General features: G+C 44.1%; 5 protein-coding genes across 19 annotated transcripts; 3 read left to right on the forward strand and 2 right to left on the reverse strand.

The window, feature by feature from the left end:
- Positions 1-352: 352 nt before the first annotated feature.
- BRCA1 (BRCA1 DNA repair associated) lies at positions 353-25,390 on the reverse strand. 5 transcript variants are annotated; one of them, XM_080369855.1, is made up of 23 exons: positions 25,126-25,390; positions 24,463-24,562; positions 22,383-22,436; positions 21,969-22,049; positions 21,376-21,464; positions 20,359-20,504; positions 19,556-19,664; positions 18,567-18,612; positions 17,959-18,101; positions 14,167-17,496; positions 13,413-13,498; positions 11,626-11,800; positions 10,268-10,400; positions 9,938-10,104; positions 9,170-9,495; positions 8,429-8,516; positions 6,844-6,921; positions 6,325-6,365; positions 4,913-4,996; positions 4,443-4,497; positions 3,194-3,267; positions 2,630-2,690; positions 353-1,555 (listed from the first exon to the last, which is right to left on the reverse strand). In XM_080369855.1, the coding sequence occupies exons 2-23, from the start codon at positions 24,540-24,542 to the stop codon at positions 1,452-1,454; spliced, it is 5,550 nt and encodes a 1,849-aa protein (XP_080225981.1). In that variant the 5' UTR covers positions 24,543-24,562; positions 25,126-25,390; the 3' UTR covers positions 353-1,451. The 5 variants fall into 5 exon arrangements, with proteins under 5 accessions (XP_080225981.1, XP_080225982.1, XP_080225983.1 ...); XM_080369856.1 differs by having other exon boundaries at positions 19,556-19,661; positions 24,999-25,390; XM_080369857.1 differs by having other exon boundaries at positions 17,341-17,496; positions 24,999-25,390.
- A 130-nt stretch (positions 25,391-25,520) lies between these two features.
- On the forward strand, positions 25,521-45,071 carry NBR1 (NBR1 autophagy cargo receptor). 4 transcript variants are annotated; one of them, XM_080369860.1, is made up of 21 exons: positions 25,521-25,809; positions 28,055-28,117; positions 29,437-29,455; positions 29,837-29,859; positions 30,704-30,919; positions 31,470-31,544; positions 32,659-32,876; positions 33,900-34,064; positions 34,562-34,768; positions 36,055-36,214; positions 36,699-36,986; positions 37,428-37,580; positions 38,067-38,142; positions 38,467-38,577; positions 39,069-39,257; positions 39,361-39,495; positions 40,157-40,520; positions 40,802-40,905; positions 41,442-41,520; positions 42,264-42,369; positions 42,744-45,071. In XM_080369860.1, exons 1-21 carry the CDS (start codon positions 25,651-25,653, stop codon positions 42,915-42,917), a joined length of 3,084 nt encoding a protein of 1,027 aa, XP_080225986.1. In that variant the 5' UTR covers positions 25,521-25,650; the 3' UTR covers positions 42,918-45,071. The 4 variants fall into 4 exon arrangements, with proteins under 4 accessions (XP_080225986.1, XP_080225987.1, XP_080225988.1 ...); XM_080369861.1 differs by having other exon boundaries at positions 40,802-40,896; XM_080369862.1 differs by having other exon boundaries at positions 39,096-39,257.
- A 409-nt stretch (positions 45,072-45,480) lies between these two features.
- On the forward strand, positions 45,481-54,852 carry TMEM106A (transmembrane protein 106A). Of its 2 annotated transcripts, XM_080369870.1 has the most exons (8): positions 46,172-46,293; positions 46,921-47,151; positions 48,205-48,268; positions 48,715-48,874; positions 49,964-50,104; positions 51,197-51,240; positions 51,857-51,910; positions 53,926-54,852. In XM_080369870.1, the coding sequence occupies exons 2-8, from the start codon at positions 46,938-46,940 to the stop codon at positions 54,044-54,046; spliced, it is 798 nt and encodes a 265-aa protein (XP_080225996.1). In that variant the 5' UTR covers positions 46,172-46,293; positions 46,921-46,937; the 3' UTR covers positions 54,047-54,852. The 2 variants fall into 2 exon arrangements, with proteins under 2 accessions (XP_080225997.1, XP_080225996.1); XM_080369871.1 differs by having other exon boundaries at positions 45,481-47,151.
- Positions 54,853-55,005: 153 nt separating this feature from the next.
- On the forward strand, positions 55,006-70,013 carry DHX8 (DEAH-box helicase 8). Its single transcript, XM_080369859.1, has 23 exons — positions 55,006-56,476; positions 56,830-56,915; positions 57,512-57,584; positions 58,024-58,109; positions 58,731-58,840; positions 58,949-59,248; positions 59,542-59,686; positions 60,249-60,452; positions 60,945-61,032; positions 61,349-61,446; positions 61,767-61,914; positions 62,064-62,245; positions 62,688-62,882; positions 63,086-63,271; positions 63,778-63,988; positions 64,326-64,507; positions 65,256-65,396; positions 65,713-65,868; positions 66,681-66,818; positions 67,237-67,365; positions 68,434-68,630; positions 68,765-68,944; positions 69,480-70,013. Exons 1-23 carry the CDS (start codon positions 56,365-56,367, stop codon positions 69,697-69,699), a joined length of 3,567 nt encoding a protein of 1,188 aa, XP_080225985.1. The 5' UTR covers positions 55,006-56,364; the 3' UTR covers positions 69,700-70,013.
- A 767-nt stretch (positions 70,014-70,780) lies between these two features.
- ETV4 (ETS variant transcription factor 4) lies at positions 70,781-106,116 on the reverse strand (the record flags this gene model as incomplete). 7 transcript variants are annotated; one of them, XR_013924582.1, is made up of 13 exons in its annotated part: positions 97,573-106,116; positions 97,392-97,488; positions 96,858-96,905; positions 91,511-91,564; positions 87,765-87,888; positions 86,425-86,583; positions 85,765-86,009; positions 83,458-83,529; positions 83,293-83,361; positions 82,727-82,947; positions 81,586-81,687; positions 80,677-80,946; positions 70,781-77,972 (listed from the first exon to the last, which is right to left on the reverse strand). XR_013924582.1 is itself a non-coding variant. In XM_080369868.1 (13 exons), exons 2-13 carry the CDS (start codon positions 97,615-97,617, stop codon positions 80,731-80,733), a joined length of 1,452 nt encoding a protein of 483 aa, XP_080225994.1. In that variant the 5' UTR covers positions 97,618-97,649; positions 97,937-106,116. The 7 variants fall into 7 exon arrangements, 6 of the variants coding, with proteins under 6 accessions (XP_080225994.1, XP_080225990.1, XP_080225993.1 ...); XM_080369868.1 differs by lacking the exon at positions 70,781-77,972 and having other exon boundaries at positions 80,731-80,946; positions 97,573-97,649; positions 97,937-106,116; XM_080369864.1 differs by lacking the exon at positions 70,781-77,972 and having other exon boundaries at positions 80,731-80,946; positions 97,392-97,485.
- Between the last annotated feature and the right edge of the window lie 3,756 nt (positions 106,117-109,872).

The following is a 109,872-nucleotide window of genomic DNA, read 5'->3' on the forward strand; positions in this document are numbered from 1 at the left end:
GTGAGGCTGTGTTTAACAGCCTCGATGGTTATAAAATAGTCACATAAAAGAAAGCAGTAACGTATGTGAACTGAGCAAAAGCTTCCAGCACTTACACTACCAGCAGCAATGCCTAGTTAGGCTACATTTGCCTCCACTTGGCAACTACAAGCCACTTGATAACACAGTTGCTTCTCAGGTTGATGGAAATTACAATTCTGATTCCAGCTCTGAAATTCTAATTTACATTTTTTATCTCTTCCAGCAAGTCTCCATTCCCCTTCCCCATTCTGAGAGGCTGGACTTACAGATATTTTTTCTTATATACCTCAATGCAAAGACTGACTGCTTCACATGAGGGTAAACAATTACGTAAAATACTTGCCAAAATAATTTTATTGCCTTTGAGCATTCCAATATTTATAAACATACTTTCTATAACTTTCCAAGACAACCTAGCAGCATCTGAGCACTGAAAAACTCTGAACTTAGCTACAATTTTAAAATTTTGTTTAAATAACTTTACGAAAACAGGTTTTCTTTCTGCTCTGGAAGTACAACATTATTTATAAAGTTGAATTGTCTGGCAATAGAAACAAGCGATATTTTCTTCCACAAAAAGCAAATATTCTTTGCAGTCTCATTTTGCAGGCAGGGACTATTAGAAGCAGATTCTTGCAGGGCTTATTACAGGTCACTGGGATCCCGAAGTACATCAGTTCATTACCTCTTCATAGGCGCCACAGATGCTCCTCAGATATTAATAAGATTGGCACAACACCGGTATAGGGTTGTGGTTTTAGGGATTGGTTTATGTTGACAATCAAGTGTTGGCTTCTCAGGGGCTGTACTTGTGGAGAATCCTCCTGGCTAGGGCAAGTTGGCACTTGTATATACAACAAGACAGCTGTTTGTATAGTTTTCAGCACAAGTACAACCCATGGCCTGAGATTAATCAGGGTGAAGCATTAGTAATCACAAAATAATATTCCCTTGTATTGGTATACACCCTTATTCAAGGTATGTATTTATGGAAAGTGAAAATACAGAGGTTCCTCAGGAGTGTAAGTATGTTTTAATTCAAGCCCTGAGCACAGTATTATGCTTTTAAATGACTGTCTCCAAAACACCCTCAAGTATATAAACAGGAACTGCCTGCAATGGTAAATAATAAATCACCATTTCTCTGAGGAGGCTGTGTTCTACATTTTCTAACTTTTAAAATTTGTTTTACATTAGAGGACTCCTTTGAAATTAGAAATGTTAAAGAACAGTAGATAATTCCATCTTTACATGGTAATGTTTAAGTAACTTTATTGTTAATAAAAATCTAGTTATTTTACTCTGAACAAGAACACTACAGGCACATAATCTCTGTGGAAGTGACTTAATTCTCAGTCCTTAAAATAATTACCAAATTATCAGCACTGATGAGAATTTGTGAGCAATGGAAAAAGAACTGCAGATCGGCCTTAGGACACAAGGTAAGCATCCAATTCCTGGCACTCATAGCAAGCAACACTGTCTAATACCCACTCTCGAGTCACCATGGCAACATTGTTCTTTCGCTGGATTGCTGTAAAACAAAGACAAAAAACAATAAAACCGTCACCAATGAGTCAAAGCAAGCTTTAGGTGAGCTCACTGATGTCTTTCAGGTTAAGCTATTTGCTTTCTCTTTGACATTTTAAAGGCCTTGATAAAAACCAAGAGTCTAAAACCCACGACATGGCACTACTACTTTTAACAATGCTGGTAATATTGCTGCTCCAAAAAGAATTAGCTGTTTGGCAAATGGTCAGGCAGGAAGTTTTGAACATCACAGAACAAACACTAAAAGCAAAAAGCACAGTCCTTGTTATCTTTTAATTTAGGACCTCTGTGACAGAGCCTCAGTTCCTGTCTGCTCAGGCACAGAGTATGAGACAAGCAATGAGTCTCATTAAGAGACAAGCAACAGAAGATTACTGAAGTGCTCCCAGACTGTTCTTCACCATTTCAGGATCCTTTTGCTTTATTTTCTCATTTTCCCAGTGCCATGGAAACAGCTGGTTTTACATCATCCTCCTGCTCCATCTCTTTGTTGAACTCCACTGTAGCCTAACTAGCTCCCATTCATCACATAACTCCCACTATCTCATTTAAAAAGTAAGTTTGTCTGGAACACTTGCACTTTCAAAGTCTCATGGTTTCTCTGGAGCATCTTGATTAAAAAAAAAAAAAGAAGAAGACAGGCAAAGCTATATCAATTAATGCTTTGTAGCTAGGTACTCTTGCCAGACCAAGAGAATCTTGTCCCATCTGAGGCTTTCTCCTAGGTCTCACTAATCCCCTACAGGCATGCCTCCATACCTTTTAGAAGGTATCTCCAATTAGAAAAGTTTCTGTACAGCTGATGATATGCAGAACAACTGAGCCAAGAACAGGATCTGCCTGCCAGACTACCTTTTAAGATTCTATTGCTGAGATAATATACCTTGTCCTTCTGGATTTTTCTTCCAAGACACACATCCACCTTCAGACACAGTAAGATTTTATTTTTATTTCGATTTCTCTACAAACCTCTCTGATAATTAACTTCTAAAAGGACGGAGGTGATAAAGACACTAATGTGTACCATAAAACAGTCCATGACAGCGTGTCATTTTACCTCTATAATCTGTGTTTGCCATCCAAGCATCTGGCTGCACAACCACGACAGCAGTAGAATTCTAGGATTTCAAGATAAGAAAATAAAAACGCTACTGTTATCTGTCTGTCATTAAATCACTCACACCTATCGGCAGAGTGTGATAACTGGGCTAACTCTGCTTCAGTGCATCACTTCAGAGAGGACTTTAAGAAGTGGTAGTAGAAGGAGAAATACATTTGTTCCAAAGATTATTTTTTTTTTTGTGATTTCTCTCCACAAATGCTGTGACTAAGTTAAGGCACTAAAGGCTTTTTGCACGGGAAAGTGAGGCTCAGTGCTGATTTCAAGAGAGATTAGCTATCTAGCTAGAGTACTCCGATACACAGAGTAGTCAGAGCCCAGAACACGAGAACTGTTGCCGTGCAGTTTGGCAGTATTACTGTGCAGACAGTTCTCTCCAACACACCTGTATGCATTAAGTCTTTGACAAGCCCATAAAGGCCACGTAACCTTTCAACATGTAGTATATTACTTAACTACAGACCATTCACTATGTGATGCGCAACGCTGATTAACACTTACTGCTGTGTGTGAGAACAGATGAGGTTGCTTCACGACAGTAGCACCACAAAGCTCCACCATCCATTCTAGATGTTCTGAAGAAATCACATAAACAATCTATTTACTTCAATATTTTATATCACGTTGAGACAGATACTATTCCCTAAGCCCTCATGTATTTGCTCCAAGATGTAAACTATCATTTGAAAGAAATGTAAGCCTTAGTAGAGAATGTCCTTTCACTTTCTAGCCTGCGGAGGAACATTAACTCACTTTCTTCCCTTGCCCTATAGTCAGGACTAAACAAAACAAAACACTCCTGAAAAAGCAAAACATCACATGCCCAAAACTTAAGGAGAAAGACACTAACAATTTATTTCCTCTTATCATAAGTATATAAGACATGAAATTAAAATTAGAAATCAGAACTGTGATTATCTGTCATTAACAGAAGTAGCCAAAGTATTTAATTTCCACCAATTTGTTGAATTGATGGTGAAGATGACAAATAAGTCTCTCAAGTGTAAGAGCCATAATTGATGATTACTGCAGCAGGTGAAAGCACTGCATCCTCTGCAGTAATTACTACAAATGTCAAGAGACATGAGGATATTTCACCCAGTCAAAAATAAAGCTCTATTGGACAAATCAGAAAGTACCTGCTGAATAAGGCATAAAAATGGGAAGAGAGGTACAAATATTTTCAGTAGAAAAATTCTAGCTTAAGTTTTCAAAAGATCTACTATACTTTATTCACTTTCAAACTAGCAAAAAGCAACTATCCTGCCCAGCATTTTCTTTGCATATAAACTTCTGGCTTTGTTGTGTGTTTCACTTAACATCTGCTGCTAGAGAGAAATTACACTGAGGATGTGTTAACTGCTAGAAAAAGGATACTAAGACAGAAGAAAAAATGCTGATACAAGTGCTCAATAGCTTCTAAAGCAATTACCAGACAGCATGATATTAATGCTTTTCCTTCATTGCTAGAGAATCAAACTAGGTAAAAGGCCTGTTTTGAAATACAGCAAAATTCCCAGAGCAGCCCTCTGCATCTAAGTAGAGAACAGCATTTCCATCCTGTCTGGAGACAGAACTGGATAAAGTTCTTTACCCAGCCTGTACCTCATGTAGGCTTTTTGAAAGTTTCAGAGTGAAAAATACAAGAGCATCCAAGAAGAGGTCCAAGCAAAACTCTGGTGAAAGCACACAATCCCCCCCCAATATTTTTGATGCTCAGAGTTCATTTAATTCCACTGAAATGACACACCTGTAGTCATATCAATGAAAGGACCATAGCAACAGATCTCAAAGTCTTTGAAGATCTGAAAAACAAGGAACACGTTAACAAAGAACATACAGTATTGTTAAAGGACAATACTTAATCTGCTGGTTTCATTGCAGCTCTAGGACTGGTTATCAAGCTATCACTATTTCACAAAGTATATCTGAAGCTCTTGTAACCTACAAAACAAAAGAATATCATAAAAAACCCCCAACCCTGCGCTATCCTATACTGATGTTATAAAAAGATAGCATTCACTCCAAGCGCAGCAAGTCACAGAGCATAACCACTCTGCCGCTGACAGGGCTCACTTTTCACATATAAAAATGCTAAATTTGTACAACTCAATAATACAGAACAGCAGAGAGATTGGAAGAAGAAGATCCAGATATTCATAGCCACATATATGAAACAGTCACAGCAGGACAGGATTTTCATCCCTGATGTGCTTATACCTTCTCAGTCAGAGACTGTCTAGCCCTCCTAGGACCTTGGTGGTTTCTCCCATTGATTACATCTCCTCTAACTTCAAAGTCCTCCTGGAAAATAAAATAAACAAGTAATCAGTAATTAGGAGACTGAGAACACTTTCCTGGTCAGTGTTCTGCATCAGAACAGGAAGAAGTCATCAGATTTCAGAACTGGAAACCTTGCTATTAAGTGAGCATGGAAAATTAAAAGGCTTTTCAGGAAAAATGGAGAGCAGTAATGAACCCCTGCAACATCAGACAACTTTTAAAGACAAATTATAGTTGCTATATAGTAGTCTAGCAAACTGTATAAAAAGAAGGGCTACACTCCAACACTATAATTAACTTATCAGTAAAGTCTCATTTGATACAAGTTACCAGTACATAATATCTGGATCTTCAACATCTATTTTATTTCAGGGCATTCACTTCGGATACAGATTAATAACAAATACAGTGCTGCGTTTAATAATTTCAGGCCTACATCTGACTAACTCCCATTTCTCCAATACTTGCTTGAAACTTCTCCAGAACTTCCACGCAGTCTAGCCCGCTACAAGAGTATGAAGAACACCTACATATTGACAGTTCACTTTGGGGAAAAAACCCATTGTTTTTGTTATAATTGCAGGCTCTTCTCCTTGCTTGAAGCAATGTGACTGTATGACAATGTTAACAGCTGTCCCACATTCTAGCGTTCCCAGTTAATTCTGTAGCAACTTCTCCCTTGCACCTCAAGCGTAGAAGGGCCTTTAACACGCCTTCCTAGGGCTTTTTTGGTGCCAAGATTTTTTCTTCTTCACCCTTGGCTTGACAAAAGGGCATACATTTCATACCAGAAAGGGGGCATTTCTGCTCAGAGATCTATGAAATCCAGGCTGTGTCACTAAAATGGCATTCTCCAAAAATCTGAACTAGAGAATGAAAATCCAAATACTACCCAGGAATACAAAAATCCACTTAAATCAGTCATATTAAATAAGCCAGTTCTACTAGGAAAGGTAGAAAATGCTGGAACAAGTTTTCAGTAGTTGACTACTTTAAACTTTAAAAACAAAGCTATGTATGTAGCTATGTTCCAATGTTATTTCCTTAAGCAAACAGCAGATCTTTTCCTCTATGCTGTAATCCATCAATATCAGTAGAAACACTTAAAAAATGCCTATCACCTCTTCCAAAAAATAGATCCATTATGCCTCCAATAACAATGAATACATATAGCCTAAGTGTGGGTTTTGATCCTAGCATTTGGTAAAACTAGAATCTCAGTTTTCAGAGCCAAAGTTACATCTATTAAATGTTTAGACAATATCTGAGGTTACTAATAGGTCTATCTGTGTAACAGCATTGCCTACACATTTGACATATCATTCTTAAGATAAAACAAACCACCTTACCTCATTCAGTATCCTGCCTTCTTTAAAAGACTGAATTACCCCTAAATAAAAAGATCAGAACAGGACAAGTCATTTTATACAGCAAAATTGTTCTTCCACTACCAACAGTCTGACTTCATTGCTATATTAAATCCAAGGTATTTGTACTAGAGGGAAACAATACCACCTGATGCCAAAAAGAATTTTTTTACCTTTTATAAATAATATTATTTTTGCACTAACTGAGATGCTATGCATCTCATTTAAATTAAGAGGGAGGAAAGGCTTTTGTCAAGGTGGGAAGCAATCCAATGTGGTTATCTGAAAGCAGTGAAAGTATTCAGAAGAGCAAGAAGTTTGATGTTGCTGTTTGTTTGGGGTTTTTAAAATACATTCAAAAATATATTAAAGTATCTAGAAGAAACTCTGCAAAACAGATGCCAAGACATGAAGAAATCAGGTTTTTTTACTGGAACAAGTGAAGGGTACATTTGTGGCAAAAAGCAGAGACCGTTTAGCTCCAAAACAAGTTATACTTACACTGGTAACTAACTACCCATTTTCTTCCTGCAATACCCAGGAAGTACTTCAGTGTCCGTTCGCACACCAGCTCCTGATCTGCAGAGCAAACAAGAATAAGACCTCTTTCAGTTTTGTCATTAGTGAAAAAAAACAGCTCAGGTGATGTGTATCTAAAACCAGAAGTTTCTTGCTAAGTACAGCAGCAAAATACCAAGACCATTTATAGAAAGGTTCCAAAGTTCTACTGTCCTGATTCAGGAAACGAGGGAAGGAAATGAGCAGAAAGTAATCAATGTACAACTTCTGAACCCTTTTTTAGTTATTCAGTAAAGTTAAGAGGTAAGAAAACCCGTGAATGCTAGTCAAGACAGAGGGCACTAAGAGTAGGATTCGGTGCCCATACATGTTGGCATACATTTTTAGATGACCAGCCATTTAAGATCATCTTCTGTTCTACCAGCGCCACAGCTTCAGAAGGCAGTTAGTTTATCCTATCTGTATTTGTATGAAAACAGAACAATCCACTTCTCCAAAAAAACATACGGTCATGGTGTCTATGATAGCCTTCCTGAAAAAAAAGGCAAAAATTAAGCCCATAGACTTGAAGTAAGAGGATTTTCTGGCTCCTTTTCTATGCTGGTTTTCAAAAGCAAGAAAGGCTTGTGTGGTAGACTGTATCCAAACAGGAGCCAGCTAGAAATGTTGCTACGAAGCAAAATGCAAGCATAGCATATAGCATACCCACACCCAGGTTTGGCTCAAAATATTTAGCTTTTTAAGAAAATATTGGTTAAGAGATGTGGTAGTAAAGTAAAGAACATAAATGTAACCTAAGCCTAGACACAGAAATACAATAACTTTAATTTTACTGATGAATGTTACGCTTTTCTGAAGTCAATATAATGCTACGTTTCAGATTGCAATACATTTGTCAAATTTGAAACTGTATTATTGTACTGAAATTTCTATAAAGTCCCTTAAAGCATTTAATAATGAGATTCCTGAGTTCTACTAAAGAGCAAAAACTAATTTAAGTACCTTAATTAAGCATGCAAATAATAGTTATGATGAAATAGTATGGAAGCACACTTTCACTATCTACTACCAGCAGTTATACATACAACTAAGTCCTGCTTCCAATTTTCTATTAAACATAAATTTCTTTCAAAAATTTAGAAAGAAACAACATTTATAATCCCTGTAAGAAATTAGGAAACTAAAAATAGCATCCAACTTCCAGAATTTCTATATCCCATTTTTTTAGGTACTATGTTTTTTTTTTTTGGTTGGTTCTGAACTACTTCATGTTAACATGCACTAAACAGCTGAAAATTGTGACCAAACAGCTGAAGGAAAAAATTAATTGAGTAACATTAGCTTCAAATCACACAAGGCACCAAAACATACCCTCACTCTGACTCTGTGGAACAGAATAAGAAAGATTCCCAAAGTTTAAACAAAAAAATTATGATAGAGAAGAAAATAATGAACACCTTCTCAAACTTATTCAAATTTTTGCTGAACTGCCTGCTTGTTGGTTAGCCTTTAGTTAAAATTCTATATGATGTAAATATAGGATTTGTTCACATAGCTCCCAACAAACCTGTTTTTATTATGACATGAGTTGTTCCTTCAGTAATGTGATTGGATAAAGTGCTCTGAGTTTTTCTTGCAAACTTCTGGACCAGCAACTGAAAAGCAGTTAAGAAAATTAATAGCTAGCAAAACATTAAAAAACTCAACAGCTCAAGTTTATAGGAGTCTAAAGCAATAATGTAATTAAATTAATGGTTTTATTTGTGTATTCTGTATATACATTTGAATGTATCTTTCCTTAAAAGTCAGTAATTTTGGCACCATTCAATAGGCTGAAGTAAAGAGCTCTCCTGACAGTAGTTTATAAACCTAAAGCCGTATCCTCCTGGAAATGGATCGTAGAAACAGGTTTATTAGCAATTCAGAATTGATTAATTACAGAAATGGATCAGAATTTGGGTAAAGCATCATCATCATCTGAGAACATCAAGGGAACTACCAACGAAACTGCCCCCTCCCAGCCATGCCTCCAGGCTTTATTTCTAGAAATAAAGTTCTCTTGCTTTGGAATGTGTTTTTTCCCCTGGACAGTCATTTAAAAAGTTCAAATTTCACTAAGCTTCATAGCTCTGATTACAGATAGCATTCTGCATATTTTTAGGAGTGAAAAAGTTTGACTTGAGTCACTCCGTTACTAATCTCCAATTCCTGTAAGATTAATTTCCACTGTACGCAGACCTACGTTGAGCACTAGAGGTAATCAGGAACAATTAACAAGGGATCTCTAAAGCTTCTGGGAGATACTTACATTTTCACTTTGATTCAGACCTGATGCCACAATTGACATTTCTTTCCTGTTAGTCACCCCCGGACTTGTAGTATTTTCTTTCCCAGCTGCATTGTGCAGAGCAGATAGAGGAAGACACACACTTCTCTTCAATTTAAGTTCTTGAGCACAGCTTTTATTAGCTTTCTGAGCTACAACAGAACTAATTGTTGCTTCTTCAGTTCGAGGGTTAAGAAGCCTTACAGAAGAGGAAGAGTTATTTGGAATCCTGGTCACATTGCCACAGAGATTTGATAAGACAGACGAACTGTTTAGCCTGGTCCCAGATTTCTGCTCATCTGCGTTTTCTGAAGGAAAAGAAAAATTGTTCCTTGAAACAATTCCATCTTGTAGTCATGGTGGAAGGCTGTTGCTTTACCTTTTAAGTTTAGTTGCTGCAGTCACTTCCTCTCCTTATTTATTACCACACCTTTACCTCTATCATTACTTTTTCCTGACCTATAGCTGAGACACTAGAATATCCTTAAAACTTTCAGTATTGTATCTCTCAAGAAATGCCAATTTATATGCTAGACTGATAACTCCCATTACTGTCAAAATGTTGTCCAACCCCATCCTGATGGGCAGCTATACAGTTGGGCTACCAAACAAAAAGTAACATCTTTTTAAATTGACCAGGAATATTTTAAAATCCTTGATTTACAAGAAAAAGCCGTGTCTTGCCTGTATGTAAAAACATGAAAAAAAAAAGCAGAAATCAAAGTGCATTGGATCCCTCTTAAATGTTACCTGCTTCAAGTTGGCACTGACTATATTCTTGTACCGCTTCCTGCGCAGGTTTTGTCTTTTCAGAATGAGCTTTGCTCTTTGGCATACTGTCACACTGAAGACCTTTCTCCAAATGTAGTCTCTTTAACAAGCGGGATTTAGAAGATGGAAGCAACAATTCTGAAGACCTTGAGAGAGGGGAAATTGGGTTTAATACTTTTTTTACTATTCTAAACAACCGAACCACGTAGCAACAGCTAACGTACTGTAATTGCTCAAAAGTTGAGAGGTATTTAATTCAAGATTTTTTTAAAATAAAAGATTAGAAGTAAAAAACAAACACACTTTTACCTTTCTTTTTCTAACTCTTTGGTTTTATTGTTGAGAGAATCACTTGGCATATCATGGAGATCATTGGCTGACAATCCCTCTGAACTTCTGCCTTTATGATTTTCAAAATTTCCTTCTGAGGTTGACTCTGCCCCTTTAAAACAGAAAAATAGTTCTTAAACAAGCAAAATGAAAGCAACTGTTCTTAATTGTTTCTTCAGATAGGAAGTCAAGCATTCTCTAAAATCTCAATCCAGACACACTTTAGAGAGACAAGTGTCCCAAAACAGAGATTTACACAAAATGCTAAGCCATTTGAAGCACAGCTAGCAACTATGTTTTATTTCACATACCAAATCATCTACAAAACCAAGATGTCAGTTATGTATTAGATGGAAAAAGTAGGATATAAATAGACCAAGGCAAGTTTATACCATTTAGTGCAGTTTATGAATCCCCTCAACACATTACTGTATCTCTGTTCACAACCAGTAGAGGCATTTATTTGATCGCTAAAGATGCCTGTAATCTGTATCAAATCATCAATAACTAATCAGTTTAAGTTTTTACAAGTCTGAAATCCATATTCTAGTGCAACCATGTAAACATGCACTGTATTAACGAAATTATTTTAAGTAGCTTTCCTGTCTGAAGGAAACTAACTATCGATCTGCTGACTTACATCTTCAAGCAGGGTGTTTATAGTTGCCTCATGAATTTAGCTTACTGAGCTTCCACGTCACATTTCAAAGTCTTCTGTATGAAATAATATTCTCAAACTGTAGTAAGGTCGAATGCCATGCAATTCAATGAGCTTGTTAACTAAGCACGGATTCTACCCAGCCTGTTCAAGGGATTTACACACCACTGTAGGTATTCTCCTCCTCTCTGCTCAAGATCAGCAGCCTGACCTGTACTGTGTTACTTTTGACAGCCAACACATACCCAACCTAATTTCTGTCTTGTTCCTTGATGTGCTACAGGACAATTATTCCCACAGCAACAGAGGCCAAATCCTTTTGGGTGTTCAGCCACTGTGCCATGCCCCCTACCCATTCCAGTGAAAGAAGACAAGAGTACAACTATAACTGACAGAACAGCAATGTGGATTAGTACTGCCAAATCACAGGGCCCACTCACACCATTTGAATAATTACACCATGTAATCTCACAAAGATCTGCAACAGGAGTTTAAGCTAGGTGTAGTAGCCAAGTTATAAATAAAACATGCATGTCTCACTGAATAGCTGCATTTAGGTAAAATTCTGCTAACACACCAATTTTTAATTAACACTATAATTTGTGGTAGAGGGAAAAAGAACTAATAATAGTAACAACTGTTTGTAAGAAAGCTGGGAAAGGTTTTAATTGCTATTTACCTCTTCCTTGTTGCATTTGTTCCATTCCAAGTATTCCTTCACCACTGGAATGTGGCAGTTCCCTATGGATAGGTGAAAACCCACAGTCCTGACTTCCATGTTGCTTTAGCACTGCTTCAAGTACAGCCATTTCATGCTGAAGTTTTTTTAGGTTACTCTGCATAACATTCTTCTCCTGCAAAGGATACACAATATTGCCAACATTTAGCCAACTGTTTTAAACAGTAAGATTGTTTTTTTTTTTTGTTTGTTTGTTTGTTTTTTTTTTTTTTAACACAAACACTTGAAAATTAGAAAACAGCAAAATTATTTTCAATTAGTTTTTACCGTATGTTCAAAAGGTCACTGCAGTGCTTTTACTGTAACAAAAAAAATGCACATAGGCTACATCAAAAGCAAAGAATGCAAACCACCACACAGTCATTTTGCTCTTCAAATTATTTCAGTTTAGGCTGCTCAGACTTTAAGATGTCAGAGAAAAAAATAATTTAAAAAAGCTACACAGATTTATTTAAAAGTAATTTTGTCTCAACTGCATTGGTTTACTTTAGCCACTTGAAATGAAGTTTAATAGTGAACATCAAGTATTGAGCTTCTGCACTTTCCACCATTACTGCAAGCCCTAAAGACTGTTTAGAAGGAATAAATAAAAATATTTCATCCTATTCTTCCCTTCTCTATCAAAAATTACTATACCTTCTATTAAAAACATGCCATATCCATCTCCCCATTAGAACAGCTCAAGCTTTCAAAGAATCCTTTGAAAAACCAAAAACCTCCACTACACAGGATAAAGCAGTTTCCACAGCGCTGAATACTACGTTCGTAGCTCTAGCACTGGCACCAAGTGGAGCTTGCGTGTTACTGAATAAAAACCTCCCAACCAAACAGAACCCCCCTACCACAAAGAAACCAAAAAACTCCCCAAGAATTCATACTGCCACTATTCCATTTAACCCAATATATCCTGAAATCTCTATCAATGAAGGTCTATCAGGGAGAATGTCCTGCCAGTCGACTCCATTTTGCACTGATGCATTAAACGGAAGAACCATCCATGAAGCACAAGAATTAAATTCAGTCTTCTTTGACAGATATTAAAATGCATATGGGTTGTTAATGCTGAAGGGAGATTTGTCACAAGACCTACCTTGAAGTTACAGGATAACCCACCCCCCCCAAAATGAAACACCAAAACTAAAACCCCCAGCCACCACCCTCACCACCCCATTACCCAATACATAAAGTCAGGCCATTAAGCCATAATTAATAGCAGAGAAAATACACTGTGCTAGACACACCTTTCATTGGACAGTGCCTGTAGGGTCTTATATCTATAACATTCTAACATGAAATGATTTGATTTAATCATTACCCCTAGAAGGCAAGACTCCATGCAGCTAAATATCATCATGTAGCAAATCCAATCCTTTTCACCAATCATTATAAATTCCTATCAATGAAGCTTTTAAGTACAGGAAGCTGATGTTTCCAGCACTAGTCAAGCATGGAGATTCAATACCTAGCATCTCCTACAATTAAGAACTGTAATCAATACCACATAACAAGTTACAGCCATTAGAATGTAGTGTTACCACGGAAGGTGAAGTTGGACAAGTAATGGCATAGAAGCAATTCTGCTTCCAAGAGTAATGAAGAATTGTAATCTAGTGACACAAAGAATTACAACGAAAGCAGTTGCCTACTACACTGCCCTCACAGCTTTCATATACATGCTTATATCCTAGAATGTAAACTACTTTTAGAATTTAGTGCATAAAACTTACCTGTGTAGTAAGGATTTCACCCTGAGAGAATGGTTCACATGAGTCTTCCACATAGCTGTTTTCACTGTCATAGCCAGATCCTTGACCTTGAAGGAGGCGGAAGAAAATCTTAGTTAAAGAAAAAAAAACAAACCCCAATAGTTATCTATGGTATCTTACCACAGAGACCTTTTAACCAACTGTTAAGTATAAAGTGACAATTTTTGAAAACACTCAAGTTAGAAGCACAGATCTACTTTAAGTGAACATTTCAAAGAATACCATGTCACACATATGGCAAAGTAAATAGAACTCAAAGTGTTTCAACAGTGATGAAAGAGCCCTAAATACTTATGAAGGCCATAAAAAGGTCCAAAAAAGCCCTACAGAATTCAACAGCCAATTTCAACAAACATTTCATCTGGGGAAACAGCTTAGGTAGGCTTTATGAAACTTTGCTGATAGATGCAAGTATCATATTACAGTAAGAAAGCTAGCATTTCACTCAAAAATTAATTCCCATAAAACAAACTCAGTCTGGCCTCTAATTCCCAGTCTATTCATTTTTGCTCTGAACAAAGAAACTGCAAATTCAGGAAAGAAACCACTGAGGGTTTTGTTTGATTGTTTAGGGCTGATACATTCTTAAAAAAAAAAAAAAAAAAAAAAAAAGGAAGTACCACAAATACAGAACTAAAGTTCCTATGCAAACAGCAAAAAAGCAAGGAGCAATGACATTACAAACAGCTGCAGCGATAAAAATCTTGATCTGTACCTAGGTTTGTTCCCATGTTTGGGTCTTCTTGGCATTCCTCTTTGAAGTTAGTTTTGCTTCTTTTCAGCCCTCTATTACAACCTTGAAAAGTTGTACTCTCCTTCACATTGCTCACTTGTTTGGATGTATGACCTTGTATTAAAGGTTTCTTTGGCTCTTGTGCTTCATCGATGGATTCTTGAGACATGTTGGACTGGGAAGAAAATAAGTTGACTGAGCATTCTGACTCCTGGCTTGGTGAAGCACATCCATCGCTTGGGGCAGCTTCAGGCATTTTCTGCATGTTGTTGTCATCATGACTTCCACCACGAGGCGATGTGACAGGACTTACTGAAGACTCTTTCTCAGGTGTCACTTGTTTACTGATCCCCAAAGGTGTGCTTACTGATTTGCCATTTATTAATGTCTGAAAACATGGTAAATCTTCATCTTCACTACATTCTTCATCTGAAGACTGCAGTTTCCGTGCTCTTCGAGATCTCCGAATACCTTGAGGTCTTGGCTTAGAACTAACATTACTGTTGTGTAGTTCTTTGACCAGGGTGGTATCACTTTTCACAAACACAGCAGATCTCTCTCCCCTATCAGTTTCAGAAAAGCTGATGTTCTCTTCAACATCAGAGCACAATAAGCCATCAGGGGTTTCAGATGAACCTGAAAAATCACCATTCCCTTTAAGAGGTTCTTCTAGAGCCTCTGTGACTAAACACTCAGGTATCCCTATGCTAGCAGTTTGGCTTGCTTGCCCTTCAAGCCCCTTTACTTGTTTTCTTTTGCTTTTGCTACATTTTTCACCGATGACTTCATAGCTGAATTCAGCAGACCTTTGCTGACAAGTTGCAGCACAAACTGTTGATCTGGACTGAAAATGTAGCATTGGTCCTTTGCTGTGAACAGCTTTGACCTTTCCTGCTTGACTGCTTGCTGAACTGAGGCATATTTCATTGACTGTGTTTAAATCTGTTCTTTTGAAAGCGTGCTCATCTGTATTACTCTGATCACTTGGGGTTCTGTTACTTTTGCTTGGATTCTGTCTCACCTCACTTTCAATCCCTATGTCAGTTGACAGTGTCTTTTCATTTCCCTGTTCTTTTTGCGATCTGTTTTTGTCTTCGGTCCTAGCAGTGCCCACTCTTAGCGGTGTCAGATTCCCTTGACTTTCAGCTTGCGAAGTATCTGCTTTATGTTCCCCTGTGTGCAAACCTTCAGCGCTGCTGATAGAACAAGTCATAGGACTAACACAAGCAGATTCATAGGTTTTAAGCTTCTCTTTCTCACAAACCCTACTCAAGCTTTCAGCAGTTTTCTCTTCTTGCAAGTTTTCTGTTTGTAAATATTTCCTATGCTTATCTTCTACCTGATCAGTACAGGATATCTTTAAAGTTTCAGAAGCAGCATCTTCTACTGCACATGCCTTCATGTGAGCAGGATAAAGGCTAAATGATAGACGTTTCGAATGCCTAAATATATTTCGCAGATACTGTGTGTCTAACTCACTATCTTCAGCTTCCTTGGTCAATTCCAAAACATTTTTAGCCACTGGTGACTTTTCGGTTCTTAAGTCCCCTGGAACATTATGTGTATCATGCCCGCTGTCCTGGGGAATAGTAGCACATGATTCAGTCGGCTCTTCAGTTGGGTGGGAAGCAGTTTGCACAACAGTCATTGAAGAAGACTGTGGGAGGAACGGGCTGCCTAGTATTTCACCTTCTTGCGAACCTGTATCAGCTACAAAGGAATTACAATTTGAATGCTGACATGAAGATGTAGGATTGAAGAGACTTTTCGCAATTTCTGCAGTGTCAGATGAATTCTTTAGACCGATCTGTTCTTCAGCTGCTTCCAGATGGCTACGCTTCAGCTTCCCGAGTGGCTTGTAGCTCAAAGTACCCTGGGGCTCACAGAGGCCTTTGCATTCAGAAGTGTGAACTAACACATTGCTTTGGACTCCAAAGACAGACCCTTCACAACCGCTGTCATACTTTCTTGCTCCTTTAGTTACTGCTCCTTTTGCCATTTCTTCAGAAAGTAACTGAAGCCTCCTGCTGCGCCTGACTTGTCTTTGCTCAGAATCAGCTTTCCCCGGTTTGTCACTGCTTGGATAGCTATCAATCTGTGGCTCAGCAGAATCAGGGGAAACAGAACTTCTATCTACTACTAACTGTAGAGCACACATGGTTCTACCAGATCGCCTGCATCTTTTTGCTGCAGAACTTTTTTTAGTGCTTTTCTGATCACCATTACTCTGTTCTAGCTCCCCTTCAGTTGCTTTTTTCCACAGGGATCCTCCTCCTTGCTCAAGTTCTGCTAGCATATTATCCTCTCTATTCTCAGAGAGGTGACTCTCATTAACAGCAGAGCCTTCATCACATCTTTTCTTTTCAGCATCTCCAAGGCACCAGTTAACACTTTGAGCACACCTATCTGCCTCTTCTGTATCCTTTTTCTTGATGAAATCCTCTGGTTGTAGGAAACTGGCATTCTTCCTTTTTCGCTTTAGTCCATCTTTGCTGGAATTAGTCAAGCTCTTCTCCTTGGCCACATCTTCCTTTTTTGTAGTAGTAGTAGGTAAAATGTCTCTTACAGTAACAGGGGTATTTGACTTCCTCTCTCTCTTGTATGTTTTCCCAAATATTTTGTCTTTGATGCTATCTGCTGTTTGTTTTGACCATCTCTTGTTTCCTCCAACCACTGCAATTTCCATGGAATCTACCATAGGGTCAGTCTTTTCTGAAATACAGGAATCTTTATCTGATAAAGATGCATCTCCTTCACCTGAAGCATCAGTTGCTCCAGCAGAATCATCCTGGGAAGAATTGGAAGACAGAATCTCGTTGCTTTTTGAAAACCATTCATTGACTTTCTGAATGCTTTGCTTCAGTCTCTTCCTGGAGACTCGATTCAGGGTAGCACAGGGAAGTGTCTCTGGCTGAAGTAGTTTCTCCACAGGAAGTTCTTTTTCATGGAAAGAATCATTCTCAGGTTCCTGCATTTCCACAGCTTCCACACTTTGTACAACAGTATCTATTTCTTTGCTTTTATCCAAGTTCCTCCCTGAGCTATCTTTTAAGTCAAACTCTTTGCTTTTACTATTGCACTGAGTTTGCTCTGCATCCATTTCTTCTGTGATGTTAAAGGAAGATGTGTTGCCATTTCTTAAGGGACTGGCATTACCTATTCCATCACACTGCTCTGTAAGTAGGTCTAGGGCACGAACATTCGAAGGAGAACTCTGATATTCAGTCATATTCACTTGGCCAGGTTTGGCATTTTCAGTGATGCTCCAAGTGTTTTTCTTGCTCAAGTTTTCCTTCGAGAAATCAACTTCACCTGAAGATTTATAGGTATTATAAATTATTAAGCCCTATTTTACACATACAAGAACAATAACAGGCTTAATGGCTACTTTGTTTTAAAAGAACTGTTCTTATTTCCCCCCCCCGAAACAGAGTATTACACTGCACCAAACTCCCCGTAGAGAAAGGGAGAAAGATCAAATTACATATATGTTCATCCAACTTCTTACTACCAGACAGTGCTCTCAATGTGTATTATAAAGGGTAATATGGCGTATGTAGAACAGAAAAAGTTTTGCACTTTGATCAAGTTACTTTTTTCCCTTCTGTTCCTGTGTACAAACTATCCACATTTTAAGTTTCTACTCTACATTATACTGCCACTAGCTGTATCAACAAAACTACAACATACAAGACTGCAAGTACCTACACTGAAATCAAAATGCTAACTTGTGGTCTTTCTTTCAAGCTTTTGTCACCAAAATAACAAACGCACCTACGACATTTGGTAGAATTACTTCTTTAGCACCCAGCATGTCAGGCTGATTATTGCAAGAATATTCTTTCCCTTTCTCAGCATTCTTAAGTTCTTCTAGCTTTTCTTCAGATGAAGTCTGAAGTGCTGCTTTGTCTTCTAATCTGTTGGGGAGGGATATCTACTTTCATTACAGAGAAAACCACAATAGATATAACAGATGATACTTAATTTTCTCTTCTTGCTCTCTGAAAGTTTCTGGAGGAGCCAGGCTGCATGATTGACACTTGCTATAATTAGATCCCTTCACAGTTTTAGGCCATTTCTCAAAAAGATTCTCTCTTATACTTCCCAAATTTAACATTTACTTTCTAAAGCATAGTACATGCTTTTCTCTTGAAGATCTAATGTCTGTGTAAGCAATAAATCCTTTAGAAAACAGCTTTAAAGTATATTATATGACAAACTGATAGGAGTCAGCTACCCATTCTAGCCTGATGCCCTCGAAGTTGAAAATCACTCGTCAGCTTGAAGAATTCTATCAGTCCTGTTCTAAAAACTAAAACATAGAAATGAGAATACTGAACTAGTCTTTAGAAAGTAAGAATTCCTTAATCACCTTTACTTACCCAATGTTGCTTGCCTGTTTAAAAAGCTCTTCAGATGAATCAGAGCCTATAAAAAAAATTATCAATCAGTTACTCTGGTTGAAATGATTCAGAGAAAGATGACTTGCCAGATTCAGTGTTTACCATCACAGAAGCATGCATGCTTATTTGTTCTAGTGATAGATGCTTTCAACTTACTCGGTGAAAAAGAGTTCAATTGTGCAGTATTTTACCTAATTATAATGATTTCTATGTACAAATATGTACACGGCTCCAGCATAAAATTATGTTTAAATACAGTGACTTGTAACAGAGAGCTACTGAGTTAATTAGCTAAGAGTTAGTTTCCGATTTCTAAATTTATACATGAAAGAGCTGCTAGTATTTACATTTTTGAAAGGGAAGTTAGAGAAATACATTCAAATATTGTCTCTGACCCTTTGATCTTGGAAGAAGCAGTAAGAAAAAAGAGGCAATGAACACTATCCATTAAAAGGAGCAATTTCTTCCTTGAAGACACTAGGAGAAAATAAACTATGCAAAGCATTTATCTTCTTTCTATCAGCAGTCAGCAGCAGATAAAAAGGAAGTTCTGAAAAGCTAGGACAGACAGAGATGAAATACTCCTTTCTCAGTTTTCATTCTTATCTCTGGTTATTAACTAGAGCCTCAAGCGCTGGTGACAAGGCTTAATATTCTTTACAAAACAGTAGTTATCACTGGTTATAACAACTATAACTTTCTTCACATCTGTACAGATCTTTTCTTTTTATCTGGTACAGTGAGCCTTTAAGGTTTACTACAGCAGTATAATTTCCTACAATATAATAAATCATGTAAAACCCCCTTTGACTTACCAGCTTGGAATTGTCAATCGTTTGACCCTTTATTCTCATTTCGGGTGTTAATGAGAAATCAATGTTTATAGAGACTTTGGACTTCATCACCTTTCATTACATTGCAAACATTATAAATAAGCTCAACTAGTGTGGATCTACAACAGATCTTACCAAACTCTATATAAATCCCTTTCTGAGAGCCACGTTTCTGGGTTTTGTTTCTTAGTGGACACCCTTTGACCCTGGTGTTTGTAAGCTGTGTATCCACATTAGCTTCCTGCTGACAGAAGAATGGAAAGGAATAGTTATTTATAACAGTAGGCTATTTCCAAAAAATAAGTAGCAATTATTAAAATACAGCAGGGGGCTGGCTGACACATACAAACGAAGTATTTAAATTGACAGCCTCCATACAAAAATCCAATACATGTAATTTATCATACTGATACCCGTAATGGAATGTGCTAATAGAACCAATCATCATGCATTTAACAGCTCAAACCATTACCAGTTTTATCTTCCTTAACATTCTATTCAGCATAGAGCAGATGAAACAAGAAACAAAGCACCACAAACTCATACACATAGCAATCACTAAGTTTGGTAATATCTTAAGATTTCTTAAGACATATTCATGGTCCTAACGCTAAAAAAGTAGTAAAAAGCCTACAAATAGTTAGACAGCCTCATTAAATAAGCAGTATGAAAAAGCTTTAAATCCTCCTTTCAGTAACAGAGCATATTATGGCTGTATTATCTTTAGAGTTCAGGTCTTCTTATGTAAACAACTTTAAGTGGGTTAGGAAGGCAAAAATATTTACATGTCCTTGTCTGGAATGAATATTCAAGTCAAACAGTGATCTGAACACCAGCCAAAACCTCCTATTCCATTCATTTATGTATATGCATGTATACACATTTCAAATAAAACATTAAACAACCCACAAAAATAAACTGGGTGGAAGAAAAGGTACCAAGGTGCAGTTTTCTTGTCCATTTTCTTTAGCACTTCTTTTCCTGTTTCTGAAGACCTTACTTTGGATGACAGAACTTTCTTTACACAGGGACTCAGTAGCAGTGGCTTCTGTGGATGTTTTAGGAACGTGATGACTGTTTAAAACTGAAAAGTGTCAACAGGAAAAAAAATTTTCTTAAACAGGACATGACAACAGGTATTATATATTAATAAAATAGCCTTGCACAGACCCTATGAAACTAGTGTATATACAGCTAAAATGCAATTATCAAAGAAAAAACTGATTAACTTTTTAGTCTGATTGTTCTTTATGAGTACTATTCAAGTATTAAGTAAAATCTTGATCTTGCCAGCTAGTTTTCTGAACCAATTTTGCTTATATAGATAATCTAGCCAGAACAGGATCTAACACTGGTGATTTTAGAATGTCTGAACAAGTTGAAAAGGAAGTGTAGTTTTTATAGCGCAATATACTAAGAAAAAATTCACCCACCCCCAACAACACCTTGTTTCCCAAAATATAAAGCAGCATGCATCTGACTTGCCAATATCCTTTACAAGACATTGAGTACTAGGAAGGATAAATTGGATTCCAAAAGGATATATCTGAACGGGGCAAGTTAATATACACTGTTGTACCACTTGCTAATTCAGGCTCTAAGATGTCTAAGAAGTTAAAGCTGCAAGGTTGGGCATAATCAAGAGTGGGACTTTGTCACACAGCCATAGACTGAAGGTTATTTGGTACACATTCAGCCATATTTCAAGAATGGAAAATAAGATTGGTCAGAGTCATCAAACGCACTAAAAACCCTTCAGATTTGTCAAGAGGTTATTGAAGGAAAAGCTTGGGAACTTAACAGAACTTATGCTTCTACATCCAAGAAAAAAAATCTGATAATTCTTTCCATACCAAGTACTGCACAGTATACAAGATCACTGCAGATGCTTATGATACAAATGTCAAAAACTCATTTAAAAAAAAGAAGCGGGGGTATACATTCACAACACTTACACTTTACTCCAGTGTCAAGCTCAAACGCATAGATAGTTTCCAACAATGCTTCAATTAGTTGCTTAAATCTGGTATTTTCTCTCAGACTTCTGAAATAACATTACCGTATGAGTTGTTTTAAAACAGCAGATGTAAGGGTCAACTATTAATAGTTCTCCTTTAATTTAGGCTGAACAAAAAAAGGAGTAAAACTCCGAAGTGGAACATGAGACAATGAGAAATTGTTGCCAAGTAACACCACAATTCCCCAAAACAACCATTACTATGGGAATTAAAGCTATCACAAAATGAAAATTTCATATTTTTCCTCATGTAGGTTTAGCATAGAGAAATTAGTTGTAATGACTGAACAATAATACAGTCTATACTCAATAGCACAAGCATTTGTTAAGAATGGCATCTTCACCTGCAGTAACTTGAAAAAAGTTTATATTGAGGTAAGGCACTAAAGAATTACTCCTTTAGAACCGACAGTTTACTTAACCACCTTTTGTTTATTTCAGTCTTCTGCTAAGACGTTTTTAAGACCATGATTAACTTTTCCTTAGAGTTCAAGCTTTTTATCCTCAAACCCATTTGCAAAGATGCATTACCTCTTGGTAACTTCAGTCTTACACAGAGGACACTGTACCACACCTTTTTTCTTTCTACTGAAGAGCTTAAACATGCAGAATCTAGGGGAAAAAAAACAACAAAGAGTACTCATGATGGTAACAAAAGGGAGGATTTTATTTTCTTTAAAACTGAGCCCGGGCATGCACCACTTCGTAGAAAACCTTCATTATCAAGTTGAATGCCTGTATTCCTGTTCTGGTGTTATGAATAATTAATCAATCCCCTCTGACACATCTGTGAAACTGCAGTTATTATTCAGAAATAACTTCCCCCTAAAATATTTACATATTCAGTTACCAAATCACAGTATACATCATTAGCATTAAAGAAGTATATATGGAGAATAAGAACAGATTGACTAAGCATCGACTTATACAAGTTTTCAAACCTACCTGCAGAATACATGATCACATTTTGTTGAAACTGGCTCTTCTACCACGTCCAAACTACAGAAAGAAAACGTAAGGAAAACAAGAACACAGAAGTTACATATAAAATCACAGCAACAAAGTGAGATTCAGAAATACAGCCACTTTCCTAAACTTTAAAAACATACCTTGGTGGGGAAGAGAAGTAGGACAGATTTGACAATTTCTCATTTGAGAACCTGGTACAGCAACAAATACTGTCAATATGCAATATATACTTATCTACTAGCTCTTCACCATCTTTGTCTGTCTCTGGAAAGAGACAGCATTTCATCGGGGCAGGAAACTTGGTATTAAAACACTAAAGTCATCTTTTTCAATGCTGACCTCCAGTGTCAAGAGCAAAGAACAGAGTAGTTCTGTTGAGCTCAGGAGTCCAGTGGACTCTTACTGTGTCTGTGTAAACCAGATGCACACATGTCAACACAAACTGTTTAAATTATTCCTTCCTCCCAACCCCAGTTTTCCATTCTAAATCCATTTCTGTCTAGCACTGTGTGAAAATTAGCATTTAAATTCATCCTAGGGCTTTCAGAAAAGCTCTAACCAATTCACTTCAATTCGTCTTAAAATATAACCTACCTTGAGCACACACTAAAAACAAATAAATAATTTTAAAATATACTGCTCTGATTTAGGCATACATCATGTTACAAGCCCTAGTCACATAAAGATTTCATGAGTTTCATAGACCGTGTATGTACATAAGGAAGTATCTCTGTGTTCTGTCTACAACCTAGTACTATGTAAAACAGTTTATGTAACAATTCCAATTAAAACACCACAACAATGTAACTTGGACAAAAAGTCAGAACAAATATAATCCTATTATTGCAGAACAGTCTAACTTGTGCCTATAGCAAAATACACCAAGAGCCAAAAGCAGCCTCAGCATTCCTCCATCTCATGCATTCCTATTTTGGGATGGTTTAATATTTTAATTTTCCATAATAGAAAAGAAAAATTATAGCTTAATAACCCATATGGAAATGAAGTGAGGAAGGCCCAACTTCACCATATTCACAGCCTTCTGCCTAGTTAATAATTACCAACAAAACTGCTAAGTGCATTTAAATCCTGGTTTTGAACTGCTGTTCACAATGTGTCTTGCTATTTAAGCTGAACAGTACACACTTCCATGATCTTTTTTGCACATATTCTAGAAAGTAGACATTGAAGGTCTCCATTCCACATTAAAGTCAGTTTTCCTCCCACCAGTCAGCAGTACCAGACTGTAAAGTCACTTTCTGATACATTTCATTATTACATCAAATCCCACTTGCAGTAAAGAACAGCAAATATAGGAAAAGGTTTCTATTCCAGCTCTTGTAACATTGTTTGTTAAACCAATGAATAACTAAACCAGCCATCCAATGCATGCATTTGCTCATCAAAAAGCATGCTGCCCCTTTGGAGAAGGTTGGACACGAGTTTTTTTCTGCAGAGCTCTGCAGACACTCTATGCTTTCTCCTTGGTGCCTTTGTAAAAGATGTTATCACCAACACAGAAGTTATTTTGGTTTTCCAATGGCAGTAAAGTAAAATCTTTCCAAATGAATTTAAAACATAAGGCTCTAAAAACCTTTGCCAGCATACACAAAATAAACATCAGCAGTCTGATTCAATGTAAGCAAGTCTTTCAAAAAATTATCAGACATTCTAGGTATGTAGGCTTTAACTAGAATCTCTGCTATTTCAGTACTTACTTGCATTGAAGTAGTACAAACGTCACTTACCTTTTAGACACAAAGGACAAAGATCCAGGCTGCTTTACAAACAATACTCTAATGCAATCAGCTACATTTTTTCCCTAACTGGATAGAGGACTGACACATTTAGGTTAATTAGAAAAGAAAAATCTACTAGAACATAAGAGCAAAACAGGTTCCATCTTTCACTTTCTCGTTTGAGTCTTATGAAACACCAATATACTTAACATAGAACTCTTTTTGCTTTCCAATAGCCCATATAGTGACAAAAGCATCTGAAAAGAAAAACAGAAGACTCAACTATACTAAGAGTTCATATTATTCTCCTGACATACCATATTGGGCACTCCAAGTTCTTCCACATAGCTGAAAGAACATTTTGTACATCTCCAATGGCAATCACAGAGAAGTCCATCCTTCACATCCAAAAATGCTCTACAGGGGAAAAAAAACAAAATAACAGTTTTGTTTCTGACCTGCTGCATCCCACGACCGTGCTTTCTCCTGTCGGGCTGTTCTATAACATGCTGAACAGCATCAAATACCTTGCTGCTATTTCTTGCGGGAGACTTTACAGCACTGGTGGAGCTCTTACTCTGAATGTTTACAATTAAAACCTGTCAAGCCTGTTGTAGTCAAAGGGGCAAACGGAAAGGGTTTACAGAGGTAGCATTCAGCAGAAGCTCAACAAGGGGCCGCAGAAGCAAAACAACAACAAAAAAGGAGTTTTGAAGGTGGAAAAGGTTGTAAAGGAGACAGCAGACAACCTGATGCAAAGGACCCTGGGAACTGCCTGCACCAAGCAGTGCAGGTAAGACCCTAGAGCAAACATCGCAAGCCCTAAAGCAAAGAGAAGCCGCCTGGCCTTTACCGGAGCAGGAACGGGCCCAGCAGCGAAGACCGTCAGGAGGCCGGGGTGAAGCTGCTCAGCACCCAGCTGGCCAGGCTCCGGCCTCCCGGTCCTAGCCGCTCCGCCACCGTGAGGGCGGCCAACCCACCTGGAACGCTGCCCAGGGGGAGGCAAAAGCCAGCGGCGGCCAGCCCGGAGCCCCTCAGCCGCTCTAAGGGGCCGCTCTACAGTGTCGCATTTCGCGCCCTTTCCTCCTTCCTGCGCAGTGTAGCCAGGCAGCCAATCACAGAGCGAAACAACCACACGTGGTCTGAGAACCGGTCTCTTATTAGCCCCTTCCCGACACGTGACACTTCGGCTCCTCCCACGGCGTGGCGGAGCAGGGCGTGGGTGATTGGCTCTGCCGCGTAACCTCGCCGGGCGTAGCTTGTCAGAGAGCGCAGGAGCAGCCGCGGCGCATTGTGGGAGCTGCGGCGCGGAACCGGAAGTTCGTGTCTGCTGGCGCCGCGCCGCGCCCGCGCTTCCGCGCTCTCCGGCTCTGTTTATTGTTGTGATCCCACAGTGTTTGGGTCCGCCCCCGCCGACCAATCAGGGCGGGAAGAAGGATGAATGGCAGGCGCGGCCGCCAGTAGTGCCGCGCGGAGCGCACGGGGCTGGCCGCGCTCGGGCCGCCATGTTAGGATCGTCGGGCCTCCTGACAGGGCTGCCGTGGGCCGCTCGGGAGCGCGGCATGGAGCCGCAGGTGAACCTGCGTGTCAGCTGCCGCGGGGAGACCCAGAGCTTCCTGGTGTCCGACTCGGCGCACACGACGTGGGCGGATGTGGAGGCCATGGTGAGCGCGGCCCGCCCCGCCGTGCCCGGCCGCGGGGGCCCTCGCTGGGGCGCCGGGAGCGTCAGCGCCGGTCCCAGGGCCCAAGCAGCGTCTCTCTCGCCTGCGAAAGCCGTGTCAGCCATTGTGCAGGCTGTTAGAGCCAGCTTTGTGTGCTGCTGCGGTCTCAGGTTTTCTGTTAGCCTTGACAGTAACTTTTACTGTTGTTATTTCCTTAGAGTGGTGTGGAAAGACTGGTTTGGGTACAGCTGCTTGTGGGACGCTTGTTCTGCGTGAGCAGGTGGCCTTAGCTGCGTGCTTTGCTCTTGCCCACAGTTACAGATAGTTGGTTTTGCTACTGTAGCCCTACAAAGTGCCCTCTGTGTCTCTTATCTTCCATCATTTTACCCCTTAAAGTAGATAAAGTGAAGTAATACTCTGCTGTTGCTTGTAGACCATTTTCCTGAAGATTTGGCTTTGCTCTCTAGGTTTCTGAACCACCAGTATGTTTTTGGTTTCTTGCCTCCTGGTGCCTTGTGTGTGCTAGTTTAGATATAACTGGTTTTGTCCGCGAGCCAGTCGCTTATGAAGGTCTGTACGTCATGCCCATGGTACACTGAAGAGGTTTTGTTTGGATGTTTATTTCCAGTTAGTGCAAATTCCTGTATTGGCTGAGGTTCAGATTTTGTGGTAAGATAAGCCGCGGTGGTGGTGATGATGATTATGTTGCAGCTGTTCTGGCTTTTTTTTTTTAATCCAACTCCAAGTTGTATCTTAGGAGATCTTGCCAATATTTTATTTTCTCTTTTAGTTCTTATTGTGGCTGAGTGTACTTTGTAGGAGGTTATTGCATTGTGAGTTACTCAGATTCAAAGTTTGAACTGCATCATCTTCAGTCATTGCATTTCAGTCTTCTAGAAGAGGCGCTACTGCAGGCTTAAAATACTTTGGGGCAAGTAGACCCTGCGGGAATGTCTGAACTAGTCAAAATCCTACTTATATCAAAGCTGGAAGCAGATTGCTGTGTATGCGCGGTGTTGCCCTTAATTAGTCGCAGAGAGTGTGTTTGTTCAAGGTGTGGTGTTCTATTACCATAATGTTTCTCTGACCAAGGTAGTACCACCGGTGTTTCTGCACTATACTGTGTGAGTTACTACCTCAAATTAGTGTCAGTTAAACTGTGTCTTGCCTATGTTTTAATATCTTATTAAATCTGTGTGGTGTTTATAAGGGATAACCTGATCTCTGGTTCTAGCCTGAATTTTAGGGTAACGGTGTGGGGTATAGGTGATGTAGATACAGACCACAGGTTTTTGACAAGCTGAGTTGATTCTCTCGCTGCGCTCCCAAAATTAATTTGGGGTATATCACCAGAAGACCCAGCCTGTAGCACGTTCATTGCAGAATGTGTGCTCTTGTGGTGCCATGGAAGTCCCAGCCATCTGCTGTCTTCTAAGGCTGCTGGTGTTCTTCTCTTAGGTCCCGGCTAGGAGAATGTGTCTTGGATATATCAGTTTTTCAGAGTCTCTGTTGAGAAAAATACAGCTTGTGTAAGTAAATGATGCAAAAACGCATGTGAGCCTCAAAGACTGTTACTCAATGTAGGGAAATAATTGCTTTCACTTATGGTTTGTTTAATGCTCTTCATTCTGTTCTCCCAATGCAAGACACAAAATAGCTGCTCAGCTTTATTCTCTTAATTCCGATCTCTGTAATGGATTTTTACGTTGATGTACAGTGCATCAGCCAGTGGGTGTTAGAATGAGATACTGCACTCTTTTTAGTACTTGAATTAATCCTAGTTGCTCAAAACACAAATAGGTTTGTGGAAAAAAGGCTGAGCACCTGTGTGAACTGTTCCTGGTTGTTTCTTTAATGTAAAAGTTAGCATCTAGTCATTGTTGGCTTTAGCCTTTGTATAGTGCAGTGTTTACCATGACTGAGTTCATTAACCCTGAGTTAATAGTCCTCTTATAATGGAAAGGTTATTATTATTTAGTTTGGGGTAAACATTAACTAGGGAAGGTGAGACATGAAAGAAAAGATTTTTTTCAGTCTAGAAAGTTAGTAAATGTTGGAGACAAGGTACTGGGGAGAGTTGTTCAACTCCAGAAGAATGGATTTTGTAAAACAGTGTTTATTTCAACTGAGAAACTGAAGGGAGGGGTGGAAGGGTTAAAACATTTTTCTCTATTAATGATCAGGATTAATTGAAAACATCTGTAGTCCTGCCTCATTGTGGTTTTGTGTCCTTTTTTTTTCTTTACAGGTTAAAGTTTCATTTGACCTGGACAACATTCAGATCAAATATATTGATGAAGATAATGATGAGGTAAAATACCTGCTACCCCACCCTTCCAACAGCTCTACCAAAGTGACTGGTGTGAACCTTTCTGCTTCTTGATAATATGTAATGGGTCCTTCAGGTGTGTCTATTATGCAGATCAGAGGTGATTTTTTTTCCCCCTTTGATAAGAAAATAGCCGTTAGTCTCGTGGTTTCACTCTTAATGTAGCATATTTAGTTTAAAATGTTTTTTTAGAAGCTACTGCCTTTCTTTTTCCCACACCGCAGAAACAGCCAGTGGTTCTGTGTGCTCTAAGGGAAGCATGCTTCAGTTAAGGGACTTTTTTATTTTTCATAAGAATAAGGTAGTTGTTACTGTTTGTGTTTGCAGCCATGGTAAACCCTTGTCTCTTCAATCTACACTCCTTCCTTGGAAAAATGTAGGTCCCCTGTCATTAGCATGTGTTTAGTTCAGTGATCTGGTCTGCTCAAATCCTCTGCTTGTTTTATGTAAATGCTATAATCTCCAAGCAGATTACTGACTCAGAAAACAAATTGGTGTATACTTCTAGTTGTCCTTGTTGAGTAACTTCCTGCTTGGCATAAACTCATCCTTTCATATTCTATTTATCTAGAGATTTAGAGTAGAATGTAGCTCTCAGATGGAATGTAGTTTTTGCAAGCTCTGTGTTCCGCTACTTGGTTTGTAGCTCTACTAAATTGCAGAGACGGGGCTCTTTTTTAAATTATTTTTTTCCCCCCCAAGGGGACATGTCAGGATGTTTCCAGCCACATTTTGGGAGATTTGTTTTCCAGCCTGTATCTATATAAATACATAGGTGCATCCTTTAAAGATCCTTTCTGAATGCTAACAGAATGAACATCATTCAGGATTGTGCAAAGCTGTAGTGATTAAATAGCTGCTTGTATTAGTAAATTCTGTGTGCAAAATTGATAAATGAGCATCTGTAGAAGATAGGCTTGGCTTGTGTTTAAATTGTAGGACACTGAACCGTTAGTTTGTTGGGTGTTACAAGCAACTGGTTCCAACCTCTTTGTACTTGTGTAGCAAACCCAGTGGTACTGGTGCCAGCTTCCTTCCAGCAGATGAGACCACACTTGGTCTGGATGCTGGCAGCTGCTAGAGACCTTGCTTATTGTGCAAATCTAGTAGAGAACATGGTCTACTCCAGAGTACCACAGCATTGATTGATTAAAAGCAGGAGCAATAAGAAATATTTGAAGGAGTGGTATTTTGGAAACTGAATAACTGTGTATTCTGAAAGTGTGCTTATTTGAAGAGATTGTAAGAGAATTGCAAAAATGTCTCAGTAGCTATAACTCACTGTTTTTTTCTCTTTGCAGGTCTCTGTGAATAGCAAAGGTGAGTTGCTGCTTTATTGAAATAAAATCAGTAAACAGACCGTAACTGTTGTTCGTGTTTTTGGAGAAGAGTTGAGAATGCTTGATTTTTGGATTTTACGTATGATTTGGCATCAAATTCCTCCCAAAGGAATGAGTCTTTGATCCACGAAGTGGATCAAATTGGAAATGACTAAATTCATGGAATGTTAAGTCTCTAGGCTGTAAATACGTTTGCTTGTTGGCATACATGTGACTACTTTTTTCAGTAGCTGTATATTAAAAGAATTTACAGATGGTATGGGAGACACTTCTTGACGTAAGGGTCCCTGAATAGTGTGTTCTAAACTTAAAACTTTTGTTTGATAGTGGAAAAATCACATTTCTTTCCCTTTTTCTTTAGAGGAATATGAAGAAGCTCTGAAGGTAAATGCTCTCTGAATTTTCCCTGATAAGTTCATCCTTCTCCAATTCAGATTGGTGTAGCTGAGAAAAAACCAGCATTACCTGGTCCGTGGCAATAAAATAGTTCCGTTTTCTGGCTTTGTACACTAGCTTGAATGTTTTTCTATGATTTTTTTCCATCCAGTCTAAACTTGATTTGTATAAATTAGTTGATTAGGCACTTGTGATTCAGGGCCCTGAGCAGCCAGTTCATCTGGCTATCTCAAATGCTTAAACAGTAATCCCATGTTTGGAGGTACTGGGCTGTCATGGGACCTAAAGGGATCCTTTTAAAAGTCTTGCCACGTTGACTTTATTGCCAGAGAGTACATCATTAAAGCTTTAATTGATATCAATGCTTAGTTACACTTGGACAAAATAAGAATTGTATTCCTTTAAATTTTGGTTGTACAATATTGCTGCTTTCAGAACTTTTGGCTCGTGGTTTGAATGTTAAATCTGGTAATGATCGTAAATTCAAATTGACTGTAAGTTCCTGGACAGAATCTGTATTGTTTACTGGCTAATACAAGCAGCTTTTATTGTAGACTGAAAAATTCCTGTAGAAAATCTACATAATTATCCTTTTGCTTATAATAAACTTTTTAATAAGCGTATTAGTAACCTTTATAAGCATATAAAGTAACCTTTAAGAAAGGCAGAATAAAATATCAGCTGAATATACCTTGGCATTTCACTCAGTTTTTCTTTTTGTGTTAGTCTTTTCCCAGCCTCTCCAGTGTAGTGTAGTTCTGTATTTTTACAGGATTTTGTATGTTAGTTGTAAGTGGACTAAACATGGTGTATGTATGTAATGTTTATTCAGATTGCAGTTAAACAAGGAAATCAACTTCAGATGAATGTGTATGAAGACAGCTCTTCTCTGAAAGAAGCCTCGTATTGTTCTTTGCATCCACATGAAAAAACTGTGACAGGAAAGATGACACTTGATAAAGATGAGAAGAAACCTCTTTTGCACTACTCTGTGCTAGCTGAGGGGTTAGAGGAAGATTTAAAAAATGAGACGGAGCTGACAATTCAGGTAGGATGTAGAGCTGGAATATATATTCATTAAAACAATTTGTAAGTGTAATTCACTTTATAGACTGTCATTTTAACCCATACAGAAAAACTCTGACTTCAGAAGTTGGTCTTCATTTTCAGCTACCTGCACCCATTGAAGCTCACAAAATTGTTTGAATGTCTTCAAGAGGATATTTTGATGCTGCATTTAGAAATACAGATTCTTTCATGTTGACCACTCTTAAGTATTTTGATAAACAAAGTAATTGGCCTCCTGAAGCCCTGACTGTCATCTAGTAGCATCTGGTTGTCCTGATTTCTTTAGCATTGATGTGTAATTACACTCAAATGCTAATAAGGCAGAAATCTTTCAGGAAAATGTCAGTGGCTTCCTTGTGTTGCTTTTCTACTGCAACTTTTCTGAAGTACTTAATCTTTTTTTGTAAAGATTCTTGAGAGCTGTTTGAAAGGGGGTTAACTTGCTGTATTGAAGTTTTTTTGCAGCTTTGCATACTTAAGGTTTGTGACTCATTTTTGTGGTGTGTTTGTTCCGCGTTTTTTTTCCTCAGGAAAAGTTAAATCACACTAGAACTGGAAGAACAAATGAAAATCCTCCAGAATGGTTCACTAGCTACTTGGAAACAGTAAGTGTATTTTCTTCTGAACTTTTGAATTCTGAAGGGAGGCTGTGGATAGAAAAGATTCTGTACATCTGATCACTCTTGCTCTTAGTACTTGTGAGATCTTGTGAGGATCTTAAAAGGGCATTTAGGTATCTAATCACTCTGCCTTTGTGGTGGTGAATGGAAACTAGGTGTCTGACTATGGCTGTACAGTATAGGTGTTACCTTAAAAAAAAAAAAGTGGATTGTTTGGTTTGTGCACCTGACTAGTTTGAGTGTAGTTTTAAGTAGCTCCCATGGTAGAATCCTTGTTGCACTCCAGATAGTCATAGGAAATTCAGGGCACAGCATGAAAGAGTGTGAAATACGGTGTTGCTGTTGGAGACTCTTGTTTGACCAGTTTCAGGAGGGTAATACTTAAGGTTTCCTGAGATTTGAAGCACAGCATTTGATGACCTTGCTTTTCTTGATTGTTCAGTTTAAGAAAATTCTTTCAGGAGATCCTTGAGTATAACATACAGGTTAATAAAATGTGGTTGTTAACTTGTTTTTAACAGCTAATAAACATCACCTAAGAAGCAGTTAGATGCAAGTGCTAAGAATTAATTAGCTAGTGAGCTCTTGAAACTAAAAGGTACAACGTACAAGAGTGTATGCATTTGTTTTTAAGTTGTTGGGTGGTTTTTTTCTAGAATCTCCCTTCCTTTGCCACCTCTTTATACAAACAAAAGATATGGGAACTTAATGGTTGTATTTAAAATATCCCTGGTGAACAAAATCAGGACTTAATGATAGGGACTCCACAGGGGTGTGTTTGGAGTTGTGTTAATTAGTTTCCTTCCCTTTGTGTAAGATTAGGGAAGAAGAACCTTAATATTGTAAGCATGAGTATATGATTTTTAATTTGCCTTGTTAAAGCTATGGGCTTGTATTTTGTAAAATACAAATCCTTTGAGGAATGTGACACTTGTTTAATTTCATCTGGAATGTGCTGGGGGGATGGGAAGTGGATGCTGAACTGCTTTTGTGACTTACAGATTGGGAGATTTGAGACGGTGTAATCCAATTTTGGTTTGCTGCATAGGTGAGTCTTGTCCATGAGTACTTTATTTTTTTTGTTTTTTTTTTTTTCCAGTTCAGGGAACAAGTAGTTAAGGAAACTGTTGAGAAACTGGAGCAAAAGCTGTATGCGAAGCTTGTTCATCACAATCAGCCTCCAGATATTTCTGAGAGCTCTATTGCAGCAGCACCTGCAACTTCAGAGAGCCAGTTGGGGAATGGCAACCAGTGTGACTGGCTGATCTCCTGCTGCAACTGCCAGGCCCGAATTGTTGGAGTTCGCTACCAGTGCAGGTAGAATATGAGGGGTGGGAGTGCGGGAAACCTAAGATGTAGGGTACATGAGCGAGTCTGAGCAACTGTCTTGGTGTTGCAGACTTCTAATCAGCAGCATGCTGTACATTCCAGAACATCTAGTGTGTCTCACAAACAGCTTATGTTCTCTGCTGTGGTGGCTAGAACTTATCTGCATAAGAGCGACGTTAATGCTATTTTGAGAAAACATGATTGTTAAAGTGAGAGAACTTGATAACACTTGCTGTATTCTTAAACGCTCTTTACCTTTTTTGCATATAACATGCAGTAAAGGAAAATGTTTTGTTCGTTAACTAAACAAAAAAAAAAGCAAAATATATAATCACCAGTTTATAGTAGTCCTTCATTTAGTTCCGACAGTCAATGAAACTACAGCAGGTCATGCCTTTTTTTAACGATCTCGCTACTGTCAGTTTAATAATATGAAATAAGTTCTAATGAGTGTCTTAAGTGAGGTGTCAAAAGTGAGGGTTTTATTTGAATGAGGCAATTGCTGTAAAGCTAAGTATTTTAGGACTAAGCAGCAGCAGTGGATGTTTGTTTTTCTTGCTGTCAGGAGATGACAGTCTGTTTTTTACTAGTCCTGTTCCTGCAGGACCAATCTGCTTTGCTTCCCTGAATACTTCAGTTTACTTATCCTCTGTATTTTCATAAGTATGATGCTGTCTCTGGCATTGGAATTCGGTATGTTTTATCCTTTATAGCAACAATTGTTAATCACTTGGGGTAAAGGAAGCATCTGTTTCTTTCAATGTGTACTCAAGAAGGAAGTAGGAACTGTGCTGGCAAGAAAGATACTGATCTAGATATTCCAGATGGCTGCAAATATTGATGTATAAGTGAGAGAACCAGCTTCTCTTTCGCTCAGGCACTGCTTACAATGGTAGGATGGTACAGGGCTGTTTATCTGCAGAAATGTAAGGATTAATTATCCTTCCATGTCTTTTTCTACTGCACTGATTCTTTGCCTTTTGGTACCCTTCTGCCTTTTCTTCTTTACAGCCTTTGTCCAGCCTACAGTATCTGTGAACAGTGTGAAGCAGGAACGTATGCACATGATCCTAATCATGTTTTGTTAAAGCTGAGAAGACCTGTGCTGTGTATTGCTGAGAATTACAGCCTTGCTGAGTGCTCACCTCGCCTGCCTGCTACTCTGGAGCAAGTTAGGTAAATGGTGGCACCTGTCAATACCTGACAAGATGATCCTGATAGCAAAGTGGAAACACCTGTATTGGGGTTGACGTTCAGCTTTTATGTTAGATTTAAAGATGACAAGAAATGGAAATGGTACTCAAACTTCATTGTGAGTAGCTAAAAGTAGCTATACACTTCTGAGTGGCCTAAGTCATAACTCTTAGTGTTTTTAATAACGAAGTAGAAAAAACAAATCTCATGTCATAGCTGGGTAGCAAACTTTGAGAGCTTGCTTTTTTTTGAGAGTATACTCTAATCTGCCTTTAAGTTTGCTTTTTCACGGGGCCACTCAAAATATCTTCACAAGGAACTATGAAGATGTTCTTTTAAAATAATTTAAAATTTTAAAATACAACATAGAAGTATGAGACATTTCCTTAGTGTTCCCTTTGAGACTAAGACTGTGCTGGCTAAAGCTAAATTCTAATCAATTTAATGTATCGTAACAGAGTGTCTTATTCTTTTTGCAGGCTTCAGAAACAGATGGACAAAAGATTTCTGAAGGCAGAAAAGCAAAGATTACGAGCGGAGAAGAAACAGCGAAAGGCAGAGGTCCGAGAGCTCAAAAAGCAGCTAAAATTGCACAGGAAAATTCATCTGTGGAACTCGGTCCATGTATTGGAAACTAGCGGCTCACCTACTGTGAAATCTGAGAGCCTCCAACCTAATACCTTCCTGTAAGAGATGATGTTAGCAGAGCATTTCTTAGTTGTGCTGTCTGATCTTTCATGATGAGACCAAGCTAAAGTGTAACTAGAGGAAGGTTATGAAATTATTCATTTAAAGTATTATTTGTTGTTGGACCTTGAGAGAGTTCTGTCTAAATGCAATTTGCAAGGTCGGGTCTTCTACTGTTTTCAGCTGGGAGGAGAGCAGGAGAAGAAAAAAAGTAGCTGATGGCTATTACCAGAAACAAAGATTTAGGTAGATTTGGGAGGAAGGTGAATGCCTAGGATTACGGATATATGCATGCATGCGCCTACAGTGTGGATTAATATTACTGCTACTTTTAAAAAGTCTGCATCTTCCTGCTAAATTAAATGTGTCTACATAAAGTCAAGTACATTCTGTGTCCTATGTTCAGTGCTTTTTTTTTCTTTTTATGTGATCTTAGGCTGAGGCTCATGAAACGGCAGCCTTTGCAGGCAGACACTTTGCATTTTCCATTCGCGCTGGTTTTATGAATGTACAGGTGTAAAACTTCTATAGTTCAGTTTTCTGTAATTCTTCCCTAATAATAAATACTTAGGGTGTTTAAATGTCAAATTAACATTAATCAGTTACTTACATTTGTAGGGAGCTTGAAATAGCTATCTTTGCTTCCTTTTTAATGACCAGGCATATTACAGGAACAAACCCGATGCTAATTTAGTTACCAATTCTTCCTTTTAGATCTCTTAAAGTTGGCATGCGTGTTAGCTGCTTCACCATTCCTCTTTGTGTGCTCAAATTAACAGCCAAGCTTTGGATTAAATCGATTTTTGAGCCCCTTTCAGGCAAAAACTGTGGTATCTTGTTGAAAAATGTCACTTGTAAGGCCAAAGAAGACACTAGCAATTAGACTATAGTACAATCTTTTTTGATTCAACATCATAAAGATAATGACTTCATTCTCTAAGGGAATAGCATAGCCCACAGTGCTGTTAGACTAAATCAAGTGAAGGACAGTGAACTTTTCTCTGTTCAGCCTGAGTTTTGTAATTATAATAATCTTCCAAATAAGCAAATGTTGATTTGATGTGTTGTGTTCCTTGGGCAAAGGAAAGCAAACTGCTACGTGGTGTTTAGACTTAAGATGAAAACAGTAGCTAAAACATTAGAAATTTGAAATACTTCTAGAGATAGAAGAAGACACACTAAATGGCCTTCTCTGTTTTCAGCCAGTGAAATAGCAGCTAAATGACTTCCTCATTTTGGTGTTTTTTTGATACATTTTTTGTTTTTTACCTCCTTCCAATTCTAGGAGTCCTAGTCAACCCTTCCAAGCAATTGTCCCAACACTAAGTGCGGTATTTGTGGATGAGAATTTGCCAGATGGGACTCGCTTGCAACCAGGAACAAAGTTTATCAAACACTGGCGAATGAAAAATACTGGCAATGTGGAATGGAGCTCAGACACAAAGGTATCTTGCCTTTGCTATTACTTCTACACACTAAAATAGTTCTGGAAGATAATACTTGTATGCATTAGGAATCTGAATTCTCTCTCAGAACTCATTTAGGATTTAATTTGGCCTTGTAATTCACAAGCTGGGAATTCTGGGGCAATAAGATGTCTAAATAATCTTTACAACAAGATTAACATCACCAAACATGTCTTCCAGTGCTGTTTTAATGTCCCAGTTCAGCCTTGTTTGCAACAGGTGTGTTGCTTTTCTGACTTCAAAAACCTTTCTTCTGTGACTGTTCATGCTGAAAGATGGGCGTATCTTCTTACTTTGTGGTGATAGTGACTAATGCGAGAATATTTACTAGCAGCCTCTCTTCTCCGTGCCTGCTATCTGCAAGGCCTTTCGGCAGAGGAACTTTTAAGTGCTCTTTACTGCCTGTAGTTTGCAGAGAAGCTTGCAAAGTTAACTTTTGCTTTTTTTCTGTTGTATGTTTCAGCTGAAACTTATGTGGGGAAATCTGACCTTGGCATCTGCTGAGAAAAAAGATGTGTTGGTGCCATCCCTTCCATCGGGACAAGTGGGAACTGTTTCGGTGGAGTTTGTGGCTCCTAATATAGAAGGAACTTACACCTCTCACTGGAGACTGTCACACAGAGGGGAACAGTTTGGGCCCAGGATCTGGTGCAGTATTGTTGTAGATCCCTCCTCAACTAATGACTATCTTGAAAGCAGTTGGAAGAATTCTGATTCCTGTCAGAAGGATAAAGCTTCCAGCACCAAACAGGCAAGTCACTCATCTGAGATTTTGGGCAGTTCTGAATTGCCTAGTAGAAGGAGCGATGTATATTGTTTGGTGCAATGACATCCCAAACTATATTAATTTCTAGAGGTTTCTTTGAGTTGCTTGCTTCTAGTTTTTATTTTTCAATAGAAAAAACCCACAACTTTTATTTCATTAGTAAGTCCTAAAACGGTCATTTTTTGGCAGGCATGGGATTAGTTATCAGTCTGTTGCCCCTATTTGTCAACTATTTTTTTTTAACTGAAACACTGCAGGATTTCTCCCTGTTCGATCTTGTCCTTTTGGCTCTAAAGTGAGTTGAATTAAATCTCTTTCAAGTTTCTTGTGTTATTATACACAAAGTGCAGGCTTTACTTTTGATGGAATTGTTTATTTGCTGCCTGCCTAAGGGGCTTCTTGGATCTTATTTATTTACTTTTGCAGGACGCTTCCTTAAAGACAGAAGCAGATGCTCAACTGATGGGTGAAATCATGGAGCAGGCTGAAATACCTCTGCCAACTATTCCTTTAAAGATCAAAAATCTGCCAAGTGAGAGAGAATTTTATATCCCATCTGTTGATCTCCTCACTGCACAGGTAAAGTGCTAAAATTCATGTAGAGATAAACCATATTGGGTTTGATATCTAGGTACATAGGCATCCATAAAAATAAAAAGCTTCTGAGCTCAAAAATAGGCACTATATTTTCAAGAAAAGTATGTTGCATTTTGTATAGCAGACATATTTTCCTGAATTAGTATCAGGGACTGTCACTGTGGAAGGTATGTGCAGGACAGGCTAAGATTCTCAAAGAGTCACAGAGTTGGGTCTTTCTCTGGCCCCTAACAAGGGAGTACTTAGCTTACAAGTACTTGCAAGTACTTAGTACTTGCTGCCCTAATTTGTGTACCATGTTGTGTGATGTGGGTGTACGTTATGGGAAAACTGCTCTGTCTGAGATCATGCTGAGTAACAAAGAGCAGGGGTTATTTGTAAGTTACTGGGATCTGATGCTGGGAAGTGCAGCATAGGATTAAATTTCAGGGTTTGTTGATAAAACTGCACGGTGGGTTTTTTCTGTAGGATTTGCTGTCCTTTGAGCTGTTGGACATCAATATTGTGCAGGAATTGGAGCGAGTGCCACACAACACTCCTGTTGGTAAGCTTCTCATATCCTCTGTGCTGTCTCTAGCAGACAGTTATCCTTTGTGTTTTCAGTTTTGGCTTCTTTTCAGCTTTTACATTCCCAAGACCATATGATTCCAGACATTTGAAGAAGGCTGCCGTTTTCTTTGCTCAACCAGTGCCAGTGTAATGCAAAGCTAGTTGTTTATTTCACCAAATTACCTTATAAGATAACTGGGTTTCTTCAGTCTTGGAAGAATATCCCTTAAAAAAGATGAACTTCTCAAGGTTGCCTCCTGGAGGAAGAAAGGTTCCTACTCCCTTAGTGTCAACAATCCTTGCTACCTTTGTTTTTCAGACATGACTCCATGTATGTCCCCTTTGCCACATGATAGCCCCTTGCTGGAGAAACCTGGCTTAGGTCAGATAGAGGAGGAGAACGAGGGGAGTGGATTTAAACCGGTGCCTGGTAAGCACTAGTTGTGAGGAGCTTGGGGGTGAGGGGAGGAGAATATTGTCATTTCTGTGCAGTCAGCAGACTTGGTGTCTAAAAAGCATTCTAGCCTCCTGTGTTTCCCTTCTGTGGAAAAACAGTTGTTTGGCTCATAAACCTGTAGTCTGATGCTGCTTTCTGATTGTAGAGGTGGGAGCATAATATATGTAGAATTCAGAAGTACAAATGCTCTCTTGATTTGTCCAGCCACTAGAATTGTTGGGAGAATTCACAATTTGCCCTTTATAGACTAGATTATACTCAGACAGTCAATGCCTCAAGCGTGGCCCCCATACTTTTTCAACTATTTTCACATTCAACTTGAACTGAATTCAAAAATCTTTCAATTTTTAAAAAGAATTAACACATAGAGTCAACATTAGCCTTGGCTAGCCTAAAAAATTCTTCTTATACTTACATTTCCTTGTTGCAGTGTTAAAATAATTTGTTACATCTCCCTTTCAAAGGAATGACGGAAGCCTGCTTTCCTGCAGATAGTTGTATAGTGAAAGTGAAAGCTGAACATCCATGTAACCAGGAAGAAGGGGAAGAAGATATGAGTGGGACGCAGTTTGTCTGTGAAACTGTAATTCGCTCTCTGACCCTGGATGCTGCACCTGACCATAAGCCCCCACAGAAGAAGAAAATCCTCCAGAGTAAGTACTGTCTTTAGCTTTGCGGTCAGACATTGGCTACAATTTGCTCTGTGCTGCAGGTGGCAATACCCCTTTAATTTGTTTTTCCTGATTGTTTTATTAGGCTCTTTACAAACATTGCAAGACACTTTCAGCTGCAACATGACAAATAAAGAATCTCCTAGGACAAAATCTAATTCCACTTCCAAAAAGGAAACAAAGATTCATCAGTCAGAGGCAATGGCAGAAAATAACCGTGGTAAGTAAAACAAGTTTGAATTTAAGATAAAGCTGTAGTAAGGGCTAAAAAAAATAAAATGCTGGTGTAAAAAGGTCTGATGCGGTTCTAAGAAATTGATTCTCATTAGATCAAGAGAATCATATCAGAAAATTAGTGTAAATACTCTGAGAAATCAGCTAGTTTAACAGTTGCTTTAAAAGAAAAAAGTGAAATTGAGACATAAAGGTTCTAATCTTTATTCAAGATTGGTATTCAATTCAAACCGGGTATTCAAGTAAGTGTTCATGTGTTAAGCGTGGCTGGTGCTTCCATATTTTGTATGTGTAGCTTGAAGTCAGTGCTTTGAACTGTAATGCAAACTGTAATTGAACTGCTGCGTGTAATTTAGGAGCTGAAAACCTGTTGTTCAAGTTCTCAGTGTAGCTCTTCTTCCTGTTTTCGTTATAAGCATTAATAGCAGCAGCCTATCTGCATAGACTTAACAGTAAGATCTATTACTTTTTCACGCTACACCCCCACCCCCAATAGACAAAGAAAATTACACCACTGCTCTTGGGAGCAGAGGTTTAGGGCTATTTCTGAATAACTTGCCTCTTGTACCTGGGACAGTACTGTCTTTGCTGTTAACAGTTGTGCATTTTGTATGAATAATACTTCACTACTCTCCCCCCGCCATTAGGGGACCATCTCCTGTCTGATGAGAGAGCAAGCCCCTGCAGTGATACTGGCAATTCTGATGAAGAGGAAGATGATGATAAAGATGATGTTCAAAGTCAAGGCTCTTCTGCTTCATCAGAGGATTATATCATTATTCTCCCCGAGTGCTTTGACACCAGTCGTCCTTTAGGGGAGTCTATGTATAGTTCGGCTCTTTCTCAGCCCAGTTTGGAAAAGACAGGAGAATCTGAAACAGGAGCAGAAAATCCAGAAGGGGAGAGGCAGCCACAGATCCACAGCATCAACGATATTTTGACAACTTCACAAACACTGGCTGTAGTACCACTAACCCCAGAGGTTGTGGACACCTTACCACAGACACAAAGGTATGTGTCCCAGATGAGAGCAAAATGGTTGTTAGTGTTGCTGTAGAGTCTGCAGGGTGTTGTGCTTAAGTTCAAACAGAAATTGTTGCAACATAAGTGTTGTCTCATACTGGAGTGAACATCCTGAATCCTGCAACTTCTTTATAAAGCCTGTACTCACTTGATGAGGTGAGTGCAAAAGAGGGAAAGAAGGAAGCATGTGAAGCATTTATTTTCTCTGTTGATCTTGACTTAGACTTGATGAAAGTAGTAAAAGTAACTCTTTTGCCTTATGTTCTCAGGAATCTTGCATCTCATCAGAATCATATCTTCCAAGAACCAAACATACCGGCTTCAGAGAATATCTCTTCCACTCCCCATAATCAGACAAGAGAAGGTATTGACAGTACGTAATGAAGGGTGCATGCTATTGTTATTTCCTGTTCCTTATGTCTTGTATTGGATTTAGTGTCTTGTTACTCTTGAGGAGAGCAGAAATCTGCCAAGTAATATTGTGAGGGGTTTCTGAGTGTTGAAACTTATTATACAGAAGATTTGATTAAAGAAGTAATTGGATTTGTGGGTCAATTAAGAGCATGTATTCATTAGGGGTAGTGGGAGGATACTCAGAAGTATTTGTAGGCATCTGGAAAACTACCTTGCTCTGGAATTAATGATCTATGTATTTAAGCTGTTACAATCACTGGGAGTGCAGACAGCAGTTCACCTCATGTTAAACACTCGCTGACTAATCAGCCAAATGACTTCTGAAGTTTTTTGATTGCAGTGAGAATTCTGTATACCTAGTTTGTGTGGATAACTAAACTTGAAAGTACTAATTTTGGACTGTATCCTACTCCTTTCCATTTACATACGTGTTGCATCTCTTCAGCTTCTCATTAGTTGGACATGTTGACATGATATTTTTTCTTCCTCTTCCAGAACCCAGCGGTGAAGACAGTCGTGGACCAGGATCTTCTGAATTTCCAGCTAGTAAACAGAAGTGCTCGGAATACCCAAGGTAATGAAACTGAAGCTGTAACTTCACAAATACTGTTTTAAAATGAGAACTGCTAAATTAGGCACCTAGGAAAAAGCACTGGCTTACAGTTTTCATGTAGTCAGTAGTTTGGAGAAAGGCTTCCCTTCTTCAAGGAAACGTATGCTGAATTATATAATGCTATATCTTCATAAGATCTCAGTTTCTACTTAAACACAAATATAAAGGATGCAGAATTGGCATGTGGAAGTATATGAAGAGCCCAAGCTGAATCCTTCTAAAATTCTGTGGTTTTTTCCTGGAAAAATCTCAGGATTTTTAAAATAGGGATTTTGTTAGTTTAGCTACTAAGTCAAACTCCTTAAGATACTAAGACTGGAGGACTAAGACAAAACATTGGGCAGAATATTAAGTGATTTAAGAATTGATAGAAGACAAACGGAAGCTATTGTGTCACAGTGCACAACTTTCATGAATAGTCTTTTGGGTGAGAATACTAAATTCTTCACAAAAGGCCACGTTATGAAAGTAAACTAATGTGCTTTAGCATAAACCCATTATTTAAGAGAAGGTTTCAAGTGAGAATGAATGAGCTTCCTGCATCCTTCCAATTCCTGAACAGCAATGATTCCTTTGGATCACAGGTGGTTCTCTCCAACCAGAACTAAACCTCAGGTGGCACATTAATAGGGACAGACTTGCATTTCATGTGAAACAAACACGTGGCTTTGCTGACCCTAAAGTAATCCCTGACTTCTCTGCAGATACCCTCAAGGAAGCAGCATTGCAGGAGAACTAGTTAAAGGAGCTTTGTCCGTTGCTGCTTCTGCCTACAAAGCATTATTTGCTGGACCACCCGTCCTAGAACAGGTAAATGTCTGTCGTGTATGCTGTGTGAGTTTCACGGTGTCAACCTTAAGTTTATAAAGCATATACATATAGTTTTATCACTATCCTCTATAGGACTTCTTGGAACAGTAAAACGTTAAGCTTCATTGCATCCATTTGAAGTATGCTGCTCCACCAGCAGATAGGGAAATCCATACCATGGGGATGGAAGCGTGTGTCTCATAGTCATGTGAGACTGGTAATTCACCTTGGAAAGTGAGCATAAACAGCTTAATTGGGGGCAGAAGGGCCTCTGTGCCTTAATTACATCCCAGTATAATGCAGGACAAGTGCTTCAAATGGCAAAACCAAATTATCTTTTTATAGCTTACCTTACAATCTTTTGTTTTTGGCAGCCTGCAGCTACAGAAGAGCGCACTGCCACTCTTCTGTCCAGTCTGTGTGAGATGGGGTTCTGTGACAGGCAGCTAAACCTGCGCCTGCTGAAGAAACACAACAATAACATGGTTCACGTGGTAACTGAATTGCTTCAGATCAGTAACAGCGACTGGTACAGCAGTAGATACTGAACCTTCCTGGTGGAGAAAGGAGTAGTCTTCGTTGGGTAAACTCTGGTTAAACACTACAACAGTAGCAGGCTGCTCCTCAGCTGCTTTCTGTTTGGAAGTGAGACTAAAACTTTGGCTTTTCTCTGAGCGTTTGACCTTTTTTTTTTTTTTCTTTTTTTTTTTTTTTTTTTTTCATGGAAATGTCAAATAGTGCTTGTCACAGCATCTCATAAATTGGAGACCAGAAGAATTTCAACTGTTATTTGAACCTCGTAGTTAAATGAGTAGTGTTGAAGTCTCTAATTTCATGCTGAATCCTATTATCAGGGAATCCTGTAGGGTTACTTAAACTTCCACCCAAATGAAAACTTCCCCTGTTATTGTGTGTAAGAGGTTTGGGTTGTTGGTTTTTTTGGGTTTTTTTAGGCAGCTGGAAACTTGTTTTGTTGACTTTTAACAAGCTTTGGAATAGGAACCAATGTAAGATGCTGCTGTAAGATGTAGTCTTGCCTAATTTACAAAAGATGCCCACAACTAGCAAGTTGTTTCTTCTGATATGATTTAGTAATTGATTTGTCCAATGCATGATAGTAATGTAATAGATTTAAAACTTACAAATGATTCTTACAAGAAAAAGTTTGCTCATACATGAAAAGAAGTCTTGAACCATCAAACAACTTCTGAGAAGTCTGAAAGTGTAACCGCTGTTAAACTGATGAGTATCAGGAAAGTGATTTTTTTTTTTGTAGCAGCAATTGAGTCACATCTAGTAATAATTGTGCAAAACATCTGCCTAATGGGAAAATATAGCCCACATACAATATTCTGTTAAAAATGGAGTGTAAGGGTAGGAAAGGCCTTTCTAAGAATCTCCACAGACTTTTTGTAAAAAAAAAAAAAAGTTTGACCACTGTTTTCAGTATAGTGTAAACCTCTTACTCTGTTAATATCACATAGAAGAATGGAGGAATGTGTAGAAATTCAGACCTGGAGTACAAACTCTGGTAATGTTTAGGAATGGAAAGAGTGCTTGAGGTAGGGATTGTGTGAGTTAATGCGTTTTTCAAACTATAATTTAACTTAAGCACTTTTAAGTGTACGTACAGTCTTTTGTGATGGTTCTAGCTGCTCCTGTGTTTCCATAGACGCATCTGTAGGATTCATGTTTCTCACAAGATTTTGCTTCAGATGCCCGTATTTAATTTGGAAATCTAAGAATTCCCTTCTAAATGTGCTGAGAGAGATTTGATTCTGAAGAATCAGAAACGAACTACATACGCTGCTGTGCAGTGGTGTATCCATAGATAACTCTTCAGAGTCCAGTCCCTCTGAAGGTGACAGCAGTGTTGGTTACGTTCTTACTTCCAAGCAAACTTTTTTCCTTGCTGCAGTAAGAGACCATTGATCCTAAAATATTTTGTAGTGCTGCTGCTTCGAACTAAGGTGTTCCTCTTTTGTCACAACATTAGCTGAAGAAGTAGCAGTATTGTGACTGACCAGGTGATCAGTAGTAGTAATTTTTTTAAGAGACGTAATACACTTAGAGATAAGATACCATTCAAAGAATTAAAGGAAAAAAAAAAATGTATCATACCATTTTTGTTTTAAACCTATTTTTATAGATTGTGGAAGATATACTCTTAAATGTTTATTTTGAAATACAGTAGAACTATTTTGCAGTGTTTCCCATCTCTCTGTACACCAGTACAGCTGTCTGCTGTGGACCAGATAAAGATCCTTCTGTAACTTGAAACTGCTGTTTTTTTCCCCACATTAACTTGTGTGTACTGTTTTGAGTACTTTTTGGCTTATGCCTCTCTGGAACAGGGAGGAGGAAAGGATGGTGAAGTGCAGTAGCTGGTGGAACTCTTAAGTGTAGTGTGGTACCTGCGTTGATCTGGACCACCCAGCAGGACACATGTTCTTTCGGTGTGTACGTTTGTACGTAGCATGTTGATGAGTTCTATACACTAACGAAACACTAAAATGGAGGAAAGGACACTTCATTGCAAATTGAAATGTGAAGTGTGAAATGCTGTTTTCTTTAGATTACTTTTTACTAGGGTTTAGATAATGTATGCTCAGGCTTAAGATAGATATATTTCTGTTGGCTTTGTATATTTTGTTAATGGATGCATGGTATAATTTATAATATATTCTATAGCGCAGACATGACCTCTGTATCTTATTTAGGGCGAGCACTTTAAAGTCAACTGTGATTGGGGGGGGGCGGGGGGCAGGGGCCGCCTTTTCTTCCATCCCTACAATAAAACTCTTTATCCCGCCGGCTGTCCCTGGGGGTCTTTACAGGTTGGGGCTGACTCGCCCTGGGGGTGCGAGGGCTGTGGCCACCCAGTTTCCCCCGGGAGCACGTGCCCTTGGCCGTAGCTGTTCCGCCCCGCAGCGCTTTCGGTTCCTCTCGGCTGCTGCCTGCGGTGGGGGCCCGGTAAGCTGGGGTGGCCGGAGGGGCCCAGGCGGTGGGGCCAAGGGGGTGCGAGGGGCAGGGCCCCGGGAGGCAGCTGCAAACGGGTGGAGCTGGTGGGGTGCTGGTCCCTCTTGGAACTGGGGCTCGTCGCAGCCGTTGGGTTCTGCTTCCTCTTGCAGATCTCGCGGGGCAGCGGTAGGGGTTATGGTGAACGTGGGAGAGTGCCGAAGGGCCGTGCCTGAAGGGGTTAACCTTCGCCACCCACTGCCTTCCGCTGGGTCTTTCCGATGTGACTTTGCCAGCTTTTGTGGTGGTTGTCCCAAGTTCTGCGAAAAGGCTGCCACTCCTTCCAGGGCTGCCACTCCTTCCAGCTGCTTGTTTCCGACGAGCTGGTAAACATTAACAGAGCGGAGGTAGAACTGCAGCTCCTGGGGCCCTCGGGGGGGCTGCAGCGGTGGGGACTGGCCGTACCACGTAGGGAGGCCTTCCCGTGGTAGCAAACCCAGCTCTTTCAGCCATCTTTGTCCTTCCCTTCCCCTCCGCCGGCTGCCAGAGGGTGGGGAGCACTGAATTACCTCGAGCCTCCGAGCAGCGTCTTGCAGAATTTCATAGTCCTGCTTGCTGACGGGTCCCTCCGCGGCCTTCCAGGGCTGAAGGAGCGGAGCTGCGCCCGTGCCCTCCTCCCTTAAGGGAAGGAGATCCCGGTGGTTGCTCCTGGTTGTTGTGTGGTCAGCGAGCAGAATCGGCCCCCAGGTTTGTGGGCTGTGGAATGAGCCCCGTGCTCCGCAGCTGCCGCCGTGGTTCCCTGCTGCCCGGCGGGGATTCCCATCGCCGGTGTGTCTTGTAACAGAACCCGAGGGGTTATTGATGCAAAGCCCCTGGGGGCAAACGCAGAAGTTGCTGTTTATCGAAGCTGAACGTCCTGCCGCCGAGTTGCTGAAACAAGGCTGCCCCGGGGAGAGGCTGGCGCAGGTAGGAAACTATTTCGTGAAACATCCGTTGCTTTTTCTCAGCTTGGTATTAATGCTTTTGGGAGGGTTGCTAGAGCTGATGTAAAAAACCTTGAGCCTGGCAAAGTGAGTTCAACTGTATTTCTAACTTAAACTATCTTTATATGCTATAATTTTTTTTTATCTACTCTTCTATTCTGTTTGAGCACTCTCTGATCTTAGTCAGGCTACTGTTGCTGTCAGGAACACTGTGCTGGGTTGGGAATGTCAAGGCCTGGATGTGCAGGCGAGTTCCCTGTTGGATGGAGGTGAATAACAACCAGCCAAGAACTTGGCAGTTGCAGGTTATGTTGTCATCTCGAAACCTTCAGGAGCTTTGAGTCAGTGTTCCCCTCTCTCACGGAATGCTATGAGATAAAAAACCTGGTGCGCAGTTCCTTAGAGTGGCATACTCAGACACTGCTGCAACTGGGGTGTCTGGAAGATAAATGGTTTTAAGAGAGTCACTTGCAGTAACTTCGGAGCTGTGCTTCAAGAACTTCCTAAATGTTAAGGCACTTGTGATCTGCTAGAAATGCTGATGGTGCTGCTCTTGGAGGCTGCTTCACAGAGGCAATTTTCTGAACGTATTTTTGCGTTGGACACCTAGTGAGAATTCTTTCAACCATGGGTGGAAAACTTTCGCTGTTGTGGAAAACACCTGCCCAAAAGGAGAACGAAGGCAAGCTGATCTTACCCGGGCAGCTGGATGCTGGAGATGAAATCGGCAGTTACGCCAGTATCAATGACTCTGCTCTGTCCTGTGGACCCTGCGAGGGCATTGCACGTCGCGGCTGTGTCAACTGTCCAACGTGTCAGGGAACAGGAAGGATCCCCAGGGGTAGGTGAATCTTCTGTGTGCTGTGTTGGTGCTTTTTCAACCTTCTGAGGTGGGTATGTCTCTCTTTGCCTAGAGAACTTGGTTGAACTAGTTGGTCTTTATCGTATCTAGTCTAGGAATGTCCTGTCCTGGTACCTCCAGCTCACCTGTGACTTCTGTGTGTGGGAGGGCAGGTAGTGCTTTTCCTAGGGGGATTCCTCGAAGCCCACCCTGGTTGTTTTTGCCCAGAGATTGAAATGCTCAAACTGTCACCAAAATCAGGAATCCAACCTCTTGACACCAATGCAGTATTAAGAAGCAGGCGTTCCTTCATTGCACCGCCGGGTGCTGGGTGGCATCTCCACAAATCAAGCACACCTATGCAGATTTCGCCCTTACATTTATACACAAAAGTTATAAGGTTGTACACTCCCGGTTCCAATGATTGCTTAGTGATTCGTATATAATTACAATATCTGCTGGGTCACCCTCTTCTGTTGCTACGCTTGCGCAGAGGAAGTGTCGTCACCTGGGCAAGGGTCTCCTTAACCTGCGGGTGTGTTCTTTAGTGTTATAATGAAGGTAGTTCACTTGGGCACACCTTAGAGCTAAGTTTAGTTGCCAAGTTGGACTGCTGGATGTCTGCCTCGCCACAAGTGGTCCAATAACTCATCCTATACCCAGTAGAACCCAGGTGCTCTGGTTATGGTCTAGAGAGCAAGGGCTTCAAGTTACACAGCTTCAAATGACAAGTAGCGCAAGAACCCATACATCATTGGTTAATAAGTGTTAACGTAATGCTAACGTAGAGCCTGGCTTCTTAAAATCAAGCTGTCCCTGTAGTTAACTGTTTCACAAACAAACACAAAATATAGAAAGATTCAGTAAAACTTGAAGCCAATCCGCAACAAAACCGAAATCTTAGTTGTATCACGCTTGCCTTCTAATTGGGCAATATTGCTTGTGAAATGAGTGCAGATGGACACCAGGCTGCTGTGCAATGTCCTGCGGTGCAATTAGCTTTATTTACTTCTGTGCTTAATGTGGTCTCTAATCTGCTGCCACCTCCTTCAGAGCAAGAGAAGCAGCTGGTGGCTCTGATTCCGTACGGTGACCAGAGACTGAAGCCTAGACGGACGTAAGTCCTGTTAAACTTTCCTCTTTCCTCATCTTTTGAATATTTCTTCTGCATGTGAAAGAAAGCCCCAGTCTTCTGGTGTTTTGCTCTTTGTGCTCTGTCTTGCGGTAAGTTTGGTGTTTCCCATATCTTTCCAGAAATAGCAGGTGGTGGACAGCCTTCTGTGTGGGGTTGTTGGGGGTCTTAGCGATTTGTACTGTGACGTGACGTGTCAGTGTGTGTGACTCTTACCTTGCTTCTGCTGTGATGATTTTTTTTTTTTTTTTTTTTAATTGGCAAATAGTTCTGCTCAAACCCATCCCAGTTTTCTGGCACCCAAGCTTTTATCATCTTTTCCCTTGGAGCTGGAGCAGGACTGCAGGTGCTTGCAGCTGATAAACCAAGAGAATGGTTTATCAGCTGGTGGTGCTGGTGATAAACCAGGTGGCCCTGGTGGTATTTTGCAGGAAGCTCTATGTGTGCCTTGCTGTGATGATTTGCCTGCTGACAACATCTCTCAGTATTTTCTTCCTGTTTCCTCGCTCCATCGCTGTGCTGCCTGCAGGGCTGAACGCCTCCTCCATTGGCTTTAATGCCACCACCACCAGTATATTTCTCAACATGACGGTAAGTGCTCAGCTCACAGTTAAAGCGTGGATCTGAAGGGCTCCCTGCTTATCGCCTGTGCCGCTCCATGTGCGCGTGTTGTGGTTTAACCCCGGCCGGCAACCCAGCCCCACGCAGCCTCTCACTCACTGCCCCTCACCCAGAGGGATGGGGAGGAGGATCGGAATGTAAAACTCCGGGGTTGAGATAAGAGCAATTTAACAGGTAAAGCAAAAGCTGCGCGCGCACGCAAAGCAAAGCAAGGAATTCATTCACCGCTTCCCATGGGCAGCAGGTGCTCGGCCACCCCCAGGGCAGCAGGGCTCCGTCACACGTAACGGTTAATTGGGAAATGCCATAGTGCCAGATGTCCCCCCCCTTCCTCCTTCCCCCAGTTTATATACCCAGCATGATGCCATACGGTATGGAATATCCCTTTGGCTACCTTGGGGCACCTGTCCTGGCTGTGTCCCCTCCCGGTTCCCTCCAGCCCTCTCGCTGGCAGGGCCCAGGGAACCAAAAACTCCTTGATTTAGTATAAACATCACCCAGCAACAACTAAAAACATCAGTGCGGTTATCAGCATTGTTCTCACATCACGGCCAAAACCCCGCACTGCACTGGCTACTGAGAAGAAAGTTAACTCCATCCCAGCTGAAACCAGGACAGCAGGCTACCTGACTGGTCACTGTCTGGAGTTATTCTTGCCATTCCCACCATCGCAGTCCGCTTTCCAGCTGCTTGGGATCAGCGTCTGGAGCATGTTACAGCATCAGAGGTGCGGCTGGGCTGGCTGCAAACAAGCAAGTCGCACCAAGTGGCTGAAGGGGCTGTGTAAATGCAGCGCTGCGATGAGTTCTGGGAATCCTTTTGCATCCTTGAGCTGCTTGGTTGTCCCCCTTGGACTGTCCTGGGAGACGCTGCGGAGCATGTGCCTCTGTGGCCAGGCTGGACGTATGGCTGAGGATGTGAAAGGGACAACGTGGCCCAGCGTTGCTGTGAGCTCATAGCAGGGATATATTTAAAGTAGCTTTGCAACAGGAACATATAGCCCTGCTGCGAGGTGAATTGTGGTTTGCATTGGGTTTTTTTTTTTGTTTCTCTCCCTAGAACGTGCTGAACATAACTAATGACAACTTCTACGTGGTCACTGTTGTGCAACTAGACGTAGAGGTTTTGCACCAGTCCATAGTGGTAGGGAAGACGACCATGAAAACCCTGCTGAACATGAGCCCTTTGCAGAGCGGCCAGGTGAGCTCTGCTGTTCCTTGTCTTTTCTCCTAAACTCATCTGGATGTCCTGGACAGGGAGGTGCTCCTTGCACACTTCATCCTCTCTTTTGTCATCTGCCTGCAAATACTCAAAGCTTTTCCCCATGCAGCTTCCACATCCCACTTGGGGAAGGGGTGTTGTAAGAATTTACGTGTTGCTGAGTTTGAAGTTAATGCGTTCCTGGGTGAGGAGCATCTGCTCGCTCTTTGGGTAGCAGGCTGGGTTGCATCCTTGCTTTAAAATGCTGGCAAGCTTAAAACCAGGTTAGACAGAACCCTGGTGGGGAATGGTTTGAGCACAGCTGATCCATCCTTTGTGTAAAGGTCAGGCACGTAGCCTGGGTGGCCTTTTTGAGGCCTTTTTAGATCTAAAATTTCTGAATCTATTTTCTTATCTACTGTTAAAAACAATTTTTAGGCTAGATCTTGAATTTCAGGTTCAGATACCTAATTTTGAGTCCTGCTTTCCCTACTTCAGCTCTCGGAATTGTGTCCTAACGTAACTCTAGCTCATGCGTACTTCCTGCAGGATGTGTCCTGAAAGGTCGTTTTCCCGTCTTAATTCTTCTGATGTAACTCCTTTTGAATTATAGGCCTGTGAAAACATGAGCCTAGGTCTACCCTAAATCTTGACTTTCTTATTTCCCCCTCCCGTTTGTCTAATGGATGGCTTTATAGGACTTGAAATACCAAGGAAATTGGTGTGCTGTAAAGAGTGGAACAGAATAGAATTTCTTTTCTTGTTTTTTTTTACTGAGGAAAAAATAGCAGGCCTAGTGCTAGCCAGCAGTGTGCAAATAATAAGTTGCATTCCAAGTCTCGTGATTTTCAGGTACTCAACATGTCTGGTAAATGATGCATTGCTTATTTTATCCACAATATAGGGATTAACCACAGGGAACAGACTTTAAGAAAAGGCTTACACAAGTGTACTAGTAGTGTGTGTATGAAAATGTACTACCAGGGAAAATACGGATTAAAAGTATTATTTAAATGTAATAGCATATACATTGCAAATATAACAGTATACATTACCAGTTAAATGTGCTTTCTCTCCTGTTCGCATTTGCAGATCTATTATATGGTGGCCAGCAGGATATTGGATGACAACACCTAGTGAGTATTCTTGAATATTTCTTCCCTTGGTTAGTAAGTGATGCTTATAGGCTTTTCCTGAGTAAATTCCTTGTGCTGGTCCTGTCTGTAAAGAGGAGTGTGTCCTTCCCTGTTTAACGTGTGAAGCTATCTGGATATGTGTGGCACACCCATTTAAAACTGATTTCCTTTTCTATATATTGCTATTCTCAGCTTACCGTTGGTTCAGCAATGTAGTTTTCCATACATTTTGATAAGTGGTGATATTTGAAGTCGAGGTTGTCATCTTTAAAAGCTCTGTTAGTGAGCAGCTGAGTACCTTGTACAAACTGCATTTCTCTGCAAATGGCCAGCAAACCGTGTGAAGTTCACAGCAGCCAAAGCTTTTGTGTGGACAGGGTGGTGCATTGCACGTTTACAAGGGCTGTGCTTAGTAAATCCACAGTTACACCAGGAAAACATGTTTTCTAGATACATTTTTCATAGCTGCTGGTGTGCTTGAAGAACTTTGCCTACACAGCGGTTGTCAGAATATTGCAAAGACAGACCTTTTTGGAGAAGCAGTGGAGTAGTTGAGGAGAGGAGATGAGTGGTGCAGGCAGCTCCTGGGGATCTGACTCTCTCTTTTCTCCTGCAGTAACGTTTGCACCTGGACAAAAGTCAAAGTTCACAACGTTCTGCTGCATATACAGTAAGTGATGCCTGGGTTCAGAGCTGTAGCTAACATTTGTGTCACCTACATTATTTCTTGACTCCCTTCAAGAAGGTCTGCTGTCACTCTTCAAGACCAGGACTGCCTACAGCGTAAATGTGCTGTTACCCAGACAGGTGTGCTGGGGTGTGAGGAGCAGATAACTCTTCAAGGCTGTTGCTACCCTGAGAAATCCCCTGTCACTGTTGTTTAAGGCAAGCTGGCCTGGCAAACTTTATTCTGGAATACTGGTTGTAGCTGTCGGAAGCAATTTTTCGGTCCAGGACTAGAAGTACTGACTGGTTTGGTTATGCCTGCCTGCATCGTGGTGCTGGGGGCAGACTCACGCCTGGACTCTGCAGATGTGCGGATGGTTGTCTCCAAGTGTTCAGAGAGCAAAGCAGGACAAAGCAGGCTCTGGTGCGCATCCTGTTATCCGTTCAGGGGACGGACCAGATGACCGTGTTCAGCTTGACCGTGCTTTAGGGTATGACAGCCCCTGCTGGGAAAGCAGTTGAGGTTGGCTGTTTGTAGAGGAATGAAGGCAGTGGGTTGATTGGCCTTAGTAATATGTAGCTGTGGCCTTGCACTGGGCTATCTACTGCATGTTATCAATGCTAATCAACCCACAGCCTTCAGTCCTCTACAGCTGTTCCTCTCTGCTAGGAAGGAGCATAACTGCAGTTTTGTCATACAGCTCCTGCTGGGACAGCTTCTGGCCTGATTTAGAGCTAAACCCAGGGTACAAGATGGTGAAGCTCATAGGAGGAGGTACAGCAGCACTAGAACGCCTCCATGCAGCCATGAAACGAGAGTGGTCCTCATTAGCTGAGTTTAAGCCACTCTGGAAAACCCTGCAGCAGAAATTATCTTTTAATGTAGCCTGTGCTCGCCAGGTGGATCTCCCTGTGCATATGGGGTGATGGACTCCAGGTTGTGAGCCTGCTCTTGGAAGATGGACCTGTAGGTTCACCATCTGCAGGCTGTTGTCACAGAGTCCGTCATAGATTCCTTCAGGAATCACAGAATCATTCAGGTTGGAAAAGACCTTTAAGATCGAGTCCAACCGTTACCCTAGCCCTGCCAAGCTCACTACTAACCCGTGTCCCCAAGTGCCGCATCGACATGTTTTTTAAACTCCCCCAGGGATGGTGACCCCACCACGTCCCTGGGCAGCCTGTCCCAGTGCTGGGCCACCCTTTCCGTGAAGTTTTTCTCAATATCCAACCTAAACCTCCCCTGGCGCAACTTGAGGCTGTTTCCTCTTGTCCTATCACTTGTTACTCGGAAGAGGAGACCGACCCCACCTCACTGCAACCTCCTCTCAGGTAGTTGTAGGGAGCGAGGAGGTCGCCCCTCAGCCACCTTTTCTCCAGGCTCAGCACCCCCAGTGCCCTCAGCTGCTCCTCACAGGACTTGTTCTCTAGACCCTTCACCAGCTTCATCGCTCTTCTGTGGACACGCTCCAGCACCTCAATGCCTTTCTTGTAGCAAGGGGCACAAAACCAAACAGGGCTCGAGGTGCAGCCTCACCAGTGCCAAGCACAGGGGGATGATCACTGCCTTAGTCCTGCTGGCCACGCTGTTTGTGATACAAGCCAGGATGCTCTTGGTCACCTTGGCCACCTGGGCACACTGCTGGCTCCTCTGCACCCCCTGAGGTCCTCTGTTGGCAAACAACAGATCCAGTGGGCACCTCCCCTAGCTGGCTCACCTGCTGTGTCAGGCAATTCTCTTCTGCACACTGCAGGAACCTTCTAGAGTGTTTTCCTTTCTGCTGTGTTCTATTTCCAGCAGACACCTGGTAAGTTGAAGTCCCCCACGAGAACAAGGGCTAGCGATGGTGAGGTGTTTCCCAGCTGCTCATAGAATATTTTAATATTTTGCCTGCCTGTTTGCCCTGCTTGGGTGGTCTGTAACAGACTCCCACCATGATGCCTCCCTTGTTGCCCTTCCCCCAGGTTCTTCCCCATAAACACTCCACCCACCCTGTGTGCTCTGCTTTTCCCTCGCAGGGGGACCCTGACCTGCACATACCTGTGTCATTCGGAGCAGCTGGCTTTTGAAGACTACCAGTACGTGGACTGCCGGGGGAATGCCACGCTACCTCCCCCTTTGTACCATCTCCTGCCGTGACAGGGCCAGGCTGGCAGAGCTTTGGGGCGCAGTGGATTCCACCACGAAGGAGAGCTGTAGGGAGACAAACTTCTGGGCTTCTCAACAGAGGAGGTTCCGTGTTTCCTGGATAACATTTGCATCTCTCGGGTGAAGATGGGAACGTACTTGGCATTATCTTGGACCTGCTGCCTTCAGATTGCAGCTGGCTCTTTTCACTGGCCTCACCATAGCTGATGCTTCAGCAGGGTGCCCAGTGCCTGGGCTGTGTCTCCGTGCCCGATCCCAGCGGCTTTCACTGCTACTTCAGAGGCAGCACCCAATTAGGCTGACTAGTTGTTTCCTCCTCGCGTAATTTGGCACTTCTGAGTATTTCATAACTTGCAAAAGAAGGACTATGCTGAGGCTTTCTGTCTGGATCACATCTGCACCACCGCATCAAATGAAACTTGCACAACCTGCAGATAAGAGCAAGAAACAGGACTGATATATCCGTGTCTCTGAGTCTTACGAAAAACTACTGCGTGTCATGCCAAAACACCTTGTGAGAGAGGCTCTTGGGTGACTGCTGTTTTAAGCTGCCCCGTATTACAAGGGAGAATAGGCATTTTTGTATATACGTATTTTTAAAAACATGCTCATCCACTAACTGTTCCTTAATGACATCCATTTCAGTGAGAAGAAAATGCATTTCGTACCGTGGACGAAAAAGATTGCTGCTTTCCTGCCGATGGCGGTTGGTGGCCAGCACATGCTGTTTGTTGTATCGTTCCCCTGTAAGCTTTGGCATTTAATGTTTTAAATGTGAAGAAGCACGGGAGAGTTCATCTCTAATGGGAAGAGCTCAGTTTACACCAATGTCAGGAAACGGCTGGTTTGGGGGGGGAGGGTGTCGTGTATCGGTTTGGGGGGGGGGGGGGGTTGGTTGTTTTTGTCTAAAGCTGCAGAATTACCCAACACTTTACAGGAGGAGCAGCCTCAGCAGCCTCCTCTCCTCTGAGGGTGGCAGTGGGATCCCCCCACATGAGCGAGGTTAAGAGTTACCCCTTGGGTTGCAGTTTAGGAGCTGCCTGGTGCATCCCAGAGGGTCAAATAAGAGCCTGGGAGTTGCTGGACTGAAATCTTTTCTCAGCGGTTCAGCATGTTCCTGTGTCGGTCCCACTGAAGGATGGAGCCAGGGCATTGGAATAGTTGGACTATTGGAGACAGTCTCTGCTCCTACCCCAAAACGCGCTTCCCAAGCCAGCGCATCTCCCGGGACTGTTGCAGGGCTGCTCCTCATGGCCCCCTCCATCCCAAGAGGCTGGAGCAGTAGCTATCGGCTTTCTCCCTGGAGCAGGGATGGAGAAGCTCCGTGTCCCACTCCAGCAGCCTCCCTGCGTGTCGGGACTCTGCGGTGCCTTCTGCATCTGCCCGGCTGGTGGGTCCCTCTGCTGCAGCTGTTCCAGCTGTGCCCCAGTACCTGCTCCTGGGGAAGCTGGGGGGAGAGATGTGCAGCCGAGACTCACCGTCCTGGGGGGCAGAGGCTGGATGGGGTAGCTGTGCCAGCTGTGATAGAAAGCTTAGAAATCACTGGATTAATAGGATACGGAAAACTCAGAATAATTAAAATTCTCGTTGCATGTACAAAGAGGAGCTTCACAGGTGACTTTGCAAGTTAGGCCGGGTCCTGGGGCCCGCTGCACTGGTAAAGTGGGGCTGGGATGCTCCTGTGCTGATAAGACGACACCGGTATGTGAACGTCTGTGCCCTGAGCCAGGAAAACCGGGTCTGTCCTGGGTTTTGGTTTGGAAGGAACTGGGGACACGACTGAGTCTGCACGAAGAGGGAAGGTGACAAGAGGGAGACTCCTGAGCCTTCATCCTCAGCGACCCCCACGATCCGCACCAGGAGACAGTGTGCAAGCGCAAATGGGAAGAAACTTCTGCTAATGGCTTCTTGGCAGGCTAATTACCCTAACCCAGCCTATTCTCGGGCATCGATGGAATATGTATGAATGTAAACTTTAAATCACACGTGCACAAAGAAGTGGGGCAGTGGGTGCTTTTAGAATTGTCCACCCTGATGCCCGCCGGCGAATGAAACGCACTGCTTTATAACCTACCCTGAGTTACAAATTTTAATTCCGCTGGGTTGTGCCCCGTGCGAGGGTCTGCGGCGCTACCGCTCCGCCCCTGCCGCCGCAGGTCACAAAGCCGGTGTCACAGAGTGGCCCCAGGCACGAGTCGCTCTGGCACCCCCCCCCGCCCTCTCTATGGTCAGCGCCCGCGTCGCCGGCCGGGGCGGTCGCGCCCCGGATCCGGAAGTAGCGCGGCGCGTGCGCGGTGGCGGGCGGGATCATGGCGGACCTGGCGGCCATGGAGGAGCTCGCGAAGCTCGAGTACTTGTCGCTGGTCTCCAAGGTCTGCACGGAGCTGGACAACCACCTGGGCATCAACGACAAGGACCTGGGTGAGCGCGGCAGGGCTGCCGGGGCATGGCTGGCCGGTCTCTGCCGCGGCGCGGGCCTAGCCCGGCGGGGGGAAGGGCGGGCGTAGCCGTTTCTGGCGACCGGGACGCGTCTTGTCAAGCGGCTTTTCGAAGTGAGGAAACCCCCGTGATTTTTCTTAAAAACGCGCTTCGCTCTGGGCTCCTGCGAGAGGCCTCGGGAGGCGGCCGCTGCTGCTGCGAGCAGCACTGGGGCTTGTCCGAGCGTGGTGGGCTGCCCTGGGCCCTGCCGTTGTGGCAGCCTTGACCCAAACACCAAGTACTTACACTGCCTTTTAATTATTTGTTCTAATTTCCTTTCTGCTGTTTCTTCACAGCCGAGTTTGTGATAAGTCTTGCTGAGAAAAACACTACGTTTGACACGTTTAAAGCAGTTCTTCAAAAGAATGGTGCTGAGTTCACCGTAAGTGAGATCTGAGCGTTATTTATGTGTTGTTCTTGTCCTTGTATGTTTTGTAGACTTTTTTGTTTTAAGTGTGAGGAGTGATTATTGGTCTTCTTCAGCTGGAAAGCTGTACACTAATTAGCTTTTGAATATGCCCATCTCATCAAGCAAAGCCTCCCCCCTCTCCTTTTTTTTAAACTTTTGTAATCTTTGTAAAGCATCCTTCTGAGAACTTGGAACTGCTTATTTTCTTGTTGAGTGTATAAAATACAGAAGAAACAATTTTTCACAAAGGCAAATGTTGTTGTAAGTCTTTTAATGATACTTGGATGCTGCGATCATGAGTTCCTCGGAAATAACTATCGTTGGATTAAATAGGTGGTTAAAGGTGATAAGTAGAAAAGTCATTTACATGGATTTATCATAGTCATCTCCGATTCAACTTACCTCTTTTTAGGACGTACATGAAATCCAGTGTTACTTTCTAAAAATGAACCTGCATCTTCAGAATTGAGCTTCTTGTCCTGCTAATAAACCCTCACTTGTGCCTTCTAATAATGAAAAACAGCGTTCCGGTTATTTCTTAGATTGAAGTATTTTATTAAATTTTTCAGGATTCTCTTATCAGTAATTTGCTGCGCCTCATACAGACAATGCGGCCTCCACCAAAACCATCTACTAGCAAAGGTAGGCGTAATCTTGTCCCTCTTAACGGTTCAGTGTAAAAAGGAAAACGAAACTCTTAAGTCTTTTGTAGGTTTTGGCCCTGTTTGGTGAGGTCAACGTAATTTATTGCTCTAGTCCTGTAAGGCAAGACCTTTTATCTTATCATTGCAGTCAGAGTCTCTCTGTTGTTAGTGGTAGATTAGCAAAGCTGTTTAGGCGCTCAAAACGTACTGAGTACACTATTCAGAGTATTTCTGTATTTCACAGATTGACTAATCGGAGTTTATTTTGTAGGAAGGTAACACTGTAATTTTTGAAATGGATCTCTGTATCGTGTATATCAACCTTTGCATTCAGGTGGAAGTTAAACTTTATGTTCAGTTACAGAAAAATCAAGAGCAAATAATTCTTGTTCTTCTAAGTTTGGTTTTTTTTTTTTTGTTTTACATCTCAAAATCAGAGACAGTTGTCAAACCCAAATCAGAGAAGGAAAAGTTGAAGGAATTGTTTCCAGCCCTTTGCAGGCCAGACAATCCCAACGTTAGGGTAAGGTCATAATTTCAGTTTTATTTTGTGAGCATGTGAAAACGTAATTAATTTATATTTTTTTTCCCCTCTTATTTTCAAGGTTTTTTTCATGTTAATGCGAGTGTGTCACACTAATGCATGCATAAAAGCGGGACTATGAGAAGTGAAATCCAAAAGAGGCACAGGCCGGTGTTATTGTATACAGTTACCAAGAACAGCCGTTACGGCAGTCGCCACGTTCATACTGTTTTGCAGAATACCAGAAAGATGAGGCTCTTGTGACCTGAAATGTGTAGCCTGGCCTTCCTTCTATAATGTTCAAAGTAACGATGGATTACAAACTAGATAAATATTTTGGACATATAGATGCTACAAGGGACTGGTGTTTTATATTTCTGTAATAACTTGAAGTGTTGAGATTAAGCTGTCTTTTGTATAAAAGCAGAATTGTCTCAATATTGTGCCAAAATAGGGCGATAGCTTTATTACTGCCCCCCTGCCATCACACAATGTGTCTGATCTTTCTTTATTTTACATTCCTTCTAAATAGATATGCATGTGGTTGTCCTTCCTGGGGATTAATTCTCTGTTACAGACTTTTTATCAGCCGCCTTACAGAATGGTTCTCTGTTCTTGCAGAATATGCTGGATGAAGATGATGTGAAAGTGGCAGCTGACGCGCTTAAAGAGCTTGAAGCTCTGATGCCTAGTGTGGACAGGCAGGCCAAGCAGAGGAGCAGTGACCACCGGTAGGTTGCTAGTATGTCTTTGCGGGATGAGTATTGGCCGTTTGCATTGCCTGCTCGCTCTGTTCATACGTGGAATTTCACTGCAAATGTGTAATGTTTGTTTCTTAGGGCAAAGAAAAGGAGGAGGAGCCGAAGTCGTAGCAGGGACAGGAAACGAAGGCACAGATCTCGCTCTAGGTCTCGGGATAGGAACAGGGGAAAATCCAGATACCGGTCAAGGAGCAGAAGTCGGAGTCCCAGTAGGGACCGTAAGGACCGAGAGAAGTACAATGAGAAAAGCAACGAGAGATGGAGAGACAAGCACATAGACCGTCCGCCACCTGAGGAGCCTTCCATTGGAGACATCTACAATGGCAAAGTCACGAGTATAATGCAATTTGGATGCTTTGTGCAGCTGGAAGGACTAAGGTACCTTCTGATGTTCACAATGAATCTGCTACTATTCCATCCGATTTTCTCTTTTCTGCTAGTATCTTAAAGAGGTTGTGAGCCTACAATAAGGGATGCTTGGCTTTGATGCCAAAATGAGGGTCTGTTTCAGCAAAATAAATTCGACAGCAGAGAATGTTCCTATAAAAACCAGTTTACGAACTCACACAATTGGTGGACAACAAAACATTTTAATTCAGACTCTGAATGATCGGAGGAGCTGTCGGAGTAATAACGTACGTCTCATGTCCCTCTGTTTGTTTCACCTGCAGGAAGCGTTGGGAGGGCTTGGTCCACATCTCAGAGCTTCGAAGAGAAGGACGGGTTGCCAATGTTGCTGATGTTGTGAGCAAAGGACAAAGAGTAAAAGTCAAAGTGTTATCCTTTACTGGCTCCAAAACAAGCCTGAGCATGAAGGTATGGAAGACTTTCTATAGTGCTTATAATAGAATGCATGGCGCCAAAATTCTTAAAGATTACGTCTTTTTGCTATTTTTTTATCTGTCTGTTGAAAACTAATACGTAACCATCCAAGTGGGAGTTAAACAAATTGAGTTACTGTTCTGTATTTAAGTGGCTTGTTACTGTTTACTCATTTTCTGTGGGTTCTTGTTTTTGATGTAGTGTTCCTAAGAATGTTTCCACTTGGCGTGTTAGCTAAGTGACAAGGCAAACCTCAAGCTGTTGCTATGTTTGTCTTCCTGTTTCAGTATCAGGGAAGTATTTCATTTTACATTAAATCACTGCTATTGCCAAGGCAGAGTAGAGTGTTCCAGGCCTTGGGGTATACTTACTTCACAGTACCACCTGAAAAAAAGTAAAAAAAAAAGCATGCAAACCAGCATTTTCTGTATATGGGCTGTTGTCTGCAGTAGTTTCTCTGAGAAGTGTACTCTGCTTTTTCCTCCTGTGTTAGAGTTAATAGATAAAGGGAAGTGCAATGGAGATAGAACTGATTAATTAATCACTCGTAATGTAGGATGTTGATCAAGACACTGGGGAAGATTTGAACCCAAACCGGAGGAGAAACCTGGTTGGAGAGAGCAATGAAGAAACTTCTATGAGAAACCCGGACAGACCCAGTCACTTGTCGCTGGTGAACGCCCCGGAGGTGGAGGATGATAGCCTTGAACGGAAACGCCTCACCCGAATTTCAGACCCAGAGAAATGGGAAATAAAGCAGGTGTGTTTTTTACTGAGGGAAATAGGGTGTCAGAAAAGTTGCTAGCAGGTTTCGTGAACTAGAATACAGCTCCATTGCTGTTCGTCTAACTTACTCCTCACCTCTAAATTGCCACCTTCTTGTGATTTGGGACTTTAGCTAGTTCTAACTGTAAAGTTAGCTCTGCTTTGAGTTGGGCCAGGTAACCTCCAGAGATCACTGTGAGCTGGGGGATAACTCTGGTGACACTTGGGTGGTATTTGGTTATCGGTGCAGCCCTGCCATGCCGAAGCCAGCTGTCTCACACTCATGGTATTTAGAATAACAAAAGGACTGTTTGCTCAGAGGCTGGATGACTTGGGTTGAGGTGCTAGAATGTAGAACCATTCCTTTTCCTGAAATCACAACATTTCTTTGTTCCTGTTTTACAGGTCTGGCAATAGCCAGACCTTGTAGGTATGAGTTATATTCATTTATGGGAGCAAATTCATGTTGTATACATTCTCTTCCCAGATGATTGCAGCTAATGTGCTTTCCAAGGAAGAGTTTCCTGACTTTGATGAGGAGACTGGGATTCTTCCTAAAGTTGATGATGAAGAAGGTAGGATTTCCAAGTAGTCGTCTTGTTGTTGTAAATTCCTTGTGTTTCGGATTGTGTTTTGATTCAGAAAGAGATGTTGATACAAGAGGATGTGAAGCATCTCACAATTTGCTGTCGTAAACATTTGGAGCTAGGGTTGCTCTAGCCTTATTATTAGTGACGTTTGGATGTGCCCTGTCTGTGCATTCTTTTTATTTGTGGTGTTTTCACTTTTAAAACTACCTAAGTACTTTGTCAAGCACTGCTTGAAGAGGTACTTTTGTGTACCTGAAAGATCTTTAGCTTTTCTATAAAAATTGTCACTTGTGGATTTTAGATGAGGACCTTGAGATTGAGTTGGTTGAAGAAGAGCCACCATTCCTTCGAGGTCATACTAAACAGAGCATGGATATGAGTCCCATCAAAATAGTAAAGGTAAGAGATTTCCAGGACTAAAACCAATATGGTTGATTTAATTAAATAAATATTGTGGAATTTAATAACCAGTTTTCCACCTGGACATTTCCACCTGGGAGCCCTGAAAAACATTACCACTGAACTGAAGGTCCTTTCTTTACTTATCAGGCTGGTTTCTTCCTTAACTGTAGAATAATAAGTGGAATAATAAAACTGGTTGCTGCTGCAGGCTAATGCACGTTTCGTGTCACATAAGTGTGTTAGAACGTACTTTCTCTGTTCTGCTTTTTCTTACTGGAGGACTGGGAGCGCTTGAAATCTTTTTACTTACTTTCCAGAATCCAGATGGTTCCTTGTCCCAGGCTGCAATGATGCAGAGTGCTTTAGCTAAAGAGAGACGAGAACTTAAACAAGCCCAGAGAGAAGCAGAGATGGATTCTATCCCCATGGGACTCAACACACACTGGGTGGATCCTCTCCCTGATGGTATGTCTGAACACATCTCAGTAGAAACTTAAAAAAAATACTTAAATACACAAATATAGAAAGCATGCGTATTGGAACAGTAGGAGCAGGATCATCAGGGTCTGTGCTGTGTGAAACTACATGCAGTGGTGAAATTGTTTCTTTCCTAGTGGATGGAAGACAAATAGCTGCAAACATGCGAGGTATTGGGATGATGCCCAATGATATCCCAGAATGGAAGAAACATGCATTTGGTGGCAACAAAGCTTCTTATGGTAAGAAGACGCAGCTTTCCATCATTGAGCAGAGAGAGAGTCTCCCAATCTTCAGACTGAAGGAGCAGCTGATACAAGTAAGACTCTTGAAATGGCATTCTTGTTTGAGCAAGCAATAGTTTAAAGTAAGTATTCTTGGTTCAGCTTATTGACAGGTGCATAGCCAGTTGATAATTTTAAGTGCAGAGCTGTAGTTTGGAATAATTATTTTAAAGGATCGTATATAGCTGTATACTTCATTAAAGCTCCAGATATTTGTTGATGTAAGTCAAAATTGAAACCAGGATTGTGTCGGCAAGCGATGAGCCAGATAAATGGTTAAGCAGTTTGCTGACTTGATCAGTAAGAACACTTGTATGATTTTTGGTTTGGTCAGCTGGAGAAAGAGCAATAGGTGCTCAGTCTAGTCCTAGATACGCTATGTTGATTTTGTTTGCTTTCTTGGGTTCTTTTGGTGTTTTTTGGTTGTTTTTTTTTTTAATTTATTTTGACAAGTGTTTCTATTACGATCTTTTCTAGGCTGTGCATGACAACCAGATTCTGATCGTTATTGGAGAGACGGGATCTGGGAAAACAACACAGATTACCCAATACCTGGCTGAGGCAGGGTATACATCAAGAGGAAAGATTGGATGTACTCAGCCTCGCAGAGTGGCTGCAATGTCTGTTGCGAAGAGGGTGTCGGAGGAATTCGGATGCTGCTTGGGACAGGAGGTGAATTTCCATGCTGAAGGACATGCCAAAATAAGCATGAGTAAAAATGGGAAAAATCAGTACTGGAGCTAGTTTGCTTGTGTGTTCATGTGTCTGTTCCCTCGCAGGCTGTGAAATGAGCTCGCAGAATAATAAAACTGGGAATTAACAGTGCCAATAACTTAAATCCGTAGCTTCAGTTTCTGTGCAACTCTTCTTTCTAGGTTGGCTACACCATTCGCTTTGAAGACTGCACCAGCCCTGAAACTGTTATCAAATACATGACGGATGGTATGTTACTGAGGGAGTGCTTGATAGATCCTGATCTGACCCAGTATGCCATTATCATGCTGGATGAAGCCCATGAGAGGACCATACACACCGATGTGCTCTTCGGACTGCTGAAGAAGGTAATGTCACATCTGATTTTTATTGCTTCAGTGTCCTCTGTATGCTGTGTGTGGGTAGGAGCACACAGGGAAAGGCAAGGTCACACAAGTCAAGTTCATTCGCGTGCTCTGAGTCTTTTCTGAAGCAAAGCAAATGCTCGTAAGGGTTTGTAGTCCAAATTTTCATAAGATGAGCTTTTGTGTGAAGACAAAGCAGGTAAAATTCAGCAGAAACAATGAGAATTGGCAATCCACGATGCTCATAATGGTGGATGAGTAGAGGAGTGTTCTTGCTTTGCTCTTCCCTCTCTGACAAAGGCTTTCTGTAATAGGTGCTGCTAAGAAAGGTTTGAAATGCGACCTTAGCAGTCAATTTTTTGAAATTCTGAGGCTGGAATGAGTTGCTGTCTACTCGGGCATTAAAATGCCTGATACTCCTGGTCATATTTCTCTGACTTAAGTCAAGTGGTGTATGTTAATAGTCCCGAAGGCAATAAATGACCTGAGAACTTTCTATCCTGCTATAGACGGTGCAGAAACGGCAGGATATGAAGCTGATAGTGACGTCAGCGACGCTGGATGCTGTGAAATTCTCTCAGTATTTCTACGAAGCACCGATTTTCACAATTCCTGGCAGAACATACCCAGTAGAAATACTGTACACAAAAGAGCCAGAGACAGATTATTTGGATGCCAGTCTGATAACAGTAATGCAGATCCACTTAACAGAGCCACCAGGTGAGCGGAGAATGGTGTAGAGTTATTGGTGATTCAAGGACTCTTAATACCTATGAGCAAGGTCATTCTGTAAGTCACGGATCATGTATTAGTAACATGGGCAAAATGCTCTTGGCACGACCATCTGCTGTTTGCAAATACAGTAAATAAAATGTTGAAAAAGTTGAGTGAGAGACAGAAGTATATTGCTTCTGGCTAAGAGTTGCTGCCCAGGGGCTAGCAAGACTTGGGGATCCTCTGCTTTAAACGGAAAAGGTGAGGGATCGAAATGTGGCCATGCAGGAGCTGCACAGAACAGAATTGATTCTGTGGGTGTTTTCATTTCTTTCCTGTGTAGGTGACATTTTGGTGTTTCTGACTGGTCAGGAAGAGATTGACACTGCCTGTGAAATCCTCTATGAGAGGATGAAATCTCTAGGACCTGATGTGCCAGAGTTAATTATCCTACCAGTATATTCAGCTCTACCCAGTGAAATGCAAACCAGGATCTTTGACCCAGCCCCACCAGGAAGCAGAAAGGTAATTTCAGCTAAGTGTGGCTTCATCTTCTGCTGATATATTGTAATGATGAGGTGTATTATGCTGCTAATCATACTTTTTTTTTTTTTAGCATTTCTGATTCTGTTAGTTTGTCTTCAGACAAAATGGTGTAATTTTGGAGAAAAGGTGTCATACGTAGCGTAGAGCATGTTTTTGGTTGCATACATGCCTGTACGTGTTATCTAAGCCGTTGAAAATGTATATGAAAACATACGGTTTAGCAGACCTCTGTGTGGAATGTGCTCGACGTGTTTTTTAATGCTGCCTTTCAAGGATATTAACTTTAATGAGATCTAAATGCAGTTCCTGTTGGATGGATGTAAATTTCCTACCAAAACAGCTAGTGAATATCTTGAGATAGTTTTCTGGAAGATGCTTTTCTCCAAATACGCACTGTGTTTGAGTGGTAGGCGGGAATTCCCCCTGACGTCAGTGCAGTCTGCTTACGAACTTACAACGATCTTTCACTTGCTTTTAATTATAGATTTTATCATGCTTTTCTGCCGTATTGCCCAAATCTAAACCAAATGCAGATACTTAAAACCTGTCCATCTTTGACAGTAGATAACTCTTCTTTCTCTTCCTCTGTGAACAGTTTCTCTTTTAAGTGATAGTAGTTGCATTTATAACAAACTGCTTGCATCAGGTAGAGTGGATTAAGTTGAGGAACATGGTTGGCTTGGCAACCAGACACAGAACTGGTGCTGAATCAAACTGTTGTTTGCAGGTTGTCATTGCCACTAACATTGCTGAAACATCTTTGACTATTGATGGAATATATTATGTAGTTGATCCTGGCTTTGTGAAGCAGAAAGTTTATAACTCCAAGACTGGGATTGACCAGCTGGTTGTTACACCGATTTCACAGGTAGGCGTTCTGTGTTTGACTCTCTTTTTATTTATTTTTTTTATTTTTTACTTCCCCCACCCCCCCACTAGTAATGTGTATCTTGATGATGTGGCATTCAAGCACATGGAAGTAAAGCGAAGACAATAATGAAACCACATTTCTGATAACTTTCTGAGAGGCCTTGAGGCTGTGCCTAAAGAGTACATACTTTCCTGGGTTGTATTGAAAATCTCTTTCTAATAATAGGAAAAAACTTGTGAATAATGATTTTATTTTACTTGTTTTCACCTGTGCCTGTTCAGACCTGTTCACTGAGATGTCTTGTAACCTTTAGGCTCAAGCAAAGCAGCGAGCAGGAAGGGCTGGAAGAACAGGCCCAGGAAAATGCTATAGGCTATACACAGAGCGTGCTTATCGAGATGAAATGCTAACCACCAATGTGCCTGAAATCCAGAGAACAAATTTGGCCAGTACGGTGCTTTCCTTGAAGGTGGGTATTTCAGCAACTTGTAACAAGCCAACACGATCATAAGCATTTCAGTAGATGAGTCTGTGCCTTTATGAGCTTCGTGAAGTGCTTGGTAGTTTCAGATCCTTCTAGTGAACGGAGGTATTTTGGAGGGGAGACTACATCAAATCCAATTCTCAGGCACTGAGCTTGCTCCTCCATTTTGCTATTGAGGGTTGTAATGTTGAATATCCACCTAAATGACTGGCCTCAGCTGCACAGAACAGTTAGCTGCAGGAGGTTTGAGGAACAGGAATCTTATGTTGTTAACTGATAAGATGCTTTTTTAAAGTGATTTTTGATCTCCAAACTTACACATATTCCAAACGTGTACCACCCCTCTGGGAGACCACAGGCTGGATCTAACCCAGTACATAGCAGCTGGGGAAGCTGTTGCCTTTCCCCCTTTCTGGGAACAAGGGGAAGGGTGGAGATGTATTTAGTGTGCGTTGGAGCTGTCAAGCCACACTGGTTTACAAGGCAGGAAGTCCACAAAACCAGCATTTAGCCTGTGTGTCTCCTCAATTGAATCATCTTGCCTGGGAGATGTATGGAACCGGTACCAAAGAGACCAGCAAACTGAATGGTGGGTGAAAGCCACTGCAGATTATCTCAAGTGTAGAAATACAGCCATGTGTTTGTGACTGCCGTTACAGTCAGGATAAGGACCTGAGGCTAGCGTTGCTTAAAGTTCTGTAGTGCCTCATTGTTTGAGGGTTACGTGTCTCTGGCTGGAGTTTGGTGTCTTCCTTCTCAGTGTTTTAACTTGAGTTTTTTCCCCTCCCTCTGTTTAGGCTATGGGCATCAATGATTTGCTCTCCTTTGACTTCATGGATGCTCCCCCGATGGAAACGCTGATAACTGCCATGGAGCAGCTGTACACTCTGGGAGCTCTGGATGATGAGGGACTGCTCACTCGACTTGGGCGCAGGGTAGGCAAAATAGAATACTTCTTAGCGTGGGCTGGGTTGCAAATATTTAGGGGGTGACAGGAGAGTACGTGTATAAGGACTTGCCTGGCACTGTTGGTTTCCTTTTCCTATTATTCTCTTACGCTTTATTGGTAACTTTTTGCTTACCATAGTTATGTACCTTCTGCTTTTTAAGGAGCTGCTAATATTTCTCCTCATTCATAAGGTTACTTTTATTAATGTTTAAAAATTTCTAAGTGTTGGGATATTCTTGTGATAGTGAATATGGATAAATAATTTGCTTCATGTTGAGTAAAGTTACTCTGGGTGTAAAGCACGCCACTTAAGAAGGGAAGCATGAAGAAAGAGCAATGCCTTGAGAAAAAACTCGAGATTTTCCCAAGATGTTGCAGGGTACCCTGAAACACCTTTCTTGCAGATGGCAGAATTTCCCTTGGAGCCTATGTTGTGTAAGATGTTGATCATGTCCGTACATCTGGGATGCAGTGAGGAAATGTTAACAATAGTCTCCATGCTCTCTGTACAGAATGTGTTCTACAGGCCAAAGGTAAGGAATGCAGCCAAGAAGCAGCAGTGTTACAGTTTGGGTGCTTTTTGTGTGCCTGCCTCGGGTGTTAGAGAGTGAGCCTATTTGCCAAAATAAACCTGTAGCTCGGTTTTACTGCTCATACGTCACATTTCTGTTGTACTTTTTGGTTAAGTACCCTGTAGGTGTGTACGTTGGTGGTTTCTTTGCAGATGGGAAGATGGAAGTTAGAAGTCTCATATTCTCTTTTGCATTCCCCAGTAAACACATACAACCCTAAACCAAGTCAGTCCTGGCTCTGTTGTTCAGAACGCCTTTATCATTTTCAGATACGCAGAAGGTATTTTTTTCATGGCAATCCTATGCTGTGCTGATTTCTTTTAAGTCAGCAAGCAGCAGACTATGCTGTGGTAGGATTCCTCAACGGCAGCCTCCTCTTGAATCTGTTTTTTCTTCGTTATGTTGGCCTGCTGCAGTGCAGCCTGTTAACTTCAGTTCTAATCTGTGTAGCCACAGTGTTTGATTAATGTTTTATCTTCAGGTCGGAGAAGTGGGGAGAGGTGGGTAGGCCAGCAGGGTCAAAGCTTCAGCACCTTGGTTGATGTGTAATTGAGGTTCTTCTAGAGGAATAAAAAACTAGGTAGTTCAATGCATGCATATGCTTCGTACAGCGTAAATGAGCCATTTACTTTGAAGCATCCTTTTGAAAATAGGGACTGAAATTGAATAAAAAGTATCAGGAAAAAACCCAACCAGACAAAACCAGTTTTTCATCATGTCTGGTGAAGTTCTTGTCACCCATGGGAGAGTCTTTAGGAGAGTCTACATGAGGTCTCTTTGGCAGGATGGGTCTAGGCTTTCCTTTCATACAGGTGTAGTTTTGGCTTAGTGAGAGCAATCCCCGTAACCTTTAGATTCTCGTTACTTGGTCCTTAGTCACTCACCACTCAAAATTTTATGTTGTTTTCCCACTTATATCATGGTTCTTGAGAGACTTAAGAAGTTGTGGTAAAACTGTCCTTCATGTTGCATGAGGATTGTCTCTATGATGTGATATGATACCTGATTGATACATATTTTATGTGTTAGGATAAACAAGCGCTTGCTGATCAAAAGAAAGCCAAGTTCCATCAAACAGAAGGTGACCACCTCACTCTGCTGGCTGTGTACAATTCCTGGAAGAATAATAAGTTTTCAAACCCCTGGTGCTATGAAAATTTTATCCAGGCCCGATCCTTACGCAGGGCACAGGACATCCGCAAGCAGATGTTGGGCATTATGGACAGGTGAGCATGCCAAGAAGGAATTTGTTTCCTTAGTGTTCTTACAGTGTAGTAGCTAAACAATCTGATGTTGGTCACTGCACCCAAAACTGGAGAACTCTTAAATATTTTTTTTCTCTTTAATTCTTCTCTGACAGGCACAAGCTGGATGTGGTATCCTGTGGGAAGGCAACAGTTCGAGTCCAGAAGGCCATCTGTAGTGGCTTCTTCCGAAATGCAGCAAAGAAGGATCCCCAGGAGGGTTATCGGACACTCATTGATCAACAAGTTGTCTATATCCACCCATCCAGTGCTCTCTTCAACAGGCAGCCAGAATGGTAAGAAAGGCAGCATCACGTAATTTTCTCTTTCGGTTCAGACTTCAAAACTGAAAAGGTTGTGGTGTGCGCTATTTGTGGAGTACAGATGGAAGTATAGGCTGCTGATTTCTCAGCAGTGAGCAGACTGAGAAAATTTCAAGAGCTTTTGGCTCTTTCTGCTGCTAAAATCAGTGCCTGCACAGAGGTGAGAATTGTTTTGTGAGCCAGGGCCAGGCTGGCAGCCCACGGCTTTGTGTTTCTGTGTTGTGGAAGTGAGTTTAAAACACAGAGTGTTGGAGGGCGAGGGAAGAGAGAATTGTTTTAAATGGATTGAAGTAGTTCTACGCTGAAGAGTAGTTGTGAAGTAGGAGGGGGAAAAAGAAGATAGTTCTTCTGGATGGTTCTTTTGGAGCCTGCGTTGTAGCTTGTAAGGAGCCTTCTACTGAAGGAGGGTGAAACTGAAATAAAGGGGCAAGCTTAGATACTCCAGCCTTTGTCTTGTCTCTTCTTGTTTGGAAAAAGTGATTTCCAAAGTTGCTCTCCCTTTTCACAGGGTGGTGTATCATGAACTGGTGCTGACCACCAAGGAATATATGCGTGAAGTGACGACTATCGATCCTCGCTGGCTGGTGGAATTTGCACCAGCTTTCTTCAAGGTTTCTGATCCAACCAAGCTGAGCAAACAGAAAAAGCAGCAGCGGCTGGAGCCCCTGTACAATCGCTACGAGGAGCCCAACGCTTGGAGGATATCACGTGCATTCAGGCGGCGATGAGCCTGGTTCCCCCCTGGACTCTGACTGGGTTTGTAGTTGTGGGACTGCAGTTTTTCCACTGTTGCAAGTGTCCTGAAAGAAAGGCGAATGTCAGTTGAAGCTTACCTACAAAATGATCGGAAAAGAAGTGTTTTCAGAGCAAAAGCACACGGGGGCGATGTGTGCTTGTGTTGGCTGCCCCTCGGATTCCACAGCTGGTGGCCCTGAGTCTTCTCAGTGTGTTGAGTCATTTCAGAAACAGTTCTTGGAGCAGTTCTTTAGTCATTCTTCTTTTAAGAAACAAAACTTAAGACTTGGAGATCTGGGCGCTGAGCTGAAGAACAGCAAAAAGATAATGATTAAAAAATAGTTGTCCACCACCGTAACTGTGTTCTTAATGATCAGGCAAATAGATGCTGGAATAGTTTGTTTCTTTACCCTGCTGCAAGGGATTTATTTCTTCTTATGCTCTTGGACGGTGGATGTTTTTTGGGAGCCGCTTATTCTCCATTTTTCCTATTTTTTGCGTTTTCCTGTTCAGTGTAACGATTTGTCTTTCATGCAAGCCATCTGTGGTGAGGTACTTAGCATCTGCAGCTTTGGGCGAAGGAAGGAAGGATCCCTTGAAACCCAGCTAGAACGTCAGTTATACTTGGACAACGGCACAGGTCAGACTGCAAGCCTTATCCTTCATCACCATCTCCTGTGTGCTGAGGGCTAGTATATCAAACGGTAATTAACCACATCCACTCTGTAGCACGGCTCTGTCTGTGGACGTAAGTGGTTACAGATGTTTAGACTTTCTAGACAATGTGTCATGTGTTTTATTTCCACTCACATTGTTTGGTGACATCACAACTGTTGGGTTTTTTTTTTTTAATAGGATATACTCTTACAGCTAAAATGTCTGTAAAATGTTGTGTAACAGTTGCTTGTTTAAAAACAAATTGACTATCCAGTCTGTGCTCATGCTGAAGCGATCTGTAAATTCTATTTTTCTGTTGCAAACAGATGAAACGTATTTGACTCCACAGCTGCAGGCACCCAATTTTTATTTTTTATTTTGTTCCCAAAGCTGAGACATTTGCTAAAATTATTGTTGGAAAGAGTAGAATTAAGTTGGCTGGTCATTCTACACTCCATGAATTTGAAGAATGTTTCACACTGAGGAGCAGCTATACAGGAAATCTGTACTTGTGTACAAAGGTGGGCAGGAATGTTGTATATAATGTTTTATGATGTTGTATAAATGCCCTGAGCTTTCCCATGGTGTTAAATAGTTAACATAAAGTTAAATAGAATTAGAAAGTTTGTAAGTTTGGAGGCTTTTTTCATTCTGGCATTAGGCAGAGAAGGTTGTCCTACTGAATACTCTTCCAAGCGTATTTTCCTTCCATGAGCTCTGCAGGTACATCTGTTACTGTTTTCTATGAAAATTTGCACTTGACTTTCAAGAGTCAAATGAAAGATGTAGAAGAGAAAATGTACACAGTGGAAGTCCCAGTTGTACAACATCCTTTGAGGTATTTCTGTTGCAAATTGATTTTGTATTTGCTTCTCCAGTGTAGCCTCTTTACAGTAGGGGGAAATACATCAACAGAGGATTTTCTTTTTTACAAGTGAACAATTGTCATCTGTTCTGTGTGTGTTATTTCTTTCCTTGGTGTAGTTTTTTCAGTAATAGGCTTCAATTCCCTTACAGAAACTTTTCCATGTTGACCTCAGCTGCTTGCTTTGGGAATACCCTACATCTAAAACTAGCCTGTGAAACAAGAATGCTGGCTTACAAGCTTGATCCACTTACACATTATTATTTTTTTTTTTAAGCAAGTTTTACCAGCCTCTTGGCTGCTCTGAGATTTCTGAGTGCAACATCCTAATGTCTTCTACTGTTTATGTGATTTTTAGTTGGTAAAAAACTGAAAATAAGCTGCCTGATCCTAGGATTAAACCACAGGCTTAATGCTCTGTCCTGGCGGTGCTTAGATAACTGTATAGGTGTTGTAGCCCCTTGCGGGGGAAGGTGTTCTTCAGCTCTCCTGTGCTCCTGTAAGCACTTGCCAACCTGCCTCCGTCTAAATGAGCTGCCTTATTTTAAACGGTATAAATTGTAGCCAAATGGTTCATTTTAGCTGTACTGCCTGAATGCGCTAGAAGTGGTAGCACAAGTTTCTTACCTCAAGGCAAAAACTCTGCCAGCAGAGGCTACGTGTCTTTTTGGAGGCGCTACGTTTAGTGTAACGGCTAAAATTTTCCTGAGTAATGGAAGTACGTGTGTGTGTGTCTGCAATCTTTGCGTGTGTCCCTTTGTCAGCAGCAAGTAGCCACCTTGCCTTTAGCAGGTCTTGTGCTGCAGACGGGGCTGGTGTGGGGCAGAGGGTTTTATGGACGTGCCAGGAGAGGTGGTGTGCTTGCCCTGTCTCCAGCCTCCTTAGTGGCAGCAACGGCAGCACCTGCAGCCAAGGAGCAGCCCTCCGCCAGGCCTGGGTGGCTCCCTGCTTCCAGTACGGTTTGGTTAAGGTGTTGAAAAGAGGCTTCAGCGCTGGTTAAGGGGGAGAACTTGGGCTGCCAAAGCCCTGGGGTTACTGTTGGCAGAGAACAAACTGACAGTAGTTAGCTACAAGTGAACAGGGGGCAAAACGGGGCTGAGAATAGCCGAGCAAGAATAAATGGAAGGATAATAATATGAGCGCGGTTCCCACAGGAGGCTGGCAAAATGGTACCAGCCGTCAGGGGGTGATGGGGTGTAGCTTGCTGCTTCCCCCCTGCCACCCACTCTCCCTCTGGAAGACCAGGGAGCAATGTAAAAATGCTGTGTGGTTCCTCTGAGGAGTTCCAAGCCGTCTGAACCTCCCTACTCAGTGACAGCTCTGTGGCTCATGGAACATGGAAGTAGCGTGGACCAAGCAGTGCTGGTTCCTGTCCCCGCTCTGATTCCCCAGAGCTTGATGTGTCCCTCACCTGGCAGGGGAACTCTCGGGGAGATAGGAAGTGTTCCGAATGGATGGAGCAAACAATCCTTTGTCTCCAACCCCAGCAGCGTGTGCCGTAGGCTGATTGGCACGTGTTGGCTGATTGTCACAAGGGAAAGAAGAACTCATATTCATGTGTGCATGCATGCACACTCACGTATCCAAACCCAGCCTTTTCCCCTTAATGCAAGAAAGATAAATATGATTTTTACAGCCAGCCCCGTACATGTTCCATCTGTTATAGTAACTACCTGAACCTCATTAATGGGGTTGTTACCGGAGCCAGTGTGACAGCAATGTGCTACTTACACAATGGGGGTTTTGTTTTTTTGTAATGCAGTTTTCATGAGATTTGTGTGACAATTGCAGAAGGCTGTGATACTGACCCATTAGCAGTTTCATGGAATTTTTCATTTATGAATGTATTGTTCTTTCAAGCCAGCTGGGAATACGGTGACTGAGTATCTGATTTTAGCAAATGGGTTTTGTATGTGCATATTCTCTAACCTACATAAATCCTCTGGCTGGTCTGTCCATACACTGGAGGTGGAGAACTGGGACTATGCTGATCTGGAGATGTTTGTTTCCTTGAATCAAAAATGATCCTATAGTTCTTGTGATCCTATAGTTCTTGTGGCTGGTGGGCCTGGGGGTCTCTCCGAGCATGGCTCTGCTCTGCAAGCGATGCTGAAAGCAGTGCTTTTTTTGTTTAGTGTAGAAAAGTCTCCTGTCTGAGGTCAATATTAGATTACTTTTACTAGAGAAAAGGCAAGGAGGTAGAAGTGAACTGGATCATACTTGATCAGCAGCAGATCCTGGCTATTTTGGAGTGTGAATGTTAGTTTCTACCATTTAGGTCTGCTGCAGCCACAGGGTCTGAAAAGCCTGCTGATGGAAATCCAGTGTTAGATTTTCTTCAAGTTCAGGAAACAAAATCTATTAGAGGTGTGGGGACAAGTCTTTTAAACTCTTAGACATCTCTTGCCTTTGGTTAAATCTCCACCATGTCCATTTAGGATTTAAACGTGCATGTTGTAGAAGATTCTGCTCTGCCCTATCCCCCTGTGTGTAAGCCTGGCTCCCTGGAAAGTTGAGGTGGACCCATGGCTTTGGGGTTGATTTGGTTTTTACTGCAGTAATTGGAATGCTGCGTTTCTCTCCCACACCCTCCAGGCTCCACCTGTGTTTGACCTCCACAGAAATGAAGCTCTCGGCCTGGCTCTGAGGCAGGATCAGCAGGAATTCCCTGGCCACCTCTGCTTCCAGGTGTTTGGAAGAAGACCAGCCACCAGCAGCCGCAGGGGCTGCAGTAGCCTGTCCTCCGAGGGAGCCACGTGCTGGGGGCACAGGCTGTGCTGTCAAGGAGGGAGCGCTCGGCTGAGCAGAGCCAGCGAAGGGGTGAGGACCTGTGGGGTGACGCAGCTGCTGCTCGGTGCCCTGAGGGCAGATGGGTGCTGCTGCAGGGCTGCTCGGTGCTCTGAGGGCACACGGGTGCTGCTGCAGGTGCTGCTCGGTGCTCTGAGGGCACACGGGTGCTGCTGCAGGGCTGCTCGGTGCCCTGAGGGCACACGGGTGCTGCTGCAGGGCTGGTTGGTGCCCTGAGGGCACACGGGTGCTGCTGCAGGCGCCGCTCGGTGCCCTGAGGGCACACGGGTGCTGCTGCAGGGCTGGTTGGTGCCCTGAGGGCACACGGGTGCTGCTGCAGGTGCTGCTCGGTGTCCTGAAGGCACACGGGTGCTGCTGCAGGGCTGCTCGGTGTCCTGAAGGCACACGGGTGCTGCTGCCATGTAGAAAGCCGAGCTCCCAGCCCTGCCCTCTGGGAGGGAAGGTGGCTGGAGGCCATTCCCTGTGCGTCTCATCTTGGGTGTTGTTGGATCCTGGGGGTCCTCGCTGTGTTTAAGCAGCCCCAGGGGCAGGCAGGCAGGCACCATATGCCAGGGCACCCCGCGCAGTGCTGGGCCAGCGTGCAGGGTCGTGGCAGCCATGCTGGGCCGTGTTCTGCGGCCGCCTGCGCGCGGCCTGCAAGGGGACAAGGGTGCCCGGCAGGGGACAAGGGTGCCCGGTAGGGGACAGGGTGCCTGGCAGGGTGCAAGGCACCCGGGGCTCGCCCTGCGCTGAACCAGGGGTGACGCTGGGCTAAAGGCACCGGTGCTGAGCGGGGGTGGCCGCAGGCCACTCTGCCATACAGGGCCAGGCCGGGGTGGTGCCTCCAGGGCAGGCTGGGGAGAAGCCCCTGCAGCTGGCGGGACCCCCACCATGGCTGGGAGCAGCCCCTGGGGAGCCATCCCAGAGGCAGAGCCGCAGCCTCCCGGGGGTCCGCAGCCGGCGAGGCCTTGGCATCCCTGGGCAGGAGCAGTGGGACAGGCCGCAGCCCCGCCAAGGTGCCACGCGGCTGCCTGCGCTCATCTCTTGCTCTGTTGCTCTTAAAAGTAGGCCGATCTCCTAATTTCTCCGTTATGTGCGTTCTTGCAAGTGCTTGTAAAACACCCTATCTGCTGGACTGCTCAATAGCGTTTGTTTTCCTTCGATAACCTTTCCCCTTCGTGAGGTTGGGTTCATTTGGTTTGGGGTTCTTTAATTGGGTGAAAATCTTCAAGGAGGTGGAAAGCGGTTTGGCGGACGCGGCGTGGCCGGACCCTGCCGAGGAACACGCCGCATCGCGGCCCCACAGAATCAGAGCAGGAAGGACGGCGAGGGCAGAGCCTCCAGAACATGCGTGAAATTAATTCAGGGAAATGGAAACAGGTGCCACAAGGCAGCAGCTCAGCAAGAACGTCAGAGGCACTTCAGGTGCCATTAGCTATTTCAGCTAATAAGCTCCCCTGAGATACCTCCCTTTCTGCTGCTTTGCTTTCTCACCTGATACCTGTCCGTAGTTCCACAATGGCCAACAGAGCAGTTATTAATCTCCTAACCAGGGGCTCTGGCTAAGCAGTGACTCTCTGGTGCAAAGTATCTTCAGCTATTCTTTCTTCTTTTTTTTTGTTTACCTAGAACCAGACTCAAGCCACCCTTTAAACACTTTGCATCAGAAACAGTATCAGAAATAGCGTGGCTCTGTGCTGACCGTCCCCCTGTACTCGGCACTGTCAGGCTGCACCTCAAACGCTGCTCAGTTTTGGGCCCCTCGTGACAAGAAGGACGTTGAGGTGCTGGAACGTGTCCAGAGGTGGGCAACGGGGCTGGATGCACAAGTCCTGTGAGGAGCAGCTGAGGGAACTGGGGGTGTTTAGCTTGGTGGGACCTCATCAGCTACCTGAGAGGAGGTTGCAGTGAGGTGGGGTCGGTCTCCTCTCCCGAGTAACAAGCGATACAACAAGAGGAAACGAGTTGTGCCAGGGGAGGTTTGGTTGGATATTGGGACAAACTCCTTCATGGAAAGAGTTGTCAAGCACTGGAACAAGCTGCCCAGGGACGTGGTGGAGTCACCATCCCTGGAGGTGTTTAGAAGACGTGTAGATGTGGCACACAGGGACATGGTTTAGTGGTGGACTTGGCAGTGCTGAGTTAATGGTTGGACTCGATGATCTTAAAGGTCTTTCCCGAACTAAATGATTCTATGATTCCTACGTAGGCTGGTATCTGTTGATATGTTCTTCAGAAAGAGGAGTGGGCTGCAGAGGGCTGTGCGTGGCTGCCCTCCCCGGCTGCAGGGAGCGGGGAGGGAGCTCTCTGTGCTCCCCTGTGCCTGGCTTCATGGAGCGAAGGGCACGCCACTCGTGTGGCGTCACCTCATCCCCAAGCCTGAACACCAAGCAGAAGGTCTTCTGCAGACTGTCTCACGGAAACCTTCGTGGGAATGTTTTACAGGGTTGGGTGGGAGCTGCTTATCTCCCTCCTGGAAGCTCGGCTGTGGCAAAGTTTGTGGCTCGGTCTGTGGGTCACCAGAGCAGGGAGACGGCGAGTCCCTCAGGCTGACCTGGCACTGACAGCCCTAGTGCTGCAGGGAAGAACATCCCTCTTGGGCTCAGGTTAAAAGCACTGACCTTCTGGTCATGGGTCATGGGCAGCTCTGGTTTCCTTTGCTCCGCTGAGCCTCTTAAATAGGTGTCAATGACAATATGCTGTACGCCGGTGTCTGTCCGGTACAGAGAGCTCGATGCTCCCACCAGGCCCTGCGTGGTGGGACAGGAGTGGAACCAAAGGGTGTCTGCTGCTCTCCTTTTGAGGTGATGCTTGTGCAGTTCGGGTGGCTTTTGGAGCCTTGGCCTGGCCAGGCCAGAATTCGTTCCTGGCAGATCTCATCACGGCAGTCTTCTCAGCACTAAGGATGGTGCATCGCCCCTTCTGACCTGCCTGCAGACCCTAGGCACGGCGTCGAGGCTCAGATGACATCAGCCATCTGTGCAGTATACAGCCCGAAAAAGATGAATGCACTTTCTAGTAACTCTCTTGCCTTCCTCTTAAGTGCTCGACCCACAAATTGAGATTTGCTCCTGTCCTTGTTCTTCATTATCACTATTCATTCTCATGCAAATTGCACGAGATAGTTCAGCTCTGCTTGGCAACCCTTTAATGCTAAGGGTAGTCCCTTTGCCCTAGATGGTACACTCTAAGGGTACAGCTGGGACATGCTGTAATGTTACATGTTAATTATTTACTATAACCAGAAAGGAACTTTGCATCCTGTTGGGGGTGATAGATTTATGGTGGTTCCTGGTGGGCTTTGTACTGTTGATGTAGCAGGAGTAACAGCAAAGCCATCGCAATAACAGCAACACACACGGGGGGGGGAAAAAAGTTCTGGAAAAAATTACATTAGGAAGAGATGACTGCTGAGAATTTATTTCTGGCTGGTCCCAAAGCATCATCACATCCTGAGGAATAAGCCACTAGAATAGATCTTGTGTATAATGAGTAAACAATGGTAAAGAAGCGTGAGAATATTAGGTATATTTGCATCCAGCTGTCAGAGTGTTTGTCATGAGCAGAACTCTTGTGTTTAGGGGATTTTCCTTGAAGAACAGTGTCTGTCTTACCTTTCCTACCTGCTTAATGTTGTGTGAACTTGTGTGGTGAAGGGATACTGCCTGGAAGGTGTGTTACGCTGGCTGTACGTGCTGTCACCCGGTAACGTGCGCTTCTCCCCACACAAGTGCCGAAAGCACTTGGCTCAGGAAAAGACAGCTCTGCTGTCTGTGCCGAGAGCGGTTGCAACTTTGCTGTACGAACAGGAATGTGAGTGACTGGATAGCAAAGCTGAAACATCTTCTGTGTGGTGGGTTGTGGCTGGCACTTTCAGGACCAGCATCAGAAATCTATGACGCTTGTCTATTACCTCCAACGTCTTCCCCTCATCAGCTGCCTCTCTGTCTTGCTGAACTGGAAACACAAGAGTGTATTTATTGACTCCCAGCTCTCTGATCTGGTGGTTATAAATCTCTGCCCTTTGGAGGTTACTGCCCCTCAATTATGAGAACCTGATCTCGCCGATTTCCAGAACTGCTCTACAGCTATTGATCGGTTGCACTGACTCGACAGGTAAACCCGAGTGAAACGTCGAGCTCAAATGTCATGCAGTTCCCCTTCTGGAAGGAAAACTGGCTGGTCAGAGGGTAGCCTAAGGAATACTGGATAAATGTAGAATCTTTGGGAATGCTGCAGATTGAGAGAGCAAATAGAAGCAAGCTACTGGTCTCATTCATTGGAAAGAGTTGCAGCAGTTGGAGGCGCACCTACCTATAAATCCTTTCCTTGGGAGGTACCTGACTCTCTTGAGGAAGGTGCGGTGTGAAAGGGCTCCTCCACCTCTGGGTAACCCCTGTCCTTGCTGTAGCCTTTGCCGAGGCCCACGTGGGTGGCTGTGTCCTGGCAGGCGAGCTCTGCTGCCTGGAACAGGGTGCCACTCTCATTGCTGGCATGCCCTGTGCTGCCCTGATCCCGTTCCCAGCTCAGCGGGTGGTAACGCACTGGCTTTCCTGGCAAGCAACCTGGAAGTGCCACTGCTCGGGACAGAGACGAAGTTTAGGGAAAAAGTTTATTAAAACCATGGAGCTTGGCTCAGTGGCCAGTGTACTGTCAGCACGGGAGCGTGGGCGACGTTCTCTGCAGCTGCAGAGAAATGTTCCCCCGACACCAGGAGCAGCCAGACATTACGTATCTCGCTGCGATCTTTCAGTCGTGGTTGTATGACTGGTTGCAAGCGTGTCGAGGGAGGGTTCGTTTCTTTAACTCCACCAAGATTCAGAAGTAAACATCTGGATCAGCTACCCAAGGGTGCGGGCTGGTGCCGAGGAGATGGGCAAAGCAAGCTCAGAGGGTAAGGCAGGACTAGTCAGGGGCTGAATGAAGGTGCGCTGGCCAAAGACATAGACCAATTTATTAATGAATAGTATTTTTACACTCATAAATAGTAAAGGCAGCTTATACCAATGGAAGGGTTCCCCTCCACCGTCACTGCTAGGACACCAGAGGATGTGTGCTTGCCTGGTGGGAGCAGGGCAAGGCAGGAGGGCCAGGAGCTGCCAGAACACCAGGTCTCTGGACCACACAGGGTACACAAAGGTGCTCAGCAGAGCAGGCTGCTCGGAGTATCTGGCCTCTCGCCAGGCAGGGAGAGCAGCCTTTCCTGGCCCTCATGCCCAGGGACAAGGCTGGGAGGGTTGGCATTAGCCATGCAGGGGAGAGCCATCAGGGGAGATCAGGCTTTCAATCAATATACAGAGTTTCCTCTACAGGCTACCACGTTGGCAGGACTGGCGCTGCTCTGTATTCAGCAGCTGGAACATCAGCCTGAAGCAGTAGCAAACAGGCTTTTTCTGTATGGCTACACTGTACTGCTCCTTGTTGAACCAGGCACGTAGTCAGCTGCTAGTTAAAAAGTGAGCCACCTCATAATGAGGATGCGGTGCCCCCATTGTAATGTTCATTATTGTGGGGGAAAAAAAAACCAGTCAAAGTCTAGCTAAGTTGCATGTGCTGCAGTGGGCTGCTGCTATTTGCCTTTCCAACACTTCAGGGTTTCCCTTAAGCACGCAAAAATCTGTGGAGGTTAAGTCTAAAACTTTAGATATTGAAAACTACGTATGGTTTAGGTTACTTTGTAAAGCATTTTCTTAATGCACCTCCAGCAGGTTTTTTTCTTGCCTTAGATGATTTTCTAGTTGAGCCCAGGCTGAGCACACTCAAGAGTCTGACAGGTCTTCAAAGAACCCAAGGATGTTTGTTAAAGTTGTTTAATTTGGAAAAGTCACAACCATACAATGAACCGGAGCCTCAGGCCTTGCTGCCTCCCGCAATCTCTCTACCCGAGGGGGATGCTGGCTTAACCTGTGCCACAGACAGATGCAATCGGGCAGCTCTGTAGTTCTGCTGTATTGCATGGTGTGCCGTGTACCCCAGGACTGCTCCAATTTCGGCCAGTGGCTCCAGCTACCCCACTCAGAGTGCCCGAGTACCAGAGAGCCCTGGCGTGAAGCGTTAGGAGCAAGGTGATAAGGCAGGAGCAAGGTGATAAGGCAGGAGCAAGGTGATAAGGCAGGAACATGCACGTACAAGACAAGTGGTGTTGCCCCTTTCCTGTGGTCTGTGATGACCGTGTTGCAGCCCACCTGAGAAGAAGGCAAGACTGGCCTCGCAGAGGTGAGTCTGTGTGGGTCAGAGCCATCCCTTGCTGAGGGCAGGTTATACAGAGGCTCAGCACCCATACAGGAGGAATGGAGCCAGCAGCCAGCATCGTAACATCCTCATAGTTAAAAAAAAAAAAAAAAAAAGCCCAGTAGGACTGGCATCTCCTCCCTCGCCAAAGAGAGGGACTGCGACAGGCTCCTTTGTTCCGGCAGCAGTTACCTGACATGCTGCTGAAGCTGCAGCTCTGCTGTTGGGACGGTGTCTGCATTGCTGAGAACAAGTCTCACCCTGACAGATATGAGGGTCTTATCGCAAGCACAAAAGAGCCCTGTCAACTCTCAGTCGATTATCCATGTGTGTACCTGAACGCTTTTCCTGACCAAAGCAGCTCTTCATAGTTTGTTGCATACCCTAGGCTGGCCTGGAAAAATGCTTATTATATGGATTGAATCCTCACCAGATGTCTCCTTATATACACGAGCAAGAGCGGCACGGCGTGCTCCCAGCAATGCTAGTATGTGTAGCATTTGCTGTAATGCTGCGGAGGGAGGCTCCCATGGTCTGGCAGGTAAGTGGCATTCTCATCCAGGTGAGAAAGAGGCACCGTGTCCTCCTCGCTGACCTGCCCGTCAGCCTTCGGAGTTGGCCGCTGATTATCAAGGAAAGCCAGAGAGAACAACGCTTCAGGTTCACACACAAACTTGTACACGTAGCGTTCTCCAGCCACCTGCAGGGAAGAGGGGAGACGAATGCTGCAGGCACACAGGCAGCGCTAGGCAATGCTCCTCAGCAGAGAGAAGGGCTTGCAAAACCAGCTGGCTGCTCTAGCCCATTGCCCTGAGACATGCCAGAGCTGTAAACTGCTCCTTGCGCTGTCCTCCTGCTGCTCTGATCTCCCGTGGAACAGCTCCTGGGAAATGGGATGCTGCCAGCTCACTTTGTCCCAACAGCAGCAGCAGTCCCTGACCAGTCCGTAACTGTGACATAATTACACTCACAGATGTCCTCTCCAGTGCCCTGGATGGGAAGAGACCACCCCTACCACACAGGACCAAGCCCCCAGCAGCCTTTCTCTCACCAAGTCTAGACTGATTCTATTTCCTCACAACTGCATAAATTCCAGCTCTCCTGAGGGCAGACACGTACAGAAAAAGAAAGAAATCGCGATTCCCCTTTATTTCCCATATATAAAGCCTAGATTCAGCTCCTTTACGCTTTCCCCATTTAACTGCTGCAAAGAGAAGTGATGGGGTGATGAGCGCAGGGGGACTGGCAAGGCAAGCCTGCCAGAGCTGGAGAGGTCCCTGTCTCTGCAAGAGAAGCATCACCAAAGGCATAAAAAACTCCATCTGCTTTGCAAACTGACCTTCTGCATGATGCCTTTCTCGTAATAGTAGCGAAGGGATCGGCTCAGCTTGTCGTAGTTCATGGCCGGACGGTTCTTTTGGATACCCCACAGCCTGGCTACCTGTAGAATAAAACATCAAAGTGCACAAATTTCTGTGAACCCAACCCAAGGGCAAAAGAACATTATCCAGCTGATTCTCTTTTGAGAAGCAAACATTTACAATGCTTGAATAATAGACTCACACAACAATTATTTAGCAGCTTTTAAACAGGAAGAGTAGAACTCAAACTGAAGCATCCTGTATCGCAGAGAAGCATTCCCCTCACCACTACAGAGCTCATTTGCTGTCACCACTTCTCACTCTCTGGTACTCTGAAAGCTTGAGGATGTTGAAGGACTGCTTCATCCTATGCTACTCTTTATCTTCAAGGATCACATGTTTAACCAGGAGCCAAAGTGCAAGGGAACACCTCCACGGGAAGACCCATGTGCCTTTCTTCCTCCTACTACATGATTTTCAGCTTTGTCTATGAGACTCGGAAGCCTGTTGTAAGCACGTCAGCCCACCAAAACAACTCACCTGCGCTGAAAGTGCCCATAAAGGCAAAATATGTAGCAAGAACAGTGCTAAATGCAGCTCTAATCGGAGCAAGACATGAGCAGATATTACAGACCCATCTCCCAGCTATTGTCAGATTTTACTGGGTTTTTTTGGAACACGGCAGCATTCGAAATTACACTTTAGTTAATGGAATTTTGATATAAATATGTATTTAGACTGGGATATATTTTCTTCCAGATTTTTAGGAAAACTGCCATCAGTGGGGTTCAAAACTCCAAACCTCAATGTCAACCTGGAGTACGGAGTGTGGTAAGACAGCACAAGTCACTGCAAGCTTAAGAGTAAAGCATCTGGGGAAGTGGAGGCAGTGGGCAATTTGACTCACTGCATTGCTGAGGCTCTAAACTTACAAACAGCCTTTCTTAAACCTGGTATTTGTGTCACCCAAGTGTTTTGACCTCTTTAAAAACCCTGGCTTGCTGCAGGGTCTGGCAAGTACCGCTGGTAGGCAGGAGCCTTCACAGGGCAGAGAAAAAGCCACTTGGGAATGAATTTGTAGCCTCAGAAACAGCCTGTAGAGAAGCGAAATAGTTTCACCTCTTCTGGCTCAATGAGCTTGAACTCCATCCCTCTGCCAGTCCAGGCAATGAAGTGGGAATTGGTTGGATCGTCCAGTAAAGCTACAAGAAATTGCCAGAGCTGGAGAGATCCCCGTCTCTGGTGTGCAGACCCTTCCCGGTTCCCTCCAGCTTTCTGCTTCTTGCCTCTTGCTGAGAAGAACACACAAGGTGTTCCTAAGGGTAACAGTGCAAAAACAGCTGGGGAAAAAAAAAAAACAACAAAAAAACGAAAAAACAAAAAAAGCACACATTTCACAATTCTTTACCTGGAATATTTAAGTTCATATAGAATAGAGTGGCCAATTCACCAGCAGCTCTTCCAAGAGCAGCTCCGATGAACCTCACAATTATGCTACTTATGCTAGAAGGCCTATTTGCTGCTAAAAAAGCTCAAGAAACAGGATCCCAAAAAGCCAGGTATGAACAACTAACACACCTGCAAGAACACGGTGTAACAAACTACGCGGACAGCGGCCAAGCGGCTAGCAAAGATGCTGGATAACCCCATCTTACACCCAAACTGCAAGCCATTCTTTCTCTGACCTTCACAACTTTCTGGAACGACACAGACATCATCAGTAAAGCAGCTCATCGGCTTGTCGTACCTGCAGGCTGCAAGAGAAAGCAACGCAGGCAGTTGTAGGCAAAGAAGACAGGGCAGCATCAAGGGCAGCGCAGGGAAAAGATGACAGGCACCGAGCTTCTTACCTGATGTATCTTCTGTATTTGAATGGCTTGAATAACTCTCAACATTTGTGTACGTGTGATAGCCAGGAACATCTACGGAACAATTAACAAACTCATTTAATTAAAAGCACAGGAGGCGGAACAGTCTTGTTCTCCAGAGGTGGATAGGTAAGTGCAGCCATCTAACCAACTTAGCGCCCTCCTAAAGCATTAGTGGCAGACTGGCAACTTGTTATGTCTCACCCATCCCACCACAACTTTTGCCTTCATTATGCTTCCCATTGTTAATTACAGTAGTAAATTTCTGTGGTACTAACACACGACATCCTTCAGAGTAGCCAGGATAGCCCGTCAGTCACCTATACACTCTGAACACAAAACCTTGGACGAGAGGCTAAATTTGTGTGCTGCCTCTGCCTACTCCTAGTTGAAGATAACTATGCACTCTGCTACTCTTTTCGTGGGTGAGAAGGAAAAGGCATTGCATTTTTCCAGGGGTACTATGATGATATTAATGAAGAACAGCAGCATCTGAATGTTTACTGCAGACAGCATCTCACAAATGTCATTTCAGATATCCCGAGTCTCCCTGGCTTTTTCGCATCATGATGGGGCATTGTCACAAACAGTTGAGAAAACACAAAGGAAAAAAATAACTTGATTTAAAAATAAGCAGAAAGTCTTTCCATAATCTCTCTGCAGTGCATATTGCTGCCTGGGCACTACAATTTATCTCTTCTGAAACATGTGTTTTCTGAATCAAACCTATTTTCTGTTCACAGCCGAGATGGAAGCTGTAACCAGGAGCTTTGGAAAGATTTACCTTACATCTCCCTCACACTCCTGTGTATAGCCACTGCTTTCAGCCAACGTTTTGCTGATGCTAAGGGCAGAAGGGTACTCTGAGCTGACACACTGTGTATTATTACAATCGTAAACTACTCGCACAGAAAGCATTCTTCTGGGTTTGCACATTTTCCTCCCCTGTCTGGCCAGGAGGACCCAGTGAAAGTGTAATACCAGCACAGCCACAGTGATGATTCTATACCCTCAAAGGAGCTTTTTATTTATGCATTTATTTCTGCTAAATACTGCAACAATTCAAAATGTCCATTAAAATACCCAGAAACCAGAAGTAACATTCCCTCTAGCAGAGTGTACTGTGAGGTCAGGGTAGCAAGTCTTTGGACAGATCTGCTGAAAAAATAAGATTTCTCCCTTGTGGAAAAATAAGAGGATTGCCTGATCCATCTGGTATCTAGAGAGCTATTTTTGGAAATATAAATTATTTTCTCTTGTGATGCTCTGCCCTGTTTCTATGGGAAGTAGCAGGTGGAGGCTGGCACGGCAAGAGACACGGAGCAGCACAGTGCACGTGGCTGAGCCAAGGCAGACCGGGCTCCCTGCTTATCCCGGTCCTTGGAATTGTCCGGTTTATTGTTAGCCACTCATGTCTCTTTAGACCGTTTCAGACTTTTAGATCCGTTTGTCAGGCCAAAGCTGGTTTATCTTGCATGGTAAGCTCCGAAATGGGGCACCAGTTTCCAGCGGGTGTCAGCTGCTGGGGCCAGACCTCCGCCGTGACGGCTGACACCCACTGGAGCTGGCAGAGCTGCATCTTTCTCTCCATTTTGTGAATTAAATTCTTCAGCCTCCCAGCAGGGAAAAGGCACAGGGCCAGGCAGTGTCACGAGCTGCAGCTCAGGGCTGTGCCTTACGATCCCCACGCCAGAGCAGCTTTCCTCTGCCACTGCTCGCAGATCCCCTCCTTGCTGCAGGGATCCGAGACAGTTTTTCTGTACCAGCTCCAAGATACTTAATTCCTTCCTTTCTGCTGCCATTTACAGAATGTTCTCAGTATAATTTCTTCAAAGCTGACCTCACTTCTCTCCCTTTCTATGACCTACCAGCTCAACACACCCCTGAAGACAAAAACTCCCCATGAGAGAACTTTTCTCCATTTCTGATAGTGCAAGCGGGCTAATTATGAATTTTGAGTCTCCCCAGAGGCTATTTTATTTCCTTGGAGAACAAATGCATGCCTTTAATCCAGCTTGGCTGGGTTTAACATCACCTTCTAGCTCCTATATCTGGTTAAAGCTTTCCACTGTCTCCCAGAAAATCCTTCTTGGAACACAGTACAGAAGGTGAATGTCCCAGCCTTTTCTTGGATGCAGTCAACAGACAGAGCCGTTTCCTGCTGCACAGCCAGTTTTCCAGGAGCACACACGCTCCTGAAGATGAAGCAGCATTGTGTCAAAGCCCAAGAAGTGGTGGATGTGTGATTGCTCACCCCCAGCATCTGCAATCGGAGCTAGCGCTGCCTACCTGCATCGTACACGTAGTCCACCTGCTCCTGCTTGACCAGCTCAGCCGCTGGGTACTGACAGCTGCTGCCTGCCTGGCCGGCTTGCTCATACTGCGGGTCCTGGTACTCCTGCTTGAAGCCCTGATGAGGGTACTGGAGGCAGGGCTCGGACAGCTGGTGCTGGTAGGTGCTGGGGTCTTCCTGGGCCAGGCTCTGGGAAGAGGGGAAGGAGCAGCCCATCTCCGCAGGCGACTGGTACGCAGAGCTAGGAGAGGGGAGAGGACATGGGATGGCAGCTTGCTTGGCCCCCCGATCTTGGCCCTGGTGCAGGGCTGCCTGGGGGGGACAGAAACTGCCTCAGCCCCAGGCTGTTAGTAGGGCTGTAGGAGCTGCACACATCACTGGGGCAAGGAAGGGACGCCAATGCCAGATGTTTCCAAGGGCAGCGACGCAGCCCATCACCCACAGAACCCGACAGACTTAAGGTTATAGCCTCCTCCTTCAAACCCTAGGCAGCAGCGGTGGGTCCGCTTTGGACCCCATCCCACTTTGGATGGGACTGGGGGGTCTTGCGGTTGGTGTAAACAGAGCGCTTTAATCTGGATGCTGCAGCCCCCCGCCCCGACTCACCCGGCAGGGCAATCCTTGCCAGTGGCTGCCCCCTCCTCCCAGTAACTCACCTGTGGTCATTGTGGTACCCACAGCTGGAGGTGGGGTGGGGTGGCCCCGGAGGGGTCAAGAAGCTCCTGTTCTGTCTAGGGAAGTGCTGGAGCGGTGACTGTATCGGGGTTCCTGGGTCGGGGGACTCAACGCCAACTTGGCTGGGTTGATCATAGGCACTGGGACAGTCAAACAGAGAGTGGAGCGTTATCGTTCTCCGAGAAGGACCGGTGGCAGCACCTGGGGAGGACGTGTCACAGGCAGACACACTGTCCCTCTGCACAGCCACCTGGGCCAGAAAACTCCCAGCATCAACTCCTGCCTTCCCGAGCATCGCTTGCCCCTGCGCACAACAGCAATGACCCGAAAATGGGAGAAGGTGGTGATAGAAAGCTTAGAAATCACTGGATTAATAGGATACGGAAAACTCAGAATTAAAATTCTCGTTGCATGTACAAAGAGGAGCTTCACAGGTGACTTTGCAAGTTAGGCCCGGTCCTGGGGCCCGCTGCACTAGTAAAGTGGGGCTGGGATGCTCCTGTGCTGATAAGACGACACCGGTATGTGAACGTCTGTGCCCTGAGCCAGGAAAACCGGGTCTGTCCTGGGTTTTGGTTTGGAAGGAACTGGGGACACGACTGAGTCTGCACGAAGAGGGAAGGTGACAAGAGGGAGACTCCTGAGCCTTCATCCTCAGCGACCCCCACGATCCGCACCAGGAGACAGTGTGCAAGCGCAAATGGGAAGAAACTTCTGCTAATGGCTTCCTGGTAGGCTAATTACCCTAACCCAGCCTATTCTCGGGCATCGATGGAATATGCATGAATGTAAACTTTAAATCACACGTGCACAAAGAAGTGGGGCAGTGGGTGCTTTTGGAATTGTCCACCCTGATGCCCGCCGGTGAATGAAACGCACTGCTTTATAACCTACCCTGAGTTACAAAGTTTAATTCCGCATGGCAGTGTCGGTACTGCAGAAGCTGTACGGTAACTCAGGCAAGCAGCCAGGACTGTGGGCGACGGTGTCGGGGAGCAACTTGCCAGGACAGATTTTGGAAAGCAATGGGGGGAGAGAGGCACGTGACAGATGCCAAGACTGCTCTCAGCATCAGGACACCTGAGGAACAGCACTGGGAGAAGAAATAAAGGGGCAAGCCCAGACCCCTGACCTACTCTACATGGGTCTGGGCTAACCAGTGCCGTAAATACCGGCTGAGCGAGCTGCCCTGAGCTGACCCACCGGCTCACGGGCATCACAGCAGCCAGACTGGTTCGTTGTTGTAATTATTAGATAACGCAGTAGCACTTGGTTTCATAACAGCTTCTGCCCCCTCCCCTTCCCCCATGTAAGCTGTTACCTGGTGTAAAGGCACTGCTCGCCATTGTGGTACTGGGATGGCTGCTCATGGTTGCAGGACAGTGTGAGGTCCGAGGGACTCTGCGGCTCCTTTTTAATCTTAGCAGGAGGACTGTGAAAAGCTACTGTGGGAGAGAAATGAAAGGTCAAGTTGACGTTTTTTTCTGGTTTACGGAGAGGTAATTTTATCAGCCAGTGAAGCCAGCAGAGATGCCACCACCTCGTCCTTGCTCTGCTGGCTCTGAGAGAAACCAAATACCAACACACCCAAGTTCACGGGACCTCCCTGAGCTCTGCCCTTGATTTAGTAATGTTTGTATGCTACATCGACCTTAAGAGCAAATCTTAAGGTAGTGTTAACATGCTCTGTGATAATCCAGAGCGCTTTGAAAAGGATTTAGAGTGGGTATTTCCTTAAGCTGTTCAGGTCTGGGACAGACGTTTCCCGTTGTAGCATGCACATACTCTTATTTTTCAACACATAAAAGCAAAGTTTTGATTTGCATCAGGTAAAATGTTCTTTCCCTGACATACCTGGTAAGCATGTCTTGTGAGTAACATTACCATGTAGCACTGTGTTAAGTTATCACACACTAATATGATGACACATTGCAGATTTCCTGATTGTATCATTTGTCCTGTAGGACAGTAAATGTAAGATTTTTGTACAAACAGCTGCAAAAGCTGAAGGTTTTCTGTGGGAAATGCTGTTATATGTATTGCATATCATTACAGGCTGTCCTCAGGCTAACTTGCTCACACCTTACACAAGTAAGTGTTTTCTCAGGCACCTAAACTGCCTTAGGTAGCTACAATCCCTTTCCCAAAGGAACAGCATCGGTGGTAAAGCACAGTCCGAAGTAGAAGTCTGACTTCCAAGTCCTTGCTTTTGCTACTATATACCCCAAATTTCGATGAGCAGCTTGCAGTCCTCCCAGTAGCCTCCCTTTAGAAATATCTGATTTCATTAATTAGACCAGGTTTATACTTTAGCCCTCAGGAAGGCAGCCAGGGTCTCCTACAGGGTATTGCGATTGCTGGACGGGAGGCTGCTGCGCTGGCACTCGGCAGCTACCTGTAGAATCTCAAAATGCAGCTTTTCCTTCGTTGAATTTCGATGCTAACAGTCCAAGACCCCTGAACGTGGAACTGGGGGAATCTCACACAACACCTCTGCTCATCCAAAACACCAGTGAGAGTCTAGGAAAAAAGTAAAAAGGTTCTTTTTCATTTTCAGTGCGCTGGCCCGATGTAGACAAGGAGGGATATTTCTGGCCCGGTTAGAATGTCAGGAATAACAAGTGTGGGTTGCAGTTTACAGCACGAGGAAGTAGGATGTGGGTACTGTTACTCCTTATGCTTAATTAAATCCAGCAGGAACAAATCCTCAGAAAAGCTTATGCTGGCTGAAGGACACTGTGAGCATCTTCTGCCTTTGCCCCTGGGCTCTGCTGCTGCAGGAGGTCGCTGCCACTTAGGAAGGAAAGAAAAGAAACCCCAGAGAGGTACATAGGTCTAGGTTTCTTTTTCAAACAAGACAAGGATCTGCCCCCCAAAACAAAACTAAGCTTTTCATAAGGCTGCCTGCAGTCCTTTGCCAGGTTACTCCCAGCTCCTCAAGCTGACGTGATGCTGCTGACAAAGCCTGGGATGTTCAGAGCTGCGATTGTCATTTCAAGGATGGAAAGTAACAACCTGATCTGTTAATACCTCATCTTTTTGCTGAGTTTATATCAGGACTGACCGGAACTGTACGTGCACCAGCCACCCTCAAGCCAGCTCTCCCTCACATAAAGGGCTAATTGTGCCTTCAGACAGCTCTCCAAAGGGCTGGAGAAAGGGCTGCTGCTGCCTCTCACCACAGGACATTAAGGCCACTTTCTATTGCGAACTTCTCTCCCCAAAAATCGTTTCTCAGCAAGAGGGGGGCAAACCCCCTTCAAACCTGACTCCTTTCGCCTGCCTTCGGTTTCAGCCTACACCAAAAAAAGCCCATCTTCACATCATGCCAGCACCCACAGGGATCCAAACAGCTTGACAGAATAAACGAAAATAAATCTAATCTGTAAAATGCCAGAGCCTCCGATGGCTTCTGGCCCCTACCCCCTTCTAGGGGACAACCAGCTCCCCCAGCCAGCCCTGGGGCTGCTGTCAATTGTGGCAGAGGGGTCCCTGTCCAAACCGATGGCAGGTGCTGGCTGACCCAGCATCCTGGGATGGATTCAGTACCCCAGGCATGATGCTCCTGCATCTGTGCAAACACCCCCAGCCCAGAAAAGGCTCAAAAGAGAAAAAGGTCTTTCTATGCCTGGGGCACCCACTTCCCTTCTGTCTGTCTGTAGCAGCTCTTTTCGATGTCTGGAGTAAACATATATAGAACCCATCTAAAAATGCTGATGTGTCGGCTGAGTCTCAGGGGGGAAAAAAAAAAAAAAATTGCTCTGTCCATTACACTGAACTCCATTGAAGTTTCAAGAAGCGAGATGCGCTAGGAGCAGCCAATTCTTTCCGGCCTTGAATTGCTGCAACAGGCTATCGCATTACAACTGGCTCATTCATTCATTCATTCATTCCGAGCGAAACATGGGACCAGCCCTCTCCTTGGTTCTAGGTCAAAAAGAGGAAGAAACAAGATATATGACTCAGAGAGCAAGCCCAGCTGTGCTGCAGGGCCAAGTCCAGGGAAAGGAGGTAGGCAAGAGCAACCAGTACAAGCCCTTCGGTTTAGTTTTCATGGGGAAAACTGCCCTGGGCAGAGGGATATCAGTGTAGGAAGGTCACCAAAGTTGACTGCACCAGCTTTAACTGGAGATCTCTGCACTCAGTTAGCTGCTAGGGCATATATGTGCCCAGGGAACGGTCGGGCATCCTCCTGTAGCCTTGACGTGCCTGTCAGGAGCCAGGCTCAGCGTTCCTGCGGCTGCTTGCAACAGAGCTGTTCAGAATAGTCCATATTCACTTCAGGCATGTGGTCTTATCCCAGCATCAGCTTCCAAACAAAACGGTGGCATACTGGGAGGGCCAGCTGAAGAGGGAAGCAGGAAGAGCTGGATGGCCACTGTGCAGAGGGTTCCTACACGTACGCTTGCACCTGAGCAACGCTCAGCTCCTTCATCTGTAAGAGGCTTTGACCCGTTCTCAGAGAAAACATCCACATTACTGTTTGTACGCTCCCATGGGTGATCTGTTCGCTGGGCAGTTCCTAAGAACAGAGGGCAAGCAGCCCAGACAGCATCTCTGGGACACCGTGCCCTCACAGGCAGGCAGGCAGGCAGGACCATCACCTCACAGAGGCCATGCTGGCAGCGGGTGCTCAGCCAGAGGCTCCGCAAGTGAGCAGAGCCCCCAAAAAGCACCTGCAAGAGACACAGCACCCTTAATTCCACGTACAGTCCAATTTCTTTTGCTTTGGGAGGAGCAATAGCAGAAATTTTACCTTTCATTGTCACCATAGTGCACTTTCTCAGCTGTTCAGGGGTGCCTAATTACTCACCCGTACACCAACTAAAATGCATTTCTGTTGACATCACTCTGCATAAGGGACCGCGGTAGTTAGCACCACAAAAAGACATTTTTGCATTGCCCAGATGTGGCCAGCTGGCCTGGTTTGTTTGTCCCCATCACGCCAACACAGAACTAAAATGAGCCTCCGTGTCTGTGTGGTGTGTTACATTTCATGTGTTTCTTCAGCTAAAGTGTATCCTGCCCTTCTCCTGTGAGATGTGTGATCACCTCCACGATACTTACAGTTTTCTGAATGTAAGTCAGGCACAAATTGCTCATCACTGTCTGGAACCTGAGCTGCCAGGGGAGGGAGAGAAGAAGGGGGGCAGGGAAAGAGAGAGAGGAGAATTAGATTTGGCACTCTGTATGATATAATTAACAGCAAGGTAGAAATAAACCCAGGCAGGAAAGATCTGAGCTTTTTGCTGGGATGCACTTTAGCGACTATGGATAGTTTCCCTTTGGGATTAACGAATACAATTCTTCTGCCTGCAGATTTACCCCTTAACAGCCTGCTGGTTTCTTTCTCCCTCACCTTGGAAATTAGGACAAGAGCAAATTTATTAGCTCAGGGTTCACAGTTTTCATTAGAAACACAATATGCAGGGATTGTTCAGAAACAACTACTAACTGATCAGTTTGGAAAGGCTATGCCAAAGCGTGAGCACAACAGAAAACACCTATACCTTCATAGACAATTTTTTCAGAAGCTCCAGAAACATCAAACAACTTGGTACTAGTGGAATAGGCTACAATTTGTAAATCAGCAGAATGAAAACATTTTAGAAGAAAAAAAAAAAAATTCAAACTATCTGGTAGCAGGAGAGGGAAATGGTTAACAGTGCCTTGCACGTCTGTAAGTGTGATTTTGCAAATAGGAAATCTGAGGCAGTGCTGGTGTAACAGCAAAAACCTGCTCTTTCCCCGCAGATTGGTGCAGTAAAGTTTTTTTTTTTTTATTATTATTATTATTATTATTATTATTTATTTCTGGGCATCTGCCCTGTGGCCAGCATTGTTAGTACAACTCCAAGAATAACAGTGAGGTCTGAGATACTTGAATATCTCCAAGATGGTCTAATTAAATACATCTGAAAATCTGCTGAGGCCTCGTTCACCTTGGAACAGCCCACCTCACTGGAACAAGATGCTGCTCAATGTGGTAAGCAGTAAAATAGTTAAAAAGCAGTTAAAATAGTAAAATTAGCAAAGAAGATTCAGGCTTAGTGCTTCTTTTAGACAAACTGATGGGGCTCACTCCTACTTTATATATAAATACATATATATAAGTTGATGCCTCTTCACAAGTCAGGGAGTCACATTTATTCTGATTTATGTGAAAGACTAGAATTCCAAAAAGCTGTAAAGCCCACAGGGATATAATTTCCCACATGGCAATGAGGATTAAATTAAAAATGGAAGTGCTAGAAGAGTTTTTCACTATGCGCTTCACAGTATGTTTCATCACTTCCTGGAGTAAATATTTATTTTAAATTAAGACAAAGACTGGCAGCTGAGCTGTCCCTTATGGCATCATTTGTGCCAATTCCTCATCTGCCTTTCCTGGTCTCCAGCTTCAACCAGTCCGTCCGTGGATCGCCTGCCACAGCCTGGCCTCAGCCCATGCCTGAACTGCAACGATGCCATTGCAAAATAGATAATAAATATGTAATAAACCAATGAAATGGCACAGTGGAAGAAAAAAGAATTTCAATGTCCTTCTTCACCTACAGGTTGACCCAGCGAGGTACACAGGTGTGTCCTTGAGAGATTATTCTGACATACAAAATCAAACGTTACAGTAGCCTGTAGTGCCATTATGCTAAAATTCCTGCATTGAGACAGTGTATAGGTAATTAGTGCTTTTCTGATTTCACAGAGGAACCAGCTATATAGTCTCCTCCAGCTCCCGCTTCCCTCATTTGCTGAGAAAAGCTTTAATTGGCATTGTCCTCGTGCTGAATGAACAATTCATTCGGATCCCCACCACCACCCCATAACTACAACTGTGCTCCCGCCCCCATTGCACAGGCCGGTTGGTGACCCCTGTCCCTTCACAGGATGGAACGCTGCTCCTGGACAGCCTGCACACACGCTTGTGTCGAAGCACACATCACATCCACATCCTTAAGCAACAGGACACGAAACCAGGACAAAAGTCGACGTGGCAGATTCCTCCCCGACGGCAGCATCTGCATTTATTTACAAATACTTTTGCATTCTTCTCTCCCCCAGGAAGCAGAGGTGTTAAGGAAGGAAAAGCAGTACACCCCCACACACCCCTGATGTCAGCAAGACACCGCTGATCAGAATTTAGCCTGTATTTTAACACGCAGCTATTTTTTCTCCATTACTCAGAGCCATGGTCTCAGTCCATCTCCTAGAGTGGTCCCTCCATCCCCCAGCGACTAAACACACAGAGCTGAGCCGAGCTTTTGGGGGTGCCCTGGGAGAAAGTGTGGGGAGCACTTTCCCCATAGCACATGTGTTGAAACACTTATTACTTCTAACAGTTATTTATGGCCCTTTTAGTGCCGGGGAGGGAAAACTTGCAGCAGATTATTTCACAAAAATCACGAACTTGTGGAGAGAACTGCTGCTGCTAGTACGTAACAGGCAAACCCAAAGTTTGCCCTCCCTTGGCTCTAAAGCAAAGGTGATGGAGTCAGAGTAGAAGGACACGAGGAATGGAAGCCCTAATCTCAGTCACTTGAAGCCAAGAGAGACAAGACATGCCAAAAATAAACCGTAGGGAATAACTCTGCATGAACAGGCAGCGGATTAGAATGGAACGAACCAAGCTCTTCGCCCTGTGATTGCTGCTCCTTAAAGTAACCTGTATGACAAGAACCTGGAAATTTAAATGATAAAAGGCTGGGAACAGGAAAAAAAAAACCAGCCTACAAAATTCATTTTATGAATTATCTTTACAAAGCAACGTTGTGATAGAAGGAATAGCGGGGATCACGTCGTGTGAACTGGGTTGGGCTCTCACAGCGTGCTGCCTGGAGTCGATGGCATCGGTGACCATCTCATGGAGAGAATTTCATAGCAGAAGCAAGAGACTACAGACAGGGTGTGAAATGAAGGGCATGGCTGGAGCGAGAGCATGCAGCCTCACTACTACTGGACAGCGATGCTTTTGCAGACAGCTACAGTCCTACACTAGAAGGCTAAAGAAAGCTGAAATTTTTATATTGCATTATCTACTTCGGAGAGTTGCAATACAGATAGACATTTTCTTGTTCTCCCCAATCCAGCATCTATACTTAAAATAACTGGGATACCCAATCAGACATTTAAAGACCAACCCCTGGCTTATTGTAGCCATGCAGACTGCACGCAGCAGCATTTCCCACACCTCTTTCAAGATCTAGAGCACTGTAACTAAAGCTTGCTAAGGTTACGCGGCGAAGGGCATCCCTCTCCTTGCAGTCAGCACAGATCACCGACTACCTGCCCAACTTCTGTCCAAGGAAGCTTTTTGTTTCCCCGAATGCCAAATAATTTTATAAATTATATGGCTTGCAATTAGTTCCATAGAGTTATCAACTGCCAGCTTCACATCATTGCATTCTAACAGATTCCGATTAAAAAAAACAACAGCATAGAAGAAAATTTTGGATTGTTAGTAACAAGACCTAGGATTTTTCAGCATCTGTTTCTTTTAAGAGTCATCTATATGCAGACATTATTATTTTACCCTGCAAAGGAGAAATCAGGTGTTAATTAACACTGTTAAAAATATTCTAAAAAGCTAACAAAGAGATTGCCCTGTGAATGAAACCACAACAATATATAGAGGCACACACACACATGCAGATACAGATGTATATGTGGTTTAAATTTGTTAACGTTTTTCATATGGCTGATTGTGAATTTGTATTTCCAGTTTGCTTCCTTCCCAGGTTTGTTTCTCTTTTACTTCAAAAGTAACACCAAGAACTGTGAATAAAATAAAATTTCTTAACTGGATGTGGTAGAGGCAGAGAATAAATAACATATTACATATTCTCCCTTCCTTTTTCTTCTGCATTGTTCATTTAAGAAGGTAAGTTCATTAAGAAGTTTTCAGTTGCCTTCATCTTGTGAAGAAATGCTAACGTATAGACACATACAAGATATTAATGACATAAAATATTTCCATCATTCAGCAAAATAATTTCATATATGGGGAACTAGTTTCTCCCACAGTGTGGAATATTCAAACATGCATTGAAATTCCCCAAAATTTCACTTGGACTCTGACTAGATACTATGAGCTGTGCCAAAAATATACCTGCCTATATTCTAGGGCTTGCATTATCATTTACTAATCACGTATAACAGCAGATTACCTCTTTCTATACACTGCTGAGACCACGGGCAACCTTCCCTCCGCCCCAGTGTGCTTACAAATTCATTCTATGAACACTCTGCTACTGACAAACATATAGTAAGAGATTTCTGCAAAACCTTTGGATGAGTGAGCTAAAAAAATATTCAACACTAGGAAGCCTAAAATTGAAACGCTACCAGAAATCAATTTCGAGGCAAACTTATCAACAGCTTGAGGTTTTTGAGGATTTAAGAGAAACCAGCCTCAACTATGTGTGTACATTCAGCAGGTCTATTAGCTGACCAGTAATTAATACCTATTTTTACCTATTTTTCAGCTCTGATGTACGATACCAGAGTGTTTCAGCCCTGGAACAGCCCCCAGGTAATTCCTTTTGCATCCTGACCATCACGCTCCTGATCAACATCATTTCAAGTTTGAAATGAACATAAGGCATTTGATATTTTTCCCCCTAATTGTCTTATTGCAATATAACTTTTTGAAGGCTTTAAAAAAAAAGAAATAATTGTTTGACAGGATTGTCCTTCACTTGTGGTAAAGTTAGGGAAATAGCTCTGCTCAAAGTGCCATGCATATTTTTATGTCATCATTATTAAGTACCTACATCACAGTAAGTGCTTTTGTATTTATCAAGAGTCTGTACTTGAGGATGTGTTTTGAATTTTCTAGAAAATGGATCATTTGTGATAGTAGAATCAGAACAAATTCCCCATGCTGTTAAAAGATGGTTTAACTTGGAATTAACAGGACTCCCTGGGATTTGAATTTTCCCTCTTCTTTGAAGGCAAACCAATTCAGACACCAAACTGAACAGCGTGCAAATTCCACAGGAAGGTCCCTTCAAAGAATTATCTTAGGAAAAAAAAAAAAAAAAAGTTGAGAAGCGCTTCGCTCCTGGAATTAAAGGAATAGGGGTTTTTTTGTTTGTTTAAAAAAATACCAATGTTCTGGCAACCAGCGAAGATAAGTGACAAATCAGCGTTAACACCGAACCAGTTACAAGTAGCCTGAACGGAAAACTGTAACCAGGAAAGCGGCCAACAGCCCGGCCCGTACATAGGGAAATGCCCCGCACAAATGTGCCATTTAGGCTGCGCCGCCCCGGGCCCGGGTGGCACCTCGGGACCCACCCCCCCACCCCCGTCTGGGGGGGGTCAAACAAAACCCAAGGGGCACGAATAGCCGAAGAACGGGGGGCAGGGGGGGAAGGGGGGCAGGGGGGGAGGGGGGGCAGGGGGGGAAGGAGCCTACCTTCTGTCAGCCAGGCCTCCTGCAGCCGGCTCAGGACCTGGAGGAGCTCTGCGTGATAAGCGAGAGGCTTCCTCAGTGAAGCGCCGGGGGGGGGGGTCAGCGGGACGCCCCAGCGCCGAGGCGGGGCGGAGGGGGGGAGCGGGAGGGCCGGCGCCGGGAAGGGGGGGGTGGTGGTGGATCGGCGGGACGCTCCGGCACCGGGAAGGGGGAGGGGGGGGATATCAGCGGGACACCCCGGCACCGGGAAAAGGCGGGGGGGGTGGGGGGGGTGGGGAGGCGGAGGGGGTGTCAGCGGGACGCCTCGGCACCGGGAGGGGGGAGGGTAGATGGGTGGGACGCTCCGGCGCCGGGAAGGGTGGTGGTGATGTTGTCACCAGGACGCCCCGGCGCCGGGAAGTGTGTGGGGGGGGATCAGCGGGACACCCCAGCACCGGGAAGGGGGATGGCCGGGACGGGGAGGCGGGGGCGAGACCCCGGTCCCTGCCCCGAAGCCCGCAGCACCCCCATCCCTCCCTGCCCCCCGCCCCGCCTTACCTTCCGAGCCCTGCGCCGGGGGCAAGCCCGGGGTCCCGGGTCTCTTCCTAGCGCCCATGGGAGCTTGGCCACCGGGGGCCGCCTGGCCCGGAGGCTGCTGCGGGAGGAGCCGATTAGCGCGGGGTCCCCGGCCGGGGCGGGCCCAGCCCGGAGCCCCCCGCCCGCCGGGGCCGCCGCTCACCTGCGGGAGCATGAAGGGTACCTGCTGGTCCGGAAAGCCCTTCATCCCGCCGCCGGGCGCTGCCTCTCGGCTGCCACCTGCGGGGGACACAGCGGGGGGGTCGCGGCGGGCCGGCTCCCACCTGCCTGGGCCAGCGGCCACCACGGGACACCCCGCCCCCGCCCCCGGCGTTCTCGCCGCCCGGCACGGGCTGCGAGCTCCCAAACTGGGCATATGGGCCGGAGTGATGCGAGCCGAGCCGAGCCGAGCCCCCGGCCCGGGACAGCGGTCCCGACCCGCACCGGCGGCGCGTGGCCCACGCGGAGCCCGGCGCGACCCCGCCCCTCCCGGGGGCGGCCGCCCATTGGCCCATCGCCCCGCTCACCGCCCCGCTCGCCCGCTCCTTTGTTTCATCGAATTTTTGTGAATGAAGCTCCGGGCTGGGCCACGCCCGCCAATCCCGGCTCCTTCTGGCTCTCACCCAGTGAGAGGTGGGAGGGGCTTTCTCCTTCAGGGCCAATCGGATCGCAGCACTCGGGGCTTCATTCAAGGACGGAGCTCCCATTCATAAAAAAAAACCTCCCGAAGTTCATTCATGAAAGGCTGCAGGGGCGCGCCGGGCCCGCCTGGCTGCGCGACCGCCGGGGCTCCCCTCCCGGGGCGCTCCCGGCTCCAGCCCGGGCCTGGCCCCGCGCAGGCCCTTGGGGACAGGCTCCAGGCATGTTCCGTTCTGTCCTGGGCAAGTCATTTAGGTTTCGACAAGATCTGGAAAAAAAATCTCACTCATGCATTCGGAAGTGAAAATAATGAAAGCCCTAGCTACTGAAATCACTTCTGCTCTTACAAATGTTAAGGGACAAGAACATAAAATAAAACCCCAGGCCAGGGACCTGCACCCCAAAATAGCGTTTTTGGGAGCAACTGTGCGTACCAGGTGCTGCTGCCTGTGCCATGTGCATGCATCCTCTTCTTTTTTTCAGATTTGTCCTTTAAACTTCCATGATCATATTTAAAACACTTATTGATCCTGTTTATCCTATTAAAAATAGCAGTAACAGTTGGGAGCCAGCGGTAAGAAGGTCATCGTTCACGAAATGTCACCTCCTGGAAGAGAAGTAGATACTCAAGAGAAAAAAAGGGGAAATTTATCCCAAGGGCTAAATGGAAGCTGAACACTTTTGACACGCTTTCCTTATAGTAATCATCACTGGTGTGACACACTGATGTGCTCCTTTGGAAAGGTGTATCTGTTATGCAGAATAACAGGGTTTAAGTATTTTGTCGATATATATTTCGATCTTTCTGCTGGCAGACTATGGCTCCAGTGTTCCAGGAGCCCAGTCTGTCAGGAAACCCGACTGGAACACGGCTCTGACCCATTGGTGGGAGCAGACCAAGACCATGCCAAGTGCCAGTAAGGTGACATCCCGCAGCTGCTCCCACATCCCCAGACATCACAGATGTGGTTAAATGCAGCACTGGAATTTGAACTTGCTCTGGTTTGAGAAAACCACTGAAGCATATGAGTCAATTTTCTGAATTTTTGGGTTTACCGATATTTGTTTCTGCTCCATGTATTTTTTAACAATTGATTCAGGCTGTTAATTTTAATCCAGTTTTATCAAAGAACTGGAAAGAAATGTTCCTCCTGGTTAGATTGTTTTTAGGCCATTTATACTCTACATGTCTTACAAAATCTGTCAACAAATACTCAGGCTTTGCATTTTTACTTATACTTATCATAGCAAAATGGCACTTTGACTCTCGTTTATTTGTGCTACATTTCCCGGTTAAGGGATCATGGGACCGTTGTTACTTTAGACCCGATTTCAATACACAGCTGTGCTCTGAGCTCTGAACAGGGTGGGATTTTCTACTGTAGTATTTGTTTGCTACACGGTGTTCTAATTCCACATCCAAGTGGCAGTAAGGTCACTGCTGGTGTGGGAGGAGCCTTGGCTCTCAGCACAGTGTCACTGTGGAGAGGGACCAGAGACTCTCTAGAAAACAAGAGAGGAGAAGCTGAGGGCACTGGGGGTGTTGAGCCTGGAGAAAAGGCAGCTGAGGGGCGACCTCCTCACTCCCTACAACTACCTGAGAGGAGGTTGCAGTGAGGTGGGGTCGGTCTCCTCTCCTGAGTAACAAGTGATAGCACAAGAGGAAACAGCCTCAAGTTGTGCCAGGGGAGGTTTAGGTTGGATATTGGGAAAAACTTCACGGAAAGGGTGGCCCAGCACTGGGACAGGCTGCCCAGGGACGTGGTGGGGTCACCATCCCTGGGGGAGTTTAAAAAACATGTAGATGCGGCACTTGGGGACACGTGTTAGTAGTGGACTTGGCAGGGCTAGGGTAACGGTTGGACTCAATGATCTTAAAAGTCTGTTCTCACCTAAATGATTCTGTGATTCAGTGGTTAGTGGTCCAAGTGGTCACTACGGTTCATGAGTGCATATGTGTGAATGAAAAAGCAGAAGGGTGCAGTGCTGGTGTGGGTGCCGGGACTGACTGCGGGCATTTGACCCAGCAAAGTCACCGTTTGTACCAAACGGGCAGTAATGCTATCTTTTTTTGCTATGACTGAGATGTATTGCCAGTACTATCAATGACTTTTTCTATTTATTTGAATTAAATTAAGGTCAACTTATTGCTGTTTGTATTGGGAGCCTGCTGCCATGTTTACATAGGTATGTGTATTTATGTCCATACATACCTACGTAGGATACCTGAAATTTTCCTGACACCCATAAAAGTAGTCTACAGAAGACAAACTACAGAAAAGGGTTTTTTTGGTGGCTGCACAGAGGCAGGATCTGGGACAAATTTTGCAGGATTTTTTTTCTTGCTTTTGAGCCTGTAAAAAATGCCATACAACCTACTTAGAAGAACGTTATTAATTAGGGCTAAGAATACTGGTCACTGAAGGGAAAATCACTGAGAACCTGGGGCTTCCAGATGAAACCATATTATTATAACTCACGTCGTTGTAGCTTTTTTCCCCTTCTAACCCACACTCCTAGAGCAGATTCAGGTTTTAGCATCTTTGGTTTGTCAAAAACATTAACTAGCAGTAAAAAGGTGGAAAGCTTGAATCCTGAGACCAAGAAGGTTAGAAAGCAGACGGACATATGGAACTAAATTGCTAATTTTATCATTTAAAGTACCTTGTGATTTTGAGTCAGTTTCAAGAGAACTGGGGAAGGACTGAGATTATTTTTTTTAGTTTCTGTTAGCTAGCTTTGGCATTCATATAAACTGATATATTGTACCTTTTGTTTCTAGGAAAAATTTTGACTCCACTGAGCAGGATTCAATAGGCTGCTTCTGAGTTCCAGTATCCAGGCGGTAATTAGTGATAAAGAGAGAAGCAGCACAAAATTCACAAAAACAGAGAAATATTTTTCCTCCGTGGGTCTGGGCAACTTAATCCAGTTATTTGACACATTTCACTTACATTATGAGCTCTTAGGCTGGGAACCTGAAGCACATAGTACCTTGCCTTAAAAGCAAAGAAACCATTAAGCAACAGCAGAAGAGGTGCAGTAATCGAATGGGGCAGTCATTATCATGGCACAACCCATCTGGGTGGCGAGTTAAGTATCGCAAAGTGAAAGTGATGCTGCTGATCATGAGCAAGGCCAGGCTCTGATTTATCCCTTGGTGACAACGATGGCCTTGGGAAATGAATCATGCTTTAAATCAGTTTGCCTGTCCACCTACCTCTTCCTGTGTTCTGTGCTTTCCTCGGTGAGCTCTATGAATCCTTTCTTCTATTTTCATAAAACTGAAACATTAACAGTATTGTTGCTTAATAATTTGGAGCACGCAGAGTTTAGAAATGGGGCACGAGAGAAGGCTCGGACTCCTGGAAAAGCTGTAGACTTTGTATCAGGAAATATTCAGGATGGGCACAAGGTTAGTAGGAGTTATAACAAATGATGTAGCTTGCTTGCTTGATAGTTTCTCCTCTGTTACTCCTGTTGTACAAACATGTCACATCTGTTTTCAAAGCCTGACTAATCAGATGTGGGAATATGGTTCTGGATTTTCTCTTTGCAGGCCCAGCAATTAACATTCAGAGTGATTAATTACCGTCTTTTTTTTTTTTTTTAAAGCCTAGAATGTGTGAAAAGTTCAGAAGTGATACACAAATCGGAGGGGAACTGATTCTTGGTTATGAAGTATTAGTGATGTATTTGTTCCGACACCGTATTCCACGCTGCCTGAGCTGTTTTCGCTTGGCTTACACCTTATTTTTCTTAGTTACCGAGTTGTGTGTAATCCCCCTCCCCCTTCTGTGTCCAACCCCATGATTTAACTTTCCATCTATTGTACTGGTTTGAGAAAGCCCAGCCCTGAGCTGCAGATGCATCCCCGGCAGCCTGTACCAGCCAGGATTAGTGCGACATAAAGCTCCTGGTGAGAAAACCTGACACAAACAGGAACAAATGGCAAATGTCTTAGAAAGTGACAAATGGGAAGATGACAAGAATCGGTAGTGTAGAATGGAGCATGAGCAGACCCGCAGTTTTATTAAGAAAAATAATAAACAGCTGTATGAAGACCTTGGGTTTCTTAACATCAGGCATGAAATCAGGGCAGCCACTCTCCAGCATCCTGCTGTTCCTTGGATCAGGAATAAGGTGCTGAGTCCAGTCGCTGCCTACAGATACCTGCCATCTTCACCTCGCGGGGTGATGCAGTATCCAATAAACCACAGAAATCCTGCTGCTGGAAACACCTGAGCAGCGGCTGTGTGCAGTTCCAGCTCAACCTCACGAAGGACAGTGTGCAAAGAGGGGGGTGGGGAGGAGGAGCATGTGCCCTGGATTGTCCTAATCCTCTTCCCTCCGCCACTGCTTCTCTGTCCCTTGCTGTCTGGCACGTGGCAGGAAACATCGAGCTGGTTTCTTACGCTAAGTTGCAGACGGCTCTCGGTCCTTTTGTCTTGCCATAAGTAAAAGACACAATGTCATCCAACCTCCAAGAAGGATGTTTCATAGAATCGTAAAATACCAGGTTGGAACAGACCCCAAGGACCATCTGGTCCAACCTTTCTTGGCAAAAGCATGGTCTAGACAAGGTGGCCCAGCACCCTGTCCAGCTGGATCTTGAAAGTGTCCAATGTTGGGGAATCCACCACTTCTCTGGGGTGATTATTCCAGTGGCTGGTTGATCTCATTGTGAAAACTTTTCCTCTTGTGTCCAGTTGGAATTTCCTCAGGACTAACTTGTACCAGTTACCTCTCATCTTTTCCATGTGACTCCTTGTAAAAAGGGAGTCTCCATCTTCTTTGTAGCCACCCTTTAAATACTGGAACGTGGTGATAAGGTCCTCCCTAAACCTTTTCTCAAGGCTGAACAAACCTTGAGTTCTTTTAGTCTTCCCTCCTATGGCAGGCTTCCCAGTCCTTCGATCATCTTTGTGGCCCTTCTCTGGACCCTCTCCAGCCTGTCCACATGGTTTTTGTACAGTGGGGACCAAAAGTGAAGACAATATTCTAGGTGCGGTCTGACACACACTAACCAGAGTGGGATAATGACTTTATCTCTGCTGGTGAGGACCTTGTCGATGCAACCCAGCATCCTGTTGGCTTTCTGGTGCTGCAGCAGCACACTGCTCACTCATGCCCAGCCGCTTGTCCACCAGGACCCCCAGGTCCCTTGCCACAGTTTGGCCGTGTCCCCATCATAACTCGTTTTGAGACAAAAAGTGAAGCAAAGAAAAGATGTCCCCAATGAACCGCAAAACCAGATCTGTAGTAATCAGTCCATATTCCTAGAAATGGATCAGATATAATTTGCGGAAGACTAGGGAAGTCTAAATTGCAGGCACAGTTACTGATCCTTGGAATACGCAGCATGTCTTCTCACTATTAAGTTCTCTTTCTCAAGCCTGAAGGTGTAAATTGCAAAATTACTTTTGTTCAGTCTCCTCCTGCAAGCTGCGAGAGGATATGTGCTAGTGGGAGTTATTCGCTTATCATTTGAATGTCATGTTTTAATTTCGAGATGTCATCTAGGGGCCATAGGACAGGTGATTGCCACTAGCCCAGGGAACTTTGCTGATGAGACTTGCCACTTGTCATGCTTTCCATCTCTTCCTATAGTGAGGGTGGTCCCCGTGTGCAATGAAGAGTCCGGGCAAGTTTGTTGCACCTTTGTGGCTGCCTGAGGCACAACACTCTGGAGAAAGCAGTTTTCTGTAAGGTCTTGTGAATATAATGCCCCTTTTTGGTATTCATGCCAGGCACTTTTTCTAATGTTCTGAATGAGAGAAGGCAGTTCAGGCACTTTGTCTGCAGGAAGGAAGCAATTAAATTATTAGCACTTTGAGAAATTAAATTATGTAAGTTATGGCCGAAGAAGTTTAGCAAAATGTTATAATGTAAGAAAACAATTAAAAAGAGTTATATAAGGTTGGGTGGCTTCTTTATTGTGATAGAGTGGCCAGTTAATTGATTGTCATATTGCTATAATGTACCAGGGCAGTTGTGAGAGCAAATAGAGAATGTTCCGCTGAGGATGTATGGAGATGAAGTGCAGAGGAGGGGACATGTCTTGGGGACCGAGACCCTCAATCCCTTTTCCCTTTATCCGTGAAGAGACATGAAGCCCAGAGAAATCCCCTATCGTTCTCTTCAGCTTCCAGGGCCTGACGCTGCAAGGTTACCCTCATGACTGTGGGGTGGGAAACAGCTTCAGAATTGGATCCCTAAAGCGGGGGAAGCAAGGAGGTTGATCGACCAGCGCTGGCAGCGGAGCCGCGCAGCTTCATGCCACCAGCATCCTCTTCCTTGCTGAGAGCACTCAAACCCTCCCGGGCTGTTAGTCAGATGTTTGGTGAAAGAAGCTGGAAGAAAATTATATCCTTTCCCATAAGCCCATGACCCTTTGTTTAGTACGAAGAAAAGTGTGTTGTTTCTGGCCAGGAAAGCAGCTGTATTAGAGGAAAGGAAATTAAGCTGAAAGTAGCAAGTTGCAAATCATGTGTATTGTTGCCCTGAAGAATCAGTTTCTCCAAACCTTTGAAGATAACTCCGTGCTTGCTGGTACTCAGAGATTTTACACTAAGCACGGGCAGTGCCACCTCTTTGGCTTCATTCTTTAGTGCAGCCCGTACCTTTGCTCCGGTCCCGTCCTGCACCTTCATGAAGAAACAAGACTAAAAAAAACCCAAAATACTTTTGGGTCATCAATGACATCCCCCAGGGCAGACCAGGGGCTTGTGTGCAGCTCACCAGTCCACCTCTGGGGCTGGGGGTGGTGGTGGGGCCAGGGACCCAAAGGCAGGAGTCCTGCTTGCAGCTCCACCACTGCCTGCATCTGGGTGAGCTGCTGTGCCTCAGTTTCTTGTCTGCAGAGGGATGAGTTATTTGTATGCTTCATGGACACTGGACATGTGTCCTTAATTAGTGCTTGCAGAGTACTGAAGCCGACCAGAAAGGGGAAAGGATTGGGTTAAACTCGATTGCAATGAAGTTTATAACAATTTTAATCATAGTAATGGCTTTCTTATAATAAAGTTAGGCACCTTCATTGCTCCAGTTGCAGAAATCCTAGCAACTTCTCCCTAAATGCCTGCGTGTTACCACTTAAAAAAAAAAGAGGCACTGGAAGGCATATGCAGGTGAAAGATGTGCAAAGGTCGTCACACTGCAAAATGTGACGGATTTGGGGAAAAGGCTGGAAAGCTGAAGAGAGTCACACAGCTTGAGCGGTGTGAAGGATGTGATGCTGAGAGAAGCTCGGAGGGGCTCGGAGGGTGGAGCCTGCATTGTTTGGGAGCCAAATGGGGGCTGCAGCTTTTTTGTAAGGTGTTTGAAGGAATGCTGCCTTGATTACCAATTTGTGCTTCTAACAGACATGACCTTAAGGCCTCCAGCCTTTCTTTCGTATAGGATAAGGCAACAGCAGGAAACGTGAAAAGCCAAGAGTGCACAGGGAGTGCCGCCAGTGTACTCATGTCTGTAACTCGCCTTTCTTTCCCTTTCTGTGCTCCACGCCTCATTTTTTACTCTTCAAAAACCCAACGACCCAACAGCAAAACCTGCCCTAAACCAATCTGCTCGGTTTTGTCTTGCAAGCGGTGATCTGGCGATCTGTTCTCGTGGCTGCTGGGGTGACCAGGGATGAGCACAGAGGCACTGGTGTAAGACGGAGGGGATTTGTCCCCCAGCACTCAGTCCTGCAGTGACCTGTTGGGAGGTGGCAAAGGCCAAAAACATCTGGGGCAGCGAGGAGGTGAAGATGGGGCTGGTCATGGCTAAACCCTTGGTTGAGGTGGGAGAGAGGAGCCCAGGCTTCGCTCCTAGGCGTAGGGAGGAGGTGGCAGAGCAGAGGCGTAGCTGTTAGTAGGTACAAGCAGCTCATCCCATTACGGCTGAAGGAACCACCGATAAAAGGGAATCGATGAAATCCCTTTTAAGCTGGTGGGATCAGTGACCCAGGGAGCGGCTCCCCTGCAGGAGAGGAAATGATGGTCTATAAAGCGCGCAGGCAATGGGAAAAATCTATTAAAGCGAGTGAGCTATAGGGAGACCTTTGGTGTTAACTGAAACCTTTTGGAAAGAAGCCACCAAGCTCCCAGCGGACTTTTAACCCTCCGTGTGCCGGAAGGGCCCTGTGTGCTGCTGCGGACAGCAGGGGGCGCTGCAGGCGGCGCCGCGGACGCGCAGAAACGGCGCAGGGGCTGGGGGGCTGCGCCGGGGGGTCCCACTGGGAACGCACCCCGCAATGGGGCTGCGCTGGGGGGTCCCACGGGGAGCGCACCCGCGGTGGGGATGCGCTGGGGGGTCCCAAGGGGAAGGCACCCCGCGCAGGGGCTGTGGGGCTGCGCTGGGGGTTCCCACGGGGAGTGCACCCTGCAATGGGGCTGCGCTGGGGGGTCCCAAGGGGAACGCAACCCGCGCAGGGGTTGTGGGGCTGCGTTGGAGGGGTCCCACGGGGAGCGCACCCGCGGTGGGGCTGCGCTGGGGGGTGCCGGGGTGAGTGCACCCGCGGTGGGGCTGTGGGGCTGCGCTGGGGGTCCCACGGGGAGGGCACCCTGCAATGGGGCTGCGCTGGGGGGTCCCACGGGGGGCGCACCCCGCGTGTGGCTGCGGGACACGGTGATCACCGCTCTGGGGCCAGGCTCATCGTGTGGGACGACGGCCAGACTGCGCCCCCGGCCAAACAACCGCGCACCGCACTGCACCACACCACACCGCTCCGCTCCGCACCGCATCGCACCGCACAGCACCGCACCTCACAGCCGGAGCACCACACAGCACCGCACACCCAGAACTGGTGCACCACACACCCAGAACTGGTGCAACACACACCCGGAGCACCACACACCCAGAACTGGTGCACCACACAACTGGAGTTGGTGCACCGCACACCCAGAACTGGTGCACCACACACCCGGAGTTGGTGCACCGCACACCCAGAACTGGTGCACCACACACCCGGCGTTGGTGCACCACACACCCAGAACTGGTGCACCGCACACCCAGAGCTGGTGCACCACACAACTGGAGTTGGTGCACTGCACATCCAGAACTGGTGCACCACACACCCGGAGCTGGTGCACCGCACACCTGGAACTGGTGCGACCGCACACCTGGAACTGGTGCGCAGGTGCTGGTGCCGAGGCAGCCAGCCGAAGCCCAGTGCTCAGTGTGGCACCCAGAGCCTGGGACAGCACAGACGGTGGATCTGATGGATCCACCATCAAGAGTGCAGCAGGAGGGAAAGGGTGTTCTGGCACCCAATTTCAAACTAACCCACCCAACAAAAGAAGTTGGGAAAAAGAAAGATTCCGTTTCTCGTAGGATTCTTCTTTGGGTCCCCGAAGCGGCTTTCCGTTGTCTAGCTTTAGACAGAATTGATTGATCGTTAAAACTAGAAGAGAAAAAGCAGAGTCTCTGCCTTGCTACTGCCTCTTCTCAGGAAATTGCTCTGTTGTGTCAGAAACTAAACAGGGATCCAACACCTATGGGAACATAATTAAATCACAACAAAACAGGCAAAAGCATCTTGAAAGAACTTATTAACATAGACCTGAAAAATCTAATAATTCTGATTATGCTATGCATTAAATTCCAGCTACGATTAATTTGGCTCAATTAACTTGTAAAATATTTTTACAAAGTGCTAGATCATCTGCCATCCCCATTCATTACATAAAACCGAAGAGGTGTGATGCAAATAATCAGATATCTAGAAAAACTAGTTATCCAGAGCTAGATCTTGATCAATCAATCAAAACTTTATTCCTGCACGTGATTTACAGTAAAGAAGCTAAGAATAGCCACGTGGAAGCAGAAGTATTAGTCAACCCCGTTCCCATATTTTAAATTTTAAAAATATTGGAAGTAATACAGGAGCTCTGCCCCCTGGGATGCTCGAGCTTTTGCTTTTCTCTTCTTGCTGCCTCTGACTTTTTTATTACATGTAAGCAGAAAGTGTGCGGGGGAAGTCTGTAACCACCAGGAGACAGGCTGAAAACCATGTGTAACCTCTGCTCTTTTTGAAAGCAGTAAGAAAAATCCATAGAATTACAAAACTTATTTTTGAAAGAAGCTGCCTTGGGACTGGAAGGTCGTAGAGCTGCAGGAGATGAGATTTTTCTTCCTGTCGTAACTGTTACATTAAAACTCCACATTCTGAAAGTCTGAGAAGAGGAATATGACTTTTATCAGATTTTTACCTTGTTTTCTTTCCAAACTGTTCATGGTGTTTGGCCAAGGCTTGACAGAGAGAACTTGATGCTTGGTGGGGGGAAGAGGCGAGTCACCCGTTTCCAGCACCATCTCTGAAGCCCCGGGGTGTGTGAGCTCATGCTTCTTTGCCAGATAAACTGGTATAAGGCACACTGAAAGCCTAAAGCTATACAAATATAATATGTATTTTATATGAAATGAATTCCAAATGGGCTATTTAAAAGGCATTTTGATTTATTTTAAGTCAGCGTAAATGTGTGTCATGTAATAGTCCACTCTTGGGCTCGAAGGGGTAAATGGTGTCGTCGTTGTCGGACTGTGGGTCTCCGTGGAAGCCAGGAAAATCTTCCCAGTGCTGCTGTAGGTGACGGGAAGGGGGAAGGGGCAGCTCTGTGAGCCTTGGGGTGCAGGCATGGTGAGGTGCCTCAGCAGCAGATGTATGGACACAGCGTGGTCCCACAGGCTCCCGGGACGCATCCTGCCAGAGCTGCGAGCCCTCCCGCTGTGCCTTCTCCCACGTAAGGGGCAGTGACTGCAAAAAATCCTCGGCTCTGAGCCAAATTGGAATGACTTTTTCTTAGTAGCCCAAAATAATAATTAAAAAAAATGTATCCAAGTTTCTGAAATAAATCTTTACCCTTATTATAATTTTCGTCTAAGATTATTTTAGGAATTGCTCACAAGAAAAAAACAAAACAACCCACCCATAGATTTCCCAACCACTTTGGTCACTGATGATGGTTTAAAGCACCTACCAATTACTTCTGATTGTCAGTTTTCAGTGTAAATTCATGGTGATGGACCGGCAGGATACTTCTTCGGGACAGACTCCGCTGTCCGTCCAGGATGTTGCAGCATCTTTCTCCTTTCCAAAGCGCTCCCCTTTGTAAGAGCCCGTGATGCTGGAGTCATGGATCCAGGACCTGGCAAAGCCACGTGTCTAATATTACTAACACACCCGAGCGCTGTGTTGCTCGGAGCTTTCACTTTCCTTCCCCATCACCTAAAGGTTTGTTTCTCCTGTGGCATTTAATCCTTGTGCAGCCTTGGACAAAGGAAAAAATACTTCTTTGGCTTTTATGAGGCTTCCAACTACAACGGGGTGTCAGGGATGGTGTTTCCCATGAAATGCTGACTCGGCTTGTCTCACCCGCGGTGGCCCTGGCCACCCAGCGCCGGGACATCCCTGCCACGCAGCGATGCTGGGGCTCAGAGGTGTCGTGGTCCCTCCCGTCGCATGGCATCTGCATGGCTCTGAAACGTGAAGTTATAGTGAGCCCAGGCTGTGGACAGCAAGGCACCGTGATGCCAAAAGGGCACAGAGGAACTGCTCAGAGATGAATTTTGTCTTCAAGCAGCAAAAATATTTATTTTGTGCAGCGTTGGGGAACTAGCCGGTGTGCACCGGGCAAACTAGCTCCAAAGTTTTCAGTGAAAAGTCAGTTTTCGTGAGAGGTTACATCTTTACATATATATTCCTTTAATTTTGACATCTACTCATCATATTCATTATAGGTGGGGTTTAGGCAGAGCTTGAGGCGGCATCTTCTAGAATCATCTTTTGGGAGGATTCTTGAGTGGTCGTTTTGTTCTTCGGCCTCATTCTTGGGGGTCACTC

This window comes from Falco punctatus (assembly GCF_963210335.1).
Source record: "Falco punctatus genome assembly, chromosome: 19".
NCBI classification, from domain to species: domain Eukaryota; kingdom Metazoa; phylum Chordata; class Aves; order Falconiformes; family Falconidae; genus Falco; species Falco punctatus.

What these genes read in the sequence shown, in the direction of transcription:
- BRCA1 (XM_080369855.1), bottom strand. Translation starts at nt 24,542, where the DNA reads ATGGACTTCTCTGTGATTGCCATTGGAGATGTACAAAATGTTCTTTCA. An exon ending in GCTTGACACTGGAGTAAAGT is followed by an intron (nt 20,505 to 21,375) that starts GTAAGTGTTGTG and finishes GACACTTTTCAG; the next exon opens with TTTTAAACAGTCATCACGTT. An exon ending in GACAGTCTCTGACTGAGAAG is followed by an intron (nt 4,498 to 4,912) that starts GTATAAGCACAT and finishes CTTGTTTTTCAG; the next exon opens with ATCTTCAAAGACTTTGAGAT.
- NBR1 (XM_080369860.1), top strand. Translation starts at nt 25,651, where the DNA reads ATGTTAGGATCGTCGGGCCTCCTGACAGGGCTGCCGTGGGCCGCTCGG. An exon ending in TTGATCTCCTCACTGCACAG is followed by an intron (nt 37,581 to 38,066) that starts GTAAAGTGCTAA and finishes TTTTTTCTGTAG; the next exon opens with GATTTGCTGTCCTTTGAGCT. An exon ending in AATGGCAGAAAATAACCGTG is followed by an intron (nt 39,496 to 40,156) that starts GTAAGTAAAACA and finishes CCCCGCCATTAG; the next exon opens with GGGACCATCTCCTGTCTGAT.
- TMEM106A (XM_080369871.1), top strand. Translation starts at nt 46,938, where the DNA reads ATGGGTGGAAAACTTTCGCTGTTGTGGAAAACACCTGCCCAAAAGGAG. An exon ending in GTATATTTCTCAACATGACG is followed by an intron (nt 48,875 to 49,963) that starts GTAAGTGCTCAG and finishes TTCTCTCCCTAG; the next exon opens with AACGTGCTGAACATAACTAA. An exon ending in GCCCTTTGCAGAGCGGCCAG is followed by an intron (nt 50,105 to 51,196) that starts GTGAGCTCTGCT and finishes TCGCATTTGCAG; the next exon opens with ATCTATTATATGGTGGCCAG.
- DHX8 (XM_080369859.1), top strand. Translation starts at nt 56,365, where the DNA reads ATGGCGGACCTGGCGGCCATGGAGGAGCTCGCGAAGCTCGAGTACTTG. An exon ending in TTGTTACACCGATTTCACAG is followed by an intron (nt 65,397 to 65,712) that starts GTAGGCGTTCTG and finishes TGTAACCTTTAG; the next exon opens with GCTCAAGCAAAGCAGCGAGC. An exon ending in TCACTCGACTTGGGCGCAGG is followed by an intron (nt 66,819 to 67,236) that starts GTAGGCAAAATA and finishes CCTTTCTTGCAG; the next exon opens with ATGGCAGAATTTCCCTTGGA.